The sequence below is a fragment of the Bufo bufo genome, chromosome 1, assembly GCF_905171765.1.
Source record: "Bufo bufo chromosome 1, aBufBuf1.1, whole genome shotgun sequence".
NCBI lineage: Eukaryota > Metazoa > Chordata > Amphibia > Anura > Bufonidae > Bufo > Bufo bufo.
In genome coordinates this window covers 46,984,985-47,107,281 of record NC_053389.1, presented here as the reverse complement: position 1 = coordinate 47,107,281, position 122,297 = coordinate 46,984,985, and the positions used below count along the sequence as shown (strand labels likewise).

General features: G+C 45.3%; 1 protein-coding gene across 3 annotated transcripts; it reads left to right on the top strand.

Moving 5' to 3' along the window:
- The first annotated feature begins 17,142 nt into the window (after positions 1-17,142).
- On the top strand, positions 17,143-118,478 carry ATP13A2 (ATPase cation transporting 13A2). 3 transcript variants are annotated; one of them, XM_040422912.1, is made up of 29 exons: positions 17,143-17,363; positions 81,573-81,646; positions 81,765-81,932; positions 82,114-82,172; positions 83,727-83,835; positions 83,998-84,077; positions 84,186-84,263; positions 86,660-86,729; positions 86,832-86,966; positions 87,161-87,227; positions 88,661-88,792; positions 88,877-89,044; positions 91,219-91,329; positions 92,319-92,365; positions 92,446-92,634; positions 99,005-99,211; positions 106,802-106,906; positions 107,416-107,572; positions 108,579-108,699; positions 108,830-108,954; positions 109,038-109,198; positions 109,780-109,890; positions 110,640-110,719; positions 112,395-112,547; positions 114,789-114,885; positions 115,061-115,284; positions 116,472-116,623; positions 117,079-117,251; positions 117,416-118,478. In XM_040422912.1, the coding sequence occupies exons 1-29, from the start codon at positions 17,354-17,356 to the stop codon at positions 117,575-117,577; spliced, it is 3,525 nt and encodes a 1,174-aa protein (XP_040278846.1). In that variant the 5' UTR covers positions 17,143-17,353; the 3' UTR covers positions 117,578-118,478. The 3 variants fall into 3 exon arrangements, with proteins under 3 accessions (XP_040278846.1, XP_040278865.1, XP_040278856.1); XM_040422931.1 differs by lacking the exon at positions 17,143-17,363 and adding an exon at positions 65,147-65,151; XM_040422922.1 differs by lacking the exon at positions 17,143-17,363 and adding an exon at positions 72,403-72,671.
- Positions 118,479-122,297: the final 3,819 nt, after the last annotated feature.

Sequence of the window (122,297 nt, the reverse complement as noted above, 5' to 3'; positions counted from 1 at the left end):
AAGCCAGAGGGAGAGGAGTTTGATGGCCCTGGCTTATGGGAGACTTTTTCAGAGCTGGAGTTTGGGAGCCCTACACAAGCCCGGTTCAGGGACCTCTTTGAGTGGCGGGAAAGCAGGTATGACTGGGACGACACTCACAAAATTGAGCAAGACCTGGTCCACCTGGTAACCCGGGAGATGAAGCTGGAACAGGACTACCAGCAGCTCAGCGAGAGAGCAGAGTGTCAGACCCAGGTCCAGAGCCCTTCAGCTGGGAAAATATTGTGGAGGTTTACTGGGAAGACCCGACTGAAGTATCCCCTGCTTCAGTACCAGCTACAGAGGTAGGGGACCTCATAGACTGGTCCTGGGGGGGGCCCCATATGGCAGGTGGAGATGGGACCGAGATCTCTCTACCGGCCCTACAGGGATGCTGGGCAGTCGGCCCAGATCCCAAACGGCAGCCGGAGTTTCAGGGAGTAGGGACAGTCTGTCCTGCTCCCCAGCGGCAGTATGTTTGGCAGGGAGAGAAGAGCATCGTCTCCTTTCCCCAGCGGCAGTGTACCTTGAAGGGAGAGGAGACAATCGGTCTCTCTCCCCAACCACAGGGGGACAGCACCCCTAACTCCGATGGGACCGCAGTCTCTGCACCAGGCCTACCGGGATGCTGGACGGCCGGTACGGATCCCCCACCAACCCCGCAGAAATGCCAGGAGGAGGAGGTAAATGATCCCTCCTTTCCACAGCTGATCCGCAACAAGGTCGTGGGGGCAGGATTCCCTGACCCCATCCCAGCGGAAGAGCTGGCATCTGGGCAGAGTGCAGTTGGCCTCTGCCCTCCCCTATCCTCTTGTGCAGAGCCTGACCCCCCCCCCACTGGCTATCCCAGCGGCAGAGCGCAGTCGGCCTCTGCCCTCCCCTATCCTCTTGTCCAGAGGCTGACTCCTCACAGGCTACCCCAGAAGAAGAGCTGGCATCTGGTCAGAGCGCAGTCTGCCTCTGCCCTCCCCTCCCCTATCCTCTTGTCCAGAGCCTGACTCCCCACTGGCTACCCCAGCGGAAGAGCTGGCATCTGGGCAGAGCGCAGTCGGCCTCGGCCCACCAAGTACCTACAGCTCCAAGCTAGAGAACAACAATGAAGCAAGGAGTAGCAGATGCCCACTCAACAGCTTGGGACATACAGAACAGAGCCAGGCCCCAGAGTTCAACAGGACCAGTATTTGTTTATGGGTGGGTTACTCGACTAACTCGGGCACCGACTGACAGGAGGTCAGGTACCTGTTTAGTCTACTGTTGGGAGGGGAGAAATGTGACTGACTGAACCGTCACTGGGGCTGCTGGAGAAGCCTGAGGGCCGGCCTCCTTCCTACAGACTATGGACCGAGAACTATGCATCTATTGCAGGGTCTGAGGGGGTCTCCAGACACCCCACCACGTGCTGTTGGCATCAGTCTGTCCGTTCCACGGCCCCACAAGAAACGATAGAACATGTCCTATTCTTGGCCATTTTGCAGACAAGGATAGGGCGTTTTCTAATTAAAAAATAATTAAAGGGACATGCACACAGCCTGGATCAGTCTTTTGCGGATCTGCGATTTACAGACCATAAAACGGCTACGGTCATGTGCATGAGCCCTAAGGCTGCATTCAGACGACTGTTCTGATTATCACCTGTCAAACACAGACCTATGGGTCAGCTTTTTGTTTTTTCCACTTGAATGGAAGAACCAACTTGTGAATCGCACAAATTACTTTATCGGTCAACGTGTTTATGTGGGTGAGAGGGGACCCCTAGGGGTCATGGGTGGACACTGACCCACTGTAATATGTTATCACCCGTGCAAGGTGGTGAATCATTTTCATGGTCGAACTTCTCTAAAGGGAAGCTCTGCTGGAGACCATTTCTTCAGAAATTATGGTGGTGTAGGTAATGGCCTTGCCTGTTACTTACGGGAGGGGATGCAGCATAATTGGGAAATTTCTGCTGATCCTGATCGCAGGTAGCGTGCACATTGTGATGGATCTGTCTTGGTGCTTTTGAAAAGTATTGGGCGTTTGAGATTCCACACTGTGTTAGGGGCGGGGGGATTTATGGAGTTTATCTGGCACAGGGTAGGCATCATGGCCTAGGGCACAGCAGTAAGATGAGAGGGGGAGTGCCGTCCTGGTGAAGTGCTGCCTGTTGTCAAACACTTGACCGCTCTTCACTTCTCTCAGAGCCTCATCTTGACTGGAGGAGAAGCACTCCAACTCATGTAACCTGAATGTGGAGGGTCCGTGTTCTTGTCATCCTCATGGCCTAATCATATAGTAGATGCACACTGAAATCTAAGCTTTTACCTCTATAATACATAATGGTATATGGTGTAGATAGGTCATTAACCCCTAAAGGACCCAATTTTCGTTTTTGTATTTTTGTTTTTCATTTTCGCATTCCAGGGCCCATAAGTTTTTTTTTTTTTTATATTTTCATGGCTTGGTGGGAAAGGCAGTTTTTATTTACGGAAGCTAACCCTTTTTTAGATATTATCAAGTGGTATGGACGCTACGTAGACGATCTGTTGATTTTATGGGTCGGCGATGTGGCGGACATTCCAGCTTTAGGTGAATACTTCAATGAGGGGATAGATGCAATCAAATTTAGCATCCACCATGATCCGAAATCTATAGTATTTCCACATGGTGATGTCGCCAATTCAGTAATTTCAACATCAACCCATAGAAAAGAGCCGGCTGGCAATACTACCCTTTTAGTGACTTCATGTTACCCACCTCATGTGACCAGGAACATGCCAAAGGTCGAAATGTTGCGAGCAAGACGCAACTGTTCGGATAGTACTGCATTTATGAGGGAAGCAGATAATATCGGTAGCAAATTGCTTGCGAGAAATTATGTACACGGTCTATAGAGGAGGCCAAAAATGGGCTCCCTCTTTGGACAAAGAAATTAATATTTCCCCAAAAGGCAGTTTTAGATAAAAAAAAAAAAGGGAAGCCAGCAACTTTTGTGACAGGTTACAGTAAGGAATACACAGAGATTTGTAATATCATACAGCGACATCTCCCTGTATTAAACTTTGAGCAGGAGTGGAAAAAGCTAGTGAGAGGGTTAAACGTGGGGCCCGCAGAGCCCCAACCGTAGGACAACAAATCGGCCCCAGCCTTTTCCAGGAACGATCAGCAACGCCACCTATAAAGGGGGCTACAAATGTGGTGGCAATAGATGTATCTGTTGTAAATACATGTCAGTGTGTGACATCTACTGTGAATGGTAAGAATTACACCATCAAACAAAATCTGAACTGCAACAGATTATGCAATTTATTTAATCACCTGGAGAGATTCTTCTACACTATGTAGGCTGCACTACAAAACAAATAACGGAATTGTTTTATATAACCGTCCTTTCTTATATATAAACTCATTATACTTAGAACCTCCCATATTCTCTGGCTTTGTGGCGCCCCCTCGGTGCTTCCAGGAAACCCCTGGAATAGCACTGCTCACCGTCTCTCTTTTTTCTCTTACCCTATGAAATCAACAGTCCATTGGTGTGTACTGACTCATACGGTTTGGGGAGCTGCCTCACGTGTCGTTCACCACTTCCAACCTTTGGCGCCTCTTACCCTCTCCCCCGCCCCACATTCCTTTATCCACGTCCGTCCACCTAACTCCTTTTTGATTTTTCTTTATATAAACCATGGACCGGAACCCCACCGGTCGGAGTCAAAGAGGCCGACTCGAGACGATCCATATACCTGATGGAAGACTTGCCAAACCTGCTGACGAGATTTTTTTTTTTAAAGGGAACCTGTCGCCTAGAAAATGCATATTAACCCGCCAGCAGTACCTTATTGCAGCCTGTAGTATGATTATAAAGGCGTCTGTGTCTTTTCTGTGCAATGTCTGAAAAAATACTTTCCAGGAAAGAAGATGGAGGCAGCATGTCCGGTAAAAAACCCTTTAATGGGAATCGCCAAGTGAACTAACGTGCAGCAAGTTGTGACGTTTCGGCTGATCCACAGCCTTTATCAAACACTGTGGATCAGATGTGCAGCACCTGAAACTACGGATACTGGAAGCCTGTGCTAGCATTTCTCCTGCGGTGTTGCTATCAGTGTGTGAAGAGTGGGAGAAGAGGGTTGCATTGACAATCCAACACAATGGGCAGCACATTGAACACATTTTATAAGTGGTCAGAAACTTGTAAATAACTCATGAAAGAATAAAGTTACGCTAAAACCAAGCACACCATTGTTTTTCTTGTGAAATTCCCAATAGGTTTGATGTGTCACATGACCCTCTTCCTATTGAAAAAACAAAAGTTGGATTCAAAATGGCCAACTTCAAAATGGCCGCCATGATCACCACCCATCTTGAAAAGTTTCCCCCCTCACGTATACTAATGTGCCACAAACAGGAAGTTAATATCACCAACCATTCCCATTTTATTAAGGTGTATCCATATAAATGGCCCACCCTGTATATAAACTCATTATACTTACAACCTCCCATATTCTCTGGCTTTGTGGCGCCCCCTCGGTGCTTCCAGGAAACCCCTGGAATAGCACTGCTCACCGTCTCTCTTTTTTCTCTTACCCTATGAAATCAACAGTCCACTGGTGTGTACTGACTCCTACAGTTTGGGGAGCTGCCTCACGTGTCGTCCACCACTATTCACCACTTCCATCCTTTGGTGACATCTTTTGGCGCCTCTTACTCTTTCCCCCCCCCCCCACATTCCTTTATCCACGTCCGTCCACCTAACTCCTTTTTGATTTTTCTTTACATAAAACAAATAAAAAGCAGAATACGCAAACATTTATCAGATAGACTTTTCAGGGAGTGGAAAGGGTTAGGCCCCTTTCACACGGGCGAGTTTTCCCGCGCAGGTGCAATGCGTGAGGTGAAGGCATTGCACCCGCACTGAATCCGGACCCATTCACTTCAATGGGGCTGTGCACATGAGCGGTGATTTTAACACATCATTTGTGCGTTGCGTGAAAATTGCAGCATGTTCTATATTCTGTGTTTTTTAACGCAACGCAGGCCGCACAAAAATAAATAGGTATGCGTGAAAATCGCAAGCAAGTGCGGATGCGGTGCGATTTTCACGCATGGTTGTTAGGAGATGATAGGGATGAGCAAACCCGGACCCCATTAAAGTAAATTCACAGTATTTTCCCTTATAACATGGTTATAAGGGAATATAATAGCATTCTTAATACAGAATGCTTACTAAAATGTCGATTGAGGGGTTAAAAAAAATAAATAAAAAACTCGCCTCATCCTCTTGTTCGCGCAGCCGCCATCGTCTTCTTTCTTCCTTTTCAGGACCTGCAAAAGGACCTTTGATGTAATCCTTCTATCTTCATTCAGCAGGACCTGCACTGACGTCACCACGTGATGAGCGCAATTACGTCATCAAAGGTCCTTTTGCAGGTCCTGAAAGAAGAAGAAAGAAGACGATGCCGGCTGCGCAAACAAGAGGATGAGGTGAGTTAATTTATTTTAGATTTTTAACCTCTCAATCGACATTGTACTATGCATTCTGTATTAAGAATGCTATTATTTTCCTTTATAACCATGTTATAAGGGAAAATAATAAAATCTACAGAACACCTAACCCAAACCCGAACTGGGTTCTAGTCTGGGTACCACATTCAGTTTTTTATCACGCGCGTGCAAAACGCGAGATAAAAACTGAACAACACAATCAAAACTGACTGAAATTACATGCGCACTCGCGCGGGTTTCTTGCGATGCATCCGGAGCAAATCCAGGACGCCCGTGTGAAAGAGGCCTAACTCTTCCCATCAGAGGAGGAGATCACAAACGAAACCTCCTCAGCCGTGAGGCATATTGGATGTTTGAATTGGGAAGTTGCTTTCCCACAGGTCTGAACAGAAAACGCAATCTGATTTTACAATATCGTTAGAACTATCGTTATAGTTTTTCAGCACTATATACAGGTTGTCTTTTCTTTCTGGTGCGTTGGGTGTTGGTTTTTGGTGTCTGATTAGTTCTCCCCCTTTTTGAGCATGTGATGCAGCAGTCTTGATTTCCTGATGCACCACATGTTTAAAGAGGATCTTTCACCAGGATACATGTATAGAAATAGTTAAATTACCTAACAGTGCGGCCCCCAGTGATGTATTTCCGCTTATTATTTTTGCAAAGGACCCCCCCCCCCCCCCCTTTCGTCCGCTGTGGTCTCCGGTAGTTCTGGCGCCTCATATGCTAATGAGGCGATTCGGTTCAACTAGGCGGTGTCCTAGGCGCGGTTGTCTTCTCCCTGGGTGCGAGCACTTCCAATCAGAGCGCCGTGCTCTTAGCCAGGGAGAAGGAGCTCAAGTTCTCGCGAGATTCGAGCCGTGCGCTATCTTGGAGTCCCCGGCGGCATAGGCGGCAGCAGCATCCGCCGGGGACTCCAAGATGGCGCACAGCTCGGGATGTGTAAAAGCTCAAGTTCTTGCGAATCTCGCGAGAACTTGAGCTCCTTCTCCCTGGTTAAGAGCGCAGCGCTCTGATTGGATGCGCTCGCAGCCAGAGAGAAGATAACCGTGCCCAGGTCAAATTCTAGTCGCAGTCTAGTTCAACCGAATCGCCTCATTAGCATATGAGACGCCAGAACTACCGGAGACCACAGCGGACGAAAGGGGGGGTCCTTTGAAAAAAATAATAAGCGGAAATACATCACTGGGGACCGCACTGTTAGGTAATTTAACTATTTCTATACATGTATCCTGGTGAAAGGTCCTCTTTAGGGCTCGTTCACACGACCGCATGGCCTATTGCACACGACCGCATGGCTTTTTCAGTGTTTTGCGGTCCGTTTTTCACGGATCCATTGTTCCGTTTTTTGTTTCCGTTGTGCTTCCGTTTCTGTTCCGTTTTTCCGTATGGCATATACAGTAGACAGTAATTACATAGATAAAATTGGGCTGGGCAAAACATTTTCAATAGATCAGCAAAAAACGGAACGGAAACGGAAGACATACGGATGCATTTCCGTATGTGTTCCGTTTTTTTTGCGGACCCATTGACTTGAATGGAGCCACGGAACGTGATTTGCGGGCAATAATAGGACATGTTCTATGTTAGAACGGAAAAACGGAAACGGAATGCATACGGAGTACATTCCGTTTTTTTTGCGGAACCATTGAAATGAATGAAGAAAAAGGGGGTCAGTCAGCACATCCCAAAGCGCAGGGGCACGTTGCTATGGCTGAGAACAAGACTGTTAGACAAAACAAGCAATGCAACAGCTCACTGCAAAGCAAATAAAGTACAAAATTGCATCATAATTGCAAATGCTATACTAATAAGTTAGAGATACTTGGCAAATCGTTTTGTACAAAATTATTTGAGCCCGTCTGCCGAACGTCAAGGCGGTCTCTAGTTAGACGGGTTCCTAACACTAAATATACCTGTTATGTGCCACAGCGGCTATCATATAATTCAGAAAGTGCTGGTTCCACTTACATGCTGGATCCGCCTGAATTTCTATCATTTTCGGTGCCAAAATGGCCTCCATTATATCCAGGGAAAGCGGTTACCAGCATGCACGCCGGGCCCACTCCACACCACCCCTGGCGCCACATGGTCACCAAGGACTGCAATGAGAGTCCACACACTATCTCTCTCCTGGTGCCAGATGGCTTCAGTGAGTGAGGGGGAGCGGGCCAAGCTATGTACTAACACTAATTAAAATCAACCTGTGGGACAGACGAGCTGGTCAGGAGTGCACGACTGGGGAGGCAGCCACACCTCCAGCACAAACTACAAAGAAAAAGGGGGTCAGTCAGCACATCCCAAAGCGCAGGGGCACGTTGCTATGGCTGAGAACAAGACTGTTAGACAAAACAAGCAATGCAACAGCTCACTGCAAAGCAAATAAAGTACAAAATTGCATCATAATTGCAAATGCTATACTAATAAGTTAGAGATACTTGGCAAATCGTTTTGTACAAAATTATTTGAGCCCGTCTGCCGAACGTCAAGGCGGTCTCTAGTTAGACGGGTTCCTAACACTAAATATACCTGTTATGTGCCGCAGCGGCTATCATATAATTCAGAAAGTGCTGGTTCCACTTACATGCTGGATCCGCCTGAATTGATTGAAATGAATGGTTCCGTATACGGGCGGTATATGGAACGCAAAAAACGGCCAGTGAACGGGAAAAAAAAACGGCCGAGTGCAGGGGGCCTATGTCTTTCAGTGTTTTGCGGGCCGTTTTTCACGGATCCGTTGTTCCATTTTTTGTTTCCGTTGTGTTTCCATTTCTGTTCCGTTTTTCCGTATGGTATATACAGTAATTGCATAGAAAAAATTGGGCTGGGCATAAAATTTTCAATAGATGGTTCCGCAAAAACGGAACAGATACGGAAGACATACGGTTCCGTTTTTTTTTTGCAGACCCATTTACTTGAATGGATCCACGAAACGTGATTTGCGGGAACTCATAGGACATGTTCTATCGGAAACGGAATGCATATGGAGTACATTCCGTTTTTTTTGCGGAACCATTGAAATGAATGGTTCTGTATACGGACCGTATAGGGAACGCAAAAAAAAGCCTCTATACGGAACGCAAAAAACGTTTGTGTGAATGAGCCCTTAAAGAGAGGTGAACATTCACTTTTCTGTAGGTCATAAGTAGAGATGAGCGAATTTTACATGGTTTGTTGATTAAAGGTGAATTGCGTTATGGATTCCGTTACCACGGATTTATGACGAAATGCATAACGGAATGCCTTGAGAGACATTCCGTTATTCATTCCGTCATAATAGAAGTCTATAGCCTCGTTTCCATTATGCAGGGGGAGGACTCCATCACACAATTCACCTTTTACCACCAAACTAAGTGTGAACTAAGAGGAAATTCGCACATCTCTAATCACTATCTGCCATAAAAGCAGAGAAATTCATATTTAGAAAATAGTGCATTTTTGCAAATATTCTCAAAATTTTGGATTTATTAATAAATAAAGGTAAAACATATTAACTCAAATGTATCAGTAACATGAAGTACAATGTGTCACGAGAAAACAATCTGAAAATGGCTTGGATAAGAAAAAGCTTTCTGAAGTTATTACTACATAAAATGGCACATGTCAGATTTGCAAAAATCGGCCTGGGATTTAAGGTGAAAAGTGGCTCGGTACCAAAGGGGTTAAAGTCAACTGCAGGCCGTGGACTGGATGTTTATACACCTGTGGTAATGGCAGACTGCAGGCCGTGGACTGGATGTTATACACCTGTGGTAATGGCAGACTGCAGGCCGTGGACTGGATGTTATACACCTGTGGTAATGGCAGACTGCAGGCCGTGGACTGGATGTTATACACCTGTGGTAATGGCAGACTGCATGAAACACCTGATTCCAATGATTAAGAGGTGTGTCCCAGTACTTTTCTCCATATAGTGTATTTCACATTTGCCAAGCAGGTCAGTATGCTCTCTGATGTGGCTGAGTGGACCGTATCACACATTATAGGATTAGATACAGCAGCTTAGAAGACAGTATCACACATGATAGGATTAGATACACCAGTTCAGCAGGCAGTATCACACATGATAGCATTAGATACACAGCTCAGCAGACAGTATCATACATGACAGAATTAGATACAGCAGCTCAGCAGACAGTATCACACATGATCGGATTAGATACACCAGTTTAGCAGACAGTATCACACATGATAGGGTTAGATACGGTGGCTGAGCAGTGTGTTGACCTGCAGATTACTTACTTTCTGTAATAGGCCGCATCTGGGACTTGGTCTCAGTCTGGTTTCTGAGACTACGTGGAAAGGTGAGCTTTTGAGATCTGTTCACATGATGCAGTACTGCATGCCAGCTGTGGCCGTGTCCGTAGCTGGTGAGGGGGCAGTGCCTGTGGGAGCTTAGTCTGGCAGCAGGGGTGCTGATGGATTGCCGGGTGTCACCGCCTGCAGGTTCAGTGGTCGCCATGTGGCGCTGCGCCAGATTAGGAAAGAGGCCGCTGTAGGGAATGTATACAAAGTGCCTCCTGTTCACATTGAGAGGTTACTCTGAGAAGAGATAGATTAATGTACAGCGTGCGGACGGGTGATCCATGGACTTGTCTATGCTGTTTGGCTGATTTGGTCTTTCTCTGCAGGATACAACCACCCCCCATCCTCAGCCATCAGCCCCCTCGTCCCCTCTCTTCGCTGAGGTCATCGTTGTATGGGAACATTCCCTGTAGGGTCTATGGCCGGTCCGCTCCTGATACAGAGGGGGAGATTTATCACAACTGGAGAAAAGGGAAAACTGGCTTGGTTGCCCATAGCAACCAATCAGATTCCTTCTTTCATTTATCAGAGCTTCTTTGGAAAATGAAAGTTGGAACCTGATTGGTTGCACACAGCAGTGTGACCGGATCCTGCTAATGGGGAGCGCCGGGAGAGCGGTAATTATCGGAGAAACCAGGTGAGTATTTTTTTGGTTTTGTTTTTTACTTCCTATAAAGAGGGCATATATATGAGCATAACTACGGCAAGCGGTGACATGTATGGGCATAACTACTGTGAAGGGGACTCATCTGGGGATAACTACTGTGAGGGGGGCACATATCTGGCCATAACTCGGTGTCACGTGGCCAAGCAGGGCTTGGAGCGCTGTTTGCGGTTTGCTGCTGCAGCCAGCCTGAATGAACCTAATTGCCAGGCAGGTGGGTGCAATTACAGCGGAGGGGGGTGCTGTGGTAGAGGGATCCCTTTCCACACGTGGAACGCCTCTCTAGTTTGTGTTTGCTCCATGCTCACTCAGACTACAGGCACCATGGAAGCGGATCGTGCCGACCCTGCAGAAGCCCGGAAGACGTCTGTAACAGTGAGTAAGGTGGTATATCCACCCATTCCCCTTCCCATCACTGTTTTCTTATAAGGTTCTCTCTGTCCCTTCTTTTTTTCAGTGGGTCAAGGAGCATTCAGGGGGGAGGAAGGAGATAGGAGGCAGCCTATGTTCTATGTGCTGTATTCCCTTACCTAACTCATATAGGCGCCCTATCTGTAACACCTGTATAGGGACTGTAGTTAGGGAGGAACGATCAGCTTTGATGTAGGACATTAGGTCCATGATTAGGGAAGAGATTAGCTCTTCTATGGCTGAAAAACATTCCCTTGCTGAACCGTGCCCTAGCGCTGCTCCCGCTAAGCGCCCTAGAATCTCCGCTGAATCCTCCTCCGATGCTGATGACACCCCTATGGTTGTCGGTGGTTCCTCAGACATAGTATGTGAGGAAGGGGAAAGGGAGGACTCTGACTCAGAATCAGTAGTGAAATACTATTTTGATTCTGTTAATATAGACTCCCATTTGTCTGCCACCCGTAATACCATGGACAACCTCACTTAATTCAGGACCAGATGTTTGGGGGCTTGAGAGCCAGGAAGCGTAAAGTTTTTCCTGTAAACCCAAATCTGAAGGAACTCACCATGGATGAGTGGGCGGACGTTAATACAAGGTTCTTGGTCCCTAGAGAATTCAGGAATAGACTTCCATTCAGTCCTAAAGATGCAAAAATCTTGGATAAAATCCATAAAATAGATGTACTGGTCTCTAAAGTAGGCAAACGTACATCCATTCCCTTTGAGGATGCCTCCCAACTTAAGGACCCCATTGACCGCAGGTCGGAGGGGTTACTTAAGAAACTATGGGAGAACAGGGCCATTTCCATTAAAGCTAATGTGGCAGCCACTTCTTTTGCAAGGTCAATGTTTGCTTGGCTTTACAGAGTTGAGGACCATCTTAGGAAGGGTACTCCTAGGGATAAGATCTTAGAGTCTATTCCCCTCCTTAAAATGGCCACAGGTTTTCTGGCTGATGCCTTTGCAGAATCTGTGAGGTTTGCCGCCAGACCCTCATCCTTGTCTAACTCTGTCCGCCGTGCACTCTGGCTTAAGCCTTGGTCAGGGGACACCTTATATAAAAAAATAGACTTTACTCAATTCCCTTTAAGGGGTCCCTGGTGTTCGGGCCAGAGTTGGACAAGATTTTGGGAGATGTCTTTTCTTCCAGACACCAAAAAAGAAAATCTTGTCCTCAAGGTGTCATCCCTACAGAGGAAGTCTCGGGCTTCTATTCAGGATTTCATGGGGGTTCTGGGCCAACTCCAGACCCCTCCAGTCCAATCTTCTCTCCCACTGGGACAGAAGTCAATCGTCCCTAGACAAAAAGATTCCAATTTCCTCAGTCACCAAAAGATCTCTGAATTGGTGGCAGGACAAGAGGAATCTTATCTCTCTGTAGGAATCTTCTGGTCCCATTCTCCTGTAGTGACAGTAACTACAGATGCAAGCGGGACAGGTTGGGGGCAGGGCTGGTGCAAGGATTTTTGCCACCCTAGGCAAAAGCTAATTTTGCCGCCCCCTTGACTCCGCTCATTGACCACACCCTTTTACCTGCCCCTTTTTCAGCCACCTATTGCATGCAACATTTAACTATGGTTGTGTACCCTGTGCCAGTCTATGGTCATGTACCCTGTGCCAGTCTGACTATGGTCATGTGTATATATAATATCCAGCCATTATCTGCCACCTAGTACCATCCCAGTGATGCCAATCACACTGCACTGTTCAGCAGGTTGGCACACCAAACACGAGCAGTGCCACCTATTCACTGCCAGGCACCATTCAGCCACTGTCTGAAATCCTGTGCCACCAGGGCAACATAAAACAGTAGGCTGCCTTGTGCCCTCTGCCAGTCTGGCACTGTCCTGCACCCTGTACCATTCATAGCCCTTTAGACAGTCTGTGCCACCTATTAGGCTCCATGTGCCACTGCTGGGCACCCTGTGCCAGTCAGAATCTATGGCCCCTAGTCAAGCAGCAGGTGTGCCCTCACCCCTGTACACAAGTGTGTGCCACCCTGCTGCCAGTCACTGTCCTGCAGCCTCTGACACCCTAGTGCAGGTTGTCAGAGTTCGGTTGCCAGGGGTGCTCACCAGGTTCTGCTCCTCGCTGTGCTCCAGGTCCACATTGCCTTGGCTCTTGCCAAGATCATGTGTCTTCGGCGCGTGATCCCGCGAGACCCACCTCTGGAGGTCACTGGTCTCGCGGGATTGCGCGCCCGAAGTCAGGGCCGTTGCAATGGATTTTTGTCAACACAAGCGAATCTACATTTTGCCCCCCCCCCCATCATTTCACATTTCTGCCCCTCATGATTCATGTCCATTTCTTGCCCCCCCCATCATTTCACATTTCTGCCCCTCATGATTCATGTCCATTTCTTGCCGCCCCCCATGTGCTAATATCATAGTGCCATCCTCTCCCCCTGCCCCCTAATGTGCAAGTATCAAGTGCCTCTCTCCTCCCACCTCCATGTGCCAGTATCATGGCGCGAATAGCCCCCCTCCCCGTGGGCAGTAAAGTAACAGTCCGGTATTTAAAAAAAAAAAAAAAACACTTTTAGAAAAGTTCCTCCTGGGATTCGAACTCACAACCTTTCACATCAGAAGCAATGCATTTACCCACACAGCTATGAGAGCAGTATAGCCAGTGGCTAAAAAAAAAAAAGTTAAGTAACAGTGTGGTATTTAAAAAAAAAAAAAAAAAACACTTTCAGAAAAGTTTCTCCTGAGATTCAAACTCACAACCTTTCACATCAGAGGAAAGGCATTTACCCACACAGCTATGAGAGCTGTATAGCTAGTTGCTTAAAAAAAATATATATATAAGACTTCTACTGTAGATAACTTCGATAGTGTACATCCATACACATGACAGCTGCCCCAGTACACTGTGTATGGATGTAGCAGTGCTGGGTGTGTTGGGGCAGCTGTCATGTGTATGGATGTACACTAGGTATCAAAGTTACCTACAGTAGAAGTCTAATATTTTTTTATTTATTTTTTTTTAAGCAATTAGCTATACAGCTTTCATAGCTGTGTGGGTAAATGCCTTGCCTCTGATGTGAAAGGTCGTGAGTTCGAATCCCAAGAGAAACTTTTCTGAAAGACAGCCTAAATGAGATTTAAATACACCAGGGTCTCGTAGCTGCGTGCCGCTCGCTCTGCCCGAAGTGACTGAACAAACTCCGGCCGGCAAGTACAGAAACAGAACGAGTCAAGGAGATGATGTCAGATGGATCACAAGTAGGGGGCGGGGCGCAGGCGGTGGCCGGGTGCTACTGCTTGGGATTCGGACTCCAGAGTGCCAGCGCCCCCAGGCAGAGTGCGCTCTACGCGGTGGCCTACTCTGCTTATGGGGGGGGGACAATGGGGCTCAGTTCAGGGCGTCTGGACATTAGAGATAGGTCGGAGGTCCTCCAATTACAGGGAACTCAGTGCTCTTTGGCAAGCACTAAGGTCCCTTCAGGGTCAGCTAGTCGGGAAACATCTCAGGATTTACTCCGACGATACAACAGCAGTCTCCTTCATAAGGCATCAGGGTGGGACGTGTCACCCTCATCTTCAGAATCTCTCCAAGGAGATATTTTCCTGGGCAGAAAAGACAATCCTTTCCATCACAGCTGTACACCTGAGAGGAGTGGACAATGTCCAGGCAGATTTCTTGAGCAGAAGGAGAGTAGACCCAGGGGAGTGGGAGCTTCACAAGGCTGCGTTTGAGATGATAGCCCAGAACTGGGGTCATCCTTAGGGAACCAGGGAAAAAAGAAAGGTCCCATTGTTCTTTTCCCTGAACAGGGGAGATTTCCCCACAGGTCTGGATGCCCTAGTGCAGGACTGGCATTGGAACCTGGCTTATGCCTTTACCCCATCTCCCCTTATCCCAGCAGTTCTCAAGAAGAAAGAGGAAAGGAAAGCGATTCTGGTAGCTCCAGCTAGGTCCAAGAGGAACTGGTACCCTCAGCTAGAGTCCCTTGCGATAGCTCCCCCTATTCCGCTTCCGTCCAGACCAGATCTGCTCCAGCAGGGTCCCCTTTGGTTTCCCGAGGTAGGGAGACTCCATCTCACAGCATGGATCCTGAGTGGTGGATCCTAAAGCAGAGGGGTCTGTCAGGCCCAGTCATCTCGACTATCCAGTCAGGGAGAAGACCTTCTACAGTTTGTCTATGCTAGGACCTGGCGTAGGTTTAATTCCTGGCTGCTGGATAGACCCTTTGACATAGACAACCCTAGTATGCCCCTAATCTTGGACTTCTTGCAGGAAGGTCTGCAGAAGGGCCTTAGTTATAACACCATCAAGGTACAGGTGTCGGCTCTGTCAAGCTTCCTTGGGGTGTCTCTAGCTGAGACTAAGCTAGTGAAGAGGTTTGTCAAAGGTGTCCGTGTTATTAAACCTAGGTCTAGGCCCTCTGTGCCCAGTTGGGATCTCAACTTAGTGCTGTCAGGACTAACAAGAAGTCCCTTTGAGCCTGTTTGGCGGCAGAAGTTAAATTTCTTTCATGGAAAGCGGCTTTTTTTAGTTGCAGTTTCTACAGTCCGCAGAATAGGGGAAATCCAAGCCCTTTCTATTAGAGAACCTTATTTTTGCGTCTCAGATGAGAAGATTATTCTCAGACACCGTCCAGATTTTCTCCCTAAGGTGTCTTCTTATTTTCATAAAAGCCAAGATATTATTTTACCTTCTTTTTGTCAGAACCCCAAAAATGTGAGAGAACAGGTGTTTCACACTCTCGATGTTAGGAGAACAGTTCTCAGGTACCTTGAAGCTACGGCTGAGTGGAGGTTAGATGAGAACCTTTTTGTTCAGTATGGGGGTAAGAATAGAGGCAAGAAGGCCTCAAAGGACATGGCTAGTAGGTGGATCAAGTCAGCCATCATACAGGCTTACAGGGCAGAAGGGAAGGATTGTCCTCTTGCAATAAAAGCACACTCCACATGAGCAGTCTCTTCTTCCTGGGCCGAGAGAGCAGACGCATCTCCAGATCGAATCTGAAGGGCGGCTACATGGTCAAGCCTTCACACATTCACCCGTCATTACAGACTGGACGTGTTGGCCAACAAGGACTGTTCCTTTGGACGCAAGGTCCTTCAGGCCGTGGTCCCTCCCTAGAGCTACTTATCTGGTATGGCTCCATTTTGGTGCCGTCATTAAGGGGGATGCCGTGGAAAAAGGAATTATTCCTACCGTTAACTCGGTTTCCACTAATCCTTCATGACGGCACCACCGTAACTCCCACCCTATAATTTTAGTGTTGACATCTGTGTGCATTCCGTGTTTTGCGGAAAGGAACAGCTGGCCCTTCGTAGAACAGCCCTATCCTTGTCCATAATGCGGACAATAATAGGACGTGTTCTATTTTTTTGCGGAATGGAAATACGGATGTACGGAAACCGAATGCACACGGAGTAACTTCCATTTTTTTTTTTTTTTTTTGATGACCCATTGAAATGATTGGTTCTGCATACGGTGCGCAAAAAAATCGGAACGGACATAGAAAGAAAATACGTTTGTGTGCATGAGCCCTAAATCAGACAAATGCAAGAAGAGGACAGAACATGGCCACTGAGAAGAGCAGTTTGTGAAGCAATATTCTGTGCCGTACTGTGGTATCTGGTTCTGCTGAGGCGGTATTCTGTGGCATCTGGTTCTGCTGAGGCGGTATTCTGTGGCATCTGGTTCTGCTGAGGCGGTATTCTGTGGTATTGCTGACCCTGCCTTCTGTCACGTTTCCAGTCCGCCCCAGTCCAGTTTAGCTCCTGTGTCATGTCTTATCTGACATCAGACTGGACCTTGCTCTGCTCTCACTGGGAAATTCTCGCCAGTTATCATTGCACTGGTGAACGTGTAATAGTAAAACACGCGGCCAAAAAAGAGGAAGTTCTGCTGGGAATTTACTTATTCATAGTAATCACTTCCTCATGTGACCAGTCATCCGCTCTGGGAGGTCATGTCTTCTAAAGCAGCTGAGATAAGCGTATGTATCTGATCATATAGGTCTCTCTTACATAAATAGGACCCTACATTTTGTAATCTTCACCTAATTCCACTCCAGGACTATATCTAGCAGTAAAGAAAGGGCATAAATATTAATTACTTCCATATTTGTTGCCCATAGGACATTAGTGCTAAACTATGGAAAAGCCCTTTAAGCTCCCTGCTATAATCTATGGCTGTGAAGGTCGGTATAGAGCGGCCAATCAGATTCCAGCTTAGTTCTTTAAAGTATGTTTGTAAATGAAAGCTGTCTACTGATTGGCTGTTATAGACCACACCTCCGCTAGTAGCGCTGCCAGGAGTGCCAGGGGCTCGCGGCCAGGTGTGAAGGAACCCGGTGGAGAAGCCCTGCGGCCGTGACCGGAGCCGGTACACCGAGTGTCCTCCTCCGTCTGGTGGAGGGCGGGGCTTAGATCCAGCAATAGGAGGAAACTACATTTCCCAGCATGCGCCGCGCCCAGCCCTGGTGCCAGAGGCCAGTGGAGCGATGACAGCTGCGGTGGCAGGATGGAGACGGGTGAGAGTGGGCGATACCCACAATGCACGGGGTGGGGGGCTGTTGTGTTATGGTGGGCAGATACTGGTGTGGGGTATTACTGTATACTGGGGGTGGTGTGTGCACTGGTCTGGGGTATTACTGTATACTGGGAATGGTGTGTGCACTGGTCTGGGATATTACTGTATACTGAGAATGGTGTGTGCACTGGTCTGGGGTATTACTGTATACTGGGGGTGGTGTGTGCACTGGTCTGGGATATTACTGTATACTGGGGGTGGTGTGTGCACTGGTGTGGGGTATTACTGTATACTGGGGGTGGTGTGTGTGTACTGGTCTGGGGTATTACTGTATACTGGGGGTGGTGTGTGCACTGGTCTGGGGTATTACTGTATACTGGGGGTGGTGTGTGCACTGGTCTGGGGTATTACTGTATACTGGGGGTGGTGTGTGCACTGGTCTGGGGTATTACTGTATACTGGGGGTGGTGTGTGTGTACTGGTCTGGGGTATTACTGTATATTGGGGGTGGTGTGTGCACTGGTCTGGGGTATTACTGTATACTGGGGGTGGTGTGTGCACTGTTGTGGGGTATTACTGTATACTGGGGGTGGTGTGTGCACTGGTCTGGGGTATTACTGTATACTGGGAATGGTGTGTGCACTGGTGTGGGGTATTACAATGTACTGGGAATGGTGGGGAGCATTACTTTGTACTCTTGTCTGGTTTTTGGGGTGTAACATTCAGCGCCTGCCTGTCAGCCGTATTCTGTGGGTTAATGACCCCCCTATTCACTGCACTGATCGTATTCCGGTTTCTCTGTCCTCGCAGGGATCTGCAGCCATTAGACCCCCCCCCCCCCCCCAACGTCATCCCCCAGCTCTTCTAGACTCCTGAATGGCAAATCTGTCTAGTGATAGAGGTGACGGAGCCTTTCAGCGCTGTAGAAAAGCTGGGTGTCATGGCGGCCATATTGATTGAGAATCTCGTCTGTCCTTAATTTGTGGACTTACCATTAGGGATGAGCGAATTTCATATTTTGAAGTTCGGGTTGTGGCATAATCTGAATTGCGTTATGGATTCTGTTACCACGGACCATAACACAATTCTATGACGGAATGCATAACGGAATTCCTTTAAAGGCATTTCGTTATTCATTCCGTCATAATAGAAGTCTTCAGTTCAGTCACTGAACAGCGTTTTGGACGGAGGAAATACCGCAGCATGCTGCGGTTTTATCTCCGTCCACAATTCCGGATTAGTCGCCGGAATGCATTAATTTACATTGAAATGTATTAGTGCCGGATCCGGCATTAAAAATACCGCAATGCCGGACCGGTAAAGATGTGAAAAAAATATGACGGATCCGTTCTTGCAATGTATTTGTGAGACTGATCCGCATCTGGATCCGTCTACAAATGCTGTCCGTTTGCATGCAGATTGCCGGACGGAACTGCTTGCCGGATCACTCTGCCGAAAGTGTGAAAGTAGCCTATGGGCTGCATGATGGATCCGTTCGGTTTACGTTATGCAGGAGAGGACTCCCCTGCATAACGGAAACGGACGGATCCGTTTTGCAGCCCATAGACTTCTATTATGACAAAATGAATAACGGAATGCCTCTAAAGGCATTCCGTTATGCATACCGTCATGGGATTGCGTTGTGGTCCATGGTAACGGAATTCATAATGCAATTCAGATTATGCCACGACCCGAACTAGAATTTGAAAAAAATATGAAATTCGCTCATCCCTACTTAACATGTTGAGGCATGTAATGGGCTGTAAATATGGCGACCGCACCAGTGGCAGTTATTGGGGGCCGAGTCGTGGTCAGTACCCCATAGGATTGGCGGTTGCATGGCGACTTTCAGTCATTCGTGAATCCTGTTATTTGTTCCATATGAGGAGCAAAGTCCCAAGTGACTTTAGCACTCGGTGGTGGGGGGAGGGGCAGATGATGCAGCCGTCTGCCCCCGTGTAACCCATGATCTATGTCGTATCCCGACGGTTTACGCCTGTGACACGTCTCCCGCCTCGTCATGAGTTGCGCATTCTGCTTACAGGATAAGGAGCCCTTTGTCTTGTGTCGGATCTTGAGGCCCGGTATAGATGATGTCCTGTAAGGTCCAGCCGGACTAATATGGGAACCTTGGCACCCGGGACCTTTTAGCTTGCTGTCAGGGAATTGCCATTCTAGCTGTTGTCTAATACACACCCTCCGGCGGAGTCGCCATCTCTATAAGTTGGACCCTGGTGATGGAGGGCGCTGGTGGGATGTGCTACCATCAATGGTGTCAGTGACCCCATAGCAGGGGGGGGGGTAGCGGTCTATTCTGCACCATTGTGCGTCCCCTTTAAATTGATGTGTCCATAATCTCCCAGGGGAACCAGACCGGACCCTTTTCTTCTACCTCCCGGCTTCGTCACTACAGCTCAGCGATTACAACATTTCAGAAGGGGAAACTTGTAATTTGAGGAAAGTTTCTTGTTGTGACACGACCTGAGTCAGCAGCTCCGATCCGCGCAGCTCTAGGTCACATACGTGTAATGTGTGCGTCCGGTCACATCAGCGGATAAGCGGTCCGTAGCGGCATTGCCAGTTAAAGCTTTAGGGTCTGCAAAATCTGCCTTTGGTCGTCAATGGAAAATCTGCGCTGTGTGCACATAGCCTTACAGGAGATTGAAACGGCGACGACCTGCTTGGTCGCTATGGGCAAATGCTGCGCATGTAGGCTAGGGGGCTATACAGTGTCGTGTCCTACCCATGTTGCGCGACATTTATTTTAGTGACAGTCTGTGGTGTCGCAAAAACTCCATCCAAGTTGGACTTTTGTGCAACTGTCGCGTTGTGACGCCAGGTATGTTTAACCTGCGGCCCTCCAGCTGTTGCAAAACTACAAATCCCAGCATGTCCTAATAGCTGTAGGCTGTCCAGGCATGCTGGGAGTTGTAGTTTTGCAAAAACTGGAGGGCCGCAAGTTGAGCATTCCTGCCATAGACTATCATCACAATGTCGTGCGACACATGTCGCAATGTAGTTGTACCCCTTTTCGCGTGAAAAATGTCGCCGTGTAGCCCTAGCTTTACTTTTGCGCCAGATCAGACAAGCCTCGTCCCGTGTGTTCAGTCCTGATGGCCTGGAGACATGCATCCCCAGCCGCGTTCTGTGTACTTAGATCCACGTTATATTTGATGCGTGCAGTGCAGGTGACACCCGGCTCCATGAAGGGAGAGGAGGTAAGTAGCCCGGACCTCATGCAGATCGCCGTACTGAGCGGCAGCTGACATGCCGTTGTAGATCTCACCTGCAGGGGGCAGTCTTTCACCTTCACTATACCCTAGAAAAGGGATCCGCAACCTTCGGCACTCCAGCTGTTGTGAAACTACAACTCCCAGCATGCACACTTACTCTGCTATTCTTGTAACTCCCATAGAAGTGAAAGGAGGATTCTGGGAGTTGTAGTTTCAGAACAGCTGGAGTGCCGGAGGTTGCTGATCCCTGTCCTAGAACAGGGAAGTCAAACTTGTGGGGCTCTCCAGTGAAACTGCAACTTCCAGCATGCCCTGATAGCTGTCAGCTGCATGATGGGAGTTGTAGTTTTGCAACAGCTGGAGGGCCACGATGCTCAATCTGTATTCTTTTATGATGCCTGTCAGCACTTTCTTTTGGGGGGTGGCTCGTCTTTTGAGGGGTGCTGGCTTCAGTGGGCTCAGTCGGGTGGTTGCTGATGCGTGTGGGAGCTCCATGGGTTGGTGATTGCTGCTGTTAATGGATCCCCAATTTGGCGTGTCTTTTTGGGGAGTCCTGTTGTCAGGGTTATCCTCTTCTCTCACATGGGTTGCACGGTGCATTTTCTATTGAAGCTCAGCAGCCGTCGGATATTTCTGGTCTACAGATTATATCTGGGAGGTCACGTGGCCCTTGTGAGACGTGGAGTGGAGGACGGGGTCGCGTTGTGCGCATCGTGCTCGGTTTGGAAAGTCGCAGCTTCGTCCTCTTTTTAGATCCTTTTTTTTTGCTTATTATTTGGCGCCATTGCAGGGAGTGTCCACATGGCGCAGACTGTGCAGTAGCACACTCCCATCGCACCTCATTATCTTAGAGCTTCCTCTAGTCATCCTGAGCTTCCTGGTTCATAACTGATTTTCAGGTCATTTTCCATAAGGGAAAATAAATTAAGGCAGTGAGAGGATGTTGGGATCTGGAGTTGGCAATACCCATTTTTGGTGCGTTTCTTACTCTTTTTAGCATTAGCGGGGGGGCTGTATACGACGCTGTACAGCTGCGGTAATTAGGACTTTTTTCTGTTCCTTTTATTTTCTCATTGATATCTTTTTTTTTTTTTTTTTTACAGCGATTTTTGAGAATTGAGGACAGTTTCCTCATCACCCATGTATGATCCTATCAGTGAGTCCGTCCGGGGAGGTGACATTTGGTAACTGTGCTGTCATAGCTGTAACGTGTCCATTTAAAGGGCCAGTAACACTAAAGCTGGCATGGAGTCACACGTGGCAGATTTGTTGCAGAAATTTCTGCTACTATGTCATTCCGCTAAATGGAGCTTTTTAAAAAAAAATTAAAAAATAAAATAGGCCCGATTTTCAGTCTTGGGCTTCGTTCACATCTCCGTCAAGGAGATCCAGCAGAAATGGCAGTTATCAGTCGGACAAAACAAAACATTGCATGCACCTGGTTTTGTCCAGCTGAAACCTAGCGTTTATGCCAGAAAGCGGCCTTATCAACGCCGGACCCCGTTACTTTCAATAGGGATCCGGCGGTGAAGTGGAGAATCCGGCAATATCAGATCCTGCGAGATGCAGCAGGCTGCTCTGTGCAGGGACACCCTGCCAAATCTCCTTAAGGGCTCATGCCCACGAACGCGTTTGCCCCGTGCATTTGCTGTGGGCCCAAAATTGCGGTCCGCAATGCGCAGGCACCGTCAAATTTAAGCTGTGTGTGGATGAGACTTCTTCTTCACATCTCATCCACTTTGCGAAAATCTGCGGAGTGTCTTCCATGTGTGAACATACCCTAAGGCCCCTTTCAGATGAGCGAGCGTCTCGCTGCGGACTCGCCTGAACTTCCAGCACTGCTGGGGTCGCATAGCATTATATTGCTATGATGCTATAACCCTTAGGCTAGGTCTTCATGACAAATTGTGTCGCGCGACAGCGCACAACTACACTGCAACATTTGTCGGGCAACATTTTGTCCCACCAATGTCGCGCGACAATTTTTATAATGATAGTCTATGGTGTCGCAAAGCGATCCATCTCAAATGGATTTTTTGCGACTGTCGCAGTCGCAGCATGTCGCATGTTGCAGTGCGACACCATAGACCAGGGGTACTCAACTGGCGGACCGCGGTCCAAATACGGACCGCGGCCGCCAGTTGTCCGGACCCCGGCCATCCTTCAGAGCGCTCCTCCAATCGATCCGTTTGAACCGGCTCAGTCACAGCACACAGCAATGCTGACAGAGACGCTCAGCTCACCTCACGCTGGCAGCAGGAGCCTGAGGGCGGGACTGGGAGGAGTCAGTAATATGATCTTAGAGTGGAAGCTGCTTCTGCCAGCCCCTCCCCTCCCCGCCCACCAACCAATCACCGACCAGAGCTGAGGGGGCGAGGCCAGCACAGCACACTGCAGCTCTGACTCGAGTCCTCGGAGTAGTGCAGGGTCAGGGAGTCTAAAGGAATCGAATGAGTCACAAGAATCTAAAGATCCGACTCAGTCAGTGACTCATTCGATTCATTGAGTTAAAAGAGCCGAGAGTCAGACTGTAGAACAGGTTACATTACACTGAGGCTGTCGGCTCTTGTTGCAGCAGTGATAAGATTAAGGGACAGGAGCAGAGAGATAAGAGAAGGGACAGATGACACAGTTCAGCACATAGTTTTCCCTGTGCATTCACATTTCACATCACTTGGTTGGTTGTACTACTGTCAGTGTCAGACTGTTGTCACTGTGGGGAACAATGCACAACAGACAACAATTCACATTGCACACCACAGTGACAGCTTCCTCCTGTCCGCCTGTCCAACGTCAGCCTCAGCTTCCCTTTACTATAAAAAAAATCACTCTTCCTGACTCACTCAATACTAATCAGAGACGAGTTCAACTTCAGAGAGCTGAAGAGCCGACTCACTGCAGTGTCACTGACTGAGTCAGCAGCTGCGCATGTGCACCGGCACCTAGAGTCTTCAGTTCACTTGCGAGTCAGCTCAGCAGTCTGACTCGCCAAGTGAACCGAAGATCCGATTCTGATCCGAATGAGCTGATTCAAATGAACCGATTCACCTAAAAGATCCGAACTTCCCATCACTATCTCCTGCACACTGTGCCGTGCAGGAGGAGGAGCTTACCGGCGCACTTCCTCCTGTCCCAGAGCGCAGTGAGACAGGCCGGCTCCCTCCACATATAGCGCTCCTCCTCCTGCACACTCTGGTACGTGCAAGAGGCGGAGCTTACCAGCAAACTTCCTCCTTCCCAGGGGCGCAGTGAGAGACGGCTCCCTCCACATGCAGGCACCAGCGCTTTCTCCCTCAGTGCGCTCACAGGTCCCTCCTCCCCTGCAGCAGCGGCAGCACATAAGGGAGCTTCAAGCTCCAAAGGACACTTACCTGCTGCTGGAGAGGGGAGGGACATCACCACTGCCACCAATGAAATAAATGTCACATTTGGAAAGTAAGGGGTGCGTGGAGAGGGCTACAGAGAGGCGGGAACACGTCACTGACTCCAGTGTCATGTTCCCATCTCCCCTGGGCCATCTTCTTTAGGTAACCTGATTAAATAAAGTGATTAAGCCCCATCAAACCATGATAGTTTTGTTCCGCATCCAATTCCCATTATTGGGGCATTGGATGCGGACCCCTTAGTTTCAATGGAGCGGGAAAAGATGCAGACAGCACACAGTGTGCTGTCTGCATCTCTTGTGGCCCCATTGTAATTAAGGGGCCGCATCCAATCCCCCAATAATGGGAATTGGATGCGGAACAAAACTATCATATGTCTGTTCTGTGGCTTGGGTTGCCACCCGGCCAGTAGTTCACCAGCAAGGCTGGTATTTTAGTTCCCTTGCCGGTGCCAGAATTTTCCTGTAAGGACTGTTAAGGTACTTTCACACTTGCGGCAGGACGGATCCGACAGGCTGTTCACCCTGTCAGATCCGTCCTGCCGCTATTTCGCCGGACTGCCACTCCCCATTGACTATAGCTGGAGTGGAGCTACGGTGCAGCATGGCAGTGCACGGCGTGAGGCCGCCAGACGAAAAAGTCGGACATGTAGTACTTTTAGTCTGGCGGCCTCTCACCGTGCTGCGCCGTAGCTCTGCCCCCATCCCCATTATAGTCGATGGGCACAGAGCAGCGGCACGGCGAAGTAGTGGCAATATGGATCTGACAGGGTGAGCAGCCTGTCGGATCCGTCCTTCTGCAAGTGTGAAAGTACCCTTACTAATGAGCGCTTCCATCATGGAACGCCCATTAGTACAGCCGTTACCTCCACCGCAACTTGTGCTAGTAAAAAAATTAATAAAATTACGGTACCTCCACCTCCATTTGCTCACGCTGTGGAGAACACTCCCTGCTGACTAGAAGCTCAAGACAGGACCTACAAGACGTCATCACGTTGGAGCACCGGTCCTGAGCTTGCAGTCAGCAGCGAATGTTCACCGCAGCCAGGTGAATGCAAATTTTATTTTATTTTTTTGCAAAAGCAGAGAAGGGGGGCACTAATGGGGGCATTACTCTTACTGGGGGCACTAATGGGGACATTATTCTTACTGGGAGCATTATTCTTACTGGGGCACTAATGTGGCCATTACTAATTCTGGGACTTACCCGGGGCGCTCCACTATAACGTCAGAGCGCCCCACGCGCATGTATCACATGATCGCATGGCATCTTTACTGTTGGCGTTCAGCTCGGACCTTCACCTGACTGCAGACCCAGGTATGTGGACCTTTAATAAAACTAGTTGAGTACCCCTGCCATAGACTATGTCGGGTGGTAATAATTCAATGAAGAATTATTAATTATGGTCGTAAAAATAATTAACCATAAAAATAAAAATTCATAAAAATTGTCATAAATTCTTAAAATCATGACCTGGTGAATTGTAGACAACCTAATTGATACAATTCACATCTGAGTCCGACTATTTCCTCAGATAAATAAGCTCTTTTTGACGTGAGATGACGTAAATGATAAAATGTAATTCTGCATTATACAATGATCCACAGGTATTATAAAAATATGCAGATTTATTGGTTACAAGATTATAAACATATATAAGTAAATAAACACAATGATACATGCAAATGAATATATATAGCGTTAATATAAAGCATTACAAGCTTAACAATACATGTGAGTGGAAATAACTTGTCACATTATAACCAAGCTATTATTAGGTTAGGATATCAGAATAGGAACATAAGTTATATACATTACTTCTGTTCAGAGAAAACCTCATGATATCAGGATGGGCATGTCTAATCCTAGACATCAATATAGAATGCTAAATACATTCTGCCCCCCCCTAACCGACTACACATCACATGACTTCAAGATGGGCAAATCCATTCAAGGATATAACTTTGGTAAGAATATTAAGACATATAACAGGGATCTAGGATCTTAAAATGGGAAGGACTTGACGTCTTTCCGGTGGGAATCCATCACTTAGCTTGGCGAAGAATGTTATATCAATATCAATATACATATATAAAAGCAATCATTTAATGCTTTGCTAGATTATGAGTCTAGATTCTTCTGCAGGTAGAATGAAGCCTCACAATATCCTAAGACTACATCTCAATATGGAGATGATCAATTTATTTAATTATTTATTTATTCGCCAATCTAGATGGTATAATTTCACCCACACTATCAAATTAGCCTTAATAAAATGAAATATCATTTTCTGTGTCTCTTACCAAGTCCTAGCAGGAATCTCACTTCTGCTCCTAGGAAAGCTGGGTGGTCCATCATAGCGCATCTCATTATGGCTTCCATCTTGATAGACCTCAACTTCTCCTCCACTCGCTTCCTCTTTTCTCTTGATCGCCCTTTCCTTCTACTCCGCACACGAATAATTATTCCCCCCCTTATCTAAGAATCATCCTCTTTAGATTATGGATTCCCGATCAGGTAGGGTGGGTGTATTCGCATGCTAATAACCTCATGACGTTATCTCACCTCCTAATATGGAATGGAATAAATAATGAAATAATATAATGTTGCCCATCTTCCTCCAGATGGCACTGCGGTACTGTAGGTGAACATCCCAACTTTTAAGCATTAAAATTAAATATCTAATAATATGTTCACAGGACCTCTTTGACCTTTCCATATAAATCACTGAGGAAGGTCTTTTCCTTACACTTTTAATTACCTATATCCCGGATTTGTTGGAGTTGACTGTCTTCTCTTATCTTTCTGAAATATGGGTTGACTTGATGAAAATTTTATGTAGCGGCTTTGATGCTAGGCATCGGAACTTGTAGATTTCATTTATGTACTCCCATGAATAACTATTGTTTTGAAATCCAATTAACTTAAACTTACTGAGTTGTTTCTGTAGTTGTTTCTTCTAAATGATAAATACATGGTATAACATATATATAAATCGATACATTGTTACACATAGATAACACATTATATGAATTATAGATTAACATATGTTGTAAACTAAATATACCATACAGAGATATATATATAATATAATTATGTATATATAAATTGAACCTCATACACCAGGTGTGTGATACGGACATGAGTCCTTATCAAGTAACCTTGTTCCCTCTAGACAGACATGTCTCAGGGAGTTGACTTACTTCTTACAGATGGTCTCATATCTTTAGCACTAACTTTTTAAATACAATGTTCATTTATGTTCCCAATTATTATTTTTTTAAATATAAACTGAACTTGCCATGAACTCATCTTGGCTTTTTCAGCCACATAATATAATTTTGGTTCAGGCTGGTCTTATTCTTAAAGGCAATGAGATGAGCATTCATTTTGATTATAATGTCATTAGATAATATTGTATACGTATGAAAATGCCCAACAACTATCATTATAAAAATTGTCGCGCAACATTGGTGGGACAAAATGTCGCGCGACAAATGTTGCAGTGTAGACCTAGCCTTACAGTTCTGGAATGTATTGGACAACACTGACATTATTATGTCAGTGTTATCGAGTACATTTCAGACCTTTTAAGGGTAACATAGCATCATAAATCAATATAATGCTATGTGACCCCAGTAGTGCTGGGAGCTGAGGCCGGGTGCCTCGCTGCGAGACGCTCGCTCGTCTGAAAGGGGCCCAATAGTGCAGCAGCTGGAGGTTCCCTGCACTGGAGATAGGTGACCGAAGTAGTGATTGTGGGGGGTCAGGGAGGTTCCTCCACTTCCATCCTATTGAACATGACAGCTGGCTGGTAACAGAAAGCAATAGACTGCATTCACCTGCGCAGTAATTAACGAGAAGGCGCGCAGGGTCCCAGTAAGTAGCATGGCAGCATACTGGTGGGTAGAGGGCACAGATGCCTCGTTCGTAGCACGGATCCGGCTCTTCAGAGATAAGCACTCGGCTCCTCCAGGATTTGATTTGCTTAATTGCTCCAGGGACATCAAATAAGTGTCCTCTTCATGCCGGATGTTCCCAGCCTCCTAGCAACGCGGCTCATGTGTCGCGCCGGATAATCACTGCTGGAGCGGCTTGTCTGGTAATAGAAACGATGGAGCGTTCGCCAGCTTACCTGGCGAACATTGTATTTAGTATTTTCTCCTAATTAGTGACCCCCCAGGGAGTATACAGTAAGGCTACATTCATATTTATTTATTTATTATTATTTTTTTTTTTTTACAGATTAAACAGTTTTAAAAATGTACAGCTAAAAACTGCAGTAAAACGTTTTTTTTAATTTTTTTTTAAATACGTTTTTTTCCCTGCATTTTAAAGGCACCTTAAAACGGCAAATATAAAGCTGAAGTAAATGTACGGGGGGAAATAATTGAACCCCAGGAGCCCAGCCTAAATGTTGGCTCTACTGGATACAAACACTGGAAGCTTTATTAAAAAAAATATATATAAAATCCTGGTACTGAACAAATTCTGGAGGTTGGGGCTGATTCATAGGACCGTTCCCCCCCCCCCCCTCTACTCCTGAGGTTCGCTGGAGATTTGGGCGGGTTATAAGGATGAATTCGCACGCGGCAGATTTTTTTTGCGGAAATTCCAGTGTGTCCCTTTCATCTGAATCCATGTGCTTGCTGTCGTAACTATTCCTTTCACATTAAGGCCCCTTTCACACGGGCGAGTATTCCGCGCGGCTGCGATGCGTGAGGTGAACGCATTGCACCCGCACTGAATACCGACCCATTCATTTCTATGGGGCTGTTCAGATGAGCGGTGATTTTCACGCATCACTTATGCGTTACGTGAAAATCGCAGCATGCTCTATATTCTGCGTTTTTCACGCAACGCAGGCCCCATAGAAGTGAATGGGGTTGCGTGAAAATCGCAAGCAAGTGCGGATGCGGTGCGATTTTCACGCATGGTTGCTAGGTGACAGTCTATAAACTGTATTATTTTCCCTTATAACATGGTTATAAGGGAAAATAATAGCATTCTGAATACAGAATGCTTAGTAGGTGATCAATTGAGGGTTAAAAAAAAATAAAAAAATTAACTCACCTCCTCCTCTTGTTCGCGTAGCTCCCGTCTCTTCTTTACTTCTCAAAAGATGAACTATCGGCTAAAGGACCTTTGGTGACGTCAGATCACATGCTCCAATCACATGGTCCATCACCGCGGTGATGTACCATGTGATTGGAGCATGTGATCTGACGTCACCACAGGTCCTAGCCGATAGTTCATCTTTTGAGAAGTAAAGAAGAGACGGGAGCTACGCGAACAAGAGGAGGAGGTGAGTTAATTTTTTTATTTTTTTTTAACCCTCAATTGATCACCTACTAAGCATTCTGTATTCAGAATGCTATTATTTTCCCTTATAACCATGTTATAAGGGAAAATAATAACATCTACACAACACCTAACCCTAGCCCGAACTTCTGTGAAGAAGTTCGGGTTTGGGTACCAAACATGCGCGATTTTTCTCATGCGAGTGCAAAACGCATTACAATGTTTTGCACTCGCGCGGAAAAATCGCGGGTGTTCCCGCAACGCACCCGCACTTTTCCCGCAACGCCCGTGTGAAAGAGGCCTAATGGTTCTGATTTTTGAGGGATGTGCAGGATCCTTCTCCCTGCTCCTCAAGCACAGCGCCGTCCATTGTATATTGGCTGTGCTTGGTATTGCAGCTCAGCCCCATTCACTTCAATGGGGATGAGTGGCGCCCAGGTCATATGACCAATGAACGCGACGTCACGCGGTCAAGGCAAAGCAACGAGAGGGCAGCAGCGCTGTTGTGAGCGCCGGTACCTTCTCAAACATCTTATCTGCAGGGATCCCGGGTGTCGGACCCCCACCGATCGGATACCGATGACCTATCCAAAGCATCGGTCATCAGGAGAAAAAATAAATAAATCTCGGAAAAACCTTTTAAGGAGCTTCTGCTCGGTGAATGAATCATTAACCCAGATCTACTTTGTGGATGAGGAACCTTCCTTTTATAGATATATAAAGAAAAGCTAACAAAAAGATAATTACAGGTCAGGACTTATAATCGGCCTGCTTAAAGGGACAGCACTTCATCCTTTCAACCTGTTAAAGGGGTGATCAGGAAGTAGAATATTGATGACTTATTCTCAGATAGGTCCTCAGTATCTGATTGGTGGAGGCCCGACACCAATCAGCTGTTTGAAGAGGCCGCATCGCTCTGGGGAACTCTGCAGCCCTCTAGTGATTGTGCTTGGTATTGCAGCCCAGACCTATTCACTTGACCGGGACTGAGCGGCACCTAGACCATGTGACCAATGAACTTGGAAGAGGCGGCAGCACTCACCGGAGCCCCACGGCCTCTTCAAGCAGCTGGTCGGCGGGTGTGCCAGGAGTTGGACCCTCGACAATCAGAGGGTTGAAGTGATGAAGCGCTTCCCCTTTAAGTGGGCCGATCCTCCGTCCTAAATGTTTGTTATTCTTTATAATCTACAAGATGGCACTTCCTCTTCCACAGTGTAAATTTGGGTTAATGATTTGCAGAGCAGCAGCTCATTAACGTCTCTGGAGGTCAATAAAATAAAATTAATGTCCCTGATCTCATTTATAAGATTCTGTTAATCCGGCGCTCAGTAAATCTGGAAATGCTATAAATCCAGTGTGCGACAGGCAGTCCTATGCTGGATTAGCAGCAGATTGGCCAGTAGTGTGGCAGGCAGGTCATAATGGAGAATGTGCGTCAAAGTCAAGTTGAATGGAGCGGAAACGCACATACATGACAGTGGGGAACAGGGGGTCCCCTGTTCTTATAATCAGCCAGGGCCTCAGCAGTTGGACCCCCACTGATCAGATACTGATCCCCTATCCTGTCGATAGTTCATACGTGTCTGTAATGGGACAACCCCTTTAAAGGGATTTTTAGGTATCCAACAGTTATCACCTGTTCACAGGAAATGGGACGTCTGACCGCTGGGACCCCAACAATCCTGAGAATGGGGGACCCTGTGTGAATGCCCACTGCTCCGTTCCCTTCTAATAGATAGGTGTGTAGTGAATACAGTGGTGCACACCCTTTTTCTGGTGATTAGTGGGGGTCCCAATAGTCAGACTCCCCAGCGTTCATACATTTTATTTCCTATCCTGTGGATAGATGTTGCTTATAGGAAAGCTCCTATGCAGCTCTCTCCCTATCACAGCTTAGGGGGGGGTGTCCTCTCCTATGCAGCTCTCTCCCTATCACAGCTCAGGGGGTGTGTCCTCTCCTATGCAGCTCTCTCCCTATCACAGCTCAGGGGGTGTGTCCTCTCCTATGCAGCTCTCTCCCTATCACAGCTCAGGGGGTGTGTCCTCTCCTATGCAGCTCTCTCCCTATCACAGCTCAGGGGGTGTGTCCTCTCCTATGCAGCTCTCTCCCTATCACAGCTCAGGGGGGTGTGTCCTCTCCTATGCAGCTCTTTCCCGATCACAGCTCAGGGGGTGTGTCCTCTCCTATGCAGCTCTCTCCCTATCACAGCTCAGGGGGGTGTGTCCTCTCCTATGCAGCTCTTTCCCTATCACAGCTCAGGCGGTGTGTCCTCTCCTATGCAGCTCTTTCCCGATCACAGCTCAGGGGGTGTGTCCTCTCCTATGCAGCTCTTTCCCTATCACAGCTCAGGCGGTGTGTCCTCTCCTATGCAGCTCTTTCCCTATCACAGCTCAGGCGGTGTGTCCTCTCCTATGCAGCTCTTTCCCTATCACAGCTCAGGGGGTGTGTCCTCTCCTATGCAGCTCTTTCCCTATCACAGCTCAGAAGGCAATTGAAGGATGGAACGGAGCATGTGCATCCACGTCAGTGAAGTGTACAGAGAAATATGAAGGAGAACAAACAGCAGGTGGCGCTGTACACATACATTTTATCGAGTAGCTCAGTGGCTATGCAAAAGTTTTAATTACATGCAATTACAAAAGTATTCAGATCCAGGTGCTGGTTTGAAAAATGTAGAATATTTTTTGTGTGGGACAATCCCTTTTAAGAACAGATTGATTAGGTTCTGGAGATGTACTAAACTGCACTCTGACCCTCCACTGTGCTTGGATAAGTATGTGTTACATGTACAAAGGTACAGTCAGGTCCATAAATATTGGGACATCGACACAATTCTAACATTTTTGGCTCTATACACCACCACAATGGATTTTAAAAGAAACGAACAAGATGTGCTTTACCTGCAGACTGTCAGCTTTAATTTGAGGGCATTTACATCCAAATCAGGTGAACGGTGCAGGAATTACAACAGTTTGCATATGTGCCTCCCACTTGTTAAGGGACCAAAAGTAATGGGACAGAATAATAATCATAAATCAAACTTTCACTTTTTAATACTTGGTTGCAAATCCTTTGCAGTCAATTACAGCCTGAAGTCTGGAACGCATAGACATCACCAGACGCTGGGTTACATCCCTGGTGATGCTCTGCCAGGCCTCTACTGCAGCTGTCTTCAGTTCCTGCTTGTTCTTGGGGCATTTTCCCTTCAGTTTTGTCTTCAGCAAGTGAAATGCATGCTCAATCGGATTCAGGTCAGGTGATTGACTCGGCCATTGCATAACATTCCACTTCTTTCCCTTAAAAAACTCTTTGGTTGCTTTTGCAGTATGCTTTGGGTCATTGTCCATCTGCACTGTGAAGCACCGTCCAATGAGTTCTGAAGCATTTGGCTGAATATGAGCAGATAATATTGCCCGAAACACTTCAGAATTCATCCTTCTGCTTTTGTCAGCAGTCACATCATCAATAAATACAAGAGAACCAGTTCCATTGGCAGCCATACATGCCCACGCCATGACACTACCACCACCATGCTTCACTGATGAGGTGGTATGCTTAGGATCATGAGCAGTTCCTTTCCTTCTCCATACTCTTCTCTTCCCATCACTCTGATACAAGTTGATCTTGGTCTCATCTGTCCATAGGATGTTCTACCAGAACTGTGAAGGCTTTTTTAGATGTCGTTTGGCAAACTCTAATCTGGCCTTCCTGTTTTTGAGGCTCACCAATGGATTACATCTTGTGGTGAACCTTCTGTAGTCACTCTGGTGAAGTCTTCTCTTGATTGTTGACTTTGACACACATACACCTACCTCCTGGAGAGTGTTCTTGATCTGGCCAACTGTTGTGAAGGGCGTTTTCTTCACCAGGGAAAGAATTCTTCGGTCATCCACCACAGTTGTTTTCCGTGGTCTTCCGGGTCTTTTGGTGTTGCTGAGCTCACCGGTGCGTTCCTTCTCTTTAAGAATGTTCCAAACAGTTGTTTTGGCCACGGCTAATGTTTTTGCTATCTCTCTGATGGGTTTGTTGTGTTTTTTCAGCCTAATGATGGCTTGCTTCACTGATAGTGACAGCTCTTTGGATCTCATCTTGAGAGTTGACAGCAACAGATTCCAAATGCAAATAGCAGACTGGAAATGAACTCTGGACCTTTTATCTGCTCATTGTAATTGGGATAATGAGGGAATAACACACACCTGGCCATGGAACAGCGGAGAAGCCAATTGTCCCATTACTTTTGGCCCCTTAACAAGTGGGAGGCACATATGCAAACTGTTGTAATTCCTGCACCGTTCACCTAATTTGGATGTAAATGCCCTCAAATTAAAGCTGACAGTCTGCAGGTAAAGCACATCTTGTTCGTTTCTTTTAAAATCCATTGTGGTGGTGTATAGAGGCAAAAATGTTAGAATTGTGTCAATGTTCCAATATTTATGGACCTGACTGTATGTATCAGAATACTCTAAATGCCATAGGTTAGGTAGCTTCCAATAATCTGTATACGTGACGCGGTAGGCTAGTGACAGTCTGATGCGTTATTCCTCATGCCGTGTCGTCTCCTGATGCTGAGAAGCTGATGACATTTCTGCCTGCAGTAATTACATGTTACAGGATATCCGTCATTATAATCACCGCAGCATCTAGAAATCAAACACCAGAGCTGCTGGATATTTATTCGTTCTTTTCTACTAAAGTTACTAAAGCCTTTGGCCGATGGAACCGATTCCAAACGCCAAACCCGCAAAGAGGTATCTCATGGGGAAATTAAACCATTTCTCTAGCGCCACCTTTTGAAAGTGGCTCTGTCATGTACTTGCTTGTCCATGCTCCCACGGCAACTCCGGTTTCTCTGTGGCGGCGCCATTGGAGTTGCACTCTCACAACCAGCCCTGGACTATCTCCTGGTGCTGATTCCATCAGGTATTGGACTCCGTGCTTGTCTCTTGTTTTGGTTCTGACGTTAATCTCTGGTTTGAACTCTGGCTTATATTTGGTTCTGCTTTTGGATTTTGATTGGGTCCTTGTTGTGCTCATCTGGTTCTGACCTGGTCTGTCTGTCCACCCCTTCTCCCTCTTGTTTAGGTCCTGTGCACTCAGCTAGGTGAGGGACCATCTCCCAGTTGGGGGCCGCCGTTTAGGGCAAATTGGGACAGTTATGTAGGTGGAATTTAGTGCTGCACTGTCCCTACCTTACGTGACATGCTCCCTATGAATCAGTCTGACTTTTTAACAGGCCTTGGGAGATGACAAGGGAAAATAGCCCAGTCAAATATCCATCGGTAGACAGCTATTTTGGGTTGCTTGCCCTTAACAGTACAAAGTAGGAGTATGTATGACAAGGCACAGGACGTCATACTTCTGTCTGTTAGGAATGGAAGCCTGGGTGCTGGAATGGAGTAGTGGTGAATGCTGTTTTCTCTGTTAAATTCTTTCACTGCCATAACTAAAACTGGTTTCATGGTCAGACAGGCTACTTTAACCCCTTCAGGATGACGGATGTCTGCACTTTAAAGGTAGAACGCAGAGCAGGCCCATAGCACAAAGCATACTCCTGGGGGCTAATGTCTGCGTTTGGCAATAACTCTGATCGCAGATGTTTAACCCCTCAGATGCTTTGGGGTCCGTTTTGACCACGTATGAGGCATGTTTTCCCAGGAGGTCTGCGCTCCATAAGCCCATATGGCTCCCCTCATGGCGATCACAGTAGCAGTTCTTTCCCTGTGGTACCCTTGGTCCCTCGATTACCCAACGATAGTCCCTATAGAGCCCTGTGTGTGGGCAGAGAAGCGCTCACATATTGCACTCTCTCTTTGATGCAAGGCGGACTCAATAGAAAGATGATGGTCACGTCTCGATTCCATCTCCTGAGGTGGGGCTTGTGGATCCATCCGGTTTTGTAGAATGGCTTTACTACCTGCCTCAGAGATCATATGAAGCAATTTGTCTGCCGCTGGATCACAGCGAAGCTGCTCAGTGTCCACCCAGCCAAAGAACCCGCAGAGAGCGTTAGAAGATACTGAGCTGAAGACAGCGGAGACGGGTAACTGCCTATCTTATGATCCGTGGAAAGTCTGTAGAACCATTTCCGCGTATCTGGCTTAGAGGTGGGCGATTCTGGCAAAAAATAAAATAAATCTCGATTATTTCTACTTTATTGACAATTATCGATTATTATTTTTTTTTTTCTTGCTAAACTGAAACATTTCCAAGGGCTCGCACTGTGTATAGGAGAGGTATCCTGCATATATAGGGGGTCAGGGGTCTCCTTTTTATAGAGCGCATGCACTGTATGTAGAGGGGATGTCCTGTATATAAAGGGGGGTTGGGGTGTCCTGTGAATAGATGGGTAGGTGTACTGTAAATAGCGGGGCGGACTGTATATAGGGTAGTCTCCTGTGTTCGGAGGGTGGTATATAGAGGGGTGCACTGTATATAGGGGAGTGTCCTGTATATAAAGGGGATTGGGGAGTCCTGTGAATAGAGGGGGTGGACTGTATATAAAGAGGGGTTAGAGTGTCCTGTGTATAGGGGGGTTATGGGTGCACTGTACATATAAGGGGCGGTGTATAGCTATAACTCTCAGCATGCTCAGGCAGGGTTTAGTACAGATATAGAGGCCTGACATATCACAGAACTAAGGCTCTCCGTGCTCCAGTTACAGTCCTTACATCATACTATTTATATAGAACAGCGCACATGACATATACAGGGAGTATACAACATAATATCTACTGATATTATTCAGATAGGGAAATACTACCTGTTCATGCTCCATAGTAGTTGTATTCTTGTACATAGGAGCAGTATTATAGTAGTTATATTCTTGTACATAGGAGCGGTATTATAGTAGTTATATTCTTGTACATAGGAGGTAGTATTATAGTAGTTATATTCTTGTACATAGGAGCAGTATTATAGTAGTTATATTCTTGTACATAGGAGCAGTATTATAGTAGTTATATTCTTGTACATAGGAGGCAGTATTATAGTAGTTATATTCTTGTACATAGGAGGCAGTATTATAGTAGTTATATTCTTGTACATAGGAGGCAGTATTATAGTAGTTATATTCTTGTACATAGGAGGCAGTATTATAGTAGTTATATTCTTGTACATAGGAGCAGTATTATAGTAGTTATATTCTTGTACATAGGAGCAGTATTATAGTAGTTATATTCTTGTCAATTATCTTTTTATTGAAAAAGGTCAAGATCAAAGATACAAAGTTGACATTCTATAGTAGTTATATTCTTGTACATAGGAGCAGTATTATAGTAGTTATATTCTTGTACATAGGAGCAGTATTATAGTAGTTATATTCTTGTACATAGGAGGTAGTATTATAGTAGTTATATTCTTGTACATAGGAGGCAGTATTATAGTAGTTATATTCTTGTACATAGGAGGCAGTATTATAGTAGTTATATTCTTGTACATAGGAGGTAGTATTATAGTAGTTATATTCTTGTACATAGGAGGCAGTATTATAGTAGTTATATTCTTGTACATAGGAGGCAGTATTATAGTAGTTATATTCTTGTACATAGGAGCAGTATTATAGTAGTTATATTCTTGTACATAGGAGCAGAATTATAGTAGTTATATTCTTGTACATAGGAGGCAGTATTATAGTAGTTATATTCTTGTACATAGGAGCAGTATTATAGTAGTTATATTCTTGTACATAGGAACAGTATTATAGTAGTTATATTCTTGTACATAGGAACAGTATTATAGTAGTTATATTCTTGTACATAGGAGCAGTATTATAGTAGTTATATTCTTGTACATAGGAGCAGAATTATAGTAGTTATATTCTTATACATAGGAGCAGTATTATAGTAGTTATATTCTTGTACATAGGAGGCAGTATTATAGTAGTTATATTCTTGTACATAGGAACAGTATTATAGTAGTTATATTCTTGTACATAGGAGCAGTATTATAGTAGTTATATTCTTGTACATAGGAACAGTATTATAGTAGTTATATTCTTGTACATAGGAGCAGTATTATAGTAGTTATATTCTTGTACATAGGAGGCAGTATTATAGTAGTTATATTCTTGTACATAGGAGGCAGTATTATAGTAGTTATATTCTTGTACATAGGGGCAGTATTATAGTAGTTATATTCTTGTACATAGGAGCAGTATTATAGTAGTTATATTCTTGTACATAGGAGGCAGTATTATAGTAGTTATATTCTTGTACATAGGAGGCAGTATTATAGTAGTTATATTCTTGTACATAGGAGGCAGTATTATAGTAGTTATATTCTTGTACATAGGGGGCAGTATTATAGTAGTTATATTCTTGTACATAGGGGCAGTATTATAGTAGTTATATTCTTGTACATAGGAGGCAGTATTATAGTAGTTATATTCTTGTACATAGGAGGCAGTATTATAGTAGTTATATTCTTGTACATAGGAGCAGTATTATAGTAGTTATATTCTTGTACATAGGGGCAGTATTATAGTAGTTATATTCTTGTACATAGGAGCAGTATTATAGTAGTTATATTCTTGTACATAGGAGCAGTATTATAGTAGTTATATTCTTGTACATAGGAGGCAGTATTATAGTAGTTATATTCTTGTACATAGGAGGCAGTATTATAGTAGTTATATTCTTGTACATAGGGGGCAGTATTATAGTAGTTATATTCTTGTACATAGGAGGCAGTATTATAGTAGTTATATTCTTGTACATAGGGGCAGTATTATAGTAGTTATATTCTTGTACATAGGAGCAGTATTATAGTAGTTATATTCTTGTACATAGGAGGCAGTATTATAGTAGTTATATTCTTGTACATAGGAGCAGTATTATAGTAGTTATATTCTTGTACATAGGGGCAGTATTATAGTAGTTATATTCTTGTACATAGGAGGCAGTATTATAGTAGTTATATTCTTGTACATAGGAGGCAGTATTATAGTAGTTATATTCTTGTACATAGGGGGCAGTATTATAGTAGTTATATTCTTGTACATAGGGGCAGTATTATAGTAGTTATATTCTTGTACATAGGAGGCAGTATTATAGTAGTTATATTCTTGTACATAGGAGGCAGTATTATAGTAGTTATATTCTTGTACATAGGAGCAGTATTATAGTAGTTATATTCTTGTACATAGGGGCAGTATTATAGTAGTTATATTCTTGTACATAGGAGCAGTATTATAGTAGTTATATTCTTGTACATAGGAGCAGTATTATAGTAGTTATATTCTTGTACATAGGAGGCAGTATTATAGTAGTTATATTCTTGTACATAGGAGGCAGTATTATAGTAGTTATATTCTTGTACATAGGGGGCAGTATTATAGTAGTTATATTCTTGTACATAGGAGGCAGTATTATAGTAGTTATATTCTTGTACATAGGGGCAGTATTATAGTAGTTATATTCTTGTACATAGGAGCAGTATTATAGTAGCTATATTCTTGTACATAGGAGGCAGTATTATAGTAGTTATATTCTTGTACATAGGAGCAGTATTATAGTAGTTATATTCTTGTACATAGGGGCAGTATTATAGTAGTTATATTCTTGTACATAGGAGCAGTATTATAGTAGTTATATTCTTGTACATAGGAGCAGTATTATAGTAGTTATATTCTTGTACATAGGAGGCAGTATTATAGTAGTTATATTCTTGTACATAGGAGCAGTATTATAGTAGTTATATTCTTGTACATAGGGGCAGTATTATAGTAGTTATATTCTTGTACATAGGAGCAGTATTATAGTAGTTATATTCTTGTACATAGGAGCAGTATTATAGTAGTTATATTCTTGTACATAGGAGCAGTATTATAGTAGTTATATTCTTGTACATAGGAGGCAGTATTATAGTAGTTATATTCTTGTACATAGGAGCAGTATTATAGTAGTTATATTCTTGTACATAGGAGCAGTATTATAGTAGTTATATTCTTGTACATAGGGGCAGTATTATAGTAGTTATATTCTTGTACATAGGAGCAGTATTATAGTAGTTATATTCTTGTACATAGGAGCGGTATTATAGTAGTTATATTCTTGTACATAGGAGCAGTATTATAGTAGTTATATTCTTGTACATAGGAGCAGTATTATAGTAGTTATATTCTTTTACATAGGGGCAGTATTATAGTAGTTATATTCTTGTATATAGGAGCAGTATTATAATAGTTATATTCTTGTACATAGGAGGCAGTATTATAGCAGTTATATTCTTGTACATAGGAGGCAGTATTATAGCAGTTATATTCTTGTACATAGGAGTGCCGTCAACCTTTTGTTCAACAAAAAGTCTTGTTGGAGACAATATACTATATATGCAAATGTTTTGGCCCTGGGTTATACATTTTGTACACTCCCTTTTAATAAGAATCACATTTTAAAGGTTTGGCACTTTCTGGCTAACCCTTAGGTGCATATTTATATTTGGACAAATATCACAAAACTCATGTTTATAAGGCCTCATGCACACGAACGTTGTTTTGGTCCGCATCCGAGCCACAGTTTTTGCGGCTTGGATGCAGACCCATTCACTTCAATAGGGCTGAAAAAGATGCGGACAGCACTCCGTACTTAGTCTATGCACATCATCTGCATTCTTGAGTAACGTATAACTTTATTCCGGGTAGTGTTAATATAAATTAGCCTGATATTTAGAAGACTCTTGACAAGCGTATTCCAGGTTTTCTGAGAGACATCAAACATGTCCTTTATGCTCTCCGTGACTGTGAATGGGTAGAAAACCATTGGTGGTTCCCCACAGGTGTAACTCCACTATACACAGCTGGGGACAGAAGATCTCTTCTATTTTTACTACTGGCAATTTTGTCGGCTCTATTTAAAATCCTATAGGGGTATCCCCGTTTCAACAAGCGACATTTTGATTTCACTGGCCGCATTGATTTCCCATATTGGAGGAGTTCCTCCTAGCTTGTTTTAGTTCCCCTACTGGCGTCGCTTTTATATTGTGAAACAAGAGTCCACGTGAAGAGCGGTATTACATATAGTGATTGGACCATGTTATTAACTCTGTTGTGTAAGTAGTCAACATGCAGCTTCAGATCAAGAAATGTATGGTTTTCCCTATGGTGATAAGTGAGCGGTAAATTCACATCACTGCAGCCGAATGGACTCTGCTATGGCTGCCACTGGACCAGTCTAGATGAACAGTAAATCGTCTACGTAGCGGCAATACCAGAGTAAACTATCTGCAAACTGGTAAAATGTATAGGGACTCCCACAGTAACTCATGAAAGTATTACCTAGGTAAGGTGACCCCATGGGTGCTCCGAAGATTTGTAAGCAATATCACCTGTTAAATATGAAAAAAATTGAAAATTGCAACATAAATATTCTCCCAAATCATTATTGTAATCAGTATAGAAAGACAGAGACTGCAGTACGGCACTGACTGCGGGGTTCTGAGGAACAGCTGTGTAAAGTGGAGTTAACACCTGCGGGGAACCACCAATGGTTTTCTACCCATTCACAGTCATGGAGAGCATAAAGGACATGATTGATGTCTCTCAAAAAAACTGAAATCCGCTTGACAAGAGGCTGCAGAAGGCTGATTGCCCCCTCCTTTTGCCCCTCACCCCCTCATGCAATGGGGGCGAAGTGGGGGTGGAAATACTAATTTATGTATCTTTGGTAATGAATGCAGGATGGGAGTAACTGGGTGGTCGGGTACGATGTATTCCTCCCATCCTGTACAATACGCTGCCGCTTCTCATTAAGTACAGATATAAGGTTATTAGTTATGTCGGGGATATAAAGCAAATGCTTTATATAAAAGAAAGGATCAAAGGAAAAATTTCCAAGGTAATTGATCCTCGAGGTGGACATATAAAACACCTCAAAAAGAGATTGTTGTTAATTTAATTATGTTGTGCAATCAGTAAATCATGGTACAAGTGTCTGCAAAAATATAAATGATTTATTATACAATAATTTTATATGCAATCAAAGCTTAAAGGGTTTCTACCACCAGATTTTCACCTATTTAGCTGTCTGACACTAGCGATCTGCTAGTGTCTGCTGTACCTAACCATGTTAATGTAATACCTTTGTCTGGAGCGGTTAAGCTTAAAAACATAGTTGTATTGATATGCAAATGAGCCTCCAGGTGCTATGGGGGCTTCTTTTCAGCACCTAGAGGCTCTGTCTACTCACTGTGGCGGAACCCGCCTCGCCACTGGGCATTGGAGAGGCCTGGCTGCCCGCCTCCTACCTGCTGACTATGGCCCCTGGTAAATTGGTACGTTTGAATGCAATATTTGGGCATGTGGTATTTTATATTGCTGCTACTGGCCCTTTAATGGCCATCCGTGGACATGTTATGACTTTTAGGAACAATGCCCCTTTAAGACTGTGTAGCAGATTGCATTCAGGCCGTCTTTAATATTATGTATGTTATTATGGGTTCGGTTAAATTGTATTGCTGTGTGTTGTGGACTGTATATATTTTGCTCTTACTGTAATGTTTGTATGTTACAGGCATTGTTGTTCTGTGCCTCTTCTCCTCCCCCTTTTTCCTGTCCCATTGTTTCTCCAGCAATGTGTTGTCGCAGGGACACCAGTTTAAACCAGCTGCTCTGTCCCTCCTCCATCTCCCATCAGCCCTTGCTATTGTCTGGCCCCCACCCTTCCTTGTACCAGAGTCCTCTAGGTGCCCTATTGTATGTAAATGAGGCTGTTGGGGAGTTTAAAGTAGGTGTGCTGTGTCTAAATAAAGTCAGTTCCTGTTTTAACCCTCAAGGTGAAGTGTCATCTCATTCTTGGGGGAGGATTTATTGCATGCTGTCCCAGTTTGACTGCTAGGAGTGTAAACCTATTCGTATGGTTTCCTATTCAACAGTTTACAGCAGGGATCAGCAACCTCCGGCACTCCAGCTGCTGTGAAACTACGACTCCCAGCATGCTCCATTTACTCCTTTGGGAGTTCTGAGAACAGCCAAGGAGATGTGCATGCTGGGAGTCGTAGTTTCACAACAGCTGGAGTGCCGAAGGTTGCTGATCCTTGGTCTACAGCATTCATCTGCTTGAAGAGGATTTATATGCTGCTTCGGTTCGGTGATTGTGGTGTCTGCCAGAGTGCTTGGAAATCTCAGGAAAACGCTAGGAGCATCCGTCAACGGAGGTACTCAGTCTAGGGGTGCCAGGTGATCCGTTACATTGGTGGCAAGCAGTGGGATGGCGTCCTATTGTGAGAGGAACAACACCCTGGAGACACAGGAATTATTATGGAGCGGCATAGAACAAGCGAGTCCCTGGACAACGCTCGAGGTAGAAAATGAATGTAACCGGAGGTTACAGAACCTCTTGGCACCACTGGTCAAGCCAATAGGAGAGGCAACCAGGTTGGACTGCAGAGAGAGCGCCCGACAAGAGATGTGGGAAGAAACCCTAGAAGGTGTCCAGCGTTGGCGAGGTGAGCGTCTTCCCAGCAAGGAGCAGCGGTTACAAGCCAGAGTGGCCCTACGGATACCTATGCTGGGAGAACAGGCCCAGGAGGAATTGGTGAGGCAACTTAATTCACTGGCATGGAGGGAACTGGGTCTCGATGATGCATACCAAGCGCTACGTTGGTACGCGGTTCAGGGGGTTCCCGGAATGGCCAAATTTGACAAACCTGATGGCAAGGATTATAATGGCCCTGGCTTATTATGGGGGGCCTTTGCAGAACCGGAATTTGGGAGTGCGGCAGAGGCACGGCTTTGGGACATATTTGACTACAGAGAGGCCGTGCTGGATCTCCCTATGGCCGAAGATCTAAGGCCAGACCTGATTGAACTGGCTGTCCAGGAATGGGAACTGGAGCAGGATTACCAGCACCTGGTCAGCTCCAGTCAGTCACCCTATACCCTGCAAGTACCACCAGAGCAGTGGGAGATCGAACAGAATTATGCGGACTTATATGATCAAGTGACACCGCCTGTCTCTAACCTGATGGGGCTTATGGACTGTACACCATTGGGAGCGTGGAGTTTCGTTCCCCCTCCCCAACAACTAAGCCCGTCATCAGGAGACCTGCATTCGGTACCTCCTACTCCCCAACCAGCCCCAGAAATGAGGGACCTTATCGACTGGTCCTGGGAAGACCCACAGATAGCAGGTGGAGATGGGACCGAGATCTCTCTACCGGCCCTACAGGGGTAATGGGCAGCTGGCCCAGATCTCCAACTCCAGATGGGGGTAATACAGGGAGAGAAGTGTGTCGTCCTTCCTTCCCAGCGGCAGAGTGCTTTACAGGGAGGGGAGACAGTCTGCCTCTCTCCCCAACAGTAGCAGTACCAGGATGAGGAGGAGGTAAGCAACCCCTCCCCTCCACAGCCAACTCCAAACCAGGTACTGGGGTTAGTAGAGGAGTCGTTAGCCCCCTCTGTCCCCCTCCCAGCAGAAGAGCTGGCATCTGGGCAGAGCGCCGCTGGCCTCTGCCCTACTTGTCCCCTTACTACCCAGCAGAACTGTACTCCAGTCCCTCCAGCAGAAGAGCTGGCATCCGGGCAGAGCGCCGCTAGCCTCTGCTCCACCGACCCCCTTGTTACAGGACTAGCTTGTACCCCCTCTCCCCAGCGGCTGAAAGTGTGTAAGGGAGAGCAGTTTGTTACCCCTTCCCCTCCAGCAACAGCTTTGTTCAACCAGATGAGGGCACCCTGGTTACCTTCCCCCCCAAGCCATGGATCTACAACTGTGCACAAGCGGCAGGGGGCCATAGGGACAACTACACCCTTTGAGAAAGGCCGGCTGACTATCAGAGCCCCAGACCGCCTGGAGGTCTGGAGTCTGGATAGTCTCAATGGGAAAGGGGAGAAATGTGGCGGAACCCGCCTCGCCACTGGGCATTGGAGAGGCCTGGCTGCCCGCCTCCTACCTGCTGACTATGGCCCCTGGTAAATTGGTACGTTTGAATGCAATATTTGGGCATGTGGTATTTTATATTGCTGCTACTGGCCCTTTAATGGCCATCCGTGGACATGTTATGACTTTTAGGAACAATGCCCCTTTAAGACTGTGTAGCAGATTGCATTCAGGCCGTCTTTAATAATATGTATGTTATTATGGGTTCGGTTAAATTGTATTGCTGTGTGTTGTGGACTGTATATATCTTGCTCTTACTGTAATGTTTGTATGTTACAGGCATTGTTGTTCTGTGCCTCTTCTCCTCCCCCTTTTTCCTGTCCCATTGTTTCTCCAGCAATGTGTTGTCGCAGGGACACCAGTTTAAACCAGCTGCTCTGTCCCTCCTCCATCTCCCATCAGCCCTTGCTATTGTCTGGCCCCCACCCTTCCTTGAACCAGAGTCCTCTAGGTGCCCTATTGTATGTAAATGAGGCTGTTGGGGAGTTTAACCGCTTGCCGCCACGCTAACGCCGAAAGGCGTCATTGCGGCGGCTCCCCCAGGCTACGCTAACGCCAATAGGCGTCATCTCGCGTGAGCCGAGATTTCCTGTGAACGCGCGCACACAGGCGCGCGCTCACAGGAACGGAAGGTAAGAGAGTTGATCTCCAGCCTGCCAGCGGCGATCGTTCGCTGGCAGGCTGGAGATGTGTTTTTTTTAACCCCTAACAGGTATATTAGACGCTGTTTTGATAACGGCGTCTAATATACCTGCTACCTGGTCCTCTGGTGGTCCCCTTTGTTTGGATCGACCACCAGAGGACACAGGTAGCTCAGTAAAGTAGCACCAAGCACCACTACACTACACCCCCCCCCCGTCACTTATTAACCCCTTATTAGCCCCTGATCACCCCTGATCACCCCATATAGACTCCCTGATCACCCCCCTGTCATTGATCACCCCCCTGTCATTGATCACCCCCCTGTAAAGCTCCATTCAGACGTCCGCATGATTTTTACGGATCCACTGATAGATGGATCGGATCCGCAAAACGCATCCGGACGTCTGAATGAAGCCTTACAGGGGCATGATCAATGACTGTGGTGATCACCCCATATAGACTCCCTGATCACCCCCCTGTAAAGCTCCATTCAGATGTCCGCATGATTTTTACGGATGCACTGATAGATGGATCGGATCCGCAAAACGCATCCGGACGTCTGAATGAAGCCTTACAGGGGCATGATCAATGATTGTGGTGATCACCCCATATAGACTCCCTGATCACCCCCCTGTCATTGATTACACCCCTGTCATTGATCACCCCCCTGTAAAGCTCCATTCAGATGTCCGCATGATTTTTACGGATGCACTGATAGATGGATCGGATCCGCAAAACGCATCCGGACGTCTGAATGAAGCCTTACAGGGGCATGATCAATGACTGTGGTGATCACCCCCCTGTCATTGATTACCCCCCTGTAAAGCTCCATTCAGATGTCCGCATGATTTTTACGGATGCACTGATAGATGGATCGGATCCGCAAAACGCATCCGGACGTCTGAATGAAGCCTTACAGGGGCGTGATCAATGACTGTGGTGTTCACCCCATATAGACTCCCTGATCACCCCCCTGTCATTGATTACCCCCCTGTCATTGATTACCCCCCTGTAAAGCTCCATTCAGACGTCCGCATGATTTTTACGGATCCACTGATAGATGGATCGGATCCGCAAAACGCATCCGGACGTCTGAATGAAGCCTTACAGGGGCATGATCAATGACTGTGGTGATCACCCCATATAGACTCCCTGATCACCCCCCTGTCATTGATTACCCCCCTGTAAAGCTCCATTCAGATGTCCGCATGATTTTTACGGATGCACTGATAGATGGATCGGATCCGCAAAACGCATACGGACGTCTGAATGAAGCCTTACACGGGCGTGATCAATGACTGTGGTTATCACCCCATATAGACTCCCTGATCACCCCCCTGTCATTGATCACCCCCCCTGTCATTGATCACCCCTCTGTAAGGCTCCATTCAGACATTTTTTTGGCCCAAGTTAGCGGAATTTTTTTTTTTTTTTTCTTACAAAGTCTCATATTCCACTAACTTGTGTCAAAAAATAAAATCTCACATGAACTCACCATACCCCTCACGGAAACCAAATGCGTAAAAATTTTTAGACATTTATATTCCAGACTTCTTCTCACGCTTTAGGGCCCCTAGAATGCCAGGGCAGTATAAATACCCCACATGTGACCCCATTTCGGAAAGAAGACACCCCTAGGTATTCCGTGAGGGGCATATTGAGTCCATGAAAGATTGAAATTTTTGTCCCAAGTTAGCGGAACGGGAGACTTTGTGAGAAAAAAATTAAAAATATCAATTTCCGCTAACTTGTGCCAAAAAAAAAAAATTTCTATGAACTCGCCATGCCCCTCATTGAATACCTTGGGGTGTCTTCTTTCCAAAATGGGGTCACATGTGGGGTATTTATACTGCCCTGGCATTCTAGGGGCCCCAAAGCGTGAGAAGAAGTCTGGTATCCAAATGTCTAAAAATGCCCTCCTAAAAGGAATTTGGGCACCTTTGCGCATCTAGGCTGCAATAAAGTGTCACACATCTGGTATCGCCGTACTCAGGAGAAGTTGGGGAATGTGTTTTGGGGTGTCATTTTACATATACCCATGCTGGGTGAGAGAAATATCTTGGTCAAATGCCAACTTTGTATAAAAAAATGGGAAAAGTTGTCTTTTGCCAAGATATTTCTCTCACCCAGCAAGGGTATATGTAAAATGACACCCCAAAACACATTCCCCAACTTCTCCTGAATACGGCGATACCACATGTGTGACACTTTTTTGCAGCCTAGGTGGGCAAAGGGGCCCATATTCCAAAGAGCACCTTTAGGATTTCACAGGTCATTTACCTACTTACCACACATTAGGGCCCCTGGAAAATGCCAGGGCAGTATAACTACCCCACAAGTGACCCCATTTTGGAAAGAAGACACCCCAAGGTATTCCGTGAGGGGCATGGCAAGTTCCTAGAATTTTTTATTTTTTGTCACAAGTTAGTGGAAAATGCTGATTTTTTTTTTTTTTTTTTTCATACAAAGTCTCATATTCCACTAACTTGTGACAAAAAATAAAAACTTCCATGAACTCACTATGCCCATCAGCGAATACCTTGGGGTCTCTTCTTTCCAAAATGGGGTCACTTGTGGGGTAGTTATACTGCCCTGGCATTCTAGTGGCCCAAATGTGTGGTAAGGAGTTTGAAATCAAATTCTGTAAAAAATGACCTGTGAAATCCGAAAGGTGCTCTTTGGAATATGGGCCCCTTTGCCCACCTAGGCTGCAAAAAAGTGTCACACATCTGGTATCCCCGTACTCAGGAGAAGGTGGGGAATGTGTTTCGGGGTGTCATTTTACATATACCCCTGCTGGGTGAGAGAAATATCTTGGCAAAAGACAACTTTTCCCATTTTTTTATACAAAGTTGGCATTTGACCAAGATATTTATCTCACCCAGCATGGGTATATGTAAAATGACACCCCAAAACACATTCCTCAACTTCTCCTGAGTACGTAGATACCAGATGTGTGACACTTTTTTGCAGCCTAGGTGGGCAAAGGGGCCCACATTCCAAAGAGCACCTTTCGGATTTCACTGGTCATTTTTTACAGAATTTGATTTCAAACTCCTTACCACACATTTGGGCCCCTAGAATGCCAGGGCAGTATAACTACCCCGCAAGTGACCCCATTTTGGAAAGAAGAGACCCCAAGGTATTTCGTGATGGGCATAGTGAGTTCATAGAAGTTTTTATTTTTTGTCACAAGTTAGTGGAATATGAGACTTTGTAAGAAAAATAAATAAATAAAAAAAAATCATCATTTTCCGCTAACTTGTGACAAAAAATAAAAAGTTCTATGAACTCACTATGCCCATCAGCGAATACCTTAGGGTGTGTACTTTCCGAAATGGGGTCATTTGTGGGGTGTTTGTACTGTCTGGCCATTGTAGAACCTCAGGAAACATGACAGGTGCTCAGAAAGTCAGAGCTGCTTCAAAAAGCGGAAATTCACATTTTTGTACCATAGTTTGTAAACGCTATAACTTTTACCCAAACCATTTTTTTTTTTTACCCAAACATTTTTTTTTTTATCAAAGACATGTAGAACTATAAATTTAGAGCAAAATTTCTATATGGATCTCGTTTTTTTTTGCAAAATTTTACAACTGAAAGTGAAAAATGTCATTTTTTTGCAAAAAAATCGTTAAATTTCGATTAATAACAAAAAAAGTAAAAATGTCAGCAGCAATGAAATACCACCAAATGAAAGCTCTATTAGTGAGAAGAAAAGGAGGTAAAATTCATTTGGGTGGTAAGTTGCATGACCGAGCAATAAACGGTGAAAGTAGTGTAGTGCCGATTTGTAAAAAAGGGCCTGGTCTTTAGGGGGGTATAAACCTGTGGTCCTTAAGTGGTTAAAGTAGGTGTGCTGTGTCTAAATAAAGTCAGTTCCTGTTTTAACCCTCAAGGTGAAGTGTCGTCTCATTCTTGGGGGAGGATTTATTGCATGCTCTCCCAGTTTGACTGCTAGGAGTGTAAACCTATCCGTATGGTTTCCTATTCAACTGTCTACAGCATTCATCTGTTTGAAGAGGATTTATATGCTGCTTCGGTTCGGTGATTGTGGTGTCTGCCAGAGTGCTTGGAAACCTCAGGAAAACGCTAGGAGCATCAGTCAACGGAGGTACTCAGTCTAGGGGTGCCAGGTGATCCGTTACACTCACTATTTCTGCCACCCAGCGCGCTCCAGCCCGCCCCTCTCCTCTAAATTGACAGCCTACTTCTCCCCATCTCGGCCAAATTATCGCGCCTGCGCCGTGTGCTTCTGTATTCGGCGCAGGCGCAGTGACTGTCGGCATCTTCACTGCGCCTGCGCCGATTACGGCGGAGCGGTCCGACAGTCACTGCGCCTGCACCGAATACAGAAGCACACGGCGCAGGCGCGAGAATTCGGCCGAGATGGAGAGAAGTAGGCTATCAAGAGGAGAGGGGCGAGCTGGAGCGCGCTGGGCGGCAGAAATAGTGAGTAGACGGAGCCTCTAGGTGCTGAAAAGACGCCCCCATAGCACCTAGAGGCTCATTTGCATATCAATAAAACTACGTTTTTAAGCTTAACCGCTCCAGACAAAGGTAATACATTAACATGGTTGGGTACAGCAGATCGCTAGTGTCAGACAGCTAAATAGGTGAAAATCTGGTGGTAGAAACCCTTTAATGAATATAAAAGTCAATAATATGCAATAACACACAGTGATATGCAGTATCGAAAACACGTCACTAGATGGCACTAACACCATGACCAACGTATACACAGTACCTCTCAAACATAAAATGTAATACGATCCGTCTCGACCACAATCATCAGATATAAAACTCAATAATGTTAATAATAGGTACAAACTCTTGCTCTGCACAAAACTATGACAAATCTCGGGTAATCGAGTAGTATTGCCACACAACTTATAAATTATCAAGCCTGGTATTGACTATGGAGTGAAATTATTCCAATCAGAGAATTTCCTCTGAAATCAATATTTTGATCTTTTATTCAGTAATATGCATCTTTACTGAATAGTGACAATATTGCTGTAGCACTTTTAACAGCTATACACCCGACCTACAGCGGGGAGTTTTCTAAATATCAGGCTAATTAATTTATATTAACACTACCCGGAATAAAGTTATACGTTACCCGAGAATGCAGATGATGTGAAAAGACTAAGGGAAGTTGGCTTCAAAGTCTGTCCTGGTCATTGGGATCTCTCTCCTGGGCTTTCTTTGTTTCTCTGTGTTTTCCTTGTTCCCCCGGTCTTTTTCCTGTTGCTCTCTTTTTCCCTCGTGTGTGTGTGTGTGGTTTATGATCACAAACTTATCAGTTAGACACACCTTCCTAACTTAGAGTTTTCCAATCATTGTTGGCTAGGCATGTACATATGATAATGACGGTGATGGCATTGTTTTACCCAAAATGCATTTCTGCTGTTGGTGTAATGTTACTCATTTACCCCTAGATGACACTATTACCTAAGCTATTAGTATCATCCTAGTAAGGGTTAAATATCCAAGTTTGAATTTATCTTACATTCTATACACATGACATTTGGAACCTTAAATCAGAACTAGGGGATTCGTTTTTGACACAAAAACTAACTAAAACACAGACTTTGTGGTACCATTTGGATGTTTCTCACACTCTCAAATTTATGTTACAGATAATAATATAATGAACCTTGTTCTCTCACAGAGGTATGTGTCTCCTCTGTTACACCAATGGGAGATTAATGGTTAGTTAAAATAACACATCTTTCCCTGAACAAAGACTCATTAACAAGGTTTACACTTTAACCGCCTCCGGACCGCCTAACGCAGGATCGCGTTCCGGAGGCGGCAGCCCTGCGCACAGTAACGCATATATGCGTCATCTCGCGAGACGCGAGATTTCCTGTGAACGCGCGCACACAGGCGCGCGCGTTCACAGGATCGGAAGGTAAGCGAGTGGATCTCCAGCCTGCCAGCGGCGATTGTTCGCTGGCAGGCTGGAGATGTGATTTTTTTTAACCCCTAACAGGTATATTAGACACTGTTTTGATAACAGCGTCTAATATACCTGCTACCTGGTCCTCTGGTGGTCCCTTTTGTTTGGATCGACCACCAGAGGACACAGGTAGCTCAGTAATATGTAGCACCAAACACCACTACACTACACCCCCCCCTGTCACTTATTAACCCCTTATTCACCCCTGATCACCCCATATAGACTCCCTGATCACCCCCCTGTCATTGATCACCCCCCTGTCATTGATCACCCCCCTGTAAGGCTCCATTCAGACGTCCGTATGATTTTTACGGATCCACTTATACATGGATCGGATCCGCAAAACACATACGGACATCTGAATGGAGCCTTACAGGGTGGTGATCAATGACGGGGGTGATCACCCCATATAGACTCCCTGATCACCCCCCTGTCATTGATCACCCCCCTGTAAGGCTGCATTCAGATGTCCGTATGTTTTTTACGGATCCACGGATACATGGATCGGATCCGCAAAACACATACGGACATCTGAATGGAGCCTTATAGGGGGGTGATTAATGACAGGGGGGTGATCACCCCATATAGACTCCCTGATCACCCCCCTGTCATTGATCACCCCCCTGTCATTGATCACCCCCCTGTCATTGATCACCCCCCCCTGTAAGGCTGCATTCAGATGTCCGTATGTTTTTTACGGATCCACGGATACATGGATCGGATCCGCAAAACACATACGGACATCTGAATGGAGCCTTATAGGGGGGTGATCAATGACAGTGGGGTGATCACCCCATATAGACTCCCTGATCACCCCCCTGTCATTTTTCACCCCCCTGTCATTGATCACCCCCCTGTAAGGCTGCATTCAGATGTCCGTATGTTTTTTACGGATCCACGGATACATGGATCGGATCCGCAAAACACATACGGACATCTGAATGGAGCCTTCTAGGGGGGTGATCAATGACAGGAGGGTGATCACCCCATATAGACTCCCTGATCACCCCCCTGTCATTGATCACCCCCCTGTAAGGCTCCATTCAGACATTTTTTTGGCCCAAGTTAGCGGAAATTATTTATTTTTTTCTTACAAAGTCTCATATTCCACTAACTTGTGTCAAAAAATAAAATCTCACATGAACTCACCATACCCCTCACGGAATCCAAATGCGTAAAATTTTTTAGACATTTATATTCCAGACTTCTTCTCACGCTTTAGGGCCCCTAGAATGCCAGGGCAGTATAAATACCCCATTTTGGAAAGAAGACACCCCAAGGTATTCCGTGAGGGGCATATTGAGTCCATGAAAGATTGAAATTTTTGTCCCAAGTTAGCGGAAAGGGAGACTTTGTGAGAAAAAAAAAATCAATTTCCGCTAACTCGTGCCAAAAAAAAAAAAATTCTATGAACTCTCCATGCCCCTCATTGAATACCTTGGGGTGTCTTCTTTCCAAAATGGGGTCACATGTGGGGTATTTATACTGCCCTGGCATTTTAGGGGCCCTAAAGAGTGAGAAGAAGTCTGGGATCCAAATGTCTAAAAATGCCCTCATAAAAGGAATGTGGGCCCCTTTGCGCATCTAGGCTACATATACCCATGCTGGGTGAGAGAAATATCTTGGCAAAAGACAACTTTTCCCATTTTTTTATACAAAGTTGGCATTTGACCGAGATATTTCTCTCACCCAGCATGGGTATATGTAAAATGACACCCCAAAACACATTGCCCAACTTCTCCTGAGTACGGCAATACCAGATGTGTGACACTTTTTTGCAGCCTAGGTGGGCAAAGGGGCCCACATTCCAAAGAGCACCTTTCGGATTTCACCGGCCATTTTTTACAGATTTTGATTTCAAACTACTTCGCACGCATTCGGGCCCCTAAAATGCCAGGGCAGTATAACTACCCCACAAGTGACCCCATTTTGGAAAGAAGACATCCCAAGGTATTTCGTGATGGGCATAGTGAGTTCATGGAAGTTTTTATTTTTTGTCACAAGTTAGTGGAATATGAGACTTTGTAAGAAAAAAAAAAAATCATCATTTTCCGCTAACTTGTGACAAAAAAATAAAAAGTTCTATGAACTCACTATGCCCATCAGCGAATACCTTAGGGTGTCTACTTTCCGAAATGGGGTCATTTGTGGGGTGTTTGTACTGTCTGGCTATTGTAGAACCTCAGGAAACATGACAGGTGCTCAGAAAGTCAGAGCTGCTTCAAAAAGCAGAAATTCACATTTTTGTACCATAGTTTGTAAACGCTATAACTTTTACCCAAACCATTTTTTTTTTTACCCAAACATTTTTTTTAAAATCAAAGACATGTAGAACAATAAATTTAGAGAAAAATTTATATATGGATGTCGTTTTTTTTGCAAAATTTTACAACTGAAAGTGAAAAATGTCATTTTTTTGCAAAAAAATCGTTAAATTTCGATTAATAACAAAAAAAGTAAAAATGTCAGCAGCAATGAAATACCACCAAATGAAAGCTCTATTAGTGAGAAGAAAAGGAGGTAAAATTCATTTGGGTGGTAAGTTGCATGACCGAGCAATAAACGGGGAAAGTAGGGTAGGTCAGAAGTGTAAAAAGTGGCCTGGTCATTAAGGGTGTTTAAGCTAGGGGGGCTGAGGTGGTTAAATTCGTGCTATAGGAGTATATGCGTTCCTAGTGAGAAATATATTTATAATAACAGATACATAAACGTCCTTAATAATATTAATATAAAACAATACATAGGTCCTATTGATTTTCTTATACAAAACTAAGGTTGATTATACGTGTATATAGATATTATAGATTTTCTGCTTTATTAATAGATGCCAAACTGTAGAGATAATTAGCACCAGCTGCATCTAGGAAATATCCTTATCTTAGTAGTAAATCTACAAGGAGACAAGAACGACTCTTCTCAGACTGTCCTTTCCATGAACCTCTTTCGGCCATCTTTAAAATACATGACATAATGGTGAATATAACACACATGGCCTATTATATGTCAAATCCACTATTATTAAAATATTTTGATATAAATTTTATATACCTATGAAAAGGCACAACAGTTACTACAGATGTAGTTGTCATTTATCATATTCAGATTTCATTCTTTATAGAAACCTGAATCAAGCAGAACGATTCCACCTCTGTGGTCTTGTCACGATGTCAAATCCTGTATATGAGTTAGAGGTTTTCCCATGAGTAATGTAAAAAATGAAAATCAGCCATCATACAGTATATGACAATCTCAATCTTGAGCAGAACAATAGTTCCACCTCTGTCATCTTATTGCACTGTCAAATCCTGTATATTACGGAGAAAGTTAATGGCGACAATTAGTCTAGAGCAGTGGTGGCAAATCTATGGCATTCAGAGCCCTCTCTGTGGGCACCCGCACCCTGGAAAAAGTATTTGGTGTAACAATATGCCTTAGACTTTTCCTGCCAATCCTCAGCGCAGGGCGCACTATGAACGGCACAGGTGAATGTAGGCAGGCTATTATAGCTAAATGAGAAAGTACACGGAAGATATACTATATTGGACTCTAGTATTGGCACTTTGTGATAAATAATTGGGTTTTGTGTTGCAGTTTGGGCGCTCGGTCTGTAAAAGGTTTGCCATTGCATCTTGTTAGACAGTGAAATTGAGCCCCGCTTGACTGATTCCTAAAACTTGTCCGGAGCAGCGAGCGTGACTGCACAGGGTAAAAAATTTGACTGTGAACTGGATCTATCGCCCATGAATCACCTTGAAGTACAAATAGCTCCTTAAGGGCCACATGTTCCAAAAAAGAAAGTTATACCCTTTTTTTATTTATTTTTGTATGCATTTCTGCATGTGTACCACCAGCACTAGTGAAATCATTATCCCCTCCAGAAAAGTTGTTTTTAACCCTTAAATTCCGAGCCAGTCTGTTCACATCAATGATGGTTGAATACAAGTCAAAGTGATAAGACGGCGCAAATGTCAATCCTCTGGATGATTCATTTAGCTCAGAGATGGCCAACCTGCGGCTCTCCAGCTGTTGTAAAACTGCAACTCCCACCATGCCCTGCTGTAGTGTGGGCATGCTGGGAGTTGTAGTTTTGCAACAGCTTGAGAGCCTCAGGTTGGCCATTCCTGATTTAGCTGGTCTTGTGAAATGACTTTAGCAGATAAATGATATAGGGGGACATCATCTAATTGCGATGTCGGAAGGGATAGCGATGGCCTGCGGTTTTTATTTATTTATTTTTTCCTTCCCCGCCTCAGTTTTCTGATTTTGGTGGATCTCTAAGTTCACTTTGCTGTCTCCTGCATTTTTGGTTAGAGGCATTATGTTTTATTACAGGATCTTGTGTTGAGATGTGGCGTTCTGTAGAGTTAATGGAGAAGTCTGACCTGCATAGTCTCAGTTTGATCAGATTAGCTTGTATTGTGGAGTTTAGTTCCTCGTATGCCTGTTGGTTATGTAACATCATAGCTAACACGGATGTCAGTAATCATCACGATCTGTGTTTCAAAGGTACTGTGTTGAAGCTGTTGTGTTGAGTGACAGCCACGAAAGAATTGTTAAGGCAGCAAAATTTTTATGGACATGGTGGTAGAGAGACACACACACTAACTGATCATACAGTTCATGTCATGTTTGGAGAAGATTTTATTTCAAGAGTAAGGCCTGTATTACACCAACAGATTATCTGACAGATTAGTATAACCAATCATTGGTCAGATGGAAAATTCCACACACAGATCTTTTGTTATGCACACCAACTATTGGTCTGATTGGACAGGTATTGGTCAGATAATCTATTGGTATGATACAGGCCTTACGCACATGGTGAGATCCGACTAACCTTCAAAGTTAGATTTAAAAAAAACATATGGTTTCCAAAGGATTATGGCTAGTGTTGAGCGAACTTCTGTTTTAAGTTCGGCGTCTAAAGTTCGGCTTCCGGTTAGCGAAGAATCCCGATATGGATTCCGAATTCCGTTGTGGTCCGTGGTAGCGGAATCAATAATCGGCCATTATTGATTCCGCTACCACGGACCCCAACGGAATTCGGAATCCATATCGGGATTCTTCGCTAACCGGAAGCCGAACTTTAGACGCCGAACTTAAAACAGAAGTTCGCTCAACACTAATTATGGCTTCAAAAATTACCCCACTCAAGTTTACACTGATACCAGTAAATGCAACTCAGAATCAATCGGAGTGTTCGTTAAAGTGTACCTGAGTTTTCAAAAAAGTTTGCATAATGTCTTCTTTGTACTGATAATTATATATATATATATATATATATATATATATATATATATATATATATATATTAATATAATTATAATCATGAAGGAACTGGTGTTTTGTTGGCCTTCCCTAAAGTCTGTCAGCTATATTATTCCCTGTTTTAGCTGCTCAGCTAGAGGCATTTCTTTCACAAGCAGGGGATGTCTCTCTTCTGCCAGTACTTGAATGCAGTGACCTCACTTCCCCACTATGTTTGTTTTCTTCTAGGGAGTTCAAAAAGCTGTTAAGGAGGGGGATATCACACAGAAAAGCAGGACGCTCCTGTGGTGTTTAGAAGCGGTTCTTTTGCCAGGCTTGGCATTATGTGAGCTCCTGTGCTCACTCCACTAATGGCCTGCATACCACATCGTATAGAGAGCGCAGAAGCTCACATCGTACATCGCTCCGCTGCCTGTGTCCGCTCTGCTAAAGTCTGACATAGCCCATCTATGCCAGGCTTTAGGAGAGCAGCGCTGGTACAGGCCGGAGGAGCAATGTACGGCGCTCAGTGTGGCTTCAGGGCAATCTGTACTTTAGTGCACAGTGCTGTACAGGAGTACAGATTGTAAAGTGCAAAAGACACCTCAACATCGGGCTACTATATTGCATGAAAAATGTAATTAAAAAGGTGTTACAAAAAATATTTTTAGCACATTTAGAATAGGAGTGGCACCTGCAAGTGTGAATGTGCTCCTATTATCTGGGAAGTAGCCTTCTTGTGCACTTTTTGCCCCACCTAGCCCACAAGCGACCTTGATTAGGTGGTACATATGGCTGTGTGTGCTCCTCCTCTCATTGGAGAGGAGCAGCACACTATATGTGCAGGGTCTGCTCTCCTGAATGTAGACGCCCAACGGGATAGGTAGGTTTGGAGTAGGACCTGCCTAACTGAGACCACCTTGGCGCTGGTAGGTGGGAACAGATGTGTTTTGATCTAAATATATTGTCTTAGAGTCTCGGATTCTATCATATCGGAGTGAAGGCTTAGTCCATATATTATGTTTGCATCTATTGTGTTAGTGCATTATTTTCTGTGTTTTTTGTTTTTATTTTTTTATTTTTTTCACATTTAGAATAGGAGTTAAAAAAGTTTAGTTAAAAGTTTAGGTGCACTTTAATCTTATCAAATTGGAATCGGACACGGCTGAGACTAAGCAGGTTAAATTTCTCAGCGACCTTCAAGACTACAAATCTGTTTCTTTTTATAATTGACAACGTTCTGATATTAAAACTTCTACACGGTGATTGATTGTGGAAAAAAGGCTAATAAGAAGAAACAAAAAAAGCTCCCATCTCGAGTTTATTTCATCTCTTCAGACCTTGATTCCTCAGACACCACATCTCAACACAAGATCCTGTAATAAAACATAAAGGGGGTTATTTATTAAGACCAGCATTTTAGACACCAGTCTTAATATCCCCTATAGCCGACGGTGGGTGCGCCGAATTTATGTAGAGGCGTCGGCCTCTATATAACTTCAGCGTATCCACCGCCTGTCTAAATGTACTCCAGCTCCCTTGCTGGTGTAGATTAGGCCATTTCTACACCTAAAACAGGCATAGAAAATGATTAATGAGATGGGCCTGCTGGCCGCCCACATCGCGCCCCCCTTTTTTTTTTTTTTAGACCTGGAGTGAGTTACAAATTGCTGTGCAAATGACCTTTACACCCCAATCTGTGCCAGGTATACACCAAACAGTGGTGCATATCTGTTAGTAAATGACCCCCAAAGTCTCTAATCAAAAACGCAGGACGCAGCAAAGTGAAATTGGACATCCACCAAAATAAAAATAAAGAGACTGAGGGGGAACACAAGCACTGGCCATTGCTATCCCTGCAAATAGATGATGTCCCCATATATAATTTCAGCAGAAATTCTTTCACAAGACCCGCCAAATGTATGATCCAAAGGACTGACATGTACGCCGTCTTGTCACTTTGACTTCAATTCAACCATCTCGCGGTTTAATGGTTAAAAATAGAGATGAACGAATTTCATATTTTGAAATTTGTTCAAGCTTTGTTTACTGGTAAAAGGTGAATTGCGTTATGGATTCCGTTACCACGGACCATAACACAATTCTATGACGGAATGCATAACAGAATGCCTTTAGAGGCATTCCGTCATAATAGAAGTCTATGGCCTGCATAACGGATCCGTCCTGTTTCCGTTATGCAGGAGAGGACTCCCCTGCATAACGGAAACGTAACGGATCCGTTTTGCAGCCCATAGACTTCTGTTATGACGAAATGGATAACGGAATGCCTCTAAAGGCATCCCGTCATAGAATTGCGTTGGGGTCCGTGGTAACGGAATCCATAACGCAGTTCACCTTTTACCACCAAACAAAGTGTGAACGAAAAAAACCCTTTTCTGGAGGAGGTTATGATGTCACTATCACTTGCAGATCTGTATATAAAAAAAATATATTTTTCAGAACAAGTGGCCCTTAAAGGCTGTTTACACCTTTTTGGAGTTTTTAAAAAAAAATGTTATGATTGCATTAAACTTATTTTTGGCGAAAATTTTTATTTTCATTTGGCCTTTTTAAAAATACTGAGCTGTTCTGTCACAAAGGGTTAACTGTTTTTCTAACTGTGTGACCGGTACTTTCACATTTTTACTTGTGCCGTCATCTAATTACCCTTATCTGTAAACTACTAAGAGGTAATAAACACATAAGCCACATTCTTAGGCCTCTTGCACACGACCGTATGTATTTTGAGGTCTGCAAGAAATGGATACGCATAAAAATACGGAGGACAACAGCTGTCCCCTAATAGAACAGTCCTATCCTATCACTTGTGTAAAAATGTGGTGTCTTTTTGCATTTTTACACCACTCGCTTGCACAGGACCAAGATATACGGTCCGTGAGCGGGCCATATGTCCCGGGGCGGCATTGATCGCACACAGCATCATAGATTAGAATGATGCTGTTGACGTCGGGCCACCTGCGGGGCTATTGTCCCGCACTCATATGATCTTATGAGTACAGGACAATAGTCCCGCGGGCGGCCCGACGTCAACAGCATCATTCTAATCTATGATGCTGTGCGCTCCCGTTTGCACGATCAATGCCGCTCCGGGACATATGGACCGTATATCTCGGAGGGCATACGGTCGTGTGCAAGGGCCCTAAGGCTGAGTTCACATCACCGTTTAGCTTTCTGTCAGAAGAAAAGAAAAAAAGAACGAATCCTGTTGCATCGGTTGGCTTCCGTTTGAGCCATTTCTGCCTGAGATACGTTTTTTAGATGGGGGAAAAAAAAATTACTGCATGCATCCGGATCTAGGATGGAAATGGTTCAAACAGATGCCAACTGATGCAACAGGATGCGTTTTTTTTTCTCCTAATGGATCATAAGAGCGGTGAAAGTTGCAAAAAAAAAGTCACAATCTCACTCCTGTAGGAAGGTGGAGTAGGAAAACCAGAGGAGCTTTTCTAGACAAAAGTGTAACATAGTTTATAAGGGCTCATTCAGACGGCTGTATGCTGTCTGCAAAAATGTGGATCCGTTTTTTTGCGGATTAGATGCTGACCCATTCACTTCTATGGGGCCCATTTCTATTTCATGGTTCCGCAAAACAAATGAAACATGTCCTATACTTGTCCGTGAAAATCAGGACATGGCCTCATTGAAGTCTATGGGTCCGCAAAAATACTAAATGCTATCCGTTTTTTTTTTATCCCCAAGCCTTTTTGTGTGAATAAGACCTGGCTGCGATACGGCGGATCATGCCGGTGCGGACTCGCAGCTCCACCTGTTGCAGTGTAATTATAGGAGCAGATGAAGTTACAACGACGGCAAATAGAATTGTGTTGACAATGAAGCCGCACATCAGATCGCCTCACCTAGCCTCATTGGTGGTGCACCCCTGCAGATACTCCATTATCACCATAGAGATGGTTCACACCTAGGGGTCCAGGGCGTGGAGTGAGTGCGGGCGTCAATTCGTGGTGGAGATCCACACAGCAAACTCTTAAGTGGAGAAGCGCAGCAGATTCTTGTGTTCCCGAGGGTCGAAATAGAAAACGAGACCTGATATTACATTACTGTCTGAAACCCCTCCACTTATGTGACGTGTTTTATACGATTACTTTTATATTCTTACGTTGTGCGCATAAAATTTTTCGGGTCCTTTATTAAGAACAGCGTTTTAGATGCCGCTCTTGATATCCCTGCGATCGCGCTTGATGCGCCTAAGTTATATAGAGGTGCCGGCTCTGCTCCCTTGCTGGCATAGATTTAACTAATTTCATACGCCAAAAAAAAGTCGTAGAAAATGATACATGAGACAGGCCACGCGGCCCGCCCACACCATGCCACCTTTTTCCACAGCCTTGCCTTACACCAATCCACTTTATGACCGAATCTACAACAAAAGTACGCCAGAAAGGTGTGCTTCTCATCATTAATGACCCCCCTTTATTTGTATCAATTCTTGAAATTGTAGATCTTGTGTGCCGTTTGTGGCATTAAGTATTCAGGTGTTTAAAGAAATTCAGTAGAATTTGTATCTCCTCCCCCTAATGCTACATCAACAGCATGGTCTTTGCTTGCTATTTGACTGCGACTAAGAGAGGGGTTACCACTCAAAACGCGTCAGAGGCAACATCTTGTGGCTGAAGTTTCCCTTTTTGGTGATCCACATAATTTCTGTCCCTCGAAATTCCTGCTGGAGCTGGCCATTACTTGTATATTTGTTCCTCAGTATTATAGTAGTTATATTCTTGTACATAGGAGCAGTATTATAGTAGTTATATTCTTGTACATAGGAGCAGTATTATAGTAGTTATATTCTTGTACATAGGAGGCAGTATTATAGTAGTTATATTCTTGTACATAGGAGGCAGTATTATAGTAGTTATATTCTTGTACATAGGAGCAGTATTATAGTAGTTATATTCTTGTACATAGGAGGCAGTATTATAGTAGTTATATTCTTGTACATAGGAGCAGTATTATAGTAGTTATATTCTTGTACATAGGAGGCAGTATTATAGTAGTTATATTCCTGTACATAGGAGGCAGTATTATAGTAGTTATATTCTTGTACATAGGAGCAGTATTATAGTAGTTATATTCTTGTACATAGGAGGCAGTATTATAGTAGTTATATTCTTGTACATAGGAGGCAGTATTATAGTAGTTATATTCTTGTACATAGGAGGCAGTATTATAGTAGTTATATTCTTGTACATAGGAGGCAGTATTATAGTAGTTATATTCTTGTACATAGGAGCAGTATTATAGTAGTTATATTCTTGTACATAGGAGCAGTATTATAGTAGTTATATTCTTGTACATAGGAGCAGTATTATAGTAGTTATATTCTTGTACATAGGAGCAGTATTATAGTAGTTATATTCTTGCACATAGGAGCAGTATTATAGTAGTTATATTCTTGTACATAGGAGCAGTATTATAGTAGTTATATTCTTGTACATAGGAGCAGTATTATAGTAGTTATATTCTTGTACATAGGAGCAGTATTATAGTAGTTATATTCTTGTACATAGGAGCAGTATTATAGTAGTTATATTCTTGTACATAGGAGCAGTATTATAGTAGTTATATTCTTGTACATAGGAGGCAGTATTATAGTAGTTATATTCTTGTATATAGGAGCAGTATTATAGTAGATATATTCTTGTACATAGGAGCAGTATTATAGTAGATATATTCTTGTACATAGGAGCAGTATTATAGTAGTTATATTCTTGTACATAGGAGCAGTATTATAGTAGTTATATTCTTGTACATAGGAGGCAGTATTATAGTAGTTATATTCTTGTACATAGGAGCAGTATTATAGTAGTTATATTCTTGTACATAGGAGCGGTATTATAGTAGTTATATTCTTGTACATAGGAGCAGTATTATAGTAGTTATATTCTTGTACATAGGAGCAGTATTATAGTAGTTATATTCTTGTACACAGGAGCAGTATTATAGTTGTTATATTATTGTACATACAGTTGTGTTCAAAATTATTCAACCCCCAATGCTGTAAAGGGTTTTAGGGAATTTAGTGTACATTTGTAATTGTGTTCAGAATGAAATCTTAGAAGGACTTTTTAAAGAACCAAATGCAACTAAAATGACATCAATTGTTTTTGTAATATAGTATTAAATGTTTTTTTTTGTGATTTCTTCATTGACACAATTATTCAACCCCTTAAAGACTACCACTCTTAAGAACAGAGGTTCATTCAAGTGTTTTCGATCAGGTATTGAAAACACCTGTGGATGTCAAGGAGCAGCAATCAAGCATAATAAGCACCAATTAGGCAGATTTAAAAGGACTGTGATACTCAGCTCCTTCTAGACATTTACTGGTGTGTTTACAAACATGGTGAAGTCAAGAGAATGGTCCAGGAAGACAAGAGAAGAGGTGATTTCTCTTCACAGGAAGGGCAATGGCTATAAGAAGATTGCAAAGATGTTAAACATACAAAGAGACACCATAGGAAGCATCATTCGCAAATTCAAGGCAAAGGGCACTGTTGAAACGCTACCTGGTCGTGGCAGAAAGAAGATGCTGACTTCGACTGCTGTGCACTACCTGAAGCGCAAAGTGGAGAAAAGTCCCCGTGTGACTGCTGAGGAACTGAAAAAAGATTTGTCAGATGCGGGTACTGAAGTTTCAGCTCAGACAATAAGGCGCACACTGCGTAATGAAGGCCTCCATGCCAGAACTCCCAGGCGCACCCCCTTGCTGTCTCCAAAGAATAAGAAGAGTCGACTGCAGTATGCCAAAAGTCATGTGGACAAACCACAAAAGTTTTGGGATAGTGTTCTGTGGACTGATGAAACAAAATTAGAACTGTTTGGGCCCATGGATCAACTCTATGTTTGGAGGAGGAAGAACAAGGCCTATGAAGAAAAGAACACCTTGCCTACTGTGAAGCATGGTCGGGGGTCAATCATGCTTTGGGGCTGTTTTGCTTCTACAGGTACAGGGAAGCTTCAGCGTGTGCAGGGTACCATGAATTCTCTTCAGTACCAGGAGATATTGGATGAAAATGTGATGCAGTCCGTCACAAACCTGAGGCTTGGGAGACGTTGGACCTTTCAACAGGACAATGATCCCAAGCTTACCTCCAAGTCCACTAGAGCATGGTTGCAGATTAAAGGCTGGAACATTTTGAAGTGGCCATCGCAGTCACCAGACTTAAATCCGATTGAGAACCCTAAAGAAAGCAGTTGCAGCGCGCAAGCCTAAGAATGTGACTGAACAGGAGGCTTTTGCCCATGAAGAATGGGCGAAGATACCCGTAGATCGCTGCAAGACACTTGTCAAGCTATGCTTCACGTTTAAAAGCTGTTATAACTGGAAAAGGATGTTGTACTAAGTACTAAGATTGAATGTCACTTGGGGGTTGAATAAAACTGATAATGATGTGAGCACAGAAAAGACATTTGTGGTTATTTCATTATAAATGTTATGTTATATTTGTCTGACTTACAAGGGCCTCTTTGATTTAATTGTAAACAAGATGACTGAAATGATCAAAATCAATGTCAAACTGGCCAAAACACTCAATTTCAGTGGGGGTTGAATAATTTTGAACACAACTGTAGGAGGCAGTATTATAGTAGTTATATTCTTTGAAAATTCTCTTTTTATTGAAAAGTATATTGAAAATACATACTACAACATTATGCAGTGACATATACAAAGTGGTTGATATCGTACATTGCTTTGAGTATACATAACAGCTTGAAGGACTGTAGATATGGACCTAAACAGAATTCCGTATATAAATAACGGGACAATACTAATTTCCCATTTTTCACATATAGACAGAATAATCCTATCCCATTATACAAGTATTATGCAAAGGTTACAGATGCATCTTACCAGTATATAAAGGTCTTGTAGTATGACTGGTGAACATAATGACGCAGAAATAGAGGAAAAAGGGGAGGGGAAGGATATGGGGATAGGGACAAGGAATAGGAGGGAGGGAAGGATAAAGAGGAATAACCAAAAACAACAATCCATCCATGACACTCGTTCGTATGCAGCATATTAGATATCTAAAGTGCATATTGAATGTATTCATATTCACAGGTATTATTTTGTCAGTGACTCAGACATGGTCCAGAACGCGTACCATTAATGCGCATATATACCCTCTACCCGTGAGCTCATAATGTACCACTACTAGCAGACCCGTGAGCCGTCTGACTATTCGGAGGGTCATCCCTAAACATGAGCCAGGGTGTCCAAAGCTTCACATATTTATTGTGATTCCTGTCCTCCCAACTCGCCAGTTCCTCCATACGACAGATATGGTCCACCTTGTTCAGCCATGCCTCTACAGTGGGGGGTTCTGTACTCAACCAGTGCTGCGGGATGAGCAGCCTTGCCGCCTGGAGTAATTGGGTGGTTAAGCATCTTTTTGAGGGAGAGAAAGAGGGAGTCGGGAGCCACAGGAGCACAAGAGTAGGGGGCACCTCCACAACTACATGTGTTATTTTCTGAATAGTGGATAAGACACCTTCCCAGAATGGACGGATCCTAGGACAAGACCAGAAGATGTGAGACAGAGTACCTGTGTCTTCCAGACACCTCCAGCATTTATCGTCCTGTCTCATACCCCTGATAAACATCTGCTTCGGAGTCATATACCACTGGGTGAGGACTTTGTATGTGTGTTCCTGTATCCTGGTACACCTTGAGAAACCGTGGGAGTGCGCATGTATCCTCATAATGTCAGTCTCATTCAGTTCCACCTCAAGTTCAGCAGCCCAATGCCTCAGATATTGCGGTGTTCCAGGGGAGCGGGGAGTAACCAAAGCCAAGTAACACAGAGAGATCAGTTTACGTGGGATGGACTCAAATGTTAAGAGTTTCTCAAACCAAGACTGTGTAGGTTTATGTCTATTACTCTCTATTAGTGGTCTGGATACTGAGTTAAGTTCAATCAGTTCTAGAAAATTACACTTTTTTATAAGGTTGTGTAGTGGGTGTTGATCAGATAAGTCCCCCGAGGTCGCCCCCAGGAATTCCTCTGTTGTGAACTTGCGTAGTTTATGCCAGGTCGTGGCTATTTGTTTGGTATTCGGTCGTATAGTGAAAGGAAGAAGATCCGCTGGCATAGATGGAGAGGGGTTATTTAGGAGGTTAAGTTTGCCATTTAACTGTTGAATTACTGAGGCGGTTCCCCTAAGCAGAACTTGTGACCTAAGATTAGAAGTAGTAAGACCCCAGAGGCCCGCCCTCTGGACAGGTGAGAGTTGGGCAAGTTCTAAGTCGCATCCCCAAGTCTGGTATTTAGTGGCATGTAGCTGAATCCATCTTTTTAAATGAATCGCCTGATAGTATAGGTGTGCGTCTGGTAACCCAAACCCCCCCGTGCTCCTCCCCTGTATCAGCCTGCTATGGGCCAATCTAGCGGATTTCCCACCCCAAAGGAACGTTCTAAATAACCTCCTGACCTGACAAAAGAAGGACATAGGGATAAAAACGGGCAACATTTGCATCACATACAGGAGCCTGGGCATGATGAAGGCCTTCAGAAGGTTCTTTCTACCCATCCAAGAGACATATGGGATTTTAAGCGAGTGAAGCTGCTTCTGTATATCATTTAAGAGGGGTTTAAAGTTCAAACTGAAAGTTTGGTCCAAATCTGCTGGTAATTTAATTCCTAAGTAGGAAAGATGAGAACCCTGCCAGATAAACGGGGTTGTGCCTTTTAAAGAGGAAATCATTTTGCTTGGCGCTGAGACGTTCATCGCCTCTGACTTTGTATAATTAACTTTAAAGTTAGAGATCCTCCCATATAATTCGAAAAGGGATAGAAGATGCGGAAAGGCCTCGACAGGGTTTGTGAGCATAACCAGTAGGTCATCCGCATAAGCGGCATTTATAAATTCTACAGAACTATCCCTAATTTTGAGACCCTTTATACCGGGGTGTTCTCTTATAGCTTGCAATAATGTCTCCATAACCATGACATACAGTGTAGGTGACAGAGGACAGCCTTGACGAGTCCCATTTGTAATCGGGAACGATTGGGATAATGTACCATTTACCCTTATACGTGCACTAGGTTCATGGTAGAGGGACATGATGGCAGTTTGGAATTGTTCTGGAATGCCAAGTTTATGTAGGGTTTTCCTCATGTAGCTCCAGCTTACCCTGTCAAAGGCCTTTTCCGCATCCACACCCAAAAGGACCAGTGAGGCCTTCTCTTTCTTAGCTAATTGCATTGCTGAGAGAACCCTACAGGAGTTTTGATTTCCCTCTCGTCCAGGCACAAACCCGGCTTGGTCCGGGTGAATTAGTTTCGGCAGAAGGGGAGCAAGGCGGGAAGCCAGCAACTTTGCCCATACTTTAACGTCTACGTTGAGAAGCGATATCGGCCTATAACTGCCGCATTGGTTAGGATCTTTACCTGCTTTTGGGAGAATTGTGACCGTCGCTTCCAGGGATTGCCTATGGAGAACAGAACCATTTAATAGGGAATTACACCAAGTGGCCATACGAGGGGTTAGGACAGATGATAATTTTTTATAATACCCCACAGAAAACCCATCAGGTCCAGGGCATTTCCCCATTGGCATGGAGCTCAGAATATTTGATATTTCCTCTATTGTGACTGGGGCAAGGAGTTGTTCCCTATCTTTGGTCTCCAGTTTGGGCAGATTGAGGTTCCCCAAGAACTTGTCAGCAGCCTCTTCTATATTAGCTTCTGTGTCGTCATCTGGGCATTTGAGCCCATAAAGCTGACTATAGAACTTATGGAATTCTTTCGCAATATCTGAAGTTTTATGTAATAGCCTGCCATCTTTGTCTTTAATTCCAGCTATATAGGAAGCATCTTTTTTCTGCTTAAGGAGCGAAGCCATAAGCCTCGTCCCTTTGTCTCCATGAGCATAGAAACGGAACTGGGCATATTGGTAAGATTTGGCCTGGTGATAGTTAAGGTGATCTTTTAATTTTTTCCTAGTTAGTGTTAGTTCTTGTTGGGCCTCTATAGTTCTGGATTTTTTGTGCAGAGATTCTAGAGCTGAGATCTTCTCTAGTAATGTATGAAATGTTTTTTGTCTTTCCTTCTTTTTCCGACTACCCAGGGCAATCAGCTCCCCTCTGATGACCGCTTTATGCGTCTCCCAGACAGTCGTGACAGAGACGTCATCCGTGGTGTTCTCCCTAAAGAAGTGTTGTAATTTAGCTTCTATGTCTCTCATTCCCTCTACGTCGTCCAGCAGAGTCTCATTTAACCTCCATTGTCGAGATTGCTGAGGTAATTCAGAGAACACCACGGATGTCGTGACAGGAGCGTGATCTGATACTGTCATAGGATCAATGGTGGAGTTACTCACCAGTTCAGCGTGAGCGTCAGAGATGAAAATATAGTCTAGCCTGGAATAGACCTTGTGCGCGGCTGAGAAGAACGTGTAATCTAAGTCAGTGGGATGAGTCAGGCGCCAAGTGTCCAGTAAATGGGCCCCTGCTAGATGCTTATTAATCCTGCCAATAGCCGCTTGAGTCAACTGTGAGGAATGATCTGAAGCGTCTACTAGTGGGTTTAGGGCCACATTAAGATCCCCCCCTATTAAACAAATGCCCTCTGCAAAGGAAGTAAATTTAGTCAATGTAGTCTTCAACCATAGGCCCTGACCCCGGTTAGGACTGTATAGACTTGCCAGTGTTACCAGCACGGTCCCAATTTTACCTTTTACGAACATAAAGCGTCCCTCTGGGTCAGTCAAGGATGAGATAAGGGAGAAGGGAACCCTCCTGGATATGGCAATCCCTGCGCCCCTGGAAGCCTTGGCATGAGAGCTGATGAACCACTGATTAAAGTAGGACTGGGAGAGTTTAGGAACATGGCCGAGCTTAAGGTGCAGCTCTTGGAAAAAACAGACATCCGTGCGTCTCTTCTTTAGAAGTCTGATCACCTGTGAGCGCTTTTGGGGGGTATTAAAACCCCGTACATTGAATGTAGTGCAGTTAACTGCAGCCATCAGTGTAGTGATGTACACATGTGCGTGCATATAATAACATACGTGAGCATGGATGGGGAAACAGGGGAAACAAACAGGGGAACGCCTTGTCCTGGACAAGGTCCTCTGATCCCTTTAGCCAGAATTTTGTTAATAAAAGCAAAATATGTAATCCTGCAAGCAAAAGGGGGTCAAAGGAAATAAGAGAACTCCGTGCGGGAGCACAGGAACCACCGGTGACAAGGTGGGAGCAGGCCGACATAGTGTCAGACAGTACTGCTCCTGGCCACAAATCAGGGGTCCCCACCCCCACAAAGTGTGCTGACATTAGTATGCATGTGTGAACATAGCCACTCCTATAACTGCCTGACAGAATCTGGCTATACATATCAGGGAATCACAGTATACTGTATGCACCTACTAACTGACAACCTGAGAGAATGCATTACTTATATAACCTCTATGGTAGTCGCCCATAACAACATGAAGTGAATGCAGCTTCCACCCTCCACATAGGGAGCAATGACGTCCTCCATCTTAAATGTGCTCCTATAACATATTGAACATTAACTGAGGAGCTTGCAATCTAACAGCCCACATACAACCTGTGGAGAATGTTCAAGTAACTCTTTGCTTTGCTCCTTTTCTTGATGGCACCTTCGACCATCTGGAACTATCAGGGAGTTCTGGGAGCGGGACGCCAGTGTCCGCCGAGGGCAGCCATGATGGGATATCTTGTGGCGTGGTGTTGAGCAGCTCCCATGCCGCCGGCAGATCACTGGGGGTCCGGATCGTGCACCTCTTTCCTTCCCTGGAAAATGTGAGGCCAAATGGAAAAAGCCACTTAAAGGGGATCTTTCTCTGGCGCAGAATCTCGGTGACAGGGCGCAGGATTCTTCTTTTATTCAGGGTTGAAGGTGCGAGATCCTGGAATAGCAGAATCTTGGCTCCATCATGCTTTAGATCTCCCTTCTCCCTGGCCGCTTTAAAAATCGCAGCGGTATCTACGTACCGCAAGAGTCCGCAGACCACATCACGAGGGGGTTCTCCCTCCCTGGGTTTAGGCCGCAGAGAGCGATGGATGCGCTCGATTGTGACTGCAGATGCACCTTCAGGGCCCAGCAGGGATGTGAAAATGGCTGCCGCTGCTGCAGGAAGCTCCTCATGTGACACTGCTTCTGGCAAGCCTCTGAAGCGCACATTTTTGCGCCTGCTTCTATTTTCCTGATCTTCAATCAGGGCATATGCATGATCCAGAGAAGACAGGTAAGCAGAGCTGTTATCTCCAATCGCACGGGTGTAATTCAGGATGGCCCCCTGTGTATCTTCAAGCCTCTCCACTCTATGGCCGATGTGCTTAATGTCCTCCTTTATCTCAGTGAGCTCCTGCATCACCGGCTGTATCACTGACAGGAGGGCCTGCTGCAAGAACCGCTTTGAGATAGGTTCAGCAGCTTCAGCCTGCGATCCCTGGGAGCTCTCAGTAGCCGGGCTGTCTGCTCTCTCAGCCTCCTCCATGCTGTCATCAGGGTCAGGAGGGGCCATCTTAGGTCTCTCTGTTACTGGAGCTGCAGGCCGCTTGTTAAAGTATTTCTCCATCTCAGAGGGACCCCGATCTTGCTTGAGGGGTTCAGGTCTTTCTTTGGGCAGGTATTTGCCGATTTTCCCCATATTTGTGCAGTTAAGAAGCGAAATAAACCACTTTGTGAGGCAAAGAAGAGGAGAGCTCTCCTCACATGCAGCCGGTCAGGAAGCTGGTCAAGCTCCGCCCCCTATAGTAGTTATATTCTTGTACATAGGAGCAGTATTATAATAGTTATATTCTTGTACATAGGGAGCAGTATTATAGTAGTTATATTCTTGTACATAGGAGCAGTATTATAGTAGTTATATTCTTGTACATAGGAGCAGTATTATAGTAGTTATATTCCTGTACATAGGAGCAGTATTATAGTAGTTATATCCCTGTATATAGGAGGCAGTATTATAGTAGTTATATCCCTGTATATAGGAGGCAGTATTATAGTAGTTATATTCTTGTACATAGGAGGCAGTATTATAGTAGTTATATTCTTGTACATAGGAGCAGTATTATAGTAGTTATATTCTTGTACATAGGAGCAGTATTATAGTAGTTATATTCTTGTACATAGGAGGCAGTATTATAGTAGTTATATTCTTGTACATAGGAGGCAGTATTATAGTAGTTATATTCCTGTACATAGGAGGCAGTATTATAGTAGTTATATTCTTGTACATAGGAGCAGTATTATAGTAGTTATATTCTTGTACATAGGAGCAGTATTATAGTATTTATATTCTTGTACATAGGAGGCAGTATTATAGTAGTTATATTCTTGTACATAGGAGGCAGTATTATAGTAGTTATATTCTTGTACATAGGAGCAGTATTATAGTAGTTATATTCTTGTACATAGGGAGCAGTATTATAGTAGTTATATTCTTGTACATAGGAGCAGTATTATAGTAGTTATATTCTTGTACATAGGAGCAGTATTATAGTAGTTATATTCTTGTACATAGGAGCAGTATTATAGTAGTTATATTCTTGTACATAGGAGGCAGTATTATAGTAGTTATATTCTTGTACATAGGAGGCAGTATTATAGTAGTTATATTCCTGTACATAGGAGGCAGTATTATAGTAGTTATATTCTTGTACATAGGAGCAGTATTATAGTAGTTATATTCTTGTACATAGGAGCAGTATTATAGTAGTTATATTCTTGTACATAGGAGGCAGTATTATAGTAGTTATATTCCTGTACATAGGAGCAGTATTATAGTAGTTATATCCCTGTATATAGGAGGCAGTATTATAGTAGTTATATCCCTGTATATAGGAGGCAGTATTATAGTAGTTATATTCTTGTACATAGGAGGCAGTATTATAGTAGTTATATTCTTGTACATAGGAGCAGTATTATAGTAGTTATATTCTTGTACATAGGAGCAGTATTATAGTAGTTATATTCTTGTACATAGGAGGCAGTATTATAGTAGTTATATTCTTGTACATAGGAGGCAGTATTATAGTAGTTATATTCCTGTACATAGGAGGCAGTATTATAGTAGTTATATTCTTGTACATAGGAGCAGTATTATAGTAGTTATATTCTTGTACATAGGAGCAGTATTATAGTATTTATATTCTTGTACATAGGAGGCAGTATTATAGTAGTTATATTCTTGTACATAGGAGGCAGTATTATAGTAGTTATATTCTTGTACATAGGAGGCAGTATTATAGTAGTTATATTATTGTACATAGGAGGCAGTATTATAGTAGTTATATTCTTGTACATAGGAGGCAGTATTATAGTAGTTATATTCTTGTACATAGGAGCAGTATTATAGTAGTTATATTTTTATACATAGGAGCAGTATTATAGTAGTTATATTCTTGTACATAGGAGCAGTATTATAGTAGTTATATTCTTGTACATAGGAGCAGTATTATAGTAGTTATATTTTTATACATAGGAGCAGTATTATAGTAGTTATATTCTTGTACATAGGAGCAGTATTATAGTAGTAATATTCTTGTACATAGGAGCAGTATTATAGTAGTTATATTCTTGTACATAGGAGCAGTATTATAGTAGTTATATTCTTGTACATAGGAGCAGTATTATAGTAGTTATATTCTTGTACATAGGAGGCAGTATTATAGTAGTTATATTCTTGTACATAGGAGGCAGTATTATAGTAGTTATATTCCTGTACATAGGAGGCAGTATTATAGTAGTTATATTCTTGTACATAGGAGCAGTATTATAGTAGTTATATTCTTGTACATAGGAGCAGTATTATAGTATTTATATTCTTGTACATAGGAGGCAGTATTATAGTAGTTATATTCTTGTACATAGGAGGCAGTATTATAGTAGTTATATTCTTGTACATAGGAGGCAGTATTATAGTAGTTATATTATTGTACATAGGAGGCAGTATTATAGTAGTTATATTCTTGTACATAGGAGGCAGTATTATAGTAGTTATATTCTTGTACATAGGAGCAGTATTATAGTAGTTATATTTTTATACATAGGAGCAGTATTATAGTAGTTATATTCTTGTACATAGGAGCAGTATTATAGTAGTTATATTCTTGTACATAGGAGCAGTATTATAGTAGTTATATTTTTATACATAGGAGCAGTATTATAGTAGTTATATTCTTGTACATAGGAGCAGTATTATAGTAGTAATATTCTTGTACATAGGAGCAGTATTATAGTAGTTATATTCTTGTACATAGGAGCAGTATTATAGTAGTTATATTCTTGTACATAGGAGCAGTATTATAGTAGTTATATTCTTGTACATAGGAGGCAGTATTATAGTAGTTATATTCTAGTTTTCATTCTATCTCACCATTTATATGGCAGCTTCCTTTATTCGCTGATGTTCTTCCTTCTAGTCATCCTGTCCAGTCAGTTGACAAAACCAGTTTGTAATGCGGTATATCAGCTTTTCCTGGCTGCCATGTGGCTGTTTGTGAGCGGTGGGTGTGGTCAGGTACATTCCTTGTAGGTACAGGTTGTCACTGCTCTCACACCTGTTACACGGAGCTGGGGCAGCGCAGCTAGAGGAGAATTATCACAATCTCGTGACAGTCCTGTTCAGAACCTTGATGGTCAAAAGCTGACCTTCAGGTGAGTGGTTGTATGTGGCTGTCATTGAATATGTATAAGATATATAGGTTGACCTTGATGATGGCTGAGGGTCTATAGGTGGGCACAAAAACCTTGATCATGACACCTCTGTATGGTTGGGTTCACATCTGTGCTGTGAACTCAGGCAGTCTGTTCCGGTGTCGCCCCGAATCGGGCCTCCACCTGTGCGGGCAGCGCTTGCTTCTCAGTATATAGGCTGCATCATAAAACCCGCCATCCTCTGGCAGGAATGTACTTTATAGGCAATGTGTATTGGGACGGTTTATGTGCATTGAGAAGACTGTGAGGTGGATCACATCTTAAGACGACGGTATCAATAGCTCTATTGTACGTCTAGTTGGAAACCACGAGAGCTTCCGAGTATTGGCGTGTCATTGTTCTATAGTGGTCTGTGGCCATTACAGGGATTACCTGCAGTTCTATCCTGCCCCGGAGTCAATGCTGCCGGACAGGAATCTCCTGTTCTGTGCTCTCGGCCGCTGATGTCAGTATTTCTTGTGGATGGAAAGTATTTAAATGCTTTTGGGATCTAATACTTTTGCAGCGGCAATGACCTGATTATCTGTACTATAGGCCATAAGGCCCAGGTACGTGTTGTCGATGATATCGGTGTGAATGTTGTCACATTTGTCGTCGTTTTGCCTGGAGGTTGTCATTGTTTTGATGGTGGACATTTTAGGATTGCAATCTGTATATAAAGGGTCGATATTTTTCGTTCATGGCTGTTGAGTCAGTAAAATATTCAGAATAAAAATACATGATGATAAAATCATTCAAAAGCCTGATGTTATCATGATTGTACTGCATAAAAATTATTACTAGTTATTCTACATGAAGTATTTATGCTGATGTCGAAGTGTGAAAAATAGGAGTCTATACTGTTACTGATCCTGAGTTACATCCTGTATTTTACTCCAGAGCTGCACTCACTATTCTGCTGGTGCAGTCACTGTGTACATACATTACATTACTTATCCTGTACTGATCCTGAGTTACATCCTGTATTATACCCCAGAGCTGCACTCACTATTCTGCTGGTGCAGTCACTGTGTACATACATTACATTACTTATCCTGTACTGATCCTGAGTTACATCCTGTATTATACCCCAGAGCTGCACTCACTATTCTGCTGGTACAGTCACTGTGTACATACATTACATTACTTATCCTGTACTGATCCTGAGTTACATCCTGTATTATACTCCAGAGCTGCACTCACTATTCTGCTGGTGCAGTCACTGTGTTCATACATTACTTATCCTGTACTGATCCTGAGTTGCATCCGGTATTATACTCCAGAGCTGCACTCACTGTTCTGCTGATGCAGTCACTGTGTTCATACATTACTTATCCTGTACTGATCCTGAGTTACATCCTGTATTATACTCCAGAGCTGCACTCACTATTCTGCTGGTGCAGTCACTGTGTACATACATTACATTACTTATCCCGTACTGATCCTGAGTTGCATCCGGTATTATACTCCAGAGCTGCACTTACTATTCTGCTGGTGGAGTCACTGTGTACATACATTACTTAACCTGTACTGATCCTGAGTTACATCCTGTATTATACCCCAGAGCTGCACTCACTATTCTGCTGGTGCAGTCACTGTGTACATACATTACATTACTTATCCTGTACTGATCCTGAGTTACATCCTGTATTATACTCCAGAGATGCACTCACTATTCTGCTGGTGCAGTCACTGTGTACATACATTACATTACTTATCCCGTACTGATCCTGAGTTGCATCCGGTATTATACTCCAGAGCTGCACTTACTATTCTGCTGGTGGAGTCACTGTGTACATACATTACTTATCCTGTACTGATCCTGAGTTACATCCTGTATTATACCCCAGAGCTGCACTCACTATTCTGCTGGTGCAGTCACTGTGTACATACATTACATTACTTATCCTGTACTGATCCTGAGTTACATCCTGTATTATACTCCAGAGATGCACTCACTATTCTGCTGGTGCAGTCACTGTGTACATACATTACATTACTTGTCCTGTACTGATCCTGAGTTACATCCTGTATTATACTCCAGAGCTGCACTCACTATTCTGCTGGTGGAGTCACTGTGTACAGACATTACTTATCCTGTACTGATCCTGAGTTACATCCTGTATTATACTCCAGAGCTGCACTCACTATTCTGCTGGTGCAGTCACTGTGTTCATACATTACTTATCCTGTACTGATCCTGAGTCACATCCTGTATTATACTCCAGAGCTGCACTCACTATTCTGCTGGTGCAGTCACTGTGTACATACATTACTTATCCTGTACCGATCCTGAGTCAGGCTACTTTCACATTAGCGTTTTCAATTCCGCTATTGAGATCCGTCATAGGATCTCGATAGTGGAAGAAAATGCACTTCAGTTTTGTCCACATTCATTGTCAATGGGAACAAAACTGAACTGAACGAAACGAAGTGCTCCAAAATGTATTTAAAATGCAAGCATCGTTTTTTTTGTCCGCAATGTGGTGCGGAGCAAGACGGATCCGTCCTGACACACAATGTCAGTCAATGGGGATGAATCCGTTTTCTCGGACACAATAGAAAACGATTCCGTCCCCCATTCACTTTCAGTGGCTAGAAACGTAGGCTGTGTGGGCAGATAAGGACCATTTGGCCCATCTAGGGGTCATTCTTCATTCTCTGCAGTCTATTATTGGTTGTACCTCATCGGTGACCAAGATTTTCCATCATCGCTGTTTGCTTGGAGCATATTGTATGAAAGCATATTGATTACATTCTGAACAGACACAGCGGGCGGACATGTATTTACAGAGCAGGGTGGATCCTGGGGGCGCTGCCAGAGCACACAGCGCGGAGGTGCTGGGCTTTGTAGTCCTAACCAGAAGCCATTGCTGAATCTGCAAAGAGGTATCTCCCAAGGAAGACACCTCATTAGCGCCTCCTCTTTGAAGTGGCTCCCTGTGAGTCAAGATCCAACTTTCCAATATATAGCAGTGCCAGATATCCGCAGACCGCTGTTTCATCGCGCCCTAAGTGACTGAATCTGGGATTGTTTGGTTTTGACTTGGACCAGATCCTGGAGACAATTATTTTATCTCTCGGGTGGCGGATATCGCCTGTAATCGCAACGAGGGTCCTGATGGTTTATCCAGGAACACGTCTTGACTTTATGGTGCATAACGTCTCACACCTCACACTTGTAGCTGCCTTTTCAGCTATTGCTCTCTGGTATCAACCTCTTAAAGTAGAGCAGCCGTGACAGGGTGCAGACTACTACTCCCCCGCAGACTACTACTCCCAGAATTCCTATTCAAAGCGAAGGTAGAATTTATCGACGGCGAATCGATTGCTTGAAAGTACAGGATAAGTCTCCTCTCGCTCTCAGTCCATGATTTTGTGTGGGCTCTTGCCCTCTTATTCACTTTTTTCTTGCCGTCTGTCCGTCACTCGTCCCTGTAATGACTGTGGCAGTGGTTGTGTCGTGCCCCCGCCCTTCCGTCCTGTACGAGGTTATTTGCTCTGCCGTGGACTTTACCCCCGGGACTTGGCAGCCGGATCATTTATCTCTCAAATCTGGAGTAGTCTAAATTGAGAGGCATTTAACGAGTCCCCCCCCCCCCCCCCTCCGCAAAATATTGCGTGTGCATGCCATTGGAAAAAGGTCGCCTCGCTCTGTTATTCGTTACACCTTCAGGCAGTCATCCCTCTGTACAGGCGAATGCAGTGCGTTGCTCTTTGCCATCGGGCTGTTTCCCTGTGTTTACCAGCTGTTGTTTGCCGTCATTATCCCCTTATCGCAAGTTTCCCTAGGCTATGTCACATTCATCGGTCACATGGCCTAGACGTAGCTCAGCCTCGCTGAAGGGAATGGGGTTGCAATACCAAGCACAGCCACTACACAAGGGACGGCGCTTTGCTTGAGCTAAGAGGAGGAGCGGTGCTACTGTGAGTGCCGGTGCCTTCTTAAACAGGATGTCAGACCCCCACCGATCAGATACCGAGGACCTATCCTGATGTCCCAACCGTCAGATGGGCAGACTGGGAACTTAGGCTACTTTCACACTTGCGTTTTTCTTTTCCGGCATAGAGTTCCGTCACAGGGGCTCTATACCGGAAAAGAACTGATCAGGTATGTCCCCATGCATTCTGAATGGAGAGTAATCCGTTCAGTTTGCATCAGGATGTCTTCAGTTCAGTCGTTTTGACTGATCAGGCAAAAGAGAAAACCGTATCATGCTACTGTTTTATCTCCGGCTAAAAAAACTGAAGACTTGCCTGAATGCCGGATCAGGCATTTTTTCCCATAGGAATGTATTAGTGCCGGATCCGGCATTCAGAATACCGGAATGCCGGATCCGTCCTTCCGGTATGCGCATGCGCAGACTGAAAAAAAGGTGAAAAAATAAATGCCGGATCCGTTTTTGCCGGATGACACCGGAAAGACAGATCCGGCATTTCAATGTATTTTTTCGACTGATCAGGCATTTTTAAGACTGATCAGGATCCTGATCAGTCTTACTAATGCCATCAGTTAGCATACATTTTGCCTGATCCGGCAGGCAGTTCCGGCGACGGAACTGCTTGCCGGATCTCTCTGCCGCAAGTGTGAAAGTAGCCTTAAAGAGGCCCTGGGGGGGGAAAAAAAAAAAGTTGACACATTTTGTAGCCGGATCCAAATTGACCAAAGGCAGGGCCATCAGTATCATATTGTGGAACGTTATACCCCCCAGCATCACAAAATACCTACCCCAAAACTGCCCCTCTGTGGCGTCCAGCACCACTTACCATGTTCTTTTGCAATACAGTTGAAATCAGGAGGGGACAGATCGTTAGTCACCATGGCTGGTGGCTATGAGGAGGGCACTGGAGGCCCCATGGGCATCGGCCCACCTGGAAGTTTCCCTGTTGGATCTATGGCCAGTCCGCCCCTGGTCACGCGGCCTTTGTGCAGCTCAATCCGATCTAAGTAAATGGTACTGAGCTGCAATACCAAGCACGGCCACTATACAGTGAACAGCGCTGTGCTGGGCGGAGGTAGACTGTAGTGTTCTTTAGGCCCCATGCACACAACCGTATTTTTGGTGCGGGTCGGATGTGGACCAATGGAGTCGCAAAATATGCGGCATCACACCGTGTGCTGTCCACACACACATGTCCATTTCGCCGTCCTGCAAAAAAGTTTTGCAGCTGAGAATAGCCATTTTTTAACATGGAGTGGGACACGGGGAATGTGAAAATGTGTGGCGTACGTGGCTGTTAACCGTGCGTTTGAGGACCGCAAAACTGAGATGTGGTGCAACAGTCCATGTAGAATCAGCCAACAGAACAGGATTTTAAGTGTTTTTTTCTCAATAGGTCATCAACATCTGATCCTTGGTGGTCCGACTCCCCTGCTCATGAGCTGTATGAGTGGACCGCAGCGCTCTAGTACACCCGTCGTAGCGCTGTACATTGTATAGCGTCTGTGCTTGTGATTGCAGCTCAGCCCCATTCACTGGAATATAACTGAGCCACACAAAAGCCATGTGACCAATGGACGTCGTGTCACAGGCCACGGAAGGGTGCGAAACCGTCACCCAAGCACCATGGCCTCTTATAACAGCTGATCGGCAGGGGTGCCAGGAGACAGACCCCCACCGATCAGATTTCAAGATGGGTCATCAATAAGGGCTCATGCACACGACCGTGTGCTGGCCGTTTCATGCATTGGGGACCACAATTTGCGGTCCCCAATGCACGGCAACATCCGTGCGGCGGCCGCAGACAGATCCAGACTCATTCAACTTAAATGGGTCCGTGGTCTGTCCGCACCGCAAAAAAATAGTGCATGCACTACTTTTTTGTGGTGCGGAGGCACGTACAGAAATCCCACGGAAGCACACCGTAGTACTTCTGTTCCGTGCCTCCGTTCCGCATCTCCCGGATTGGGGACCCATTGAAATTAATGGGTCCGCGATCCGTGATGCGGGATGCACACTGCCGGTGCCCGTGTATTGTGGACCCCCTGTATGTGGGCCGCAATACGACCACGGGCAGCACATGGTCGTGTGCCAGAGCCCTAAGCCCCAGAAAGAAGAAATGTTGCAGAAATGCCCTATTTTTGTCATTTATTGCTCTTTTTACAGTAGCTGTAAGCTATTGGGGTGTAATTTTAGCCGTTTATACTTGTTACCCACAGGAACACATTTTGCAGTATAATGACCCAATGTGGATTTAAAGGGTTTCTATCACTTCATATGACATAATTAGCTGGCAGACACTAGCGACCTGCTAGTGTCTGCTCTGGCCAACCATCCTACTATAATCACTTGTGGGGCAGCGGTTTTGCTAAAAAACTAACTTTTATAAATATGCTAATGAGCCTCTAGGTGCTATGTGGGCGTCATTAGCACCTAGAGGCTCCGTCTACCTTCATACACAGCGGCCGCCCAGCACGTCCCTCCAGCCCGCCCATGTCCTCCTCCGTGTGACGCAGCGGCCGAATTCTCGCGCATGCGCCGTGCGCGGCTGTATTCGGCGCATTAGAGATGTCTGAGCTCGGAGCGGTCAGACATTCAATGCGCATGCGCGGAACAGCCGCGCATGCGCATTGAATGTCTGACCGCTCCGAGCTCAGACATCTCTAATGCGCCGAATACAGCCGCGCACGGCGCATGCGCGAGAATTCGGCCGCTGCGTCACACGGAGGAGGACATGGGCGGGCTGGAGGGACGTGCTGGGCGGCCGCTGTGTATGAAGGTAGACGGAGCCTCTAGGTGCTAATGACGCCCACATAGCACCTAGAGGCTCATTAGCATATTTATAAAAGTTAGTTTTTTAGCAAAACCGCTGCCCCACAAGTGATTATAGTAGGATGGTTGGCCAGAGCAGACACTAGCAAGTCGCTAGTGTCTGCCAGCTAATTATGTCATATGAAGTGATAGAAACCCTTTAAAGCTCTCCCATTTGCCCTCAGTATTATGTGGAAGTAGCTGCCCCCAGTCTATGCACTGAAATGCTGCTCCAACCCGGGGAAATTGGCCTTTTTAAGATTCGGGGTTTTTGCTCTCCAGCCAGAATTAACTTTTCCAGGGGGAATATAATTATATTGTGACCATTATTACCCAGTGTTTCCCAAACAGTAACATTTCCAACAAGCTCTGCATCATTAGAAATGACCAGATCCAACAAAACATTGCCCCTAGTGTGGTCTTCTACAAACTGGCCCATAAAGTGGTCCATGATCAAACTGAGGAATCTTCTCCCCTGTGTAGCTGAGGAAGAACCATGACCCCAGTCAATATCTTGGAAGTTAAAGTCTCCCATTATGACCAGTGTACCAGCCTCTGCTGCCCGCTCTATTTGGTTATACAGCTGAACTTCTATCTCCTACGTGATGTTAGGGGATCTATAGATTACACCAAGTATTATTTTTTCATTTCCCTTTGAACTTCCACCTATAAGGGTTCCACATCCTCACCCACAATTGCCTCTTTCACACTTGTCTTCAGATCACTCCTCACATACAGGCACACGCCACCTCCTTCTCTATTGGCCCTGTCTTTCCTAAATAGTATAAATCCCTGAATATTTAAGTTACTATTTCATTTCCCACATTCAGTTCCCGGAAAGTGAATATCTGGGATTTTTTGGGTACCTTTGGTTGATCTTGTTAGTTGTAGCAGGTCCATGTTACCAGTAGCTACCAGGATCTCGGCACGGTATCTCTGTGCATTCAAAATGCCATCAATAAAATGCACCTGTGTTCGTTGTCCATGACACACGCCTGCCCATACCATAACCCCACCGCCACCATATGGCCACTCGATCCACAACGTTGACGTCAGCAAACCGCTCACCCACACGCTGTCTGCCATCTGCCCTGAACAGTGAAAACCAGGACTCATCCGTGAACAGAACGCCTCTCCAACGTGCCAGACGCCATCGAATGTGAGCATTTGCCCACTCAAAGACGGTTAGGACGATGAACTGCAGTCAGGTCCAGACCCCGACGAGGACGACGAGCATGCAGATGAGATTCCCCGAGACGGTTTCTGACAGTTTGTGCAGAAATTCTTTGGTTATGCAAACCGATTGTTGCTGCAGCTGTCCGGGTGGCTGGTCTCAGACGATCATGGAGGTGAACATGACGGATGTGGAGGTCGTGGGCTGGTGTGGTTACACGTGGTCTGCGGTAGTGAGGCCGGTTGGATGTACTGCCATATTCTCTGAAACGGCTTATGGTAGAGAAATAACCATTCATTGCACGGGCAACCGCTCTGGTAGACATTCCTGCAGTCAGCATGCCAATTGCACACTCCCTCAAACATTGCGACATCTGTGGCATTGTACTGTGGGATCAAACTGCACATTTCAGAGTGGTCTTTCATTGTGGGCAGTCTAAGGCACACTGTGCAATATTCATGCTGTCTGATCGGCACCTTGATATGCCACACCTGTGAGGTGGGATGGATTATCTCGGCAAAGGAGAAGCGCTCACTAACCCAGATTTAGAAAGATTTGTGAACAATATTTGACAGTAATGGGTCTTTTGTGTCTGTAGAAAATGTTTCAGATCTTTGAGTTCAGCTCATGCAAAATGGGAGCAAAACTGAAAGTGTTGCATTTGTATTTTTGTTCAGTGTATATAATCTTTAGTTATTTTAGAATGTTTTGTATTCTAAGCAGTTTTGTGAAATATTATCCCTTAGGGACGACTTCATTCACCCTGTAGTATTGCACTGAGGTCCCACCCTGTTCTTTCCTATTCACACACACATAACTCAGAAATCTGACATATATAGTTGTCACAGTTTGCATGGTTTCCGCTTCTTGTCTTGAACTTTGTATGGATTTTTATTTTTTTTGCAATGGTCGTTAACACCTAGTTTTTATTTGCAGACTCGAGCAAGCTGCTGGGAGACCAGCAAAACAGCAACTACGGGACGGTCCCGGTCTTTAGGCCCCCTTGCATGGTGAGTAGTAGGGAGGTTGCCAATTTACGGTCTAGTGAATGGGTCCTCATGTCGAGTGGCTAACACCCCCCCTCCCCGCCCTATAAACTCCCTCCTCATCCTCTCCCCTTTTTTGCAGGAGCTTTGTGGATACTGTAAAGTAAGATGGCGCACGGTTATCTGTTACCTCCTCTGCGTTCTCACCCTGGGGCTTCCATTCATCATCTTCCACTGGAAGCCTCGACTCTACGTCCTGGCCACCAGCCGCCGCTGCTCCCTGGCTGAAGCCGACACGCTGGTTATTAAGGTAAACGGGCCGCGCCGCAACGTGAAGCGCCGTCCGTGTCCAGAGCTTCTTGCGTTGTGTCGTTACCTTTTGTGTCTTTGGGTTATTTTCCAAAACCTCTCACCCGACAGACTTGATTTGTCGCTTGATGATCGGACATATTAGATCCCGTGGAGTGATGCTGCTGTCTTTTTGATTTCAGGATATCTTTGGACAGACGTTTATAGTGGACGTGCAGGAGGAGCATGGATTGGATCCCAGGTGCGTCAGTATCTCACCCACCCCTCAATAAATCAACTGGGGGTGACGGCACAGAATAAGCTAGGGTTCGTCCACGTGGGGTGTAAATTCCGTGTCTAAATCTTACTGAGGTACAAATGCGTTGGCCGCTGGTTTCACCCTACACGTTGCAAAGGGACAAGTCCGCAGTCAAAGTCTGCAACTGAAATTGGCACTGTGTGGGTTTAAAATCATTTTCTGCATGGATCCCTTCCGCAGGATCTGGTAAAATGGCATCCACTTTGCTGCAACTCCGGAGAGAAGATCTACAGCATATCTGCCCCATGTGAATATCGCTATAGCCCCCCCCCCCAGCTTTTCCTGGTATTATATGGTCACTATCACATCTGAGGGATTTGATCGTTGAAGGGGTTGTCCATATCTGATTGGTGGGTGTCCATCTTCCAGCACCCCCACTGGTCAAGCTGGCCTTTTCATTGTATAACGAGCACAGTCCTGTTCGTTGTATAATGGCCGTGCTTGGTATTACGGCTCAGTCCCATTCACTTGAATGGGACTGAGCTGCACAAAGGCCACATGACTGATGGACGGGACATCACAGGCCTGAGAGCCGCAGCCTCTTCAAACAGCTAAACTGCTGTGGTGCTGGGATTTGGACACCCTCGTCATCAATATTTAAAGGGGTCCTCTCACTTCAGCAAATGGCATTTATCATGTACTGAAAGTTACTACAAGGCGCTTACTAATGTATTGTGATTGTCCATATTGCCTCCCTTGCTGGCTTCATTTCTTTTTCTCATCCAGGGGTTACGACCACCCTGCAATCCGGCAGTGGCACTCGTGCTTGCCCACTAAAAGAAAAAGCGACAGCCTATGTGCACCCCCTCAGTCCTGGCCACCAGATTCCTATAGTGTGCAAGCACGACCACCGCTGCTGGATTTCAGGGTGGTCGTAACCCCTGGATACGAGCAGTGTGTAATGTGATGGAAACAAATTAATCCAGCCAGCAAAAGAGGCAATATGGACAATCACAATACATTAGTAAGTGCCTTGTATTAACTTTCTCTACATGATAAATGCCATTTGCTGACGTGAGAGGACCCCTTTAAAAATCACAAACCTCCTTTTAAAGATGTATTCCCATCTGAGACAATGGGGGCATATCTCTAGGACCCACACCGCTGGGACCCACACCTATCTCGTAAAGTCCCGGAGGGAGCACCTCGCTTGCGCGGTTGCCTTCCATTAATTTCTATAGGGCTGCCAAAAATAAAACAGCGGTGGCCCACCTGTTTCCGTCGGACCCATAGAAATGAATGGGAGCGGCGGCCGCCCATGCGTGGTGCGCTCCCATTCACTTCTGTGGGGGAGAGCGCTTGGTGGTGGCCGGACCTCCAGCCACCACTTTCCCCTCTCCGTTTTCGATATAGGAGCGGGTCCCAGATATGCCCCCATTGTCTCAGATGGGAATACCCCTTTAAGCTATTCCCTGTATGTTTCTATGAAGATGTGTCCATTTAGAGTTAAATCATTTCCAGCATATGTGTATTTGGTCTAATGGTTGGTGTTCATAGCCTGCAGGTTGACAGTCAGCTGGGCGCAGCGGCGGGTGGCAGCGTGGCTCTTGCTGTTGGTGAAGAAGATGAGTTCAAGGACACAATTCAGCTGCATAACAAGGAGGAGGTGAGGAATCATCGGCAAAACTTAGGACAATGACACAATAAGCGTTTTCCGGATTTCTCTGATTTGGTCAGCCGCGCACATTGGATAATGTGTATACAAGTAGTTGGGGATATACTCGGCTCCACATATATATAACTCAGGCATTTATTTTTTTATTTGTAGACGAACGTCCTGCGCTACTTTGTGTTTGAGGGGATTCGCTATATCTGGAGGGAGCAGCCGATGGACTTTGTTAAGGTCTGGTAAGTTGATCAGCGTCTCTAACAACCAGATGTGATAACCAAATTCCTTTCTACTGTGGAAAATCTGCTGGTCACATGTGACTTTATAACAAATATTTCTACTCCCAGTTCGCTGGATGAAGGGTTAACGTGCGGCGAGGTTCATAAATTCAAGTCCGGCCTTGGCCAATCAGAGCACAATAGTCGGTGAGTTGTTGGTTGGCGAGAATGTCACTATATTGTAATGTGGGTTTTTTAAGACACTGTAATGACAAAGGAGGCTGCATTGTAGAGAAGGTTGCGGGCACCAGCGAGGCTGTGCTGTAGAGAAGGCTGCGGGCACCAGGGAGGCTGTGCTGTAGAGAAGGCTGCGGGCACCAGGGAGGCTGTGCTGTAGAGAAGGCTGCGGGCACCAGCGAGGCTGTGCTGTAGAGAAGGCTGCGGGCACCAGGGAGGCTGTGCTGTAGAGAAGGCTGCGGGCACCAGGGAGGCTGTGCTGTAGAGAAGGCTGCGGGCATCGGGGAGGCTGTGCTGTAGAGAAGGCTGCGGGCACCAGGGAGGCTGTGCTGTAGAGAAGGCTGCGGGCACCAGGGAGGCTGTGCTGTAGAGAAGGCTGCGGGCACCAGCGAGGCTGTGCTGTAGAGAAGGCTTCGGGCACAAGGGAGGCTGCATTATAGAGAAGGCTGTGGGCACCAGGGAGGCTGCATTGTAGAGAAGGCTGTGGGCACCAGGGAGGCTGCATTGTAGAGAAGGCTGTGGGCACCAGGGAGGCTGCATTGTAGAGAAGGCTGTGGGCACCAGGGAGGCTGCATTGTAGAGAAGGCTGTGGGCACCAGGGAGGCTGCATTGTAGAGAAGGCTGTGGGCACCAGGGAGGCTGCACTGTAGAGAAGGCTGCGGGCACCAGGGAGGCTGTGCTGTAGAGAAGGCTGTGGGCACCAGGGAGGCTGTGCTGTAGAGAAGGCTGTGGGCACCAGGGAGGCTGTGCTGTAGAGAAGGCTGTGGGCACCAGGGAGGCTGTGCTGTAGAGAAGGCTGTGGGCACCAGGAAGGCTACACTATAAAGAAGGCTGTGGGCACCAGGGAGGCTGCACTGTAGAGAAGGCTGTGGGCACCAGGAAGACTGCGCTATAGAACAGGCTGTGGGCACCAGGGAGTCTGCACTGTAGAGAAGGCTGTGGGCACTAGGGAGGCTGCATTGTAGAGAAGACTGCGGGCACCAGGGAGGCTGCACTGTAGAGAAGGCTGTGGGCACCAGGGAGGCTGCACTGTAGAGAAGGCTGTGTGCACCAGGAAGGCTACACTTTAGAGAAGGCTATGGGCACCAGGGAGGCTGCACTGTAGAGAAGGCTGTGAGCACCAGGGAAGCTACACTGTAGAGAAGTCTTGGCACTAGGGAGGCTATAGTTTCAGAGCACAATAGTCGGTGAGTTGTTGGTTGGCGAGAATGTCACTATATTGTAATGTGGTGTTTTTTAAGACACTGTGATGACAGAGGAGGCTGCATTGTAGAGAAGGCTGCGGGCACCAGGGAGGCTGCATTGTAGAGAAGGCTGCGGGCACCAGGGAGGCTGCATTGTAGAGAAGGCTGTGAGCACCAGGGAGGCTGCATTGTAGAGAAGGCTGTGAGCACCAGGGAGGCTGCATTGTAGAGAAGGCTGTGAGCACCAGGGAGGCTGCATTGTAGAGAAGGCTGTGAGCACCAGGGAGGCTGCATTGTAGAGAAGGCTGTGGGCACCAGGGAGACTGCGCTGTAGAACAGGCTGTGGGCACCAGGGTGGCTGTGCTGTAGAGAAGGCTGTGAGCACCAGGGAGAGAAGGCTGCGGGCACCAGGGAGGTTACACTGTAAAGAAGGCTCTGTGCACCAGGAAGGCTACACTGTAAAGAAGGCTGTGGGCACCAGGGAGACTGCGCTGTAGAACAGGCTGTGGGCACCAGGGAGGCTGCATTGTAGAGAAGGCTGCGGGCACCAGGGAGGCTGCACTGTAGAACAGGCTTTGGGCACCAGGGAGACTGCGCTGTAGAACAGGCTGTGGGCACCAGGGAGACTGCGCTGTAGAACAGGCTGTGGGCACCAGGGAGACTGCGCTGTAGAATAGGCTGTGGGCACCAGGGAGACTGCGCTGTAGAACAGGCTGTGGGCACCAGGGAGACTGCGCTGTAGAACAGGCTGTGGGCACCAGGGAGTCTGCACTGTAGAGAAGGCTGCGGGCACCAGGGAGGCTGCACTGTAGAACAGGCTGTGGGCACCAGGAAGACTACACTGTAAAGAAGGCTGTGGGCACCAGGGAGGCTGCATTGTAGAGAAGGCTGTGGGCACCAGGGAGACTGCATTGTAGAGAAGGCTGTGGGCACCAGGGAGGCTGTGCTGTAGAGAAGGCTGCGGGCACCAGGGAGGCTGCACTGTAGAGAAGGCTGTGGCCACCAGGGAGACTGCACTGTAGAGAAGGATGTGGGCACCAGGAAGGCTACACTGTAGAGAAGTCTTGGCACTAGGGAGGCTATAGTTTAGTGAAGGCTGTGGGCACCAGGCAGGCTACATATGTCCTCTATGAGCTGTTGGCTCCTTTGTTCAGTCCTCTCCTTCATTTTCGTGCCTTGCAGGAAGTTGATTTATGGTAATAATGAAATTGATGTTCCTGTTAAATCCTACGGATACCTTCTAATCGAGGAGGTAAGTTGGTGGCGTCCCCGCAGACACTTCACAGTGTGAACACGGTCATGCTTGCATTGCAGGCTGTTCCTAAGGTTGACAACTGTCCCTGTTTCCTGACAGGTCCTGAATCCATTCTACATCTTCCAAGTGTTCAGTGTCATCCTCTGGCTATGTGAGAAATATTATTACTTTGCCGCCTGCATCATAATCATATCTGTCATCTCCATCTCCGTCTCGCTCTATGAAACTCGGAAGGTGAGAACTTTGTTACCCCTTACCCCCAGTCACTGCGTCCTTTACCGGGATATGGCGGTCATTTTTACATTATGATGCAATTCTGTAGGCTCGGTCAGAGCGGGGGAAGTCTTTTACCTCCCTGATCTATTGTCTCAGACTTGTTACTTGCATTGTTAAGTCTCCCAATGCATTTCTTCTGTCTCCCACTACAGCAAAGTGTCACCCTGCACAATATGGTGAGGATGATGGTGAGCGTTACAGTGCGAAGGGCGAGCGGAGGTGAGAGTAGGTCCCAAATGGTGTCACTGATGTAAACACATCCAGATGTGGATACTGCTAACATAAATCATGATACTGTCATCGACACATAGGAAATAGTATGGTTTTGAGATTTTTTTTTTCTAGTTTATCTTTTCATCTCTTATACTCAAACTCCCTCTGAATAGTGTATGGCAGGGACACTCCGCTAGTTTAATAAAGGTCAGGGGAAGGTTCGAGCTGAAAAACAACACTGAAGATGTTGTCTTATTAGGGGTTCACAAACTTTGTAGAACTATTGTTATTTGTTATTAGTAGGAAAACCAGAACAGAATGCAAAATTAGGACTCCGGACCCCTAAGGTCACTCTGACCCCAGTCAGATGCCTAAGGTCATTCAGAACCCAGACCAGATGCCTAAGCTCATTTAAACCCCAAAACAGACCCCTGAACTCATTTAGACCACAGAACAGACAGCAAAACTCATTTATACCCCAGACCAGATACCTAAGCTCATTCAGACTCGAGCCCAGACCACTAAAATCGTTCAGACTCCAGACCAGACCCCTAAACTCATTCAGATCCCAGACTAGACCCCTAAACTCATTTAGACCCCTGACCAAACACCTGAACTAATTCAGACCCAAGATCATATTCCTAAGCTCATGTAGACCACAGACCAGACCCTAAATTCATTTATACCCCAGACCAGACCCCTTAAGCTCCTTTAGACCCCAGAGCAGACTGCTAAACCCATTTAGACCCCAGACCAGACACCTAAACTAATTTAAACCCCAGACCAGACACCTAAACTCATTTAGACCCTAGACCAGACACCTAAACTCATTTAGACCCCAGACTAGATGCATAAGTTCATTCAGACTCCAGACCGAACCCCTAAACTAATTCCGATCCAGACTAGACCTCTAAACTAATTTACACCCTGACCAAACCCCTAAACCAATTCAGACCCAAGACCAGAGGCCTAAGCTCATGTAGACTCCAGACCAGACCCATAAACTCATTTATACCCTAGACCAGTCCCCTTTAAGCTCATTTAGATCCCAGAGCAGATCCCTAAACTCATTTAGACCCCAGACAAGATGGCTAAACTCATTTATACCCCAAACTAGACACATTTAACTCATTCAGACTCCAGACAAGACCTCTAAGCTCATTCAGACTCCAGACCAGATCCCTAAACTTATTCCAATCCCAGGCTAGACTCCTAAAATCAATTAGACCCCAGACCAACCCCCTAAACTAATTGCGACCCAAGATCAGATGCCTAAGCTCATTTAGACCCCAGAACAGACCCGTAAACTTATTTAGACCTCAGACCAGACCTCTAAGCTCACCTAGCAGTATTTCCTTCTACAGTGATGCAGTTCACCGTTACTGTGGCTTTTCGGTGAGTGCTGTTGACTCTTCTCCTTCCATTGTCTTCAATTTTAGAGGAGCTGATTGTGAATTCTCTGGACCTGGTTCCTGGGGACTGCATTCTGCTGCCACCGGAGGGGCTGTTAATGCCGTGTGATGCCGCCTTGCTGTCAGGGGAGTGTATGGTGAATGAGAGCATGCTGACCGGTGAGTGGAGGCTGTATATTACCACGATGGTATGGTCACACGTCTTCATTATATAATTCATTCTCTGCCTCTTGTGACTTATAGGTGAAAGTGTGCCCGAAATGAAGACCCCGTTACCTGACGAACCCTCTGCTGCTGACACAGTTTACTCTTCGGATGCCCATCGCCGTCACACTCTGTTTTGTGGAACCCAGATCATTCAGGCTAAGAGCTACCTGGATAAGGAAGTCATTGCTGTAGTCCTAAAGACAGGTATCGCATGACCTGAAGAAAATGCCATCCAGAAATAAACGGGTTAAATATTTATACTGCATTAGATGAAAAAATGACTGAAATATGTTTATTCTTTCTGTTAGTGCAGACTGCAGTCATGCCACAACCAGGGAGAATATATATGAACCTATTGTTTTAATTCTGTTTATTGCCTTTTTGATGTAATAACATTTGTTTGTGGTGGGAGTGATTTGTCATATGTCCATAGTTACATCCTGTATTATACTCCAGAGCTGCACTCACTATTCTGCTGGTGCAGTCACTGTGTACATACATTACATTACTTATCCTGTACTGATCCTGAGTTACATCCTGTATTATACTCCAGAGCTGCACTCACTATTCTGCTGGTGGAGTCACTGTGTACATACATTACTTGTCCTGTACTGATCCTGAGTTACATCTTGTATTATACTCCAGAGCTACACTCACTATTCTGCTGGTGCAGTCACTGTGTACATACATTACATTACTTATCCTGTACTGATCCAGAGTTACATCCTGTATTATACCCCAGAGCTGCACTCACTATTCTGCTGGTGCAGTCACTGTGTACATACATTACATTACTTATCCTGTACTGATCCGGAGTTATATCCTGTATTATACTCCAGAGCTGCACTCACTATTCTGCTGGTGGAGTCACTGTGTACATACATTACATTACTTATCCTGTACTGATCCTGAGTTACATCCTGTATTATACTCCAGAGCTGCACTCACTATTCTGCTGGTGCAGTCACTGTGTACATACATTACATTACTTATCCTGTACTCATCCTGAGTTTCATCCTGTATTATACTCCAGAGCTGCACTCACTATTCTGCTGGTGCAGGCACTGTGTACATACATTACTTATCCTGTACTCATCCTGAGTTACATCCTGTATTATACTCCAGAGCTGCACTCACTATTCTGCTGGTGCAGGCACTGTGTACATACATTACTTGTCCTGTACTGATCCTGAGTTACATCTTGTATTATACTCCAGAGCTGCACTCACTATTCTGCTGGTGCAATCACTGTGTACATACATTACTTATCCTGTACTGATCCTGAGTTTCATCCTGTATTATACTCCAGAGCAGCACTCACTATTCTGCTGGTGGAGTCACTGTGTACATACATTACTTATCCTGTACTGATCCTGAGTTACATCCTGTATTATACTCCAGAGCTGCACTCACTATTCTGCTGGTGCAGTCACTGTGTACATACATTACATTACTTATCCTGTACTGATCCTGAGTTACATCCTGTATTATACTCCAGAGCTGCACTCACTATTCTGCTGGTGGAGTCACAATGTACATACATTACATTACTTATCCTGTACTGATTCTGAGTTACATCCTGTATTATACTCCAGAGCTGCACTCACTATTCTGCTGGTGCAGTCACTGTGTACATACATTACTTATCCTGTACTGATCCTGAGTTACATCCTGTATTATACTCCAGAGCTGCACTCACTATTCTGCTGGTGGAGTCACTGTGTACATACATTACATTACTTATCCTGTACTGATCCTGAGTTACATCCTGTATTATACTCCAGAGCTGCACTCACTATTCTGCTGGTGGAGTCACTGTGTACATACATTACATTACTTATCCTGTACTGATCCTGAGTTACATCCTGCATTAATTTGAATTTTTTCAGAGGTCACATGGACCAGGCGTATTTTTGCAGCTCCTCTGACTAGTATTATTAAAACTCAGTTTTATTGTAATTATTTTTAAAACCACATATTACTTGGGAGCTGATTTGTCATATGGCCATAGTTACATCCTGCATTATACTCCAGAGCTGCACTCACTATTCTGCTGGTGCAGTCACTGTGTACTTACATTACATTACTTATCCTGTACTGATCCTGAGTTACATCCTGTATTATACTCCAGAGCTGCACTCACTATTCTGCTGGTGCAGTCACTGTGTACATACATTACATTACTTATCCTGTACTGATCCTGAGTTACATCCTGTGTTTGCAGCTCTGAAGCACACAGGACTTCTGACTTTTCCCAATGACAAGCAGCAGTTTTATATCAATATGTTCAGTAGTGGACACAGATTTTAAGCCTGACCTGTTCTGTTCATCAGTTAAGGCTTTGGAACTGAAATGATCTTTTGTTTTTGACCTTTTAGGTTTTTGCACTGTGAAAGGAAATCTCATCAGCTCCATCCTGCACCCCAAACCGATCCGCTTCAAGTTCTACCAGGACTCTTTCAAGTTTGTCCTCGTCCTCGCTATATTTGGTAAGTTATTTCAGGCTCTTGTGATCTATGTTATCACAGATCTGAGAAGTTTATCCTCAGTGGGTCCAAAGGAGTGTATATCACAGGAAGAAAAAAAACCTTCCCCCTAAAACCTAGCTTTCATTGCTACACTTAAAAAAGATCCCAAAAATTTAGGCAAGAAAAACCCTACAACGTCCCTATGTCACACATACACTCCTGGGCAGGCTGGCCGCCCGCGTCAAGGCGGCAGTTCCGCTCGTAGGTAGGGTGGAATAGGGACGTTGTAGGGTTTTTCTTGCTTATATTTTGGGGATTTTTTTTTAAATTGTAGTAATAAAGGTTACGTTTTAGGTTAAGTTTTTATATATTTTTTTGTTTTCGGTGCTATTTTTGTGCTCTATGGGTCACGTGTCATATGTAGATGTAATCTAGTCCTGTGTGTTTTGTATGGTTGTGATATTGATCATCACCTCCATCCAGGGGAGGGGGGGGGATTGGGGACTTAAAGTGGCCGTGGAAAACAAACTAAAAGTGGCCCAATGTTGTAGGCTGGTCCAAATTGACAGAAGACAAAACAAGTAGCCAGGGACAACAGAAGTAGGCAGGGCCTGCAATACCGTAGTGCAGCGCAGAATACCGCCATAACAGAACCAAATACCACAGGGCAGCACAAAATACTGCCGCCCCAACCACAGTATTCAACTGTATGAGGACTGTAATATAGTTGAGTTCAGGAGGGCACCTGATTATTATGTACCTAGCCTGCGGCCATCAAGAGGGCTTGATTGTCCCCCTGGGCATCGACCCGCCAGGAAATTTCCCTGTAGGGTCTGTGGCCAATCCGCCCCTGTGCACATCTTACTACAGAATCAGTGCCATCTTTCCTTCATGTCCATCTGCCAAATACAGTCTGTAAATTACTGTTGTCTTGTTGCATGGTCGTTCTGTCAGTCCTCAGGGCTACTTAATAAATCTGATTTACGTCTTTTTTTATTTTTATTTTGCAGCCGTCATTGGGACCATCTACAGTGTTGTCATCCATATCACCTACAAGGTATGTGTCCTCCATAGCTGCTGCCTGTCCCAAGGTTCTCCTGGCATGTGCCGCTGATCACCTGCTTGTCTCCCGAGCAGGATAGCGTACCTGATATTATTATAACAGCCCTCGATGTCATCACTATTGTCGTGCCGCCTGCTCTTCCGGCCGCCATGACTGTGGGCACTATTTACGCCCAAAGCCGGCTGAAGAAGAAAGGTATATTCTGCATCAGTCCCCCACGCATCAACGTCAGCGGCAAGATAAAGATGGTGTGCTTTGATAAGGTAAGTTCTTTTTTTTTACCAAATCTCTTTTTATTATGCAACAAGTCATATGATGCAGTACAATGGGAGATAGCCAGTTCCAAAATGAAGAACACATCAAGTGTACACACAGCAAAGTACATGCGACGAGATATGTTAACCAACATAGAATATCGGTAGTTGTAGAATAAACTAGCGGAAATATAACGGAGGAGAGTTTGGGGGGGGGGGGGGTGAGAAGGGGATAAGGGGAAGGGAGGAGCGTAGGATGTGAGGGAAGGAAGGAAGGGAAGGGAATATAAGGGGGGGAAAGGGAACATCCAGATGGGACCATCAGATTATGATATACAAGGTAATGCCTTGTTTGGCACAGGGCATAAATGACCAGTAACTACAAGTAAAGAAGATCCGTGTCTTAGTGGCAAGGATAGTTCAAACATCCAATAAGGTATTATATCTCATATCAGTTTATGCCAGGAACGAAACCAACGGAGACTTATAACAGTGGACTAGGTGAAATACATGTGCCTAAGTGTCATAGGGTTTATGTATAAGGATAAAAGCAGGGGTCGTAGATCCTTTAGAGAGGGAGCTATCGTGTCGCTCCGTAGCAGAGGCTAAGGAGGACCTGAATGCTTAGGAGAGAAACCCCCTGTAATTCTTCCATGGGCCCCAGGTCTTCAAAAAACAATGGCGGGTATGTGTTTCCCAGTGGGCTAACTCTTCGAAGCGGTATAACTGGTCCACTCTCTCGACCCAGGCCTCGACAGAGGGGGGCTTATTACTTTTCCAAAGATAGGGAATTAAGAGGCGGGCCCCGGTAATAAGCACTGTTGGTAAGTGGTTTTTGGCGGGGACAAAGGATTTAGGACAACAGAGCAGGATTAATTTAGGATCTAGCACTAGGTCGGTGGAGCAAATTTGGTTAAGGCGTTTGCCCACCTCTGTCCAGAAGGGACGGACCAACGGGCAAAACCACCATATATGAGAAAGAGATCCGATGTTAGAGCCACATCTCCAGCATTGTGCCGGTATCTCAGGATGGAGTTTGTGTAGGAACTGGGGCGTCTTATACCATCTAACCAAAAGCTTGTAGGAGTTCTCTTGAATCCTTATGCATCTGGTGAATCCGTGGGAGTGAGCTAAAATAAAGTCTTTCTCCGAGAGAGGGAGATATTAAGCTCATTCTCCCACGCGGCAAGGAAGCACAACTTGGGTGGCATGAAGGAGAGTAGCGATTTTTTAGATTATTGATAACCCATGTGGAGGGGGTTTGGGCTTTTCAAGCAGGATCTCTAGCCAGGTCGCAGATCCCTTCAGGGGACTTGGTAGGGTGAGTTTCTTGAGGTCACGTCTAAAATCTAGGATATGTAAAAAGGGAGCGTTTTTGAGTTTTGGTTGAGACAAGACATTGTCCCAGTTGAGACTGCCATCAATACGTAGCACTTCCTTCAAGGGTGTGCCTTTAAGCAAATTCCAGAAGGAGTTGAAACTGAAGAGTGGATATATGGTTGAATCAGTGTTAGAGGGGTGTTTGGGAGGGTAAATTTTAAAGCCCGTGATTTAAACATCTCAGACCAGACACACAGAGCCTCTTTTAGGGTTACCAGGTTTGAAACAGAGCCTGAGTAAGGTCTAATTCCCCAGAGGGCCAAGGATTTCTTGTCTGAAAGCAAGGAAGGTTCAAGCTCCGCACATAGGTTTTGGGGAGTATCGCAAACAAGAGAGAGGCATCTATCGGTTTGTGTCGCTTTGTAATATAGGTGAATGTCTGGCAAGCCAAAGCCACCAAATCGCCTTTCTCTAGTCAGGGTAAGATATGCTATCCTAGCTGGCTTACCTCCCCAGAGAGAAGACGAAAAAAGTCTACGCGTTTCTGTGAAGAATCTCTGTGGCTGCCAAATTGGGAGGACTTGTAGAAGATATAAGAACTTGGGCACTACATAAGTTTTAAGGTAATTTTTCTTCCCTAACCAGGAAATAAACGGGAGTTTGAGTGATGTAAGTTGGGAGCGGATCTTGTGGAGAAGGGTGGCGTAATTGAGAGAGTATAAGTCTTTGAGGTTTGGTGGGATCCGGACCCCAAGGTATGTGAGGCTCGCGGACGTCCATGAGAATGGGGTGAGGGACTTCAATTTAGTTACTAGATTGGGAGGACAGGAAACATTCATAGCCACCGATTTTGTGTAATTTATTTTAAATTTGGATATATCTCCAAATTCCGAGAAAATGGAGAGCAGCTTGGGGAAGGAGTTAATAGGATTTGTTGTGAGAATGAGCAGGTCATCTGCAAAAGCAGCTGTGGTGTGAGCTTGCTGGTTAGGTGTTATACCCAGGATATCGTGCTTTTGCCTTATCCTGCAAAGAAGGGTCTCCATCACAATAACAAAAAGAGCAGGTGAGAGGGGGCATCCCTGTCGGGTCCCATTGCTTATGCGGAGTGGGCACGACAAGGTACCGTTTATATTTTTATTCTTGCTGAAGGGGAAGAGAGAAAAAATCGCTTGAACGAACTGTGATGGAAAACCAAAGCCCGACGTGAAATGCCAGCTCACCCTGTCAAAGGCCTTCTCTGCGTCGGTGCTCAACAGAGCCAAGGGAGTACGAGATGAACAGGCCCAGGATATCAAGTGAAGAAGTCGGATTCTATTCTCCTTTCCTTGCCTGCCAGCAACAAATCCTACCTGCTCACGATTGATTATATCAGGAAGGACGTTTTGTAACCTTTGTGCCAAGACCTTCGCCCACCATTTCACATCAGTGTTGAGCAAAGATATTGGCCGGTAGCTACTGCAAGATAAGGGATCTTTGCCCTCCTTGTGGATGATGGTGACATGGGCCTCCAGGGATTGGGATGGGAGAGAGCCACCCCTCATTAGGGATTCACGTGCGGTATTAGAGTGTCTCGGAAGGTCTTATAGTATTGGATCGTAAAACCGTCTGGGCCTGGACTCTTCCCAGAATGGATAGAACTAAGCACTTTGGTAAGTTTCTCATCTGTTATCGGGGTTAATAATAATGATGAGTGTTCGGCGGACAATGATGGCAACTTCAGGGAACTAAGGAATTTAGTCGTGGCAAACTGAAGTGAGTGCGGATTTGAGAAAGTGGTGAGGGGTATGTTATATAAGTTTTTATAGAAGTTTCGTAATTCCTTAGCAATATCTGCCGTAGTCTTGAGGAGTACTCCCTAGGAGTCTTTTATCCCGTGGATATAGGCATCTGCGTATAGTTTCTTAATCAAGGCAGACATCAGCTTATTGCCTTTATCCCCATGGGCATAAGTTTTAAATTTGGCTCTAAACAGGAGTTTTGCTGATTTAACGTTTAAAAGGTTCTTAAGTTCAGTCCGGAGGTTGGCTAATTCCAGGGCAGTGTTTCTAGCAAGAGACTCTTTATGAACTACTTCTAGTTTAGAGATCTTAGACAATAAATTGGTAATCTCAGCTAAACGCTTCTTTTTTACCGCAGAGCCTATTGCTATAAGCTCGCCGCGGATTCGGGATTTATGGGATTCCCAGGTTATAGCTGGCGATGTTTGATCGGGTTTATTAATCTGAAAGTATTCTTCTAGGCTGGAGGATATACGTGTTCTGGTGTCGGGGTCGGCTATCAGGGTCTCATTCAGTCTCCAGTTCCACTCCCTCTGCGGCAAGTCTCTGATGTAAAAACGTAAATAGATGGGGGCATGGTCGGACAAGGTGATGCTACCTATAGTAGCTTCTGTCACTAAGGATAAGTGGGCGGCAGGGAAAAGAAGATAATCTATTCTAGTGTAGGAAGATCTAGCTGGCGAATAGAATGTAAAATCCCTGCACGTAGGGTGAAGGGTCCTCCATGCATCTGAGACACCCAGTGCCCGGAGTTGATTTCGTAAGCGACCTAATCGTTTCTGGGATATATGCGATCGTCTAGAGGAGTCGTCTAGTTCGGGTTCAATAGGGAGGTTAAAATCACCTCCAATAATAACTATCCCTTGTTTCACATCAGACAATGTCTTTAAGGTCCGAACGAGCCACTGAGCAGGTTGCTTATTAGGGGCGTAGAGATTTGCAAGGGTTACTTGAGTGCCTGCAATCACGCCTTTTACAATTAAGAATCTGCCTTCTGGGTCAGCAATGACGTCAGTATAGCGAAACGGTAGGTGTTTTCTGATGGCAATACTGACGCCCCTACTGGCCGCAGAGTGAGTGGCATGGATCCACTGCGAGAAACGGCGTTGCGGAAAGTTTGGCATTTTGCCTGTTTTAAAATGGGTTTCCTGAAGAAAGGCGATAGATACCTTTTCCTTGAATAAAAGTGACGTTATCTGGGAGCGCTTCCTAGGCTCGTTTAGACCACGGACATTGAAGGATGACACTATGATATCAGTCATGGTACATAATCTACATAAACAAGAATAGCATATGGTCCCTTGAATGTATAGGATCTGGATGGGTATAGGGGGGAAAAAAAACATGAACAGGTAACAAATAATCGCAAAGGATTGAAAGCTCCAACGAGCTCCAGCTGAGTTCAGGAGAGAAAATATTGACAAATGAACTCACCGGAGCGGGGCCTCGTGGAGCCTCCGAGGGTCTAAAGGAGACCATCGGGGAAGTTTAAGAAGTGTATCAGTACCAATAAGGGAGCTGACCAAGCCCCATAACATATAGGGAACATGAAACTTAGAACTGGAGCAATCTAAGCTCGCATTAGAGAAGCGGTAGTAGCCGCCTAAACAGTTGGTCATAGATGGTGAGACCACATTTACAATTAGAACCTATCGGCAAATAAGCAAAGTTTAAGTCCACACTAAACATGTATGAGGTTAACTTTCCTTTCCCCTATTACCTAGGGGGAGTCCGCCTAGAAGAATCAAGGTGGGTTATGGCTTGCAGCCGGGAAGCGACCCTTTTTGGGCCTGGTCGGTGTCCCTGGCGAAACCAGCTGCCAGGAATCCAGATCCGGCGGTGTTGGGATGGGGGCCCCTTGATCAGCAGGCATCCATGATGGTATCTTTATGGGTGACATTCCCAACTGCACCCACGCTGCCGTCAAATCTTTGGGGTTTTTGATAACGATGTGCTTCCCGTTCTTTACGATTGCTAGGCCAAAGGGGAAAAGCCAGCAGAAAGGAAGCTTAGCAGATTTTAAGGCTTCCAGCAACGGACGTGGGACACGCCTTTGGCCAGAGTTGAGGGCGCTAAATCTTGGAAAAAGGAAATGTCCGCACCTTCATGTTGTAGCTTGGGTGAGTCTCTGCTGCTGCGGAGAATGGCCGCTGTGTCCACATAGCTAAGCAATCCGCATATGACATCGCGTGGAGGTTCATTAGGTTTTGGTTGCGGTCTGAGGGCCCTATGAATTCTTTCTATGATGATTTGGTCGGCTCTCTCAGGTCCAAGCAGGATGGTAAAAATCTCCCGCGCAACCTTTGGTAAGGCTTCAGCCGCCACTGATTCGGGTAGGCCGCGGATTCTGATATTTTTCCTACGGCTGCGGTTTTCTTGGTCCTCAATTTTGAGGAAGGCTTCATTGAGTAAGTCTCTCTGTTCTTTGAGGGCTCCTCTCGCTTGTTCTCCAAATGACAGGATGGCCTCCTGCGTGTTCTCCAAAGCTACTACTCGATGGCCAAGGTGTTTGAGATCTTCTTTGATCTCTGAGAGATCACTCTTTAGTGGTGACAGAGCTCTCTCTAAGATGTTAGTTAAGTCGACCTTTGACATGGGGACCAGCCGCTTTGAAGATCTACGCTCGGAAACATCCGACAGGCTGCCGGCATCTGAGAAGTCTTCTACTTCTGAGTGGCGCGCCGAGGTCAGCGCCATCTTAGACTCCTCATGGTGCTGCAGGGGAGTCTTTTTCTGCAGGTATTTGTCCATATCGCGTTCTTTGGACCTCGCCGGAGTGCGGTCAGAGGAGTCTCTAAGCTTCTCCTTGTTAGCTTTCCCCATTTGCAGGAGAAGAAAACACTTATAAGGGGCAAATGGTCAGCTCGAGTGGAGGAGCTCAAGGATTAGCCGCCATGCAGTAGCGCGTCCAGGCTCCCTGATAAGGTAAGTTCCTCTTTTCGCTCTTTATTACTTACACCTCCATGGAAATGTGATTTAAAGGGGTTTTCCGGGAATGAAATATTGATGTCCTATCCTCCAGGATAGTGTCTGTGTCTGGTATTGCAATGCAGTCCCATACACAGCAGTCCATGTCCTTCTGGGGAAAAACGGAAGGTCACTTTTATCCCAGAGGCTAAAATTCTGATTATATATGACAAACGCAGCTCATTCCAAATATGTTTCACACTAGTGAGAGTGCAGGGGTCCTCGCTGTGTACATAGCAGATGCGCCGTCCGTATGTTGTCAGGATTTATGGGCTACAGTGTGCCTGATGAGTTATTCTCTCGCCCCCCAGACAGGAACCCTGACGGAAGAAGGCCTTGATGTTTGGGGAGTCATTCCCCTGGAGAACTTTAGTTTCTTGCCAATCATCCACGAACCTCGGTCACTCCCCGAAGGACACTTGTTATATTCACTGGCCGCCTGCCACTCGGTCACTCTCCTCAACGGACATCCCATTGGAGACCTGATGGACCTCAAGATGCTGGAGTCCACAAGCTGGGTGAGGTTACAGGGGTCAACACATATGAACCTCGGCACTGTCTACAGATTGTTTTGTCTGTGGCCCCTGAAGTTTTCTTCATTTTTAAATGGCTCATCAGTATAGCTTAGAGGGCATCTGTTAGAAGATTTGTCCCTATGACACTGGCTGACATGTTACATGTGCGCTTGGCAGCTGAAGACATCTGTGTTGGTCCCATGTTCCTATGTGCCCGCATTGCTGAGAAAAATGAAGTTTTAATATATGCAAATGAGCCTCTAGGAGCAACGGGGGCGTCGCCATTACACCTAGAGGCTCTGCTCTCTCTGCAACTGCCGCGCCCTCTGCACTTTGATTGACAGCACCAGGTGTGATCACATTTACACTGCCTGGTCCTGTCAATCAATGTGTAGAGGATACAACAGTTGCAGAGAGAGCAGAGCCTCTAGGAGTAATGGCAACGCCCCCATTGCTCCTAGTGGCTCATTTGCATATAATAAAACATCATTTTTCTCAGCAATGCGGGCACATAGGAACATGGGACCAACACAGATGCCTTCAGCTGCCAAGTGCACATGTAACAGGTCAGCCAGTGTCATAGGGACAAAACTGCTGACAGATGCCCCTTAACCACCTCCGGACCGCTGTACGCACAGACGCGTCCTGGAGGTGGTTGTTTAATTCCTCCTGGACGCGCCGGCGCGTCCTCTCGCGAGACGCGAGATTTCGGTCACAGCCGGCCCGCGCATGCGCATCGCGGGCCGGCAAAAGTTAAAGGACTATTGCATCAGCAACCTGCCAGCCAATGATCGTCGCTGGCAGGTTGCTGATTTTTAAAAAATCGAATCAGAAGCCAGATAACAGATCATATTAGTAAATATGATCTGTTATATGGCTTCTCTGCTCCTCTGCTGGTCCTTTTCGTCGGTTGGATCCAGCAGAGAAGCAGACATCACTGTGAGTACACCAAACACTTCACTGTAGCCCCTGATCACCATCCATCACCCCCATCATCCAAATTAACCCCTTGATCGCCCCCTGTCAATCACTTAGTGAAAGACAAAAAGTGATCAGTGTAAACTGTCACTTTTTTTTTTTCACTGGTATTGGCTGTTAGGTTTTAGGGATAGTTTAGGCCCCTTGGTTAGGTAGTTAGCGTCAGTTAGCGCCCACCCCACCGCACCGCAGTCACTTTTATTCGCTGTTTAGCGTATCGCTAATCAGCATTTGTACTTTTATAGTATCTGTAAGTGATCAAAACTGATCACGGTCAGATCTATAATAGTATTAGTGTCACTTTAGTTTCCCCTCCACCCAAAACGCAGTGTTTGCCCGATCAGGCCTGATCGGTCGCCCACACGTGCGTTCACCCACGCCCGCCCCACCGCAGTGACAAAAAATTATTTTTTTTTGATCACTGCACATTCACTTTACACGCTCTGCGGCGATAAAAAAATCAGTTTTGATATTTTTTATCAACCGCAGCGGCCTCCGGTACTTCGCTAGCCTCCCCTTTGTAAGACAGGCTTGCTTTTTTTCTTGGGTAGTCTCAGGGAATACCCCTAAATTTAGTAGTCCAAATGTCAAACAGGGGGTATTCTTCTGAAGAGGCCTACAGGATTCTGACCCAGTCGGATGAGGAGTGGGAACCCTCATCTGACGAATCTAGCGGGTCAGAATATGAACCTGTAGAAAGCAGTGGCTCTCTGACCCAAAGTTCGGACGAGGAGGTTGAGGTCCCTGGCAGCACCAGGCGTACCCGGCCCCGTGTCGCTAGACCACAGGTTATGCAGGATCCGCTTCAAGAGCAGCAGAGTGGGGCTGTCGCTGCCGGATCACGTGGTGAGGCATACACCAGCAGCGCAGCCCTTCCTGGACCTAGTACCAGCACTGCCGTACAACCTGGTGAAGTAGCGAGCACCAGAAGGGCAGTTGAAGCTGGTACGGTGGCACGTGCAATAGTTACCCCGCCGCAGCCACCGCACAGACAGGCCCGTAGAGCCCCTAGAATCCCTGAGGTGCTGGCAAACCCTGATTGGCAGTCACCAACTTCAGCCGCATCAGTAGTTCCCCCTTTCACCGCCCAGTCTGGAGTTCGGGTTGAGACGGCTCAGATCAGTTCGGCCCTGGGATTTTTTGTGCTGTTCTTGACTGCGGAGCTCTTGGACTTAGTCGTGGCAGAGACCAACCAGTATGCCACACAATTTATAACCGCAAACCCGGGAAGCTTTTATGCCCAGCCTTTCCGGTGGAAACCAGTCCAAGTTTCCGAACTTAAAATTTTTCTGGGCCTTCTCCTCAACATGGGCCTGACAAAAAAGCATGAATTGCGGTCATATTGGTCAACGCACCCAATTCATCACATGCCCATGTTCTCTGCTGCTATGTCCAGGACACGATTTGAGGCCATCCTGCGTTTCCTGCACTTTAGCGACAACACCACCTCCCGTCCCAGAGGCCACCCAGCTTTTCACCGGCTCCACAAAATTCGGCCCCTCATAGACCATTTCAACCAGAAATTTGCAGATTTGTATACCCCTGAGCAAAACATCTGCGTAGACGAGTCCCTAATACATTTTACCGGGCGCCTTGGCTTCAAACAATACATCCCAAGCAAGCGTGCCCAGTATGGGGTCAAATTGTATTAGCTCTGTGAAAGGGCCACAGGCTATACCCACAAATTTCGGATCTATGAGGGAAAAGATCAGACCCTGGAGCCGGTCGGTTGCCCTGACTACCTGGGGAGCAGTGGGAAGACAGTCTGGGACTTGGTGTCACCCTTATTCGGCAAGGGGTACCATCTTTATGTGGACAATTTTTACACAAGTGTGGCCCTCTTTAGGCATTTGTTTCTAGAACGGATTTGCGCCTGTGGCACCGCGCGAACTAGTCGCGTGGGCTTCCCCCAACGGCTTGTAACCACCCGTCTTGCAAGGGGGGAGAGGGCTGCCTTGTGTAACGAAGAACTGCTCGCGGTGAAATGGAGAGACAAGCGTGACGTTTACATGCTCTCCTCCATTCACGCAGACACGACAATACAAATTCAAAGGGCAACCCGTGTCATTGAAAAGCCCCTCTCAGTCCACGACTATAATTTGCTCATGGGAGGGGTGGACTTCAATGACCAGATGTTGGCTCCCTATTTAGTTTCCCGCAGAACCAGACGCTGGTATAAGAAGGTGTCTGTATATTTAATTCAATTGGCGCTCTACAATAGTTTTGTTCTCTACAGTAAGGCTGGGAGAACACGATCCTTCCTCAAATTCCAGGAAGAGATCATCGAGAACCTCCTTTACCCAGGAGGTTCCGTGGCCCCATCCACCAGTGTAGTTAGCCGTCTACACGAGCGACATTTCCCCAGTGTCGTTGCTGGTACCTCAACCCAACCGCCACCCCGAAAAAAATGTCGTGTCTGTAGCAGGAGTGGAATAAGGCGTGACACCCGCTATTTCTGTCCTGACTGTCCGGACCACCCTGCCCTATGCTTAGGAGAGTGTTTCCGGAAGTACCACACACAGATACACCTAGCATAGGGATCACATCTCACCAGGACAGGCACACAGGGCTATTAGGGCCCTTTCTCTCACAGCTGCTGCAAACCTCTCCTTTCACCTGGGATAAAGTGCATAACGTACTTCGCCACATCTTTGGGCGATTTGCGCTTTGCACATTGTCCCATGGGGAAGGAGAGGTTTGTTCTATAAAGGTAAAAAAAAAAAAAAAAAAATTACCGGTAAGTAAAAAAGTTTAAAAAAGTTAATATGTTCTGTTCTAAAGTTAAGAAAGTTATTGCTTTGTGGCCTGGTTTTTTCTTTTTTGTTTTGTTTTTTTTACCTTCCAGGTGGACCAACCGATCGACCAGCTGCAGCACTGATGTGCATTCGGACAGAAGCATTGTGCTGCTGTCAGATTACACGCAAGTCGGTGTATGCGGCGCTGCAAGACGAGATTTCTCCTCTGCAGTAAAAGATACGTTTGCCGAGGCATATGAGCTGAGGAGGTGGCGGTGTTCATATACTTTGGCAAACACTTTGTATATATAAAAAAAAAAATCCCGGCAATGATTTATTCATCCACATCGATTGATGTGAATGGAGAAATCTGGTTTGCCAGGGCATACGAGCTAAGTGGGTATGGATGTTGGGCGGAGCTCCTATGTCCTGGCAGACGCCTTTCCCCTCCTTTTTCTTTTTTTGGCAGAGATTTTTTCATCCACATTGATCGATGCGAATGAAGAAATCTGTGCCGTTCATTTTTTTCTTTCAGCCCAGAGGCTGAACGGAAAAAAAAAATCTCATTACCTGTATGCTCAATATAAGGAGAATAGCAGAAACTCCTAATGCTGGGCATACATGTAATGATTGCGGAGACCCTCAAATGCCAGGGCAGTACAAACACCCCACAAATAACACCATTTTGGAAAGAAGACACCCCAAGGTATTCGCTGAGGGGCATATTGAGTCCATGAAAGATTGAAATTTTTGTCCCAAGTTAGCGGAAAGGGAGACTTTGTGAGAACAAAATCAAAAAAATCTATTTCCGCTAACTTGTGCCAAAAATTTTTTTTTTCAATGAACTCGCCATGCCCCTCATTGAATACCTTGGGGTGTCTTCTTTCCAAAATGGGGTCACATGTGGGGTATTTATTCTGCCCTGGCATTTTAGGGGCCCCAAAGCGTGAGAAGAAGTCTGGTATCCAAATGTCTAAAAATGCCCTCCTAAAAGGAATTTGGGCCCCTTTGCCCACCTAGGCTGCAAAAAAGTGTCACACATCTGGTATCTCCGTACTCAGGAGAAGTTGAGGAATGTGTTTTGGGGTGTCTTTTTACATATACCCATGTTGGGTGAGATAAATATCTTGGTCAAATGCCAACTTTGTATAAAAAAATGGGAAAAGTTGTCTTTTGCCAAGATATTTCTCTCACCCAGCATGGGTATATGTAAAATGACACCACAAAACACATTCCCCACCTTCTCCTGAGTACGGAGATACCAGATGTGTGACACTTTTTTGCAGCCTAGGTGGGCAAAGGGGCCCATATTCCAAAGAGCACCTTTAGGATTTCACAGGTCATTTACCTACTTACCACACATTAGGGCCCCTGGAAAATGCCAGGGCAGTATAACTACCCCACAAGTGACCCCATTTTGGAAAGAAGACACCCCAAGGTATTCCGTGAGGGGCATGGCAAGTTCCTAGAATTTTAAATTTTTAGTCACAAGTTAGTGGAAAATGATGATTTTTTTTTTTTTTTTTTTTTCATACAAAGTCTCATATTCCACTAACTTGTGACAAAAAATAAAAACTTCCATGAACTCACTATGCCCATCAGCGAATACCTTGGGGTCTCTTCTTTCCAAAATGGGGTCACTTGTGGGGTAGTTATACTGCCCTGGCATTCTAGGGGCCCAAATGTGTGGTAAGGAGTTTGAAATCAAATTCTGTAAAAAATGACCTGTGAAATCCGAAAGGTGCTCTTTGTAATATGGGCCCCTTTGCCCACCTAGGCTGCAAAAAAGTGTCACACATCTGGTATCTCCGTACTCAGGAGAAGGTGGGGAATGTGTTTTGGGGTGTCATTTTATATATACCCATGCTGGGTGAGAGAAATATCTTGGCAAAAGACAACTTTTCCCATTTTTTTATACAAAGTTGGCATTTGACCAAGATATTTATCTCACCCAGCATGGGTATATGTAAAAAGACACCCCAAAACACATTCCTCAACTTCTCCTGAGTACGGAGATACCAGATGTGTGACACTTTTTTGCAGCCTAGGTGGGCAAAGGGGCCCACATTCCAAAGAGCACCTTTCGGATTTCACAGGTCATTTTTTACTGAATTTGATTTCAAACTCCTTACCACACATTTGGGCCCCTAGAATGCCAGGGCAGTATAACTACCCCACAAGTGACCCCATTTTGGAAAGAAGAGACCCCAAGGTATTCGCTGATGGGCATAGTGAGTTCATGGAAGTTTTTATTTTTTGTCACAAGTTAGTGGAATATGAGACTTTGTATGAAAAAAAAAATCAAAAAAAAAAATCATCATTTTCCACTAACTTGTGACAAAAAATAAAAAATTCTAGGAACTCGCCATGCCCCTCACGGAATACCTTGGGGTTTCTTCTTTCCAAAATGGGGTCACTTGTGGGGTAGTTATACTGCCCTGGCATTCTAGGGGCCCAAATGTGTGGTAAGGAGTTTGAAATCAAATTCTGTAAAAAATGACCTGTGAAATCCGAAAGGTGCTCTTTGGAATATGGGCCCCTTTGCCCACCTAGGCTGCAAAAAAGTGTCACACATCTGGTATCTCTGTATTCAGGAGAAGTTGAGGAATGTGTTTTGGGGTGTCTTTTTACATATACCCATGCTGGGTGAGATAAATATCTTGGTCAAATGCCAACTTTGTATAAAAAAATGGCAAAAGTTGTCTTTTGCCAAGATATTTCTCTCACCCAGCATGGGTATATATAAAATGACACCCCAAAACACATTCCCCACCTTCTCCTGAGTACGGAGATACCAGATGTGTGACACTTTTTTGCAGCCTAGGTGGGCAAAGGGGCCCATATTCCAAAGAGCACCTTTCGGATTTCACAGGTCATTTTTTACAGAATTTGATTTCAAACTCCTTACCACACATTTGGGCCCCTAGAATGCCAGGGCAGTATAACTACCCCACAAGTGACCCCATTTTGGAAAGAAGAGACCCCAAGGTATTCGCTGATGGGCATAGTGAGTTCATGGAAGTTTTTATTTTTTGTCACAAGTTAGTGGAATATGAGACTTTGTAAGAAAAAAAAATAAAAAAAAAATCATCATTTTCCGCTAACTTGTGACAAAAAATAAAAAGTTCTATGAACTCACTATGCCCATCAGCGAATACCTTAGGGTGTGTACTTTCCGAAATGGGGTCATTTGTGGGGTGTTTGTACTGTCTGGGCATTGTAGAACCTCAGGAAACATGACAGGTGCTCAGAAAGTCAGAGCTGCTTCAAAAAGCGGAAATTCACATTTTTGTACCATAGTTTGTAAACGCTATAACTTTTACCCAAACCATTTTTTTTTTACCCAAACATTTTTTTTTTATCAAAGACATGTAGAACAATAAATTTAGAGCAAAATTTATATATGGATCTCGTTTTTTTTGCAAAATTTTACAACTGAAAGTGAAAAATGTCATTTTTTTGCAAAAAAATCGTTAAATTTCGATTAATAACAAAAAAAGTAAAAATGTCAGCAGCAATGAAATACCACCAAATGAAAGCTCTATTAGTGAGAAGAAAAGGAGGTAAAATTCATTTGGGTGGTAAGTTGCATGACCGAGCAATAAACGGTGAAAGTAGTGTAGGTCAGAAGTGTAAAAAGTGGCCTGGTCTTTCAGGGTGTTTAAGCACTGGGGGCTGAGGTGGTTAATCACTGTATAATGAAGAGCTCTGTAATTTTCTAATCTACTTCCTTAAGTTCTGCCAGCGAATGGAATAGATATTTAGTTTCATTAAGGAACTGAAAAACAAAGCTCCTTAGAAAGTTGCAGAACTTTTCTCTATCGGAGGATTTACGTAAAGCTGTTAATCCCCGTTTCTAATGAGCTTCTCTCTTTTCCAGATCCTGGAAGACGGAGACGTGGATCCGCAAACAAAAGACCTTTTTGGGACTAAAGTGCTATCCGTGATGAAACCTCCGAGCCCGGAGGAACAGCCTCATGGGCCGGTAAATGCTTTACGTTCTGTCCTATCCCCTCCTTCCTGAAAGTGTTTTCCCTAATGACGCGAAAAACAAAAGTACAACTGTACGGAAATACTGCCGATTTACAGCCAAATGTTAGAGTGCCAGGAAAGTGGATGAGATTTTAAGAAAAACAAAAACAATCTGCAGTGTAAATTCACCTTTCATGTGTGAATCAACAACCACATGCTTGGTTCCGGCCCAGCTGGGATCACCTTGGAAGCAGCCGCCATGTCTGATGCACACATGTATTACAGGGAGGGAATTCGGTTGCAGGCCACGAAATCGCTGCTTCATAGTTGCAGAGAATCGCACCAGTTGACGCCTTATAGCGGTATAAGGTTTAGGTGACAGTGGCAGACATTTCTGCACTATTGCATGCCGGTAGAAATTGTTCTGTGTGTTACAAGTTCAGCTGATCCAGAAACTTTGAATAAAATGCGATTCTCTTTACTTTGTGCTGATTGTTTTTTATTCCCTTTTTTCCTTCCCAGAAACACCTGGTGCCTGTAGGGGTCCTGCAGAGGTTTCCCTTTTCCTCCAGTCTGCAGAGGATGAGTGTCATTGCCAAACTTCCAGGAGGTCACCTGTCTGAGCTGTATATGAAGGGGGCTCCAGAGATGGTCGCCAGTCTGTGCAAGCCAGATACAGGTGAGGTGTATGGGATTTTGGATGGTCTGGACTTAGAATTTTGCACTGGAAGGATGGTAGTTTTAAAAAAAACGGATGTGCGATTGTCACAGCCCTGCCCCCCACCGCTCCGGTCTAGAACCCAGATCTTCCGTTCGCTGGCTCGATGACTGGTCTCAGTAATGACATGATCCTAAGTGGCACGTGACCCCATTCTGTACACCGACTGGAATTAAAAGGTCACTAACTTTTTCACAGAGGTTTGATATTTCATAGAGACATATGAATAGTTTAGTCTCTGATCGCTGAGACTCCCACCGATCCCTAGAACGAGGCGAGAGGAGGGCGCGCTCGCTCCTCGCTGCAAAGAACACACAATAGAGAGGGCACATCTCGTGCAACGAAGAGACTGCGCTGTGCATGCGCTTCTGTCCCCTCGTACTACGGTTCTCAGCGCTCAGACCCCCACCAATCTAAACTTTTTGATACGTTTTGTGAAAAGTTAGTTACTCTTTAAAGGGGTCGTCTCACTTCAGCAAATAGCTTTTATCACGTAGAGAAAGGTAATACCAGGCGCTTACTAATGTATTGTCATTGTCCATATTGCTTCCTTTGCTGGCTGGATACATTTTTCCATCACATTATACACGGCTCCTATCCAGGGGTTACGACCACCCTGCAATCCAGCAGCGGTGGCCATGCTTGAACACTATAGGAAAAAGCACCAGCCTATGCGCGCTCCACGGTCCTGAGAGGGCGGGGCGCTTTTTCCAATAGTGTGCAAACACCGCCACCACTGCTGGATTGCAGGGTGGTCGTAAACCATAGAAATGACCTGTGTATTTATTATGTGATGGGGAAATGAATCAAGCCAGCAATATGGACAATCACAATCCGTTAGAAAGTGCCTTCTCTACATGATAAATGCCACTTGCAGAAGTGAGACAACCCCTAGGAACCAGAAAGTCGCCAAACCGAACTGGGGTACAGGCGAATGACAGTGTAATAAGTGTTTTTATTCCTGCAGTACCGCCCGACTTCACAGCGATGCTTCGGCAGTATACTCAGGAAGGTTACCGGGTTCTCGGGTTTGCCCGTAAACCTCTCCCGTCAGTGCGAACATTTGAAGAGGCGCAGTCCATCTCAAGGTTTGTTGCCCTTTGGTTTAAGTGTAAATTATATTGGTGGTCCGGCTCCTCTCTGCAGGACCCCGGCGAGGTCTGTATACAGTCGTGCCTGGGATCCATGATTAAGGTTCTCTCCCTCTGTATCTCGCAGAGGTTCCGCAGAACAAGGTCTTATTTTTTCTGGCTTCCTGGTGATGAAGAACGTCCTTAAGCCAGAAACTGCACCCGTCATCTACTCTCTAAGGAAAGCCAGTATAAGGACGGTCATGGTGACTGGTGAGCGTCAGTTCTAAGAACCTTTACCCGCCAATGTGTCGGATCTTTTCACTGATAACGAAGCCTGCTTCCTCGCTCTTCAGGGGATAACATGCTGACGGCCGTGAATGTCGCCAAGAGCTGTCACCTGGTGGAGCCGGCAGAGAAGGTTTTCTTTGTGAACGCGTCCCCTCCCACTTACAGCAGCTCAGCCACCCTGAAATTCATTCCGTCAGAGCCAACAAATGGAGCAGAGGCCACAGAGGTGAATTGTTTGAATATCTAAAATCAGAGGGGTAAAGATGTATGCTCACAGGGGAGGTGCACTTAAAGGGGTTCTGCAGTTTGTTTAAACTGATGATCTATCCTCTGGCATCTGATCGGCGGGGGTCCGACACCTGGGACCCTGCTGTTTGAAAAGGCAGCGGCGCTCCAGGAGCGCCGCGGCCTTCTCGCTGTTTACCGCTGGCCCAGTGGCGTCAACTGGCCTGGGCGCGGCTAAGCTCTGTTAACTTGAATGGAGCTTAGCTGCGCCCAGGACAGTTGATACTAGTCGTGACGTCACTGGGCCTGCGGTAAACAGCGAGAAGGCCGCGGCGCTCCCGGAGCGTCGCTGCCTTCTCAAACAGCTGATCGGCGGGGGTCCCGGGTGTCGGACCAACGCCGATCAGATGCTGATGATCTATCCAGAGGATAAACAAACTGCAGAACCCCTTTAATCACACCACGGGGAATGCAAACGGTGCACATTCCCTGGTAACCTCATACCACCTAAAAGTTGTAAAGGGGAAAAACCCAGAGAAATGTGTGTTGTCACCTCACAAGGTTTCTCTTCTCCCTCAACAGGGACTGTACCAGCAGGCCGGAGTGTTCCTGGACCGGGGCCCATACTGTTTTGCGATGAATGGCAAATCTTTTGCGGCACTGTCTGACTACTTCCCTGATCTCAAGCCCAAGGTAAGACTGTGATTTGTGCTGCTATTTGTTTTACTGTATCATAAGAGCAGCATCCTGCACCTGCATTTAAAGGGGGTTCCCTGTCGTGAGAATTTATTTTTGAAAAAAACCCCCAAAATAAATAAAATGGATTAAAAATCAGCATAAGGCCCCGTTTACAGTAATGTTCGAATTCCGACCCAATGATTTTTGTCCGGACGATTCCTGCCATATTTGCTCCATATTTCTATGGAGTCGAGAGAACAGCCAAGCAAAGTGTACATCTTGGGAGTCGTCGTCTTACCACGGCTGGAGCGCCGGAGGTTAGCCATCACAGGCCTATCCTGAGGATGGGCCATTCATATATCAATCGCCACAACTTTGGACACACAACGGTGCAATTCGACGCCAAGTTTAAACAGCCTTTGGACCGTACAAAACAAAATTCCTGGCAAGTTACAAGGGATCACATTCACACAAAACTTAGATTAAAGTCTAGGCCGGAGAAGCCGCATATGACCAAAAATCTTGCAGGTTTTGGATTTTTTTGCAGCTGCTGGGTCGCAGTCACTTTATGCTGTTTGTCGAAGTACGGCCACATTCACGGTCTTTACTTGCGATATCACCGTGCAGAATTGCAGTCTTTATGACATGTTGCCAAAGTCGCCATATAGTCCTAGCCTAAAGGAGAGCTTACCGTAGAGCACCTTTATCCTTCTGCGTCTAGAATTTGTCGCCACATAACGCGTTTTTCATCTCTCAATCTTCAGATTCTTATTCATGCTGCAGTTTTTGCCAGAATGTCGCCAGATCAGAAGACCCAGCTGGTGCGCGACTTCCAAGATCTGAAGTAAGTGAATGACAGTATCTAACAGGTTACTTCTTTGACATGAAAAACATAAAGAATTGTGGACATTGTGATTTTGTAATATATTTTATTAGAGAATTAAAGGGGTTGTGTCACTTCAGCAAACGTAGAGAAAGATAATACACGGCTCTTACTAATGTATTGTGATTGTCCATGTTGCTTCCTTTGCTGGCTGGATTTATTTTTCCATCACATTCTACACTGCTCGTTTCCATGGTTACGGCCACCCTGCAATCCAGTAGTGGCGGTCGTGCTTGCACACTATAGAAAAAAAGCACCGGCCTATGTGCGCTCCCACCGTCCCGGCCACCAGAGAGGCCAGAGCTTTTTCCTATAGTGTGCAAGCACGACCATTGCAGGGCGGCCATAACCCTGGAAACGTGCAGTGTGTAATGTAATGGAAATATGAATCCAGCCAGCAAAAGAAGCAATATGGATAATAACAATACATTAGTAAGTGCCTTGTATTAACTTTCTCTACATGATAAATGCCACTTGCTGAAGTGAGAGAACCCATTTAAGTAAACAGGCTTAGCAAAACTTTGACAGTTGCTAAAGAGAATCCGTATTTAGCATCTACTGAATGGTGACTACAAACATCTGTAAGATGCAGAGGCAGGCTTCTCAGCCTGCCTCTCCTCCCCCTGACCTAGCTCCTGCATTCACAAGGGCATATAGTGCATTTTACTAAAGAACTAGGGATTTTACTTAGGTCCCTGCATATTTGATTCGCTGGCAGCCCCACTTTCCTCTATCTGCTCAGCATGTCCCTCATTAATTAGTAATGCTGGCGAGACGGAGAGTGGCAGGGCTGCAGTCAAGGCTACTTTCCCAGCACTTAGCAACTAACCAGGGACATGCCAACTAACCAGGGACTGTTGTTGGCGACTAGTCAAATAGGCAGGGGTGCTTGGTAAAATCCAACAGTTTTTTAGTGGAATAGATGATATACACTTGTGGAGGCAAGGAGAGGAGAGGCAGGTTGTGAAGCCCTCCTCTGCATCTTGGTGATCTGTCATCAACTTTTAGCAGATGCTGAAGACGGGTTCTCCTCCGCAACACTGAGTTTTGCTAAATCTTGCTAACCTAAATCTGTAATAAAGTATATCACAAAATCACTTAAAGGGCATGCTCCTACATATAAAAAGGAATTGATATAACAGCTACACCTTAACTGGGACGTCATGGCAGTGACAATGTTATGTGGTGACTTCATTGGAGTTGGTGTTTGCAGGTGTTATCTCCCCTTATAAATATCCACTCACCTTCGCAGGGGCGTAGCTATAGGGGAAGCGGCTGATTTGGGGCCCGTCCTGGAGGACGACTGCAAGGTTTTATTGTCAGGGCCTCCTCAACAGTATTATACAATGACACTAGGAAACAGGTAGCGTGGCTTCTGGGCCTGGTCAAGAGAGAGTGATCTGAAGTAGCCACAGGAGTGGGGTTTGCAAAGAAGTTGCTGGAGAAGATGGCATTCAAACATTTGCTGTGGGGCCCAGTCATTTCTAGTTACGCCACTGCACCTTCGGTTTCTTTAGTAGGAGAGGATTTCACGTGTTTCTGGCTTATGATCTGTGTTACATTGGAGGGGGCTGTCATGATTTTCTCCTGTAGGATGATGTGTTCCTGTCCTGACCTTACTTCTGCTCTTTTGCAGTTACTGTGTCGGGATGTGCGGTGACGGAGCCAACGACTGTGGTGCCTTGAAAGCTGCCGACGTGGGAATCTCTCTGTCAGACGCCGAAGCTTCCGTCGCTTCTCCATTTACAAGCAAACTCAACAACATCGAGTGCGTCCCCATCGTCATCCGGTCAGTGGGAATCCTGTCACTACCTAATAAGACACAAATGTCAGGTTTTGTCGAAACGACATTAAAGAGGACCTGTTACCCAAAGTACTATGCAGTCTGCAGGCAGCATGTTATAGAGCGGTAGGGGCTGAGCCGATTGGTACATTGTTTTGTGAGAAAAGATTCTGTAAAACTTGCAATTTTTACATTTATATCTGCAGCCTGAGAACCACTACACACTACAGTCGGTGACTGATATACGCACTTATGCACACGATGGCGTCAGTCACGGATGACCCCTCCTCCCTGTACCGATCGCTGTTCACAGGCCTGCGGATATAAATGTAAAAATTACACGTTTTTTTTATTTATTTCAGTACATTTTTATTGGTTTTCATTTCATTTTAAGGTTACAATTTATAGTCCATTACATCACATGTAAAATAAAACAGGTTTCCATTAAATAAAAACAATAAAGGATTTAAATATAAATATATTAACTGTAAAGTATAATCAATGTATAGGTGATCAGCGGGGATCCGACACCTGGCACCCCTCCCGATCAGCTGGTTGAACAGAAGGCGCGCGCCGTGCAAGCGCTGCCTTCCTTCATTGTTTACCTGCTCGCCATCGCAACAGCAGCGGTGAGCAGGTGTAATTACAAGTATGGCGTCCCATTTACTTCTAGGTGACGCCTCCTTCCTATTTAAGTGCGTGCAGACTACAGAACTGAATGGAACGGCTTGTAATTACACCTGCTGTTGCGATGGCGATCAGGTAAACAATGAAGGGAAGGCAGCGCTCGCACGGCGCACAGCCTTCTCTTCAACCAACTGATCGTCGAGGGTTCCGGGTGTCGGACCCCCGCCGATCTGATATTGGTGACTAGGGATGAGCGAATCTGAGTTCGGTAAAAAGGTGTTTTACAGTAGAAATAAATTTGTTGAAGTTATTACCCGAAGTCTCGCGAGACTTTGAGTAGTAAAAACTTCGGCTCTTCGGAGCCAATACATTGTAATACTGTACGGAGCGGAGCTCCCTCTCCATACAGTATTCTAACAAAGTTTTATGCCAATCGTTTTTGGATGTTTCATCTGAAGTCGATTCGCTCATCATCCCTATTGGTGACCTATCCTGAGGATAGGCAATCACTATGGATAACTACGACATCCCCTTTAAGTAAGTTCTAATTTTTTTATTCATATAATATAATTAGTTTATTTGAATTATGAAAAGAAAAATTCAATTTAACTAATTTGACGAACTGAAGTTTTACGGAATCTTTTCCCACAAAAATGGATATTCCGGTAATCTGCCCGGCTCCTCCTGCTCTATAACATGCTTCTGGCAGATTGCATTGTATTTTTTGGTGACGTTTTTTTTTTTTTAAATGCCACTCTACTGAAATGTCTGCTCGAGTCAGGCTAACACTCATTTCACTACCTCTTCTCCATTATGATCAGGGACAGAGGTTCAGTCTTATGCTCAGTCTTCCTCCCCATGCTTTATACTGCAGTTCTGCTTATTTGAGTCCTGTGGATAAGCTCGGGGGGACATTGGTTTATGGACGGGGCGATTTTGATCACAAGAACAGTATCTCATCGGTGAGAGTCTGACCCCCACTGATCAGCTGTTTAAGAAGGCACCGATGCTCGCAGTAGTGCCATGGCCTTCTTTTAACTTAGTGTAGGCCAGGGATGCTCAACCAGCGGCCCTCCAGCTGTTGTAAAACTATAACTCCCATCATGCACTGCTGGAGGCTGATAGCAGTAGGCTGTCCTGTCATGCTGGGAGTTGTAGTTTTGCAACAGCTGGAGTGCCGAAGGTTAGCCATCATGTGTCGTCACATTCAGTAGCCACGTGGCCTAGGCACAGCTCCGTCACATTGAAGTGAATGAGGGCTGAGCTGCAGTACCAAGCACAGCCACTATACAATGGATGGCGCTGTGCTTGGTAAGCAGGGAGAAGGCTGCGGCACTACTGCGAGTGCCGGTCCCTTCTTAAACAGCTGATCAGACACTGATGACCTATCCAGAGAATGGGTCATAAGTTTAAAAAAATCTTGGAAAACCCTTTTAAACTAGAAGTAATGAGCCGTGTGTTGATTGGAGAGCTGCTGTATTTAGACGGAGGGGAGGGGCCTGACTATGTGGGAGGGGCATTAATATGAGGGAGGAGCTTTCCGTTTCTAATAACCATTCAGTCTTAATTTTTTGCTTTTTCTTTCTTTTCCATTAAACGTTGATGCCTCTTGTCCTACAGGGAGGGACGCTGCTCACTGGAGACCTCGTTTGAGATGTTCAAATACATGGCCATGTACAGCCTGAACCAATTCATCAGCGTGCTCATCCTGTATACTGTAAGTGATTAGCGGAATATGGCGGTGGTATTACCAGAGGCAAATATATGGTCATGTGCCGCTGATGCCTGTGACCCCGTCTGTTCTCACCAGTTGGGAGGAATTGGGTTGGGGGTTGCAGCTGGTCCATGTCGGGGCTGTGTGTTTTTTAATGGATATGTTCTCACTTTTACAGTTGAACACCAACCTGGGTGACTTACAGTTCCTCCTGTTTGATCTAGTGATAACCACCACCGTGGCCGTGTTAATGGGCAGGACCGGGCCTGCCAGCCAGCTGGGGATAAAACGCCCCCTGGGCACCCTGATCAGTATCCCAGTTTTAGGAAGCATGATCATTCAGACCAGCATGATTCTTGTTGTCCAGCTGGTGTCGTATTTCCTCGTAAGATCACAGCCCTGGTAAGTGTGTAGAACTGGGATCCGCAAGCTCCGTCACTTCAGCTGTCCACAAACTATAACTCCCAGTATCCTCCTTTCACTTCTGTAGGGGTTACAAGAAGAGCCGAGTAAGTGTGCATGCTGGGAGTTGTATTTTCACAGCAACTGGAGTGGCGAAAGTTGCTGATACCTAATGTAAAATAACCCTTCTACCATCATCCAGTCTCATCATGGAGTCTGTGACTACTTAAAGGCTATGTACATTTTTAGTTTTTATTGCATTGTACTCATTGTACTAAAAATATATTTTTTTGAATTGGTCTTTATTAAAAATATGGAGCCCTTTTTTCTGTACAGAGCTGAGATGCTCTAGTAGCACCCTTTGGATTTTCTGCCTTTTTCGTCAGACCAGGAGCTGACGGGCTCCTTATCTCTGCTCTCTGACCTTATAAGCACTCATTATAGCTCAGTTCTTATCTTACTGATAAGAATGTGGTTTAAATAAGTGTTTATGACCTCTCTGTAGTTTAGAGAATAAGGGTTATTAGATGACGGCACGAAAGTGAAAGTACCAGTCTCACAGCTAGAAAAACAGTTAACTCTTTGTGACAGAACGGCTCAATATTTTTAATAAAGGCTAATTGAAAAAATGATTTTTAGACAAAAATTTGTATAAAAATTGCCTCCGAAGGTGTACATAGCCTTGAAAGGAAACTAAACCCAAAATCCAAACACAAAAAAACAAAAACCATCAAAATGTAACATAATCTCCTTAGGTGTCTTTGTTACTTGCTCTTGTATCGTCCGATATCACAATTGCAGACCATGAAAAATACGATAGAAAAGCAGCTCATTGTTCTCTCAGGCTTCAGCCATGTACTCTACCCTTTCTTATGCTCCTCTTTTATGTGAAGCAAGATGTATCGGAGGAGGGGGCCGGGTGTGGTCTGGATAAATTTTGTCTACAGCGTAGGTGGCCATTTTGTTGGCTACAATAAAAAAAAAAAAATAATTGCTTGGTTGCTAACTTCTAAAATACACACCAGTCGAAGGGGATAACACCCCTGTCATATTCAGGCTCCTCTTCTCCATCTAGTGATAGCTTTTTAGATTGCATGTTGCATTCACTTGACCGCTCAATTCCAGACGTTGCCTTTCTTCATGTAAGTAAATTTTTTACCCCCCCCCTCTCCCTCCTCCTCCTAAAGGTTTGTCCCTATTAATGGCACCAGCACCATACCACACAAACTGCCAAATTATGAGAACACGGCTCTCTTCTGTGTGTCCGGATTCCAGTACTTGATTCTTGCTGTCATCGTTTCTAAGGGATATCCTTTCCGGAAGCCGCTCTACACAAATAGTGAGTAGTTTCATGTCGCATATGTTATCGTGACACACTATATTATAAACCCTTCTGATGGTCGTCTATTTGTTCCCACAATCCTGTCGGCCATTCTGTGCTTGCGGTAGCCTTTTCCGGCGGGGGAACAGCCTGCCGGATCCGTGCCGCCGGAGGTCCGCTCCGGCCCCATTCACTATAATGGGGGGCGGGCCAGAGGTCCGGCGGCAGCGCAGCAAACCAGCTGAGAGGCGGCCGGACAAAAACTACAAAATGCTTTGGTTTTTGTCCGGCAGTCTCTTGGCTCGTTTGCCGTGCTGCGGCCTGACCTCCGGCTCGCCCCCATTATAGTGAATGGGGCTGGAGGGGACTAGCGGCAGCACAGATCCGACAGGTTGTCTGTTCCCCCGCCGGAACAAGCTACCGCTAGTGTGAAAGGCAGGTTAGCTCTCTAACCTTTGCTGTTTTCCCTTCAGTTCTGTACCTCGTCGCTCTCCTCCTGCTGTTCGCCATCATGCTGTGGGTCACACTTTCTCCCCTGAAGTTCATGCTGTCAATCCTGGATCTCAAACCAATCGACGACTTTAACTTTAAGTTTGTGTTAATTGGAATCGTGGCTGTGAACTTCATTGCTGCCTTCATTGTGGAAGTGAGTGATACTGGGGGGGGCAAGGTTGGGGGATGGGGACATCAACGAGACATAAGGTATTCATTCCGCTGTAGAAGACGGTTGTGTGTCTGTACATACACAAGGATGGGACTCCGGCTATAGGTATATTGAACAGTGCTGACAATGTTCTCACTTACTTTCAGAGTGCCCTGGACCATGGATACTTAAACTGCATAAGAAGACTACGAAAAAAGAAGGAACCCAAAAAGATTTACAAGAAGCTGGAGCTGCAGCTTCAGGGACAGCACTCCTGGCCCCCTGTGAACCAGACTCTGTGCCCCAGCCACTCCAAGCCCTCCAGGTAGCAGGACATCAGCGGAGGCTGTTCTATGTGACTGGGCTGATTGCTGCATACTTCATGAAGCCCCTCCAACCCTGGAGACCGATGATGGTCCTGGAACATAACATTTGTTACCTGACGATGACCCCTCAGTATGGGTGAAGCCTGACGGTGCTGCAATATTCGGGGGAGCTCCGTGCCAGGATCCCCGAACTGCAGCCGGGCAACCTGAGGAAATAAAGGTGACTGGTCCATATTCAGATCCCTGGTCCTGGAGTATAAAGTAAGCAACCACAGGGAATGCCTCACTCAAAATGCACTAGTAATCTACTGGATTCAGACCGTCAGCAGGACACGCTGCGGAGCTCCACAGGAAACGTCTGCAAGGACATAAACGGCAACGCCACTTTGCAGGATAGTTTAGGAACCACCAACTTCAGCCGCTCGGGTTACTGGGGGGCCGTGGCCTAGAACCCTGCTGTAACCTGCAGTCAGATCCTCAAGGAACAGTGTGTCCTAGTCGCCCCAGCAGGAGGGATTTGGATAATGATTTTACATTAGGAAATTGCATTTTAAGGAATTCCCTATGTCATTTTGCAAAGTTCCAGGGTGGGTCTGTGTTCCCCCCACCTGCAGACTGGTCCTCTTCTCACGAATGGAATGATCCTGGATATGTACATCACTGTTAGTCTGTGGATATAGTTTCCTCTTTGTCCGATCTGCTGATGATCTCCCAGGACTGTGAGGCTGCACATCGCACCATTCAGCAGCCAGTCCATGGTTGTAACTGCCCAGGATGCAGACTGTAGCGTGCACCCCTGTACAATGCCTCTTTTTAATTTATTTCTGTTGTTCTGTATTTCTACACTGTCAGCTGTGTATTGTTATTTTTCTATATGTTGGGGTTGCATTTGCCAAAAAAAACACCTTAGTCATTCTGTTCACTCATCTGACTTTTGCATTTATTTTATTTTTCATGTTTTATTATGTTGTTTTTTTTATGTCCTGTCCTTCCTGTACTGTAGCACTAGGTGGTGCTATGTGTGAGCGGCTATATCTTGTAGTTCCTGTACTGTAGCACTAGGTGGTGCTATGTGTGAACGGCTATATCTTGTAGTTCCTGTACTGTAGCACTAGGTGGTGCTTTGCGTGAACGGCCATATCTTGTAGTTCCTGTACTGTAGCACTAGGTGGTGCTCTGTGTGAGCGGCTATATCTTGTAGTTCCTGTACTGTAGCACTAGGTGGTGCTATGTGTGAACGGCCATATCTTGTAGTTCCTGTACTGTAGCACTAGGTGGTGCTCTGTGTGAGCGGCTATATCTTGTAGTTCCTGTACTGTAGCACTAGGTGGTGCTATGTGTGACTGGCTATATCTTGTAGTTCCTGAAGTGTAGCACTAGGTGGTGCTATGTGTGAGCGGCTATATCTTGTAGTTCCTGTACTGTAGCACTAGGTGGTGCTCTGTGTGAGCGGCTATATCTTGTAGTTCCTGTACTGTAGCACTAGGTGGTGCTCTGTGTGAGCGGCTATATCTTGTAGTTCCTGTACTGTAGCACTAGGTGGTGGTCTGTGTGACTGGCTATATCTTGTAGTTCCTGTACTGTAGCACTAGGTGGTGCTCTGTGTGAACGGCCATATCTTGTAGCTCCTGGACTGTAGCACTAGGTGGTGCTATGTGTGACTGGCTATATCTTGTAGTTCCTGTACTGTAGCACTAGGTGGTGCTCTGTGTGAGCGGCTATATCTTGTAGTTCCTGTACTGTAGCACTAGGTGGTGCTATGTGTGAGCGGCTATATCTTGTAGTTCCTGTACTGTAGCACTAGGTGGTGCTATGTGTGACTGGCTATATCTTGTAGTTCCTGGACTGTAGCACTAGGTGGTGCTATGTGTGAGCGGCTATATCTTGTAGTTCCTGTACTGTAGCACTAGGTGGTGCTCTGTGTGAGCGGCTATATCTTGTAGTTCCTGTACTGTAGCACTAGGTGGTGCTATGTGTGAGCGGCTATATCTTGTAGTTCCTGTACTGTAGCACTAGGTGGTGCTATGTGTGAGCGGCTATATCTTGTAGTTCCTGTACTGTAGCACTAGGTGGTGCTATGTGTGAGCGGCTATATCTTGTAGTTCCTGTACTGTAGCACTAGGTGGTGCTATGTGTGAACGGCCATATCTTGTAGTTCCTGAAGTGTAGCACTAGGTGGTGCTATGTGTGAGCGGCTATATCTTGTAGTTCCTGTACTGTAGCACTAGGTGGTGCTCTGTGTGAGCGGCTATATCTTGTAGTTCCTGGACTGTAGCACTAGGTGGTGCTCTGTGTGACTGGCCATATCTTGTAGTTCCTGTACTGTAGCACTAGGTGGTGCTATGCTTTCAGTACAGTAAGCGGATCACCTACAGCCCACCTGTCTTGGTAACTCCAAAAAAAACACAAAAAACGTAGCCCTCATTCTTGTGCTTCCTTTCATCTCTTATGAAGGAGGAAACCCCTGGAGATGTGATGATTGGTGGCCCTTTTACTGCCAAGTCCATGGTTAAACCGGGCCAGCACCCTGCTCTAGTGATGGGTGCTCCTGGTACCACGTTGTAGGGTCGATGCACAAAGCACCCCTGGAATCTGTAGGTAGGTCTTTGGGCCTGAAGGATAATTCTGCCCCCTCCATCTTCCTGGATCCCCGGGTATGGAAGGATCTTGACAATTTCTAGGTTTATATTCATGACCTTTTTGTGGCCTTTTTCATACAAACCAAATATAGAATTATTTAGTAAAAAATTTTTGGGGGAAATTTGTATTTTATGGTGAAGTTTTGGAGTATTGTGCGACTCACTAAAAGGATACAATAAAATCGTATTTTATACCCTCCTGTGCCGTGAATGAATGAATGAAAGGTCGTTGTGATCAGAATCTCTAGCCGCCATCTTCCCTCTGATCCTCCTCGCCCAGTTCTTCTGACTTATGCAGGTTGGTCTTTATCTTTTAATTCTCCTCCTATTGTATTTTTGCTGCCTCTTTGTGCCTTTTTTGTATCTGTTCTACCCCATTTGTAAAGCGCTACAAAATATTTTGGCGCAATAAAAAGATTATACCTGCACTACTTCCTTTTGGCCTCCAGGAGGAGCTCTAGCTGCTATTTCTCTGGTAGCAGCAAAACTTTGCTCCTTCTTGTCCTTTACCAAAAACTTTTGTCACGTGAGTGACAGGTCGTGGATGGAGTTCTTACATTATTCGGCACAGGAGCTGTGAACATATGACTTCTCAGTAATGGTACTACACAAGGGGGCGGGGCCGTGACAACCTTTCCTTCAACATGGATTATGTAAGGACACTGGAACTTCTATCCAATATTTACACCTCCCTCTCGCCTTTCCTCCTTCATTCATTTGGCCTTGGGCTGGTTGTTCTGATGATGTCATGAAATTTACAGTAAAGGTGGAGTGGAAACCCCCCCCCCAGGGTGTGAACCTGCTGTTCTCCTCCCCCTCTCCTCCATGTGACCACCATTCGGGGGCAGGTCTCTGATTTTAGGCCATTTGTGCCCTATAATTTAGGACCCTTGCGGACTTCTGCTGGAGATTCAATCCCAGGACTTTTTCTCTGAAGGCACAAAATTAACACATCAGAGGTTTTATTCTATTATACAGCGTTCAAGTTCTAGAGATGCAGCCTGCAGTGTAAAGAATGGTGAACTTCCTCGGTAGCCATGGCTACATCCAGAAACATGTATCCATTGAAGTACAAATATAACTAACTAGTACAATGTATCCTTTAATATACTTGTGTCATCCTGCAAACTAAGGGCTCATGCCCGGCCGTTACCCGTATGGGGCCCGCAAACAGCAGGTCGGCAATATGCGGGCACCGGCCGTGTGCTCATCGCCTCACGGATGCGGACCCGTTCACTTGAATGGAGGCACGGAACCCCACAGAAGCGCCATGGGGTGCATCCGTGGGGTTCCTCCCCACCGCAAAAAAGTGCGGCCGGACCACGGACCTATTCAAGTTGAGCGGGTCAGGATTCGTCAGATGTTGCCTGTGCATTGGGGACCGCAATTTGGAACGGCTCTGTGCATGAGGCCTAAAAGAAACACATCGCTGCATTTAGCCATAGGGGGAAACCTCCATTCTTTACACTGCAGGCTACATCTCTAGAACTGAGGGAAGAAAAAAAAAATGCATAATTGAATAAAAGTGACAATTTGCAAATTTAGTGAATAAACCTCCCTGCTGGAGCCGCTCCAGAATGTGGATGTTTCCTGGTTGCCGTCCCTGGATCTTGGCCTGGTCCTCATGGTCTCAGTAGTCACCGCTCTGGAATCCTGCAGCACTTGGACACGTTGTAACATGTAGCGCGGTTACAGCAGAGCGGGCAGCCGCGGATTCCAGGAGAAATAGGGGAGGTCGCCCTGATTGTAAGTTCTGCGGCTCCAGACAAAAGGGCGGTGGGGGCTGAGCCACAACAAGTGAGGCCTTTACACAGGCGCAAGAGTCCTGTAAGGGGGGGGGGGGGGGGGGTCATTCTCAGGGGTCAAAGACAAATCGCCTCTCAATATTTTGGTCCAATTAGAAGCATTTCACACAAAAAAATTATTATTCTCCTTTTCCCTTTAAATTTCTTCCGTTACCCGTCCAGCTGTTTTTATTTGCCATTTATAAGATCTGTTCATAGAAAAAGGTTGTCACGGCCCCGCCCCCTGCTCTGTTCCGTAGCCCCGCCCCCTGGTGCTGATAACGCTCAATATTACGTAAT

Bases quoted from the DNA above. Each gene is read 5' to 3' on its own strand.
- ATP13A2 (XM_040422912.1), top strand. The intron at 81,647-81,764 runs GTGAGTAGTAGG...CCTTTTTTGCAG, and splicing joins TCTTTAGGCCCCCTTGCATG to GAGCTTTGTGGATACTGTAA. The intron at 84,264-86,659 runs GTGAGTTGTTGG...CGTGCCTTGCAG, and splicing joins CAATCAGAGCACAATAGTCG to GAAGTTGATTTATGGTAATA.